This window comes from Hyperolius riggenbachi, chromosome 4 (assembly GCF_040937935.1).
Source record: "Hyperolius riggenbachi isolate aHypRig1 chromosome 4, aHypRig1.pri, whole genome shotgun sequence".
NCBI lineage: Eukaryota > Metazoa > Chordata > Amphibia > Anura > Hyperoliidae > Hyperolius > Hyperolius riggenbachi.
Window position 1 is genome coordinate 64,443,915 of NC_090649.1, and position 144,179 is coordinate 64,588,093.

Here is a 144,179-nt window from a genome sequence, read left to right on the forward strand (position 1 = left end):
CCCTCAAATCGCCGCAGACTCCGGGCACAATGGATCGCTTCCTCCGCCCCGCGCACACCCAAGATGGCGCCGATCAGCCAGACCACGCTGACAACACCCCACAGGCCAGTATAACGCCAGACACTGCACCGGTCACTGCAGCTTTCCTAGAATCTACACTAGATAGGCACTGTAAAGCCATGCATGACTCCCTACAGAATCTATTCTTATCTGCCATAAAAGACATGAAGGCAGACATAATAAGCCTGGGGGAACGCACTAGCGCCCTGGAGGACAAAGTCATCACTTTCTCTCAGAAGCAGTCAGCCATAGAGGATGAACAATCTATAATACAGTCAGACCTGAAAGCAATCCGCACTACACAGGAAGACTTTGAAAATAGGGAAAGGAGACAGAATCTGAGGGTGAAAGGGGTCTCCATGTCAGTCAAGCCTGACCAAATTAAGCCACACTTGCTGGAACTATTCAAATCGATTCTACCTGAATTTACAGATGAGCTATGGCGCATGGACAGAGCCCACAGGTCCTTAGGGGAACGTCAGCCCCACAGCCAAAGGCCTAAAGACATCATAGTCCGGATGCACTACTATGAAGCTAAAGATCAAATGGAAGTCCGCACCACCTCCTTAGGATAAATCTTGTTTATTAGTATCAAAAATACATTAAAAAGAACCAACAGGCAAGACAGTCCGCTGTTTCGGGCTCCTGCCCTTCTTCATGTTGCCAGGTTCTGAATACATGTTCAAACACACCACATATATATACACCAGAGTGACCAATCAGATTCAGTATTCCAAAAGGAGGACCTGATGGGGAACTGCTCATTTAAATACAAAACCACTCCTCTCCATATATCTCTATGAGGCACTAGTATCCTCCTAATAATACATTAGACATATAAGTTACAGATTACACTTTTACTCCATATAGGATAAATGTATCCACAGGCAATATCCCCATTCATCAAGGAGTTCTCCTGGCTATAGATCACATTTACAACATTCAAACAATATATCGTTGGTTTGTAAACAAACAAACCCCCATGGTCATAGCCCAATCAAAACGCTATATGTGTACGCATCACGATCTAAGATACGCCTATATCACGTGACCACTCATGCCGACCAATCAAAAAAGATACGCGTCATATGACGCATATGACGCATATGACGCGGCCAGACGTACGCATAGCCAAACATGCCGACCAATAGGATCAGCCTCATAATGTTAATGGCCATGCAGACGCGCAAAAGCGCCCGAAAAATGCCAAACAAAAGTACGCATTGTTATTACAACCATGTGGACGCGTCTAAATCATAATGAGATATTAAATAAAGGCACGAATGAGTGTCAAATGACGCGGCCAAACATACGCATAGTCAAATAATGTTAGTGGCCATGTAAACGCGCAAAAAACGCGACCAAACATACGCATAGCCAAATAACATTAATGGCCATGCGAACGTAACAAAACGCCTATCAAATGCCGAACAAAAATACGTAATGTTAGTATAGTCATGCAAACGCACCAAAAACGCCGATCAAATGTTTAATAAAGGCATAAAAACCACCCCAAGCGAAAAAAACGCTATATCAAAGGGAAAAATGTGTGACAAATTTAAAATCCAAAATAGCAAATGTGATAATATATAGCCAGAAGGACACACATGATTCTATAGATCTATATTGATTGTTATACTCTGACAATTTTTTAAAATAAATATAACCAAGATTCCTAAGTGAACTGCTATACATACATATATACAACAAGAGCAAACCATCTACCAATCAAGGCGTAAATCATAGTCCCTATTTAATCCTGAATTAATCGTATCCAATTCCCTAATCCACCTAGACTCCATCTTCAAAAGTTTGGACAGCCTATCGCCACCTTTTTTATCTGAGGGGACACTACCAATGATGCATACTTTGAGTTGACTTACATTATGTCTAAAAGAAGTGAAATGTTCAGACACAGCTTGATCCGTATTATGATTACGTATGGCAGACTTGTGCGATGCCAGTCTGTCTTTAAGTCTTTGGGTCGTTTGGCCCACATAACATTTGCCACAAGGGCATTTAAGTAAATAGACTACCCAACTGGAATCGCACGAGTATCTGCCATTTGTCATTTTGCCCAACTCATGGTCCAGATTTTTTCTCGTTGGACATTGAACTTAATCGTTTTTTTCGAACCTTGAAACTTAAGAATTTTTTTGGGACTCCCGACCTGATTCTGTCTTTCAGATAAAAAAGGTGGCGATAGGCTGTCCAAACTTTTGAAGATGGAGTCTAGGTGGATTAGGGAATTGGATACGATTAATTCAGGATTAAATAGAGACTATGATTTACGCCTTGATTGGTAGATGGTTTGCTCTTGTTGTATATATGTATGTATAGCAGTTCACTTAGGAATCTTGGTTATATTTATTTTAAAAAATTGTCAGAGTATAACAATCAATATAGATCTATAGAATCATGTGTGTCCTTCTGGCTATATATTATCACATTTGCTATTTTGGATTTTAAATTTGTCACACATTTTTCCCTTTGATATAGCGTTTTTTTCGCTTGGGGTGGTTTTTATGCCTTTATTAAACATTTGATCGGCGTTTTTGGTGCGTTTGCATGACTATACTAACATTACGTATTTTTGTTCGGCATTTGATAGGCGTTTTGTTACGTTCGCATGGCCATTAATGTTATTTGGCTATGCGTATGTTTGGTCGCGTTTTTTGCGCGTTTACATGGCCACTAACATTATTTGACTATGCGTATGTTTGGCCGCGTCATTTGACACTCATTCGTGCCTTTATTTAATATCTCATTATGATTTAGACGCGTCCGCATGGTTGTAATAACAATGCGTACTTTTGTTTGGCATTTTTCGGGCGCTTTTGCGCGTCCGCATGGCCATTAACATTATGAGGCTGATCCTATTGGTCGGCATGTTTGGCTATGCGTACGTCTGGCCGCGTCATATGCGTCATATGACGCGTATCTTTTTTGATTGGTCGGCATGAGTGGTCACGTGATATAGGCGTATCTTAGATCGTGATGCGTACACATATAGCGTTTTGATTGGGCTATGACCATGGGGGTTTGTTTGTTTACAAACCAACGATATATTGTTTGAATGTTGTAAATGTGATCTATAGCCAGGAGAACTCCTTGATGAATGGGGATATTGCCTGTGGATACATTTATCCTATATGGAGTAAAAGTGTAATCTGTAACTTATATGTCTAATGTATTATTAGGAGGATACTAGTGCCTCATAGAGATATATGGAGAGGAGTGGTTTTGTATTTAAATGAGCAGTTCCCCATCAGGTCCTCCTTTTGGAATACTGAATCTGATTGGTCACTCTGGTGTATATATATGTGGTGTGTTTGAACATGTATTCAGAACCTGGCAACATGAAGAAGGGCAGGAGCCCGAAACAGCGGACTGTCTTGCCTGTTGGTTCTTTTTAATGTATTTTTGATACTAATAAACAAGATTTATCCTAAGGAGGTGGTGCGGACTTCCATTTGATCTATTGCTACTATTCTCTGTGGTATCCGGAGACAAGCCCTGCACACCTCACCCCCTGTCTTGGGACTAAGGGTGGAGTGCCAGAAGAGTGCGATTGGCTCTTTTTTACGTCTACTATGAAGCTAAAGAAGCCCTGTTACAGGCATTACGCAAAGTTCCATCTCTTACTTTTAAAGGAGACGAGATCCATGTTTACAATGATCTATCCCTCATCACCCTGGCAAAGCGCAGGTCCCTGAAACCAGTTACACAACTTCTGCGTGATGCAGCTATCCCTTACAAGTGGGGTTTCCCTTTTCGTCTAACTGTTAACCGCCAAGGACTGACCTTTACCTTAATGGATATTGATGATGCTCCCCTCTTTCTGAAGCAAATGGGACTCAAACTCCCACCTCTACAACTCACCCAGAACCCCAGATCTCCCTCTACGTCTTCGCCCCCCAGGAAAGTACGCCATATCTCAGATTGGACTCGATCCCCTGTTCGGAGCCTCACATACACCCAGATCCAAGATGATATGGAAACCTTACCTAGCTGAACTCTAAACTGCACTCCTTTTTCTCCCTTACAGAGGGATCCCATACTTTTGATACTTACTTTGGAGGCCCTAACATGATGGTTTGGTCTCACCATTACCTACACTACAACATCATCTCTGTTTCCGGTTTTTAACAATCTAGACAATGGGACTCTGGTCCCTGGGCTGCTACCCCCCGGTACTTCCACATGCACCTCAGGAGGTCCCCTTATGGGCTTATCTGGCTCTTTTGGAGTCTGGTACCCCCAAAGGCTTCCTCGCCCAGGCAGCTCTTTTTGGTTGCCATTACCTACGGCCACTTACTTTATAGTGGCATAAGCTTCTTACCTCTATATCAACCAACATCTGTTTCTACTGATGTGTTTTTCTGTCCGATATGGAAGTATGTCTCATTAAGGTTTATAGCTTGTTTGTTTTATGTTTACTATGGGTCGCGATGGTCGGATCTTACCGCATACACCTCAAACGTGCTCCGCATTACCACGGATTATGGTTAAACTGATCACGTTAAATGCGAAGGGCCTAAATATACCTCAGAAAAGACTTTCCCTATTAAAAGACCTCAAAAGGCTGGACATAGACATTGCTATGCTTCAGGAAACCCATTTCAGACGACAAGACCCTATTAGACTGGGAAACAAGCATTACTCTAAGGTATATTTGGCCTCCGCCTCGACTAAACGAGCAGGTGTTGCTATTTTGTTCAAATCAAATCTCCCCCTACAGATCACTAAATCTATATGCGATTCTGATGGCCACTACCTCATACTTACTGGATCCCTGGCGGGCAAACCCATCACACTGGCCAATGTTTATATCCCAAACAAAGATCAAACCTCTTATTTATCCTCCTTTCTGGATAAACTCCAAAAATTAAAATACGGCACTTTAATCTTAGGGGGAGATTTCAATTTGGCATTCTCAGCTATCCACGATAGAAGCTATGTTAAAAATCCCTCCTCAAAAGGTACTCACGACCGTAACTCCCGTAAGTTCAGGGCGCTTATGAGAAAACATACCTTGCTTGATTTATGGAGAATCTCCAATCCCAAATCTATTGAATACACTTTTTCTCCCCCCCCTCATGCATCTCACTCTCGCTTAGACTATTTTTTCGCCAACCCCCCCTACTACCTCTATTGGACAAATCAGAAATTTTACCAATGGCTTGGTCCGACCACCAGAGTGTTGTCTTACACCTAAACTGGCTGCGTAGACCCCATAAGCCCTTAAACTGGAGACTCAATGAATCCCTCATACGGGATAAAACTTTCGCCAAAGAACTTAGTGAGGAGCTGCGGTCATTCTTCAACACAAATACTACTACTGTATCCTCTTATGGCACTCTATGGGAGGCCCATAAAGCATTTGTGCGGGGACTGTTCATTGCTGAAGGTTCCAGGAGAAAAAAACTCTCCTCTCAAAAATTTCTTTCCCTCCATGCCACCCTAGTTAAGGCTCAGTCAACTTATAAAAAATCACCTACGCAAGAACACTTTAGCATAGTGCAAAATTTAAAACAAGAAATCCGCTCCCTGCAGACCCTCCAACTTGAGAAAAGCCTGAGGTGGTCGAGGCAACTCTTCTTCGAAAGGGGCAACAAACCCCACACCATACTAGCCCGAAAACTGAATCCTAAATCCGCCCAGCAACTGATCTACTCCATGAAAGATACAGAGGGCACAATACACTACGACCCTCAGAAAATTGCCCATATCTTCTCTGACTACTACTCACAATTATATAGCCTACCAGACCTCTCTAAGAAGCCCACCTTCCTCCCTAAGTTAGACTCATTCCTCTCCAAACTCAATCTCCCAACCCTCACAGAGGCTCAATTAACCCTACTTAACTCCCCAATATCAGACTCTGAGATTCTTGAGGTTCTTAAACTTCTCCCTTTCTCCAAAAGCCCTGGTCCAGACGGTCTCCCCTACTCATACTACAAGACATTTAAATCAGAACTAGTTCCACACCTAGTCAAACTGGCAAACAAAATACTCCAAGGAGACTCTCCCCCCTCAACCAGGCTAGCTTCCTTACTCACAGTAATACCCAAGGAAGGGAAGGACCCTCAACTCCCTCAAAGTTACCGACCTATTTCTCTCCTAAACTCAGACCTGAAAATTATAACAAAAGTCATGGCCAATCGTCTTAACCCTATTCTAACCACGCTTATTAATAATGACCAAGTAGGATTTATCCTAGGACGCCAAGCTGGGGATAACACCAGGAAAGCAATAAATCTTATCTCACTTATGAGTCAGAGTGGCAGGCCTTCTCTGCTCCTGAGTTTGGATGCAGAGAAGGCCTTCGACAGACTATCCTGGCCCTATCTATTCCGAGTATTAGAACATCAAGGCTTCAAAGGGCCCTTCCTCTCTCTACTTAAGTATTTATACTCCACACCATCCACTTCCATTAAGCTTCCTTTTGCCCCTACACAACCCTTACGAATACAAAATGGCACTCGCCAGGGATGTCCCCTTTCCCCCTTATTGTTCGCCATAAGCATCGAACCTCTAGCCTCAGCTATTAGACTGAACCCGAATATACATGGGGTTCGACAAGGCAAACATGATCATAAGATATCTTTATTTGCGGATGACGTCCTGCTCACAATCACACAACCCCTTATCTCTCTCCCGACATTGCACTCCACCATAAAAGAATATGAATCCCTCTCAGGTTTCAAATTAAACCAAGATAAGACAGAAGCTCTTCCTATCAAAATACCCCCCACCCTACTGTCCTCCCTTAAAGCTCACTACCCTTATAGATGGAAAATACACGCCCTCAAATACTTAGGAATAAACCTCACACCTACATATTCCACACTATATAAACAAAACTACCCTACACTCATCCAGACCATTCTTAAGGACCTACACAAGTGGACAGCATATAAAATTTCTTGGATGGGGAGAATATACTCTCTAAAAATGAACATCCTCCCACGCCTCTTATACCTATTCGAAACACTGCCAGTCCAAGTCCCTTCAACCCAACTCTCCAAACTACAAACTGAGTTTTTCAAATTCATTTGGAACCACAAACACCCGAGAGTCCACAAAAATATACTCCTATCCCCACGAGAATCAGGAGGTTTGGCAGTCCCCCACTTGAAGCTTTACTATCAGGCCACCCATCTTAGACAACTTACCGAATGGACTAGCCCAAGAGTTTTTACTAAATGGGCCCTAATAGAGGCTACAAGCATCCTACCAATCACTTTAGCTTCACTTATCTGGTCACCAACTCCTCCAAAACTCCCCCCCACTATTACACTACCCACTATATCCTTTTCAACTCGCATATGGAGGAACACTATGTCCACTGCCAAGCTTAGGTCCACTCCCTCCCCGCTATTCCCAATACTTGGAAATCAGTCTTTTCCCCCTGGAATCTCAAAACAATTTATGGCCCGCTGGTTCAATCTGGGCTTTTTTAACCTTAGAGACTGGATTGATCCATTAACGGGTAAAATTTGGGATAGAACAGCATTAGAAGAAAAGACCCAGTTCTCCCTTCAGATGTACCTAGAGTACTACCAGATCAAACACTTTCTCCAAAAAACCACCAAGGGGGCAAACGTAATCCCTTCCTGGACACATTTTGAGCGTTTATGTAACTTTAGAGGACACCAAAAAGGACTGATATCACAAATTTACTCTCTTCTTCAGACTAAATCAAATTCCCTCACCCCCTCTCACCCTTACATGGCTAAATGGGAGTCCGCTCTCTCTACTTCTATCACGTTGGAGGACTGGACAGACATCTGGGAAAATGCTAAACATAGCTCCATCTGCACACAAATAAAAGAAAACATATACAAGATCCTCTTCCATTGGTATCTCACCCCAGATAGACTCTCCAGAATATACAATGGACCCTCTGATTTATGCTGGAGAGGATGTGGAAATAAAGGCACCCTAGCACATATATTCTGGTTCTGTCCTCTCATTGATACATTATGGAGAGACATCCAATCTCTGATTCAACATGTCACTGACACTTTTATCCCTCACGACCCCCTTTATATGCTACTGGGCAAAACCATACCTGGTGTCCCTACACATTCTATGCGTCTAATTACCCACATCCTGACAGCCACCAGACTCTCCATAGCAGCCGCATGGAAACAAATAGCCCCACCCACAACCTTAGAGATAAAAATTAAAATTACCTGGTATAAAACTATGGAGAAAATGACAGCCTCTCTGAGAGACTCCGAAGACAGATTCCATAAGATCTGGGACCCATGGACTTTTAACTCCTCAGATTACATACCCCCTTAAAATAAAAAAAAATAAAAAAAAAGGGACCCTGACCACCCACCCTTCCCTAAAGTGAGCCGGTACCCTATTTACCCTTGGATTTGCCAGGAAGCTGATAGGGGACCCAAACCTTGAGCCTCTAGCCATGCCTCCCCATACCCCACCCGAAGTGGATATGGATCCTGCCTTGGTAACACCACATGAACATGATATATAGGTTGCCCAGACCACAGCACTGCCAGATGAAGATAACGATCTGTAAGATGAATGAAGCTTGAGCCCAGAGTCAGAAGTCTAGTTTTATAGGCAACTGTCCTGTGATGTCAATGGTGCAGCGTGTTTGCCACTTTTATTATCTAGCTGAGCAGAACATATGCTTAAATCTTTTTGGGATGCTGAAGGAGACGAATGGGCTTTGGAGTGAATGTGGTAGTTGAGGGAAAAACAAATCCCCATATCATCCCCTCTATACCCAATACAAGGACTCTATACAATCCTCTCTATTAGGCCCTTCCTTCCCTCTATCTCTAAATAGAACTAACCTCATCTGAGGTAACTATCAAAACTGATATGCGGGATATCTGACTATCGTGACCCACTTGGACCTGTTGTCCATCAGTTCTTTATTTTCAATTGTTGCTATCTGCTGATTATTTAGCTGGTTGACCTTTAATAATAATTAAACTCTTCCCTCCCTTATCCCTTTTACACCACCCCCCTCCCCTCCCCCCCCCCTAATCCCTCCCCCCCCCTCATACCCCCCCCTCCCTCCCCCCCCCCCATATACAAGGCTGTCTACTTCTCTAAAGAAATAGGTATATTATTAAAATCCATCTCAGAGAAGTAAACAAATCTACGAGCCACATGAAGACTGGCTGAAGAACTTTTCACCCTAAGACTCTTACATCACTGACTCTTAAATTTTATATGATTTGTAAGTTAACTTCCAATCTTCTAACGGTCTTTGTGTATGATTTAATCTGCTTAATAAAAATCAGTGTTACCAAAAAAAAAAAAAAAAATTATTGCAAATGTCCTTCTGTTTTAAGAAGGCAAATTACACCATGTCTTGGTCTACTGTCTCTGTACATAGTTTTACCGCAGTACAGTAGAGAGTGTCTTGGTCTACTGTCTCTGTGTGTGGTTTTACCGCAGTATAGTAGAGAGTGTCTTGGTCTACAGTCTCTGTGCGTGGTTTTACCTCAGTACAATGGAGAATGTCTTGGTCTACAGTCTCTGTGCGTGGTTTTACCGCAGTACAGTAGAGAGTGTCTTGGTCTCTGTGTGTGGTTTTCAAGCTGCACAGTAGAGAGTGTCTTGGTCTACTGTCTCTGTGCGTGGTTTTCAAGCTGCACAGTAGAGAGTGTCTTGGTCTTCTGTCTCTGTGCGTGGTTTTCAAGCTGCACTGCACAGTAGAGAGTGTCTTGGTCTACTGTCTCTGTGTGTGGTTTTAAAGCTGCACTGCACAGTAGAGATTGTCTTGGTCTACTGCCTCTGTGCTTGGTTTTCAAGCTGCACAGTAGAGAGTGTCTTGTTCTACTGTCTCTGTGCGTGGTTTTCAAGCTGCACAGTAGAGAGTGTCTTGGTCTACTGCCTCTGTGCGTGGTTTTCAAGCTGCACAGTAGAGAGTGTCTTGGTCTTCTGTCTCTGTGCGTGGTTTTCAAGCTGCACAGTAGAGAGTGTCTTGGTCTACTGCCTCTGTGCGTGGTTTTCAAGCTGCACAGTAGAGAGTGTCTTGTGCTACTGTCTCTGTGTGTGGTTTTAAAGCTACACAGTAGAGAGTGTCTTGGTCTTCTGTCTCTGTGCTTGGTTTTCAAGCTGCACTGCACAGTAGAGATTGTCTTGGTCTACTGTCTCTGTGCATGGTTTTCAAGCTGCACAGTAGACACTGTCTTGGTCTACTGTCTCTGTGCATGGGTTTCAAGCTGCACAGCAGCAAAGAAAAAGCAGCTTCATATTAAGGTTGCCCAGAGGATAGTTGGCTGTCCTCTTCTTCCATTACAAGAATTATACAAAAGAAATGACACCGGGAGTCCGATATAGTGTAGTATGTACCGATAGATAGATTGTTAAAGATGATAGCTTATTAAAGAGTACAAAAGTATACTCACAAACCAGGGTTACCTCATAGGCAACCACTGTATAGGCAGGTGAGGGGATTAGACCTGTCCCCACTCAGGATTAAGAAGTCATTCTCTGTAGATAGGAAGAAAGGGGTTATACCCCTCACCAGGGGTGGATACAAGTACAGAGGCGCCTGGTGCATCCCTGACCTAATACTGTTATATGCTCCTTTTTTATTGCATGAAGAAGCAGGACTATACCTGTCAGATATAGATGTTGCAAATCAAGTAATGTATGGACACCTTTAGAACCAGTTGGTTGGTATGAGCGTCCTACTTTTGTAATTATAGCTCTATGCTCTTGCTGTTGCTTTGAAATACGTCACCACAGGCTTGTTTTCGGTCCTTTGTCCATATTTGTTGTCTGGTCTTTCAAAACTCATTAACAAATGACTTACCTCTTCCTCTTTGTCATTCTAGGAATTCTGCAATTATGTTTTTCTCCGATCCAGTCTCCATTCTTCTGTTGGTTCTGTTCTGTGGGCTTCTGGTGAAACTTTTCCAGGGCTCCAAACAAAGTCCTACACACAACTATCCACCGGGACCAAAACCTTTGCCTATCATTGGAAACATGCATCTGCTGAACATGAATAGACCATACAAGAGCTTGATGGAGGTACAGTGCTTGGCTATGTCACAACTGATCACTGGAACCAGAATAGTGATAGAAGAACTTGCTATATTTGGGAGTGATGCAATTATTTAATGGAGTAAACCTAATGCCAACACTTGTTACATGGGGAAACATTGATGGTGGCAGTTGTTATGTGAGCAGTGGCATAGCAATATGGGGTGCAGAGGTTGTAACTCTACCGGGGCCCTTGGGCCAGAGGGAGCCCTCCCTCAACCACATGCTTTGAAAAGGTACCTAAAGGTCTATTGAAGTCTGCGGTAGAGGCTTCCTCTTCTTCTGCTGTGACTACACAGCACATCATGTGACTAGTCATGATGAGGAAGAACATGAAACCCTCTACCGCTGGCTTTTCAATGGGTATTTAGGCCTGGTTCACCCTCGCTCACCCACCTGCCCAGCTGCTGCACCCTCCCTCACCCTCCCACCGCTCAGGTGCATGTCCCCACATCCCCCCACACCCGTGGATGCCCTCTGAATGGTCCTTTTCTTCACTAGTGTGAAGAAACGTTCTGTTTCCCATTGCCCTCAATGTACAGCATTTTTTCCGTTCTGTTCCACTGCACAGAACAGTCCATAAAATTAGGGCCTGCAGCATTTTTTCGGTATGCAACGGATCTGTACCAACAGACGCATGTGAATGGTCCAATAGGTTAACATTGGATCCTTTTGCATCCGTTCCGTTTGTACAGTATACGTTCCGCTTCAGGTCCACAGAAAAATGCTAATGTGAACCAGGCCTAACAGACACTCAACTCATCCCGCCCTGAGCCCTTACAGGTCCAGTGGCTTTCTAGTACGTGATCCTAGCACGTTGATTGGCCCAGTCGGCTGGCTTTCAAGTGACAGGCAAGGTGTGCACTAAAAGTGGTTAGGTAATGTTTTGTGTTCTTGAGGTTCATGCATTAACCATTTTGGTTACCAGCAGTCTCTGGTCCTATAAGGACCCAGAGACTGCTGGTACCAAAAATTGGACTTACCAATGTCTTGCCGCACAGAATCATCGCTGTCGCCATTCAAGCCGCTCACTAGAGATGTCGCAAACGGTTCACCGGCGAACGGTTCCAGGCGAACCTTCGGTGGTTCGCTTTCGCCAAGAGCAGGCGAACTTTTCCGGAAGTTCGATTCGCCCCATAATACTCTATTGAGCAGAACTTTGACCCTCTACATCACAGTCAGCAGGCACATTGTTGCCAATCAGACTGCACTCACTCCTGGAGCCCAACCCCCCTTATAAAAGGCAAGGTCCTTGTGCCGTTTTACTCACTAGTCTGCCTGCACTAATTAGTTAAGGGACAGCTGCTGACAGACTCTGCTAGGGAGAGTTTAGTTAGGCTTTTTATTACTTTCCGGAGGGAGGAGGGTCTCATCTTCCAGGGAATTGTAGGCTTTTAAAAGCCAGCTTACGTACCTTGGCTGGGAATTGAACCCAGGTCTGAGTGCTTGGTAGTCAGCTCTCTTAACCACTGGTCCACCACAAGCACTACATGCTGAAGGCAGCTTAGCATGTACCATTATGATCTATCCTAGAGAAAAATGAGCTTGCTTAAAGATTTGTAGGCTTTTAAAAGCCAGCTTACATACCTTGGCCAGGAATTGAACCCAGGTCTGAGTGCTTGGTAGTCAACACTCTTAACCGCTGGTCCACTACCAGCACTACATGCTGAAGGCAGCCTAGCATGTACCATTATGATCTATCCTGGAGAAAAATGAGCTTGCTTAAAGATTTTTAGGCTTTTAAAAGCCAGCTTACATACCTTGGCCTGGAATTGAACCCAGGTCTTGGCCAGGAATTGAACCCAGGTCTGAGTGGTTGGTAGTCAGCTCTCTTAACCGCTGGTCCACCACCAGCACTACATGCTGACGGCAGCCTAGCATGTACCATTATGATCTATCCTAGAAAAAATGAGCTTGCTTAAGGATTTGTAGGCTTAGGGAGTTGTGTTTGGGTCTAATATCATCAGAGTGGAACGGTGTCAGACTAGAAAAACAGGATCAGACAATACCCTATCCTGCATATCTATGCAGGTAGCAAAATCGTTGAGCAGACACATTAAGACAGATGATTACATGTTTACATACACAGGGGGGTGCGAAAGTTTGGGCAACCTTGTTCATTTTCATGATTTTTCTGTATAAATCGTTGGTTGTTACGATAAAAAATGTCAGTTAAATAATATTTATATATTTCATATAGGAGACACATACAGTGATATTTGAGAAGTGAAATCAAGTTTATTGGATTTACAGAAAGTGTACAATAATTGTTTAAACAAAATTAGATAGGTGCATAAATTTGGGCACCACAAAAAAAAAAATGAAATCAATATTTAGTAGATCCTCCTTTTGCAGAAATTACAGCCTCTAAACGCTTCCTGTAGGTTCCAATGAGAGTGTGAGAGAACGCGGAAAAGCCGCCGCGTGTGCTGACAGCAAGGCGGCTGGTTCCGCGTCCAGAGCGGCGGTTTGCACGCAACAGCGTGCATCTGGTGTGGCTGGGTCTGTTAGTTCACACAGATTCAGGAATACGCGCGCACACGCTGAGAGACAGAACTCTTATGATGGCCAAGGGGAGATCAGCTGACCAGGCTGGTCAGCTGACCTCAGAGCTGGTAACCATTGGTCCATCACTTAGGGGTGGCGCCAGAGAGCGCTGCTCTATATATGGCTACTGTTGGCTACTCACAAGTTGTCTGCCGTTGCAAACACTACGTGGAAGCAGTGGTGCTCAAATACCCCTTTTTAAAATTCGAGTTTGGTCGAATTCGAATAGTAAATTATTCGAGGTCAGTCGAATATTCGAGTCGAATAATTTTTACTATTCGATTCGACCTCGGACTTCGAGCTCACTATTCGAGTCGGTATTCGAGCTCATTATTCGAGCTGACTATTCGAATTGGCCTTAAATAGCTTCCAACACTTGTTTTGAGGGTGAATGATGCAAGAAACATCTTTTTTCCAAGTAACAACAGCAAGTGATTATGTGGGGATGTTCCTTTAAAAAAAAAAAAGGTGAAAAGAGAAGTTGTGTCCAGAATTTTGTTCAGTACTGTATATACTTCTTCTTCTTCTTCTTCTTCTTCTTCTTTATCTTCTATCTTCTTCTTCTTCTATATCTTCTTCTTCTATATCTTCTTCTTCTATATCTTCTTCTTCTATATCTTCTTCTTCTTCTATATTGTCTTCTTCTTCTTTTTCTTCTTCTTCTTCATCTTCTTCTTCTTCATCTTCTTCATCTTCTTCATCATCATCTTCTTCATCTTCTTCATCATCATCTTCTTCTTCTTCTTCTTCATCTTCTTCTTCTTCATCTTCTTCATCTTCTTCATCTTCTTCTTCTTCATCTTCTTCTTCTTCATCTTCTTCTTCATCTTCTTCATCTTCTTCATCTTCTTCTTCTTCATCTTCTTCATCTACTTCTTCATCTTCTTCATCTTCTTCATCTTCTTCTTCTTCTCCTTCTTCTTCTTCTTCTTCATCTTCTTCTTCTTCATCTTCTTCTTCATTTTCTTCTTCTTCATCTTCTTCTTCTTCTCCTTCTTCTTCTTCTTCTTCTTCTTCATCTTCTTCTTCTTCATCTTCTTCTTCTTCATCTTCTTCATCTTCTTCTATATCGTCTTCTTCTTCACTTATTTCTCTTTTCAATTTTTTTTTTAAAGAAATGCAGCTATTTTTGAGCGTAACAAATAGCTGGTGGCGCACGCATGTTGGAAGCGCCATTGTATGTGCTCCCTGGCAGTGGAAACACACAGACAGCAGGAGGTAAATTCAGCAGCAGGAGGAGGAGGATGAGTGTGTGGCAGCAGGCAGTCAATGAGGCAGGCAGCGTGACATAATAGCCCTGGTACCTAGCGGTGATACCAGGGCTGTAAATAAACACAGCAGGCAGGAGGTCCCAGACAGCGGTCGTGCAGCCCACATCGTGTCCAATACACAACTGGGACAACACAGTTTTCAACCCGGGCACCTCAGAAAAATTAAACCTTTTTTTTTTTTTTAAATGTTTTTTTGGTTTTGTTTGTACAACCAATTACACAGATATATAGCTATTGTTTGACGTAATAGCTGGTGGCAGAGTGGCAGCAGAATGTAATTCTGTGTACCCTGGCAGTGGGAAACACAGACAGACAGCAGCAGTAGCAGGAGGAATGGAGGAGTAATGTGAGCAGCTATTGTTTGACGTAATAGCTGGTGGCAGTGTGGCAGCAGAGGGTAATTCTGTGTACCCTGGCAGTGGGAAACACAGACAGACAGCAGCAGCAGGAGGAATGGAGGAGTAGTGTGAGTGTGGCAGCAGGCAGGCAGCGTGACATAATAGCCCTGGTACCTAGCGGTGATAACAAGGCTGTAAATAAACACAACAGGAGGTCACAGACAGCGGTCGTGCAGCCCACATCGTGTCCAATACACAACTGGGACAACACAGTTTTCAACCCGGGCACCTCAGAAAAATTAAACCTTTTTTTTTTTTTAATGGTTTTTTGGTTTTGTTTGTACAACCAATTACACAGATATATAGCTATTGTTTGACGTAATAGCTGGTGGCAGAGTGGCAGCAGAATGTAATTCTGTGTACCCTGGCAGTGGGAAACACAGACAGACAGCAGAAGGGCAGTACACAGCAGCCCACTGTAGGTGTAAAATGTGTGGCTGCAGGCGACGTAATAGTCAAACTGAACCAGGCTGGCTTAGTGAGCAGGAGCCAGGAGGTGGTAAAGGGTGGTAAGGCACATTAACGATGGTTCTTAGCCAGTTCATGTCCCCCTCTCGCCGACAACAGGGGCCAGGAACTCGCCTTCCACCCACGCCTGGTTCATCTTGAGAAACGTCAGTCTGTCCACAGACTTGTGAGACAGACGTGAGCGTTTCTCGGTGACCACGCCACCAGCTGCACTGAAGCAGCGCTCGGACAGCACGCTGGAAGGGGGGCAGGACAGCACCTCCAGGGCATACTGCGCCAGCTCACTCCAGATCTCCAGGCGCTTGACCCAATACTCCATGGGATCAACAGGGGCATCGCTGTCAAGCCCGCTGCAGGACCCCATGTAGTCAGCCACCATGCGGGTCAGGCGCTGGCTGTGACCGGAGGAGGATGCTGCTGCATCATGCACCTCCTCTCTAGTCACTGCTGCCGGAGCCTCTACAGTCCTGTAGAGCTCGTGGCTGAGAGACAGCAGGTCTGTGGGGCGCTTGCTGCTGGATGCCTGCTGCTGCCTCTGTGCTGGCTGCTGGACAGTGGGGGTGGAAGGCTGGGGGAAGGCTTCCTCCAAGCGCTCAACAAGGGCCTGCTGCAAGCTCCTTATTTGTTGCGCTGGGTCTCCTCCTGCAGGCGGCAGGAACTGGCTCAACTTCCCTTTGAGGCGTGGGTCCAACATCATGCTGATCCAGATGTCCTCCCTCTACTTCATCTGGATCACCCTGGGGTCCTTGCGCAGGCACGCCAGCATGTGCGCTGCCATTGGGAAGAGGCGGGCCACGTGTGCTGGCACATCGACGGCAGTGCTGTCCTCCTCATCCTCCTCCTCTGCCGCCTCATCCTCTCTCCACCCCCGCACCAACTCAGCTGCGCTGTGCTGATCCCCCTCATCAGCAGCAAGGTCAGGGACCTCCACCAAGTCCTCCTCCTCCTCCCCCTCAGAGGTGGACTGTGCAGCTGCTTGCCGCTCCTGCTGGTCCAAGGCTGCCGCTCCCTGTTCCAGCAAAGCATCGAGGGCCCTGTTCAGCAGACAAACCAGGGGCACCCACTCGCAGACCATAGCATGGTCCCTGCTCACCATGTTAGTGGCCTGCAGAAAGGGAGCCAGCACTAAGCACACCTGCTGCATGTGCCTCCAGTCATCATCGGGGACGATGGACGGGATGTTGCTGGTCTTGTCCCTTCTCCGAGCGGCGGAAACAGTGGCCAGGGCAAGGTACTGGTTGACAGCGTGCTTCTGTTCAACCAGACGCTCCAACATCGCCAGGGTGGAGTTCCAGCGAGTCGGAACGTCAAGGATCAGCCGATGGCGTGGCAGCTCCAGCTCCTTTTGCACGTCTTCCAGGCTCGCACAGGCTGCAGCCGAGCGCCGGAAGTGACGCACAACGTTCCTTGCCGTTTCCAGCAGTTCGCCCATCCCCTGGTAGGTGCGCAAGAACTTTTGCACCACCAGGTTCAGCACGTGGGCAAGACAGGGGATGTGGGTCAGGTTTCCCCTGTCTATTGCGGCAACCAGATTGGCCCCATTGTCGGCCACCACCTCTCCGACTCTGAGGCCTCTGGGGGTCAGCCAAATCCTCTCCTGCTCCTGGAGTTTGGCCAACACATGGGTTGCCGTCAGCTTGGTCTTCCCAAGGCTGACCAAGTGCAGCAGCGCTTGGCAGTGGCGGGCCTTCATGCTGCTGCTGAGGCGGGGGGTTTGGCCAGGTGTGCCGGAGGATGGCAGAGGATCGGAGGAACCTGCTGCAGTTCCCCTGACCCTGCGGGGGGGGGGGGGGGGCACCACCCACTGTGTTGCTGCTGCTGTGCCCGCTGCTGCTCTCCCATCCTCACCCCCTTCCACCAAGCTGACCCAGTGGACAGTGAAAGACAGGTAGCGGCCTGTCCCGAAGCGACTGCTCCAGGAGTCCATGGTGACGTGGACCCTTTCACCAACCGCGTGCTCCAGCCCTCGCTCCACATTGGCCATCACAAAGCGGTGCAGTGCAGGAATGGCCTTGCGGGCGAAGAAGTGTCTGCTGGGGAGCTGCCAGTCTGGGGCTGCACAAGCAAGCAGCGCACGCATGTCGCTCCCCTCCTGCACAAGCGTGTACGGCAGGAGTTGGGAGCACATGGCCCGTGCCAGCAAGCCGTTCAGCTGCCGCACGCGACGGCTGCTGGGAGGCAGAGCCCTAACCACCCCCTGGAAGGACTCGCTCAAAAGGCTCTGGCGTGGCCTTTTGCTGGCACGGGAATCAGCAGACACAGCAGAGGAGGCCACTGAGGACTGGCTGCCAGAACAGGCCTCAGTGTCGGCGGCAGGAGTTGCAGAGGGGGGAGGAGCAGTGCGTTTCCGCACTCCTGCTGGTGCTGCTGGAGGAGCAGGAGGGCGGGTGGCTGCTGTTGCTGCTGCTGCTGCTGCTGAAGGCTGTGCAGTGATGGGTGTGGTGCCACTGCCAGCACCAGATGCCTTCAGCCTCTGGAACTCCTCATGCTGGTGGAAATGTTTCGCAGCAAGGTGGTTGATGAGCGAGCTGGTGCTGAACTTTAAGGGGTCTGCACCTCTGCTCAACTTCCGCTGACAGTGGTTGCAAGTGGCGTACTTGCTGTACACTGTGGGCATTGTGAAAAAACGCCAGATTGGTGACAAAAACGACCCCCTACGCATGGAACCGCTGCTGCCTGTCTCCCTGTGGTGGTTGGGGGGGGGCTTGGGTGCGGCTGGTGGTGGTACTGGCAGATGCTGCTGCTGCTGCTGCTGAGCCTGAGACACCAGCAGGCTGTGGGACCTGCCTACTGCTGCCAATGCTTGCAATGATGCGCCTCCTTGCAAGGCCCACAAGCGCATCCTCCTCCTCCTCAGAGCTGCTGAGGACGACATCCCCTGGAGGTGGTGGCACCCAGTCTCTGTCTGTCACCGTGTCATCATCATCCTCCCCCTCCTGAAACATGTCCTGCTGGGATGATGACCCCCCAAACTCCTCTCCTGATGCATGGATGGGCTGCTTGACTGTCGCCACAGTCTTGCTGTCCAATCCCTCATCCCCCAAAGTGCCCATCAGCATCTTCTCCTCCAAATCGCCAACAACAGCAGACAATTGACGCATCATGCCTGGGGTCAAAAGAGTGCTGAGTGACAGGTCGGCGACTGACGGTGAACTGGCCTCCTCCCTAGGCCCTGCTGGGCGGCTGCTGCGAACAGGGGTGGTGGTGGTGGTGGTGAGGGTGGAGGCCTCGGATGCAGAGCTGATGGCGGGCTGCTCATCCTCCGTCATCAGTTGCACCACAGTGTCTGCATCCTTTTCCTCAATGGGACGTTTCCGACCCGGCTGGAGGAAAATCGGAGCAGGTGCTACACGCTGCTGCTGCTGCTGTGTCTCTGCAGCGTGAGTTGCAGATGCTCCTGCTGGGCGGCGCCCAAGGCGTCCACGGCCAGTGGCTATGGGAGGAATGTTAGCCACTGACGCTGCTGCTGCTGCTGCGGAACTGTGCATGGTGGCGCGGCCGCGCCCGCGGCTTGCCACAATGCTGCTCCCTCTCCTCCTGATTCCCTTGCTGCCCTTCCCCTTGCCCAAACCACGCTGGCTGCCACTTCCAGACATCTTCGATGTTTTGGGCGTAAACACAAAAGTTTTTGAAAAGGGCGGGTGAAAAGTGGGGTACTTTAATGGAGTGGGTTGGTGGGTGAGGTGACTGAGTGAGTGTCCCGACTCCCTAGTACAGTAAGTAAGTAGTAATAGTCAGGAAGTACAACTAGCAGTTACAATAATCAGTAGTAATCACAAGGAAATAGAGTGTGTGTACACTACAGACAGTGAGTGCACGCACGCGCAAACACGCGCAGGAGCTGGCCTATGAACAGAGAGTGAGTGAGTGTCCCTAGTACAGTAAGTAAGTAGTAACAGTCAGGAAGTAAAACTAGAAGTTACAATAATCAGTAGTAATTACAAGGAAATAGAGTGTGTGTACACTACAGACAGTGAGTGCACGCACGCGCACACACGTGCAGGAGCTAGCCTATGAACAGTGACTGAGTGAGTGTCCCTACTACAGTAAGTAAGTAGTAACTGTCAGGAAGTAACATTTACAATAATCAATCAGTAATCAGAAGGAAATAGAGTGTGTGTACAGTACACAGACAGTGAGTGCACACACACACGCAGGAGCTAGTAGCCTATGAACAGTGACAGTGAGTGTCCTAGTACAGTTACAGTATATAACTATTCAGAAGGAAATAGAGTGTGTGTACAGTACACAGACAGTGAGTGCACGCACACGCAGGAGCTAGCCTATGAACAGTGACAGTCAGTGAGTGTCCTAGTACAGTTGCAGTATATAACTATTCAGAAGGAAATAGAGTGTGTGTACAGTACACAGACAGTGAGTGCACACACACACGCAGGAGCTAGTAGCCTATGAACAGTGACAGTGAGTGTCCTAGTACAGTTACAGTATATAACTATTCAGAAGGAAATAGAGTGTGTGTACACAGACAGTGAGTGCAAGCACATGCAGGAGCTAGCCTATGAACAGTGACAGTCAGTGAGTGTCCTAGTACAGTTACAGTATATAACTATTCAGAAGGAAATAGAGTGTGTGTACAGTACACAGACAGTGAGTGAGTGCACGCACACGCAGGAGCTAGCCTATGAACAGTGACAGTCAGTGAGTGTCCTAGTACAGTTACAGTATATAACTTTTCAGAAGGAAATAGAGTGTGTGTACAGTACACAGACAGTGAGTGAGTGCACGCACACGCAGGAGCTAGTAGCCTATGAACAGTGACAGTCAGTGAGTGTCCTAGTACAGTTACAGTATATAACTATTCAGAAGGAAATAGAGTGTGTGTACAGTACACAGACAGTGAGTGCACGCACACGCAGGAGCTAGCCTATGAACAGTGACAGTCAGTGAGTGTCCTAGTACAGTTACAGTATATAACTATTCAGAAGGAAATAGAGTGTGTGTACAGTACACAGACAGTGAGTGCACACACACACGCAGGAGCTAGTAGCCTATGAACAGTGACAGTGAGTGTCCTAGTACAGTTACAGTATATAACTATTCAGAAGGAAATAGAGTGTGTGTACACAGACAGTGAGTGCAAGCACATGCAGGAGCTAGCCTATGAACAGTGACAGTCAGTGAGTGTCCTAGTACAGTTACAGTATATAACTATTCAGAAGGAAATAGAGTGTGTGTACAGTACACAGACAGCGAGTGCACACACACACGCAGGAGCTAGTAGCCTATGAACAGTGACAGTGAGTGTCCTAGTACAGTTACAGTATATAACTATTCAGAAGGAAATAGAGTGTGTGTACACAGACAGTGAGTGCAAGCACACGCAGGAGCTAGCCTATGAACAGTGACAGTCAGTGAGTGTCCTAGTACAGTTACAGTATATAACTACAATACAAAATACAATCACTAAGTAGTAAAGGACAGCAGAAATACTGTCTAATACTATCTAATACTGTCTAATACTGTCTATTACTAATGAGAAATAAACTAACAGAGGACAGGAGGACAGCTGCCCACACAGGCAGGCCCTGAGGCCTAAAGCTGTAAGCCTGCAGCAGCAGCTGGCCTGTCTCTATGTAACACAAAAGCTACTAACTAAAATACAATGTCTATCTAACTAACAACAATATAGGTGTGTATAGGAGGTGTATGTGAGCAAAAACGCTAGGTAAATGACCACAATAGAGCTCTTGCTAAGCCAAAGCACAAAGGAGCAACTCTCTCTCTATGCAAGTCTCAGGCAAGGACGGAGAAACGGAACATGGCGGCCGCTATTTATAGGGTAGGGGCTGGCCAGGGTCCCCCTCTGTGATTGGCTGCCGTCAGAGGGCCTGGGAGCCCTCTGATTGGCTCTAAGGACATCAATCTGGGCTATGACGCTATTCGAGCTCGGTATTCGAGCTCGAATAGCGCCGTTTGCTCGAATAGCTCGAATAGTGAATGGGCTATTCGTGTTTACTCGAATAGCCCATTCGAATAGCTGCAGCTATTCGGAGCTCGAATACCGAGCTCGAATAGCTGAAAAAGAGCTCGAATATTCGAGCTACTCGAATATTCGAGCTCTGCTGAGCACCACTGCGTGGAAGCACTCAGACCTTAGTCAGATCCAACAGTGTGTTTAAACCAGGAGGACCTGGGAATTCACACTGAGCCAGATTACTTGTGTATTCATTCTGTTATACTTCAGACTAGTTCCAGGGTGTAGAGACCACGGACCTCACACCCAAGACTAGGGAACTTGTGTTATCATTCTGTTATACATCAGACTAGTTCCAGGGTGTAGAGACCACGGACCTCACACCCAAGACTAGGGAACTTGTGTTATCATTCTGTTATACATCAGACTAGTTCCAGGGTGTAGAGACCACGGACCTCACACCCAAGACTAGGCATTGTTTGATATCTGTTATGACCTATTGCTTTCCTGACTATCCCTCTGCTCTGTGATTCGGTACCACGCACATCTGATATTCCGTTGCCAACCCTGCCTGTCTTGGATACCGAATCAGCCTTCTGTCTTTGTACTTTGTCTGTCCGTGTGTTGCTGACCTGGCTTGCCCGACCTCGAGAGCTATCTCTCTCCTTTAAGAGATAGTCTCCAGATCAGTTATGACATCCACCTTCAGGTGTCACTCACTCACTGGTCCTTCCTACCTCCAGCCTGACTCCACCCCTTGGAGAGTCTCAGGCTGCTGGAAGGTTTCTGTACTCTCGAAGAGCAGTATTGCCCATACTGCCCAGGACCACCTGCACATCAGGTGGTTTACTCAAAGTCATACTGTTACACCAAACACTCACAATATATATATAGGTCTCCAGAAGTTAGTACTATATCTATATTCTTGGTGATACTGCAGATCACCAATAATCAGATTCTCTCTGTGTGCTGACACCGATTGTTCCAGAGAGTTTGGATTCTGGTTGAAGATATTTTGGACCATTCCTCTTTACAAAACATCTGTAGTTCATTCAGGTTTGATGGCTTCCGAGCATAAACAGCTCTCTTTACTCACACCACAGATTTTCAATTATATTTAGGTCTGGAGACTGAGAGAACGTTGTACTTGTTCCTCTTCTTAAATGCCTTAGTGGATTTTAAGCAGTGTTTAGGGTTGTTGTCTTGTTGAAAGATCCAGCCCTGGGGCAGCTTCAGCTTTGTCACTGATTCCTGGACATTGGTCTCCAGAATCTGCTGATACTGAGTCGAATCCATGTGTCCCTCAACTTTGACAAGATTCCCAGTCCCTTCACTGGCCACACAGCACCATAGCATGATGGAACCATCACCATATTTTACTGTAGGTAGCAGGTGTTTTTCTTGGAATGCTGAGTTGTTTTTCCTCCATGAATAACTCCCCTAGTTATGCCCAAATAACTCAATTTTAGTTTCATCAGTCCACACCACCTTATTCCAAAATGAAGCTGACATGTCCAAATGTGCTTTAGCATACCTTAAGTGGCTCTGTTTGTGCTGTGGGCGGAGAAAAGGCTTCCTCTGCATCACTCTCGCATACAGCATCTCCTTGTGTAAAGTGCGCGGAATGGTTGAACGATGCACAGTGACTCCATCTGCAGCAAGATGTTGTTGTAGGTCTTTTGTGCTGGTCTATGGGTTGACTTTGACTGTTCTCACCATTCGTCGCTTCTGTCTATCCAAGTTTTTTCTTGGTCTGCCACTTCAAGCTTTAACTTGAACTGAGGCTGTGGACTTCCATTTCCTCAGTATGTTCCTAACTGTGGAAACAGAAAGCTGAAATCTCTGAGACAGCCTTCTTTATCCTTCCCCTAAACCATTATGATGAACAATCTTTATCTTCAGGTCATTTGAGAGTTGTTTTGAGACCCCCATGTTGCTACTCTTTGGAGAAACTTAAAAGAGGAGGGAAACTTGCAACTGACCCTCTTTCTCATAATTGGATTCACCTGTGTGTGTAGGTCGTTCAGGGGTCACGAAGCTTACCAAGCCAATATGAGTTCCAGTAATTAGTTCTAAAGGTTTTGGAATCAATAAAATGACAAATGACAAATTTATGCACCTGCCTAATTTTGTTTAAACAATTATTGCGCACTTTATGTAAATCCAATACACTTCATTTCACTTCTCAAATATCACTGTGTGTGTCTCCTATATGATATATTTAACTGACATTTTTGTTTTTGTAACAACCAACGTTTTATACAGGAAAAGCATGAAAATTAACAAGGTTGCTCCAACTTCGTAACCCACTGTAGCTCTGGAAAAAGGTGTTTCAGTACTATAAAGGTTCGACCCTGTTTAAACTCTAGCCTTAACCGCCAGACGTAAAGGGACTCTGAGCTGTCGCTTAAAAAAGAAAACTGGACTTACCTGGGGCTTCATATAATATGCTACAGCCCTAGATGATAGTACTTTCAGGCACAAGATAGATGCATTCCACCTCCAGAGATCCCTCTTGCTGGTTGCCAAACCTGTTAGTGCAAACTCAGTGAACCAAGAAATAAAGAGGGGTGCACTCAGTCACTCATTTCATAAAAGCAACCGCCAGTATATAGCAAGTCCCAGTTAGTGGTGCTCAGCAGAGCTCGAATATTCGAGTAGCTCGAATATTCGAGCTCTTTCTCAGCTATTCGAGCTCGGTATTCGAGCTCCGAATAGCTAGAGCTATTCGAATGGGGTATTCGAGTACACTCGAATAGCCCATTCACTATTCGAGCTATTCGAGCAAAACGGCGCTATTCGAGCTCGGTACCGAGCTCGAATAGCGTCATAGCCCAGATTGATGTCCTTAGAGCCAATCAGAGGGCTCCCAGGCCCTCTGACGGCAGCCAATCACAGAGGGGGACCCTGGCCAGCCCCTACCCTATAAATAGCGGCCGCCATGTTAGGTTTCTCCGTGCTTGCCTGAGACTTGTACAGAGAGAGAGTTGCTCCTTTGTGCTTTGGCTTAGCAAGAGCTCTATTGTGGTCATTTACCTAGCGTTTTTGCTCACATACACCTCCTATATACACCTATATTGTTGTTAGTTAGATAGACATTGTATTTTAGTTAGTAGCTTTTGTGTTACATAGACAGAGACACAGCTGCTGCAGGCTTACACAGCTTTAGGCCTCAGGGCCTGCCTGTGTGGGCAGCTGTTCTCTCCTGTCCTCTGTTAGTATATTTCTCTCATCTATACCAGTATTTCTGCTGCTGTCCTTTACTACTGATTGATTCTGTATTTAGTATTGTAGTTAGGCTAGCCTAGGACACTCACTGTCACTGTTCATAGGCTAAGGCTAAGGCTACTAGCTCCTGCGTGTGTGCACTCACAGTCTTGTACACACACACTCTATTTCCTTCTGATTAGTGATTGATTATTGTAATTAGTTAGTTACTTACTGTTACTACTTGTTACTCTTACTGTACTAGGAGTCTAGGACACTCAGTCACTGTTCATCGGCTACTAGCTCCTGCGTGTGTGCACTCAGTGTCTGATTACACACTACACACACTCTATTTCCTTCTGATTACTGATTGATTATTGTAATTAGTTAGTTACTTACTGTTACTACTTGTTACTCTTAGTGTACTAGGAGTCTAGGACACTCAGTCACTGTTCATAGGCTACTAGCTCCTGCGTGTGTGCACTCACTGTCTGAGTACACACTACACACACTCTATTTCCTTCTGATTAGTGATTGATTATTGTAATTAGTTAGTTACTTACTGTTACTACTTGTTACTCTTACTGTACTAGGAGTCTAGGACACTCAGTCACTGTTCATCGGCTACTAGCTCCTGCGTGTGTGCACTCAGTGTCTGAGTACACACTACACACACTCTATTTCCTTCTGATTACTGATTGATTATTGTAATTAGTTAGTTACTTACTGTTACTACTTGTTACTCTTACTGTACTAGGAGTCTAGGACACTCAGTCACTGTTCATAGGCTACTAGCTCCTGCGTGTGTGCACTCACTGTCTGAGTACACACTACACACACTCTATTTCCTTCTGATTACTGATTGATTATTGTAATTAGTTAGTTACTTACTGTTACTACTTGTTACTCTTACTGTACTAGGAGTCTAGGACACTCAGTCACTGTTCATAGGCTACTAGCTCCTGCGTGTGTGCACTCACTGTCTGAGTACACACTACACACACTCTATTTCCTTCTGATTACTGATTGATTATTGTAATTAGTTAGGAGTCTAGGACACTCAGTCACTGTTCATAGGCTACTAGCTCCTGCGTGTGTGCACTCACTGTCTGAGTACACACTACACACACTCTATTTCCTTCTGATTACTGATTGCTTATTGTAATTAGTTAGTTACTTACTGTTACTACTTGTTACTCTTACTGTACTAGGAGTCTAGGACACTCAGTCACTGTTCATAGGCTACTAGCTCCTGCGTGTGTGCACTCACTGTCTGAGTACACACTACACACACTCTATTTCCTTCTGATTACTGATTGATTATTGTAATTAGTTAGTTACTTACTGTTACTACTTGTTACTCTTACTGTACTAGGAGTCTAGGACACTCAGTCACTGTTCATCGGCTACTAGCTCCTGCGTGTGTGCACTCACTGTCTGAGTACACACTACACACACTCTATTTCCTTCTGATTACTGATTGATTATTGTAATTAGTTAGTTACTTACTGTTACTACTTGTTACTCTTACTGTACTAGGAGTCTAGGACACTCAGTCACTGTTCATAGGCTACTAGCTCCTGCGTCTGTGCACTCACTGTCTGAGTACACACTACACACACTCTATTTCCTTCTGATTACTGATTGATTATTGTAATTAGTTAGTTACTTACTGTTACTACTTGTTACTCTTACTGTACTAGGAGTCTAGGACACTCAGTCACTGTTCATAGGCTACTAGCTCCTGCGTGTGTGCACTCACTGTCTGAGTACACACTACACACACTCTATTTCCTTCTGATTACTGATTGATTATTGTAATTAGTTAGTTACTTACTGTTACTACTTGTTACTCTTACTGTACTAGGAGTCTAGGACACTCAGTCACTGTTCATAGGCTACTAGCTCCTGCGTGTGTGCACTCACTGTCTGTGTACACACACTACACACACTCTATTTCCTTCTGATAACTGATTGCTTATTGTAATTAGTTAGTTGTACTTTCTGACTGTTACTACTTACTTACTGTACTAGGGACACTCACTCAGTCACCTCACCCACCAACCCACTCCATTAAAGTACCCCACTTTTCACCCGCCCTTTTAAAAAACTTTTGTCTATACGCCCAAAACATCGAAGATGTCTGGAAGTGGCAGCCAGCGCGGTTTGGGCAAGGGGAAGGGCAGCAAGGGAATCAGGAGGAGAGGGAGCAGCATTGTGGCAAGCCGCGGGCGCGGGCGCGCCACCATGCACAGTTCCGCAGCAGCAGCAGCAGCGTCAGTGGCTAACATTCCTCCCATAGCCACTGGCCGTGGACGCCTTGGGCGCCGCCCAGCAGGAGCATCTGCAACTCACGCTGCAGAGACACAGCAGCAGCAGCGTGTAGCACCTGCTCCGATTTTCCTCCAGCCGGGTCGGAAACGTCCCATTGAGGAAAAGCATGCAGACACTGTGGTGCAACTCATGACGGAGGATGAGCAGCCCGCCATCAGCTCTGCATCTGAGGCCTCCACCCTCACCACCACCACCACCACCCCTGTTCGCAGCAGCCGCCCAGCAGGGTCTGGGGAGGAGGCCAGTTCACCGTCACTCGCCGACCTGTCATTCAGCAGTCTTTTGACCCCAGGCATCATGAGTAAATTGTCTGCTGTTGTTGGCGATCTTGAGGAGGAGATGCTGATGGGCACTTTGGGGGATGAGGGATTGGACAGCAAGACTGTGGCGACAGTCAAGCAGCCCATCCATGCATCAGGAGAGGAGTTTGGGGGGTCCTCATCCCAGCAGGACATGTTTCAGGAGGGGGAGGATGTTGATGACCCGGTGACAGACAGAGACTGGGTGCCACCACCTCCAGGGGATGTCGTCCTCAGCAGCTCTGAGGAGGAGGAGGAGGATGCTCTTGTGGGCCTTGCAAGGAGGCGCATCATTGCAAGCATTGGCAGCAGCAGTAGGCAGGTCCCACAGCCTGCTGGTGTCTCAGGCTCAGCAGCAGCAGCAGCAGCATCTGCCAGTACCACCACCAGCCGCACCCAAGCCCCCCAAGCCCCACCCCCAACCACCACAGGGAGACAGGCAGCAGCGCTTCCATGCCGTAGGGGGATGTTTCTGTCACCAATCTGGCGCTTTTTCACCATGCCCACAGTGTACAGCAAGTACGCCACTTGCAACCACTGTCAGCGGAAGTTGAGCAGAGGTGCAGACCCCTTAAAGTTCTGCACCAGCTCGCTCATCAACCACCTTGCTGCGAAACATTTCCACCAGCATCAGGAGTTCCAGAGGCTGAAGGCATCTGGTGCTGGCAGTGGCACCACACCCATCACTGCACAGCCTTCAGCAGCAGCAGCAACAGCAGCCACCCGCCCTCCTGCTCCTCCAGCAGCACCAGCAGGAGTGCGGAAACGCACTGCTCCTCCCCCCTCTGCAACTCCTGCCGCCGACACTGAGGCCTGTTCTGGCAGCCAGTCCTCAGTGGCCTCCTCCGCTGTGTCTGCTGATTCCCGTGCCAGCAAAAGGCCACGCCAGAGCCTTTTGAGCGAGTCCTTCCAGGGGGTGGTTAGGGCTCTGCCTCCCAGCAGCCGTCGCGTGCGGCAGCTGAACGGCTTGCTGGCACGGGCCATGTGCTCCCAACTCCTGCCGTACACGCTCGTGCAGGAGGGGAGCGATATTCGTGCGCTGCTTGCTTGCGCAGCCCCAGACTGGCAGCTCCCCAGCAGACACTTTTTCTCCCGCAAGGCCATTCCTGCACTGCACCGCTTTGTGATGGCCAATGTGGAGAGAGGGCTGGAGCACGCGGTTGGTGAAAGGGTCCACGTCACCATGGACTCCTGGAGCAGCCGCTTCGGGACAGGCCGCTACCTGTCCTTCACTGTCCACTGGGTCAGCTTGGTGGAAGGGGGTGAGGATGGGAGAGCAGCAGCGGGCACAGCAGCAGCAGCAACACAGTGGGTGGTGCCACCCCGCAGGGTCAGGGGAACTGCAGCAGGTTCCTCCGATCCTCTGCCATCCTCCGGCACACCTGGCCAAACCCCCCGCCTCAGCAGCAGCGTGAAGGCCCGCCACTGCCAAGCGCTGCTGCACTTGGTCAGCCTTGGGAAGACCAAGCTGACGGCAACCCATGTGTTGGCCAAACTCCAGGAGCAGGAGAGGATTTGGCTGACCCCCAGAGGCCTCAGAGTCGGAAAGGTGGTGGCCGACAATGGGGCCAATTTGGTTGCCGCAATAGACAGGGGAAACCTGACCCACATCCCCTGTCTTGCCCACGTGCTGAACCTGGTGGTGCAAAAGTTCTTGCGCACCTACCAGGGGATGGGCGAACTGCTGGAAACGGCAAGGAACGTTGTGCATCACTTCCGGCGCTCGGCTGCAGCCTGTGCGAGCCTGGAAGACGTGCAAAAGGAGCTGGATCTGCCACGCCATCGGCTGATCCTTGACGTTCCGACTCGCTGGAACTCCACCCTGGCGATGTTGGAGCGTCTGGTTGAACAGAAGCACGCTGTCAACCAGTACCTTGCCCTGGCCACTGTTTCCGCCGCTCAGAGAAGGGACAAGACCAGCAACATCCCGTCCATCATCCCCGATGATGACTGGAGGCACATGCAGCAGGTGTGCTTAGTGCTGGCTCCCTTTCTGCAGGCCACTAACATGGTGAGCAGGGACCATGCTATGGTCTGCGAGTGGGTGCCCCTGGTTTGTCTGCTGAACAGGGCCCTCGATGCTTTGCTGGAACAGGGAGCGGCAGCCTTGGACCAGCAGGAGCGGCAAGCAGCTGCACAGTCCACCTCTGAGGGGGAGGAGGAGGAGGACTTGGTGGAGGTCCCTGACCTTGCTGCTGATGAGAGGGAGCAGCACAGTGCAGCTGAGTTGGTGCGGGGGTGGAGAGAGGATGAGGCTGACGAGGCAGAGGAGGAGGATGAGGACAGCAGCACTGCCGTCGATGTGCCAGCAGACGTGGCCCGCCTCTTCCCAATGGCAGCGCACATGCTGACGTGCCTGCGCAGGGACCCCAGGGTGATCCAGATGAAGCAGAGGGAGGACATCTGGATCAGCATGATGTTGGACCCACGCCTCAAGGGGAAGTTGAGCCAGTTCCTGCCGCCTGCAGGAGGAGACCCAGCGCAACAAATAAGGAGCTTGCAGCAGGCCCTTGTTGAGCGCTTGGAGGAAGCCTTCCCCCAGCCTTCCACCCCCACTGTCCAGCAGCCAGCACAGAGGCAGCAGCAGGTGCCTGCATCCAGCAGCAGCAAGCGCCCCACAGACCTGCTGTCTCTCAGCCACGAGCTCTACAGGACTGTAGAGGCTCCGGCAGCAGTGACTAGAGAGGAGGTGCATGCAGCAGCATCCTCCTCCGGTCACAGCCAGCGCCTGACCCGCATGGTGGCTGACTACATGGGGTCCTACAGCGGGCTTGACAGCGATGCCCCTGTTGATCCCATGGAGTATTGGGTCAAGCGCCTGGAGATCTGGAGCGAGCTGGCGCAGTACGCCCTGGAAGTGCTGTCCTGCCCCCCTTCCAGCGTGCTGTCCGAGCGCTGCTTCAGTGCAGCTGGTGGCGTGGTCACCGAGAAACGCTCACGTCTGTCTCACAAGTCTGTGGACAGACTGACGTTTCTCAAGATGAACCAGCCGTGGGTGGAAGGCGAGTTCCTGGCCCCTGTTGTCGGCGAGAGGGGGACATGAACTGGCTAAGAACCATCGTTAATGTGCCTTACCACCCTTTACCACCTCCTGGCTCCTGCTCACTAAGCCAGCCTGGTTCACTTTGACTATTACGTCGCCTGCAGCCACACATTTTACACCTACAGTGGGCTGCTGTGTGCTGCTGCTGCTGTCTGTCTGTGTTTCCCACCGCCAGGGTACACAGATTTACCTTCTGCTGCCACTCTGCCACCAGCTATTACGTCAAACAATAGCTATATATCTGTGTAATTTCTTTTACAAACAAAACCAAAAAACCATTAAAAAAAAAAAGGTTTAATTTTTCTGAGGTGCCCGGGTTGAAAACTGTGTTGTCCCAGTTGTGTATTGGACACAATGTGGGCTGCACGACCGCTGTCTGGGACCTCCTGTTGTGTTTATTTACGGCCTGGTATCACCGCTAGGTACCAGGGCTATTATGTCACGCTGTCTACCTGCTGCCACACTCACACTACTCCTCCATTACTCCAGCTGCTGCTGTCTGTCTGTGTTTCCCACTGCCAGGGTACACAGAATTACCTTCTGCTGCCACACTGCCACCAGCTATTACGTCAAACAATAGCTGCTCACATAATTACTCCTCCATTCCTCCTCCTGCTGCTGCTGCTGTCTGTCTGTGTTTCCCACCGCCAGGGTACACAGATTTACCTTCTGCTGCCACTCTGCCACCAGCTATTACGTCAAAAAATAGCTATATATCTGTGTAATTGGTTGTAAAACCAAAACTACAAAACCATTACAAAAAAAGGTTTAATTTTTCTGAGGTGCCCGGGTTGAAAACTGTGTTGTCCCAGTTGTGTATTGGACACAATGTGGGCTGCACGACCGCTGTCTGGGACCTCCTGTTGTGTTTATTTACGGCCTGGTATCACCGCTAGGTACCAGGGCTATTATGTCACGCTGTCTACCTGCTGCCACACTCACACTACTCCTCCATTACTCCTGCTGCTGCTGTCTGTCTGTGTTTCCCACTGCCAGGGTACACAGATTTACCTTCTGCTGCCACTCTGCCACCAGCTATTACGTCAAAAAATAGCTATATATCTGTGTAATTGGTTGTAAAACCAAAACTACAAAACCATTACAAAAAAAGGTTTAATTTTTCTGAGGTGCCCGGGTTGAAAACTGTGTTGTCCCAGTTGTGTATTGGACACAATGTGGGCTGCACGACCGCTGTCTGGGACCTCCTGTTGTGTTTATTTACGGCCTGGTATCACCGCTAGGTACCAGGGCTATTATGTCACGCTGTCTACCTGCTGCCACGCTCACACTACTCCTCCATTACTCCTGCTGCTGCTGTCTGTCTGTGTTTCCCACTGCCAGGGTACACAGAATTACCTTCTGCTGCCACACTGCCACCAGCTATTACGTCAAACAATAGCTGCTCACATAATTACTCCTCCATTCCTCCTCCTGCTGCTGCTGCTGTCTGTCTGTGTTTCCCACCGCCAGGGTACACAGATTTACCTTCTGCTGCCACTCTGCCACCAGCTATTACGTCAAAAAATAGCTATATATCTGTGTAATTGGTTGTAAAACCAAAACTACAAAACCATTACAAAAAAAGGTTTAATTTTTCTGAGGTGCCCGGGTTGAAAACTGTGTTGTCCCAGTTGTGTATTGGACACAATGTGGGCTGCACGACCGCTGTCTGGGACCTCCTGTTGTGTTTATTTACAGCCCTGGTATCACCGCTAGGTACCAGGGCTATTATGTCAGGCTGTCTACCTGCTGCCACACTCACACTACTCCTCCATTACTCCTGCTGCTGCTGTCTGTCTGTGTTTCCCACTGCCAGGGTACACAGAATTACCTTCTGCTGCCACACTGCCACCAGCTATTACGTCAAACAATAGCTGCTCACATAATTACTCCTCCATTCCTCCTCCTGCTGCTGCTGCTGTCTGTCTGTGTTTCCCACTGCCAGGGTACACAGATTTACCTTCTGCTGCCACTCTGCCACCAGCTATTACGTCAAAAAATAGCTATATATCTGTGTAATTGGTTGTAAAACCAAAACTACAAAACCATTACAAAAAAAGGTTTAATTTTTCTGAGGTGCCCGGGTTGAAAACTGTGTTGTCCCAGTTGTGTATTGGACACAATGTGGGCTGCACGACCGCTGTCTGGGACCTCCTGTTGTGTTTATTTACAGCCCTGGTATCACCGCTAGGTACCAGGGCTATTATGTCACGCTGCCTGCCTCATTGACTGCATGCTGCCACACACTCATCCTCCTCCTCCTGCTGCTGAATTTACCTCCTGCTGTCTGTGTGTTTCCACTGCCAGGGAGCACATACAATGGCGCTTCCAACATGCGTGCGCCACCAGCTATTTGTTGTTACGCTCAAAAATAGCTGCATTTCTTTAAAAAAAAAAAATGAAAAGAGAAATAAGTGAAGAAGAAGAAGACGATATAGGAGAAGATGAAGAAGAAGAAGATGAAGAAGAAGAAGATGAAGAAGAAGAAGAAGAAGAAGATGAAGAAGAAGAAGAAGAAGAAGAAGAAGAAGAAGAAGAAGAAGAAGAAGAAGAAGAAGAAGATGAAGAAGATGAAGATGAAGAAGATGAAGAAGATGAAGAAGAAGAAGATGAAGAAGATGAAGAAGATGAAGAAGAAGAAGATGAAGAAGATGAAGATGAAGAAGATGAAGAAGAAGAAGATGAAGAAGAAGAAGAAGAAGAAGAAGATGAAGAAGAAGAAGAAGAAGAAGAAGAAGAAGAAGAAGAAGAAGAAGAAGAAGAAGAAGAAGAAGAAGAAGAAGAAGAAGAAGAAGAAGAAGAAGAAGAAGAAGAAGAAGAAGAAGAAGATGAAGAAGATGAAGATGAAGAAGAAGATGAAGAAGATGAAGAAGATGAAGAAGAAGAAGATGAAGAAGATGAAGATGAAGAAGATGAAGAAGAAGATGAAGAAGATGAAGATGAAGAAGATGAAGAAGAAGATGAAGATGAAGAAGATGAAGAAGAAGAAGATGAAGAAGAAGAAGAAGAAGACAATATAGAAGAAGAAGAAGAAGATATAGAAGAAGAAGAAGAAGATATAGAAGATAAAGAAGAAGAAGAAGAAGAAGAAGTATATACAGTACTGAACAAAATTCTGGACACAACTTCTCTTTTCACCTTTTTTTTTTAAAGGAACATCCCCACATAATCACTTGCTGTTGTTACTTGGAAAAAAAGATGTTTCTTGCATCATTCACCCTCAAAACAAGTGTTGGGAAGCTATTTAAGGCCAATTCGAATAGTCAGCTCGAATAATGAGCTCGAATACCGACTCGAATAGTGAGCTCGAAGTCCGAGGTCGAATCGAATAGTAAAATTTATTCGACTCGAATATTCGACTGACCTCGAATAATTTACTATTCGAATTCGACCAAACTCGAATTTTAAAAAGGGGTATTTGAGCACCACTGGTCCCAGTTACATCTGGAGGGTCCTATGCCAACTAGGACCCTTTCTGGTACAAGTGCTTCCCACCCTTGTGGTACTTATTAGGATACTTGTGCTCTCTGCATGGCTATGTCCGCTCTCATCCCGACTAGTTTTGGCTTTCCGCCATCATCAGGGGATACGAGAGCGAGTGGGCAAGATAGTCATAATTACGTTCCCCAGATAGTTTGCTTGTTCCTCCATGCCTCCCGGCCGTTATCCTAGTCACTTCGGGTTCACCTCCTCTAACTTCCGGTGACGTCACTGGTTGGATGCGTTCCACCAGTACATGTGACAAATACGGGGCATCATGCACTGCACCAGAGTACGCAACAAATGCTGCGCATCATAACGATTGAGTCAAGGTGGGCTTCCTCCAGCCCACCGTAGCCCGCAAGGTCCCTAGGCATGCTCCTGGTCCCCTCTGCTGTCTCGCTGGTGGCTCTGGTAACACGCCGACTTAGGGTGAAGTCGCATATGCTCACCCCCACTGCGTAGCCATAGCGTCATCGCGCCAGCCGCTGTAAGAGTTCTATGCATGCGCAGTTCTCTAAAGATTGAACCACGCATGCGCAGGGCTCTTACAGCGGCCGGCACGATGATGCGATGGTTAAGCAGCGGGGTGAGATTGCGTGACTTCACCCAAAGTCGCGTGTTACCGGAGCCACCAGCGGGACAGCGGAAGTGGCCAAGAGGATGGCAGGGACCTCACGGGCTATGGTGGGCTGGAGGAAGCCCCAGGTATGACTGGTTTTCTTTTTTAAGCAACAGCTCAGGGTCCCTTTAAGGCTCATGCACACACTAGATTAGAGTCGGCTGAGTGACCTATCATGACCACCTCTGCTGATAACCTGGCAGCTGTACAGCAGCCTCAGACTGCTGCTTGACTCATCATATAACTCAAGGATGACCCCCCATCAACATGCTTATTCCTGTTTTGAAGCCATTGTTGCTGACAAATATAATAGCCTATGTTTGTTGTGTTTGCAGCTTGCTAAGAAATACGGGTCAATATTCAGCATTCAGATAGGAAGTCAGAAGTTTGTTATCCTGTGCGGATACGAGATGGTGAAGGAAGCGCTGGTCAAACACTCTGAAGATTTTTGGGAAAGACCTCACATCCCTATATTCGAGGAAACCACCAAAGGATACGGTAATTTCTGCTTATGCTTACCAGTCCATATACAGTATATGTGATATAGACATTTTTGCACTAAAACAACGGTCCCCCAATTTGGCACAGTATGAACCTTAGAAATCGTAGGTTATCTTGCAAGCCTGTCTTTGACCTTGCTATAAGCCCCTGAGACCCTTGCTACTGTGAGGAGACCTGTGTGCCCCATCCCCTCCCATCCCAGGACCTTTCTCCTGCGCTGCCCTGTAGTCACCATCTAAATTGTAGGACAGTGCAGTGGAATATGGCATTTTACCTGCTCCAGTGGCAGACCAGGTCCACTCTTCTTTCCTTGTTTTTTTTTTAATGCAGCCCAGCAGGCAGGGCCGGATTTACCATAATGCATTGTAGGCACGTGCCTACAGGCGCCTGATGATGGAAAGGCGGCTCACTCCCCTCCCCGAGTGCCTCCCTCTCTCCTTCCCTATGCAGAGTCCTGATGAGAGTGTATATGAGAGGTTACTCACCCAGCTCTCTGCATTCCACTGACGAGATCTCCCTTCAGTCAGCAGCACCTCTAGCTACTTAATACTGAAGTTTCTTTAGCTAACTAATGCTTGGGGGGCACCTCTAGCTACTTAGTATTAGGTAGCCAGAAGTACCCTCAATTTTAAGAGACACCTGTAGTTACCTATGACAGGCAAGGGAAGTGAGGGAGAAGTGACAGCTGGGACAGACAGCACACTTGTTGTGCAGTTCATGGAGGGTAAAATCTAAGGTGCCAGGACATCTGTGCCTACAGGCTCCTGTGAGGTAAATACGGGCCTGCCAGCAGGGGCGTAATAATAGGCCCTGCAAGGGATGCAGCTGCAGGGGGGGGGGGCAGAAGCTGCAGGGGGCCCCATGGGGGAGGAGTTTATTATCCATGTCCTTAGAGACTGACAACTAAGAATATGGATAAAACAAAATTCTGCTCTCTACACAATGTATCTAATGACTGCATCTGCTCAGCCACTGATAAGGAATCATACAAAGTTTTGCAGACACAGATTTGTAGACAGTCCCTATTCAGTTAAGAAAAGGTGGGGGGAAAGGCTGCGCATCCCTAAACACATGTTGCAATTGAATGGTTAATCGCACAGGCATACACCGCCTCTGCCAGACTGAAAAATGCATGCCCTGCATCCAAGACAAGTGCTAACATTTATTAAGCTAGGAGGAACTTTAGCTTCCAATATGGTTTAGATGCAAAGTATATTATACTAGACACTTGCACCACGGTGAGGCAGACCTCCGGGCAAGTGACCTAACCTAAATTAAAAACCTTGGGAGCAGCTAAGCAAAAAGAAAAAATGTGTAACTTGCATTTTGTTCATATTCACAGTACATAGAAAGAAGAGACTGCTACACTCACGTATAGTCCCAAATGGGAGCAGGGAAGTTCAAGGCCAAATGATCCAAAAGTAAATGATAAAAATCCCGCTGCACCAGATGGTAGGGTGAAGTGAAAAAATCTTTATTCTGTTATTCCATGTCAGCGTTACAGATAAAAGCTCACGCGTATCGGAGCAAAAGATGGCTCCTTAATCATAGCTAACATACACATGCATTGTATCAGTTATATAGCAAAGAGAGGGCCCCACCCACAGGGGTGTCCATTTTGGCCTTAAAGTTGCAGACATCACAAATTTAAAATGGTATAAACCAATACATTATGCTGAAAGTACATATAAAAACACACATGTAAAAGCACATCATGTTGTCGCAAATCTATTCTTATTAAATATTTATTGATTGATTAATCACAATTTTTATTTATATTTATGAAAACCAATTGCTACATCCCTATTAGAGAGGGAAGAAAGACCTGGGGGGGAGGAAAAGAGAGGGGGGGGGGGGGGAGGGGGAAGGGGAAAGGGAAGGAGGGAGACAAAAAGTGAATAGCAAAGGCCAGCCGGAAAGTCAGAAAGACCAGAAAATAGAAGCAAAAGGGCTCAGGGTGTGGGCGCCGGGTGTAAGGGGAGGAAAACATGGAAACAGGGAAGAATCCCTATTCGAGATTATCTATCGTAGAATATATTGAGGTCCATTCTGGAGTTGAGTCCCATAGGGGAACGTGTTCCCAATTTCCAAATCCAGAACGCCTCTCGTTTCAAAAGTTTATTATATAAGTTTCCCCCCCTGGCAGAATGCGCCACCCTTTCTATGCCCTGGAATTGAAAACCAGACATATCACCCATATGAACCAAATAAAAATGTTTAGAAACACTGGAAGCACTGGTGACATAGGCAACATTCTTCAAGCATCTGCCCGCACCGTTATAGTGCTCTGAAATTCTTTGGTGAAGGGGGCGGGTGGTACACCCCACATATTGTTTTTCACACCTCGTACACGTAACCAAATAAACAACGTTGCAGGTCTGACAATTAATATACTGTCTCATGTCATAATTAATATGTCTGGAAAGTGAAATTACCTGACGTGTTTCTAAACATTTTTATTTGGTTCATATGGGTGATATGTCTGGTTTTCAATTCCAGGGCATAGAAAGGGTGGCGCATTCTGCCAGGGGGGGAAACTTATATAATAAACTTTTGAAACGAGAGGCGTTCTGGATTTGGAAATTGGGAACACGTTCCCCTATGGGACTCAACTCCAGAATGGACCTCAATATATTCTACGATAGATAATCTCGAATAGGGATTCTTCCCTGTTTCCATGTTTTCCTCCCCTTACACCCGGCGCCCACACCCTGAGCCCTTTTGCTTCTATTTTCTGGTCTTTCTGACTTTCCGGCTGGCCTTTGCTATTCACTTTTTGTCTCCCTCCTTCCCTTTCCCCTTCCCCCTCCCCCCCCCTCTCTTTTCCTCCCCCCCAGGTCTTTCTTCCCTCTCTAATAGGGATGTAGCAATTGGTTTTCATAAATATAAATAAAAATTGTGATTAATCAATCAATAAATATTTAATAAGAATAGATTTGCGACAACATAATGTGCTTTTACATGTGTGTTTTTATATGTACTTTCAGCATAATGTATTGGTTTATACCATTTTAAATTTGTGATGTCTGCAACTTTAAGGCCAAAATGGACACCCCTGTGGGTGGGGCCCTCTCTTTGCTATATAACTGATGCAATGCATGTGTATGTTAGCTATGATTAAGGAGCCATCTTTTGCTCCGATACGCGTGAGCTTTTATCTGTAACGCTGACATGGAATAACAGAATAAAGATTTTTTCACTTCACCCTACCATCTGGTGCAGCGGGATTTTTATCATTTACTTTTGTTCATATTCAGTGTTCAGTGTTCAGCAGATTCAAGGGGGGCCCCATCCAAAGTTTCGAAGGGGGGGCCAATGCGTTCTAGTTCCGCCACTGAGCAGGGGCATAACTAGAAGGGAGCAACCCCTGCGACTGCAGGGGGGGGGGGGGGCAGAGCTGTGGGGGTGCCCAACTACTACTTCTGATAAAAGAGTTGGATCAGGTGTTATAAGATTATAATGCCCTCACTTGTTTTATGACCCCTGCAAGATGGCCCCCCAGGCTGTGAGGGTCACCAGTGGATGGCAAGTGAGAGGGTGTGAGCATTGAGGGGCCCCATCAAAGTTTTGCTGGAGGGGCCCATGATTTATAGTTACACCCCTGCAGCCCAGCACTGAGCTGCAGAATAATTGTTAAAGGCAACTTTATTTTCTGGTACGTTATTTTTTGGTTGTACATTATTTTCTGGTTGAACTCGATTGACATGTCTTTTTTTCAACCCAAATAACAATGTAACTATGGGTTTGATGCATGAAAACGTAACTCGCTCATCATCGGGAGGTAATGAGAGGAGAGTGAGGTAATGAGAGGAGAGTGGGGTAATGAGAGGAGAGTGAGGTAATGAGAGGAGAGTGGGGTAATGAGAGGAGAGTGAGGTAATGAGAGGAGAGTGGGGTAATGAGAGGAGAGTGAGGTAATGAGAGGAGAGTGAGGTAATGAGAGGAGAGTGGGGTAATGAGAGGAGAGTGAGGTAATGAGAGGAGAGTGAGGTAATGAGAGGAGAGTGAGGTAATGAGAGGAGAGTGAGGTAATGAGAGGAGAGTGGGGTAATAAGAGGAGAGTGCGGCAATGAGAGGAGAGTGAGGCAATGAGAGGAGAGTGAGGCAATGAGAGGAGAGTGAGGTAATGAGAGGAGAGTGAGGTAATGAGAGGAGAGTGAGGTAATGAGAGGAGAGTGAGGTAATGAGAGGAGAGTGGGGTAATGAGAGGAGAGTGAGGTAATGAGAGGAGAGTGGGGTAATGAGAGGAGAGTGAGGTAATGAGAGGAGAGTGGGGTAATGAGAGGAGAGTGGGGTAATGAGAGGAGAGTGAGGTAATGAGAGGAGAGTGGGGTAATGAGAGGAGAGTGAGGTAATGAGAGGAGAGTGGGGTAATGAGAGGAGAGTGAGGTAATGAGAGGAGAGTGAGGTAATGAGAGGAGAGTGGGGTAATGAGAGGAGAGTAAGGTAATGAGAGGAGAGTGCGGCAATGAGAGGAGAGTGAGGCAATGAGAGGAGAGTGAGGCAATGAGAGGAGAGTGAGGCAATGAGAGGAGAGTGGGGCAATGAGAGGAGAGTGAGGTAATGAGAGGAGAGTGAGGCAATGAGAGGAGAGTGAGGCAATGAGAGGAGAGTGGGGTAATGAGAGGAGAGTGAGGTAATGAGAGGAGAGTGGGGTAATGAGAGGAGAGTGGGGTAATGAGAGGAGAGTGAGGTAATAAGAGGAGAGTGATTTAATGAGAGGAGAGTGAGGTAATGAGAGGAGAGTGGGGTAATGAGAGGAGAGTGGGGTAATGAGAGGAGAGTGAGGTAGAGGAGAGTGAGGTAATGAGAGGAGAGTGGGGTAATGAGAGGAGAGTGAGGTAATGAGAGGAGAGTGGGGTAATGAGAGGAAAGTGAGGTAATGAGCGGAGAGTGAGGTAATGAGAGGAGAGTGAGGTAATGAGAGGAGAGTGGGGTAATGAGAGGAGAGTGAGGTAATGAGAGGAGAGTGGGGTAATGAGAGGAGAGTGAGGTAATGAGAGGAGAGTGAGGTAATGAAAGGAGAGTGAGGTAATGAGAGGAGAGTGGGGTAATGAGAGGAGAGTGGGGTAATGAGAGGAGAGTGAGGTAATGAGAGGAGAGTGGGGTAATGAAAGGAGAGTGAGGTAATGAGAGGAGAGTGGGGTAATGAGAGGAGAGTGAGGTAATGAGAGGAGAGTGAGGTAATGAGAGGAGAGTGGGGTAATGAGAGGAGAGTGAGGTAATGAGAGGAGAGTGGGGTAATGAAAGGAGAGTGAGGTAATGAGAGGAGAGTGGGGTAATGAGAAGAGAGTGAGGTAATGAGAGGAGAGTGAGGTAATGAGAGGAGAGTGAGGTAATGAGAGGAGAGTGAGGTAATGAGAGGAGAGTGGGGTAATGAGAGGAGTATGAGGTAATGAGCGAGTAATTGACAACAAATGCGTGTACCTTAACAGCGCACACTACATAGAGGCCACCATGCGTAGCGTGCGCACGTAAGTTTAAAAGCGCGCTCCTATCATTACCTCAGGCTCCTCTCATTACCTTGCAATGGTGAGCATGTTAAGTTTTGAGCATGTGCACATACGTTTTAACCTGCTCATTGCCCTGTGCTACACTCATTACCTCGCGCTACACTCATTATTTCATGCTACACTCAGTGGCGACCGGGCCTGGCTCCTGAAGAGGCGGGGGAGGGGCCCGGGGGGCCCATGTCCGTTTCTAGTGCCCTGCGCACTATTGGAGGGGGGAGCTGCAGCCGCGGGGAGGGCAGCCTGACCTCTCCCTCCCTTCCTCTCCCCGGGCCCCCCCCCTCAGATGCAGAGTGAGCGGCACACGGAAGCGCTGTAGGCAGAACTCACCTCCCTGCGTTCCAAGCGCCGCTGGTCTCCTCCCTCTCTGCATAGATGCTGATACACACTGCTTCCGGCTAAACAGGAAGCAGTGTGTAACAACATCTATACAGAGCGGGAGGAGATCAGCGGCGCAGGGACGGAGGTGAGTTCTGCCTACAGCGCTTCCGTGCGCCGTTCTCTCTGCATCTGAGGGGGGGGGGGGGGGGGGGGGCGGGGAGAGGAAGGGAGGGAGAGGTCAGGCGACCCTCCCCGCGGCTGCAGCTCCCCCCTCCATATACAGCACCTACCTATCTTATCCTGGGGGGCAGCTACCTACCTATCCTATCCTGGGGGCAGCTACCTACCTATCCTATCCTGGGGGGCAACTACCTACCTATCCTATCCTGGGGGCAGCTACCTACCTAACCTATACTGGGGGGGGGGGCACCTACCTACCTAACTAACCTGGGGGGGGGGAGGGGCAGCTACCTAATCTAACCTATCCTGGGGGGGCAGCTACCTACCTAACCTATCCTGGGGGGTGGGGGGCAGCTACCTAATATAACCTATCCTGGGGGGGGGCAGCTACCTATCCCATCCTGGGGGGCAGCTACCTACCTAACCTATACTGGGGGGGGGCACCTACCTACCTAACCTATCCTGGGGGGGGGCAGCTACCTAATCTAACCTATCCTGGGGGGGCAGCTACCTACCTAACCTATCCTGGGGGGCAGCTACCTACCTAACCTATCGGGGGGGGGCAGCTACCTAATATAACCTATCCTGGTGGGGGGGGGGCAGCTACCTAACCTATCCTGGGGGGCAGCTACCTACCTAACCTATCCTGGGGGGAGGGGCAGATACCTACCTAACCTATCCGGGGGGGGGGGGGGGGGCAGGTACCTACCTAACCTATCCGGGGGGGGGGGCAGCTACCTAATCTAACCTATCCTGGGGGGCAGCTACCTAATTTAACCTATCCTGGGGGGGCAGCTACCTAATCTATCCTGGGGGGCAGCTACCTAATCTAACCTATACTGGATGGCACCTACCTAATCTAACCTATACTGGGGGGCACCTACCTAATCTAACCTATACCGGGGGGGGGCACCTACCTAATCTAACCTATACTGGGGGGCACCTACCTAATCTAACCTATACTGGGGGGCACCTACCTAATCTAACCTATACTGGGGGGCAGCTACCTCATCTAACCTTATACTGGGGGGCACCTACCTACCTATCCTATCCTGGGGGGCAGCTACCTACCTAACCTATACTGGGGGGGGGGGCACCTACCTACCTAACCTAACCTGGGGGGGGGAGGGGCAGCTACCTAATCTAACCTATCCTGGGGGGGCAGCTACCTACCTAACCTATCCTGGGGGGTGGGGGGGCAGCTACCTAATATAACCTATCCTGGGGGGGGCAGCTACCTATCCCATCCTGGGGGGCAGCTACCTACCTAACCTATACTGGGGGGGGCACCTACCTACCTAACCTATCCTGGGGGGGGGGGCAGCTACCTAATCTAACCTATCCTGGGGGGGCAGCTACCTACCTAACCTATCCTGGGGGGCAGCTACCTACCTAACCTATCCGGGGGGGGGGGGGGGCAGCTACCTAATATAACCTATCCTGGTGGGGGGGGGGGCAGCTACCTAACCTATCCTGGGGGGCAGCTACCTACCTAACCTATCCTGGGGGGAGGGGCAGCTACCTACCTAACCTATCCGGGGGGGGGGGGGGCAGGTACCTACCTAGCCTATCCTGGGGGGGGGGGGCAGCTACCTAATCTAACCTATCCTGGGGGGCAGCTACCTAATTTAACCTATCCTGGGGGGGCAGCTACCTAATCTATCCTGGGGGGCAGCTACCTAATCTAACCTATACTGGATGGCACCTACCTAATCTAACCTATACTGGGGGGCACCTACCTAATCTAACCTATACCGGGGGGGGGGGCACCTACCTAATCTAACCTATACTGGGGGGCACCTACCTAATCTAACCTATACTGGGGGGCACCTACCTAATCTAACCTATACTGGGGGGCAGCTACCTCATCTAACCTTATACTGGGGGGCACCTACCTCATCTAACCTATACTGGGGGGCAGCTACCTCATCTAACCTATACTGGGGCCAGCTACCTAATCTAACCTATACTGGGGGGCACCTACCTATCTAACCTATACTGGGGGCACTTACTTATCTAACCTGTATTCGGGGCGCCTAGCTAGCCTATACAGGTGGCAACTATACTGGCTACCTATATTGGAGGCACCTACCTAACTAACATATACTGGGGGCACCTACCAATCTAACCTATGCTGGGGGCAACTATTCTGGCTACCTATATTAGAGGCACCCACATAGCTAACCTGTACTGGGGGCACCTATCTATCTAACTTATACCGGGGGCGCCTGCCTATCTAACCTATACTGGGGGCAACTATACTGGCTACCTATGCTGGAGGCACCTACCTGGCCAACCTATACCGGGGGCAACTATACTGGCTTACCTATGCCTGGCTACCTATACTGGGGGGACCTATAGCTGGCTATAGGGATTCGGATATGTGTGTGCGTCGGGTGTTGCCGGGGGAGGGGGGCCTGTTGTTGCCGGGGGGGGGGGGGGGGGGGGCACATCCAGATTCCGCATCGGGGCCCAGAGGTTTGTAGCTACGCCACTGGCTACACTCATTACCTCGCGCTACACTCATTACCTCGCACTGATGAGCACATTAAGTTTTCATGAATCAAGCCCTATGTAACTGAGCACAGAATTTTTTTTTTTACATTGAACCTCCCAGTAAGGAAGCTTCATAACACTGAATTCTGTGGGGGCAGGGGTTAGGGGGAGTATGATTAGTAAAATACGGGGGCTGGTCTTGTAGCCCCCTGTCCCTTTGATGATCACCATCCTGTCCACATCCATCGCACTTCAAAGAACCTGCATATGAAGCTCTGGCCGCACTGTATGCTGGGTGCTGTATGCTGCAAAGCATGCCAGTAGCTGTAGTTTTTAGATGTGCATGCACCTCCCATCGGGGATGTAGGTACTACAGCTCCCGGCATGCATTGCGGCCAGGTGCGTGCTTCAGACAAGGGATCTTTGAAGTGTGGCTGGCTGCAGACAAGATGGTGACCATCACAGGGACAGGGGGCTACACTAAACGGCCCTCGTACGTAACCAATCGTGCTTCCCCTAACTACGCTCCCACAGCATTCAGCATTCAGTGTTACAAGCCTCCCTTGCGGGGAGATCCAATGTAAAAAAAATTATTTCTGAGTTTAGTTCCCTTTAAGGCTCCTGAAGTTTGTCACATGACATGCAGAAACACCCAGGAGCTCTATGGAGGGGAATAGGCGATGAGGCTGCACAGCATGCCCCACACAATGGGAGTGCCGCAGTGAAGAAAAACAGCAGGAACACACAACTGGGATGTTAGGGGTAGACATTATGCAGATCGGAAGTGAAGGAAATGGGAATTTGCTGATAAGGAGTAGCTAGTCTTAAGACATGATTTGGGGGGCAAGGGACTTGAAGGTGAAGAAAAACAGCATGAGATGTTCTCATAGCTAACTGTTCCAATACCTTGTGGGAGGTGCCCACAACTTAGATGTGTTATGGGCTTCTCAACTCTGCTTCAGCAGGTGATGTGGTGGACCAATCCTGGAAACCTGGGGATAGGGTACGCCTATACTGTATGAGGCTTTGGAGATAATATAAGGAGAGTTCTCCAAGCTGGGAAATAGTGAAGAGCTCCTCCTTCCTTGGCTGCTGTCATCTGCACAGTGACTCACTAAAATGAACCCAAAGTGAAAATACATGTATGAGATGTATGTGTAGTATTAATGATAAATAGAACATCCATGGGAAAGAGAGGACACATAAATATGATATAACCCCTCTCAACCTCTTAAAGCGGTTTCGTCACCATAAAAATCAAATTTCCACAGCAACTGGTCTGAGTGTATTAAAGGAGTTCTTTCGCGAAAAAAGTAGGCAGTTAAAAAATGTGACAGGTTTTGGGCCAGTCCATCTTTTTAAGGGGGATTCTCAGGGCTTTCTTTGTTTTCAACAGCATTTCCTGAACAACAGTTGCAAAATTTAACTGACATAATAGTGTGCAAGTGATTAGGGAGGCCGGCTGGTATCTTGCTATTTTGGCAGTTAAACTATTGTTCAGGAAATGCTGTTGAAAACAAAGAAAGCCCTGAGAATCCCCCTTAAAAAGATGGACTGGCCCAAAATCTGTCATCTGTCACATTTTTTAACTGCCTACTTTTTTTTGCGAAATAACCCCTTTAAGTGATAAAGATGCTAAGCCTGCATTTAAAACTTTCAAAACATTTTCTGCTGTTATGATTTGGAGTTATCACATACTTAAAGGGACTCCGAGCTCAAGTAAAAAAAAGGAAGTTGTACTCCCCCGGGGCTTTTTCCAGCCCAGTGCTGGTCGGGAGGTCCCACGACGGCGTCCTGGCTCCTCTCCTAGTCCCCGCTCTGGAATGGCTGACCGGCCGCAGCCCGGGCGACACTCTGCCGAGTGTCGGGCTGTTCCTTCCGCGTATGACGCGGCTGACGTCACACGCCGGCCGCCTCGCGTCATCACGGTGGCCGGCGTGGCAGTACGGCGCATGCGCGCTTTAATCGCGCATGCGCAGTACTTTCACGACGGCTGCCGTGATGACGCGAGGCGGCCGGCGTGAAAGTACTGCGCATGCGCGATTAAAGCGCGCATGCGCCGTACTGCCACGCCGGCCGCCGTGATGACGCGAGGCGGCCGGCGTGTGACATCAGCCGCGTCATACGCGGAAGGAACAGCCCGACACTCGGCAGAGTGTCGCCCGGGCTGCGGCCGGTCAGTCATTCCGGAGCGGGGACTAGGAGAGGAGCCAGGACGCCGTCGTGGGACCTCCCGACCAGCACTGGGCTGGAAAAAGCCCCGGGTGAGTACAACTTTCTTTTTTTACTTGAGCTCGGAGTCCCTTCAAGGAGCACTGGCTCTTTAGTAGTCGGGCCAAAGAATTGCATGCTGGGGGTTCTTTTTATCTATAATATATTCCTCCTCTTCCCTTTATTTCCCTGCCAGCTGCTTATCTGAAACCTAATCCCCTACTCACTTGTGTTTACAAGCAAGGCTGAGGCAACTCAGTGACTGGAGGAGTCAAGAAAAAAAGTAAAGGGCAGAAATGACATCACGAGTTAGCCTTAACTGTGGGCAATAGACATGGCCCCCACCAGGAACAGAATTCTCGTCATTTACTATATAACATTCACTGAAATCAAAACGTGGACAGTATAATACATGTGTTATGTAAATAGATCAAGTATTTATCTACTTATATATGTGTTTTTTTCCTGACATAGTATGGCTGATCCTACTGCTTTAAGGGCAATCTCTGTATGCCTACTGGAAAACCTTTCTCAGGGTGCTGTCTATAAAAATTTCTGACCAGTCTAGGCTTGTGAACATTCTGTGCAGGTTCCCAGGAATTTTCCTCTGGACCAAACCCTCTCCACTTGATTAAGTATTGAACCAATCTTCCCCATCTCCTGCAATCCAAAATTCTCTCCACCTCAAATTACTCCTCACCATCGACCAGAAATGGCTGAGGGGGATCAACCACTCTTAAACAGGAAACCTTGAATACTGGTTGTATCTTTACTGACTCAGCTAAGGAGAGCTTGTACCTACGTTCATGTTTATTACAAGGTCAACAAATTTTTAGGACTGGTAGTGGAAGCCCTACTTGATCACCAGGTTTGAAATCGGGAATCTCTCCTCTGATTACATTTTGATTCTTGCCTGAACCTGCTGAATATTTTCTAGAAGTTGTTCAAAGTTTTCTGTAAGCCACACAATTCTCTCTTGAACTTCTGGAATCCGAGACGTCACTTTGATACCAGGATATACTGTAGGGTGGAATCTGAAGTTTGCTAAGAATGGGGATAAACCTGTAGAACAATGTCTATTGTTGTTATAAACAAACTCTGACTGCAATCGCTAATAAAGTGGGTCAGCCATCCTGAGCTGCTGAGGTGAAACAGTGAAGGTTATGCTCCAATGTCTGATTAGTCCTTTTTGTCTGTCTGTTGGACTCAGGGCCGGCCCGCTCATGAGGCGGGGTGAAACATTTGCCTCAGGCGACAGATCTGGAGGGGCGGCACCCGCCTGTCCTTGGATGCTGGGGGCCGCCCGCCCAGCTGGAGGGGTAGCTGGCAGAAAGGGGGTATTGGGCCTAGCGGTGGGGAGGGGGGTCGGACCCCCCCTTCCTCGCCTGGGTCCCCCGATCTGCACTGCTCCTCCAGCGTGAAACCAGCGTGCATATCATTAAGAGGCAACGGGCGGGGGAATCACTCACCTCTCCCGCGTTCCATCGTGTGCTCCACTGACGTCACTTCCGGCAACGCCGCCCACTGTATTGTAAGTGGACGGCCTTGCAGGAAGTGACGTCAGTGGAACGCACGATGGAACGCAGAAGAGGTGAGTGATTGCCCCGCCCGTTGCCTCTTAATGATATGCACGCTGGTTTAACGCTGGAGGAGCAGCGCAGATCGGGGGACCCAGGCGAGGGAGGGGGGGTCCGACCCCCCTCCCCACCGCTAGGCCAATACCTCCTTTCTGCCCGCTACCCCTCCAGCTCGGTGCCCCCCCCCCCCATGGCTGGGGGGGGGGGCAGCAATTTTTTCTAATTTTGCCTCAGGCGGCAAAAAGTCTAGGGCTGGCCCTGACTGTGTGTGTTCATTATCTGTCATAATTCTTGCCAAAACTTTAAGGTGAACTGTACCCCCGTCAGATACAATGTCAGATGGGATCCCATGAAGCCTTAGAATCTCTTTAAAGAGACTCTGTAACATAACCCCCCCCACCACCCCCCAGAGCTACCGCTACAATTAAGGAAAGGGGGGCAATTGTCCCCAGGCCCCAGAGTGCATAGGGGCCCCCAGGCATCTTCTAATAAAAATGTAATGTGGCCGGCCACTGGGTACCGCAGCATGTGTAGTGAAGGTGGTGGAGGTGAGTTAGCAGTGGCAGGCAGGAGAAGGTTTCTGGGGGCCCCCAAGTCCCCCCCCCCCCTCACATATGCAAGCCAGTGTGCAGTGCTACAACCGTGGGTTCATTCACCAGTCAGTGTTGCAGAGAAGTTCAGAAAGTCTTCTCCACTATACATAGACCAGCATCTCTTTTTTGCCGACTCCCTCTAGTGGCGCCTCTCAGTACTGCACCGCTGGAGGAAAAATAGGAGGAGACGCTGTGATTGTGTGAAGTGGAGAAGATCCTCTGAACTTCACGGCGACGCTGACAGGTGAGTTGTACCCTCGCCTCGGCCCTTCCGCTGCACTGCACATTGCACTGCATATGTGGGGGGAGGGGGCAATCTAATCCTAGGGAAAGGGGCACATCTAGCTATCTGTATTGGGAGGGAGGGGAGGGGAGGCAATCATGGTAGGGCTATATACTGGGGGGTATCTAATCATGGGGATTGGGGAGCACATTTGGCTACCTATACTGGAGGGGGAGGGTACCTAATCTCGAAGGGCATATCTAGAGACCACCTAAGACTGGGGAGCACAGCTGGCATTAAGTAAGGGGGCGGTCTCGTCAGTGATGGGGGGTTCCATAAGTGAAGGGAGGGTCAGGGGGGCCCCTAGGTTACTTCTGCCTAGGGGCCCCATTGAAGCTAGAACAACCCCCCCCCCCCAGGGCGGATACTTTCCTCGGGAGGGGGAAGCCTCAGGGTCCCAATGAGGCTTCCCTCTCCCCTTAGGTTCAGGGAATCCAGCGCTGGCTCCCACAAATTCTCCCCCAATCCTCCCCCAACAAGCTTGATAAGGATTGATATATTTACCTTTGCTAAGACCCAGCGCAGGCGCAGCAGCGGCGCAAAAGGACTCGCACCTGCTCAGTAGAGCGGATCGATCGGATTCGGCTATTTCCGCCCGGTAAATATTTACCTTGCCACGATTCGAAGGGTCCTGGCAAAGCAATGGAGGAACAGAGGCTTCCCCCTCCTGAAGTAAGTACCTCCCCGGGGGCCCTTTTTTCCATACAAATTTCTTTAGTAAATACCTCAGCCGTAACCACTGCAGAAGGTACAGTCCTTATTGGTATAAAGTGAGCCATATTTGTGAGATGATCAACAGTCACCAGAATTGCTGTATTCCCTGAAGAAGCTGGTAATTCCACAATAAAATCCATTGCAATTATGTCTCATGGGCGGGCCAGGATGGGAAGCAGAGACAGTAGACTCCAAGGCTTAAATCTACGACTCTTTGACCTAGCACAGACAGGACAAGACAGGACTGTAACGATCGGTGTAACACAGAGAGGATCTGATTACCGGTGATCTGCAGTATCACCGAGAATACAGATATATACCCGGTTATTGATGATCTGCAGTATCACCGATAATCAGATATATCTCTAACCTCTGGACACCTGGGTAATAAGAGTGTTTGGTGCAACATAAATACTTTGAGGACTGCACCTGAGGAGCAGGTGCACAGCAGTAAGGAGTTTTGCACAGTAACACGTTCCTTCCGCAAGCCTGAGACTCTCCCGAGGGAGGGGTCAGGCTAGGAGTAGGAAGGACAGAGTGTGATTGACACCAAGGAAGGGTGTCACCCACAGGTCTGTAAGCTATCTCTAGACTGAGGAGATAGCTCTCGAGGTCGGGCAAGCCGGATCGGCAACAGACAGACAGATCAGCGACAGAGACAGGAGACAGATGCGTAATCCTAAGACAAGCAGAGTTCGGCAACAGAGTATCAGATATAGCGAAGTACCTAATCAGAGATCAGAAGAGTAGTCAGGAAAGCAGAAGGTCATAACAAATAATCAACAATGCCTAGTCTTGGGTGTGAGCTCCTTGATCATCAACACCCTGGAACTGGTCTGAGTATAACTAGATGGTAAAGCTAATTCCTAGTCTAAGGCGTGAGGTCCCTGGTCATCAACACCTAGGAACTGGTCTAAATAATAACACAGATAATATACAGTTTTCCCTAGACTGAGGTGTGAGGTCCTTGATTATCAACACCCAGGAACTGGTCTAGATAATAACACAGATAATATCACAGATACTGACAAGGTCTGAGTGCTACCACGTAGTGATCGCAATGCCAAACACCAGAGAAATGACCAGCACCCAGTATATATACACCAGCGCTCTCCAGCGCCTCCCCTAAGTGCTGGACCAATGAAACCTGATAGAATTGTCAGCTGATCGGCTAGATCAGCGGACACCCTTCTGACTGCCATAAAGGCTATGCCTCTCAGCGCGCGCGCGTCCTTCTGAACCTGTGTGGACTATCAGTCCCAGCCACACTAGACATGTGTTGTAATGTATCTGTTGGTTTGAACGTGGGGCAAGCCGCACCGCTGTCAGAGCATGCGGCGGTTTTCCCGCGTTCAGCCATACTGCTAGTGGTAAGCCCATGCGTGCAAACCGTCGTGTCGGACGCGGAATCCGCCGCCTTGTTCACAGGGCATGCGGTGGTTTCTCCGCGCTCCGTCAGGCTAGTGGATGCAGGCCCATGCGCGCAAGCTGCCATGTTGAACGCGGAATCAGCCGCCTTACTCTGAGTACTTGCAGCGGCTTTTTCCCGTTTCCTCACAAGGACATAATTGGATCTAGAGTTTTAGCTATACCTCCATGACCAGATAATCTGTGATCATGACACAAGAGTAGCACCAAAGCCCTTAAAGTTTCTGGAACAAAGACTCTCTCTCCCTGTTAGAAGAACTCATCATGAGACTGAAGACCAAAGGACAGATCAGGTTGCAGAGACACTCCTTCTTGTCTGATTAGAGATATGATGTCAGATTGAATAAACAGGAAAGTTTGTGGTGAAAGTATGGTATCATTTGACTGAAGTGTATCCTTTTCAGGGTATATTTGTGACAGAGCATCTGCTTTAGTGTTCCAAGTTCCGATGATCTGTATAAATGAGGATAGGGTGTCAGGCACCTTTCAGAAAATAATGCCACTCCTCCAGGGCCAATTTAATTGCCAAGAGCTGCCGGTCTCTGATATCATAATTCTTCTATGTAGGATTTCATTTTCTAGAGACAAAGGTTACTGGATGGAGAAGACCTTTAGAGCCAAAGCTTTGAGAAAGAACCGACCCCACACCACAGCAATTTTAGATGCATCAACAAATGGTTGAGAAGGATCTGCATGATGGAGAATCAGAGCTGATGTAAACTGAGTCTTAAGTTTATCAAAGGCCATTTGAGCTTTTGGAGTCCAATGAAAAGTACAATGAGTTTTGTAAGTTGAGAAATGGGAGCCACAACCGTAGAAAAGCCATTGATAAATTTACAATAAAAATTAGCAAAGGCAATAAATCTCCACTTCTTTTTTATTGGTGCGATAAGGCAGTTGAGAAATATTTTGTGGATTCATGGTGATGCCCTTGGGTGAGATGTAAAAACTCAGGAACTGAATATTAGTCTTTTTGAATTCACATTTGGCCGGTTTTGCATAGAAACCATGCATCCTAAGTTGACCCAGCACCTTTTTGATGTGACTCCAGTGTTTCTCAAGTGAAGAAGAAAATATCAGTATATTGTCCAGAAATACAATCATAAATGTATAGAGGAAATCCCTGAAATTATTGTTTACCAGATGCTGAAAAGTTGCCGGAGCATTGCATACACCAAAGGGCATCACTAAGTATTCATAATGACCGAAGCTGGAGCAAAACTCCATCTTCTATTTGTACCCTTCATCATAAAATTCTGCAAATACAGCGAACAAGGATTCAAGAAAATCTATCTGTTACATCTATGGTAATTGTGCAAGCTGTTGACCCTCCCACTAGTGGTTGAAGTGTTACCCAGTTGTGGATTCTAAGTGACAACAGGATTTTACAAGAGCACCCCGCAAGGGACGATGAACTTTGCAGCCTAGTGCCCACCAGGTCACAACTGGAATTACTTCAGTTAGTGGTCAGGAGAACAACAACACTTCAGAATAGAGAATCATTGTAGTTAGATTTAAAGGGAACCTTAACTGAATGGGGGTAAAGAGTTTCACTTACCTGGGGCTATTACCAGCCCCCTGCAGCAGTCTGGTGCCCTTGGAGCCGCTCTGTAATCCTCCGGTCCCCCGCTGTCACTTTTTGACGACTCACCAGTCAGCCGGCTGCCATGCGTATTATTGGACGCATTCCCTACTGCAATTAGCGCTGTTGCGGACCACTACGTGTTCAAAAATACACGTTGCCGCATTCCGCACGCGTAGATATGCAGCAATGTGTTTTTTATACGTGTTACGGTCTGCAAAAGCGCTAATTGCAGTAGGGAATGCGTCCAATAATACGCATGGCGGCCGGCCGACTGGTGAGTCGTCAAAAACGAAACTAAGTGACAGCTGGGGACCGGAGGATTCCAGAGCGGCTCCGAGGGCACAGGACTGCTGCAGGGGGCTGGTAATAGCCCAGGTAAGTGAAACTCTTTACCCCCGTTCAGTTAAGGTTCCCTTTAACTGGGTCAATAACATGTAGAGATCAGTAAAGTCCAATATTCAGGTAGAGTTTAGGGCTGGTGGCTATCAGGCATGAATGAGGAACAAGGCAGAGTCAGGACAGGTGGCTATCAGATGTAATTGGTATCCGGGCAGAAATCAAGGCAGATATCAATCAACGTAGTCGGGGTTACAAGCAAGAGGTCAAACCAGGGAAAGCAGATCAAGGAGAGTCAAGTAGGCAGGCCGGAAAGCACTAAACAAGGGAGAGAGCTGGCCAGAAGCACAAGGCAACCAGGTGAACCACACACTAGCTGTCAGAACAAAAAGCACTGGATGTGAGGAAGGGCTGTGTTTTTATAGCGTCCAACCCGCATTCTGGCACCAAGGGATCGTATGCCGCACCTGTGCATTAATGTATGCCAAACCCCATGCATGAGAGTGCAAGGCTGGACGCCATTCCGCACAGACATGTATTGTACACGCATCAAGCCACAGTGGGTAAACTGCGGCCAGTGACACCCATGCATACGGACAGAGGAGGACACCAGAGGAGGAATGAGGACACGTGAGTATGATGTGACCTTGTACAGAGTACGGCAGCTTAAACATATTTACCAGCTTCAGAGCTAACTTAAGTCTCCTCTGTCCTTCCCTGCAACCTCATGCATTATTTTGTATATGTGCCTCCAGTTCCCAATGCATATCATGTGTATAAAGGGGTGCAATTATACTATTAGGGGTGGTGGTGTGGAGGAGAGGAATGTGCTTCACTGGTGGCACTTGGTTTGAAAAGGGAGGATTTGGTTACTGAGGGGTGGTGGACTGGCCCACCTACACACCCTGCAAACTGAGGATCCAATCTTGCTTAAAGAAAACCTATGATGATAGGGCTGCAGGTGCTCCAAGCACGAGGTGTAGCCATGGCTAGGGGTGTCTCTGTGGTACTCAGCCACTGTGTTCTTCTACCTGGGACCTTTTTCCAGCAACATTCGGGAAAAGAGCAGTAGGCAGTGCATGGGACTGTACTACTTCCTGCACAAGATGTAGCACCCCTCCCCATGCCTGTCCCATGGGAAATGTGTCTCCTCACTCGCTACACACAGCCTGCAGTGAGTGAATGAGCAGAGCAGCAGAGTGAGTAGAGAGAATGATTGCTGTGCTGCAGCTGGGACATTAGCAGGGAGAGGTGGCAGGATGTGTTTAGTGCTTCAGGAGTTGCCTGTCATTAGTAGCCATGTGCACTGGCGGCTGTAATACCAGAGTGCCCTGGACTATTGATTATTTATCCTGATCGGAGTAGTTAATAAAAATGCAGGGTAGTCTGCTGTTGCAGAAGTCAATAATACAGGTGCTGACAGCTGACTTCTGTTATGAGCAGAGAAGCAAGCTCCAGGAAATTTAGATTAGCTTGATTGCAGGTCATCTTAATTCTTTCCCCAGCTCGCCCTCCCACCCTGTTGTCTTTCCCATGACCCTTTTCTCTGCAGAGGAGCCCACAATCTAGTCATAGTCTAATGTCACACTATATTATTATTGTGTATTTATAAAGCACTGGCATCTTCTGAAGCACTGTATAGAGTGCAGAGCTTCATAACAGTTATCTCAGTGCACATCCTGGCTCCTCATCGACCTCTAGGCTCCTCATCAACCCAGCCAATCTGACACAGACCTTCTCCAACTTCTGACCATGCTACTGACCATGGATGTGTTCCTCCAGACTAGGCATGCATGATTAAAGCGTACCTAAAGTAAAACTAATCTGGCTTTGCAACTTACCTGGGGCTTCTTCCAGTCCCCTGTAGTCCTTCAGGTCCCCCCTGTAGTCCTTCAGGTCCCTCGCTGTTGTTCCGCTCTCATCCATTCAGCAGTTGGGCCTCTACAAAAACTGGCCAAGTAAGCATGTCACTGGCTACTACACATGCACGGCCTTGCCTGCGCACCTCCTTGATCCTGCTCCCATAGCCGGGAGTGATCGTTGCATGCCCAGTTGTGGTTGTTTACTAATTGTGCAAGCGAAGATTGCTCCTGGCCACGGAAGGAGATCAAGGATGCCTGTGAATCATTTGGACTATTCAGAGGCTTACCACTACTGAAGTAAGTATGCAAATGTAATATTTTATTTCCCTTCAGGTAGGCTTTAACATGTGTCTGGACTCTTAGCCTCAGAGATCATCCTTTTACTATTTTGTATTTTTTCTGAGCAGGCCTGGGGTTGCATCTCTACTGGTTATTAGCGTTGCAGAAAAGTCCATGGGCTGCACAATAAGTATAACTTTTCTTATGTGGTTATTATTGTATATACAAAAAGGATCTGATGCAATAGAAACCATCAGGCAGAGGGGAAAAGAGAGAGGGAAATCAAGGGAAAAAAGGAGGGGAGAGTGCTAGTATTAGTATAAGGGGGGAGTATAGGGGAAAAAAGATGCCGAGCTACCATTAACCCCACTTGGTTATTAAACTTAACTGTCATGGGAGTTATTAGGTGAGATTATGTGTATTATACTGATGTCAAAGAGTTAGGAAGCCAATGTGAGTAATGTTCAAAGTAGGGTTTCCATACCTTCTCAAACTGAGGAAGCTTATCATCTACTATGGCTTTCATCCTATCAAAACATAATGCATGACTGAGATTACTTCTAAAGATAGGTGGAGGAGCAGGGGAGTGCAGGGGATTTCCAGGAGCGAGCAATCACTTGTTTAGCTGCAAGGCAAATATGCGCCAGAAGCTTGTACTGCGAATTAGATATGTCCGGGGGTTTTAAGCCCAATAAGGCTACCTCGGGCAGTTTGGGAATTTGTGTAATCTGACCGTAGAGTAAATAACTTGGTAGATTCTGCTTCAAAATCTGCGTGCTTTTGGGCATGACCACCACACATGAAGAAGGGTGCCTTTCTGACCGCAGGCCCTGAAACATAGACCCTTACTACTAGGATTGAGTTTATCTATACGATCCGGTGTCAGATACCTTCTCAGTAAGACCTTATATTGTGTCTCTCTACTAGAGCAGAGCTGATCGAGATGCTAGAGGCACCCTTCCACATATATTGAAGGTCTTCTTTTTCAAGAATGGTGTTGATCTCTTGTTCCCATCTGATAATATATTGTGGTTTGGCCTTTTACTATTTTGAATCTCTTGTGGTGCACCTTCTTGAGGCAACTCCTCTTCTTGTCAGTTTAGTGTAATGATCTGCTCTGCTTCCTGTGCAGGCAGGCAGCTTTTTGACCATTGTTTAGGTTTGCATGCTGCAGGACTCTGGAAAGAAGAGCTTCTGTCAGTTTTGCAGCTTGTGCTTGCTGAGGAATTTGCATACGTTGTCATGCAAATTGCCTGGCCACATTCATTGGAGGCGTGTACTATAAGTACTATGTGTTTCCCACAATGCTTCGCTGGTCTTAAGGATTTAGTCCTGTGTAACACTCCTGGAGGGGTGTCAGCCATGCTCTTTGTTTGAAGTTATCTTAGAGTAATTCCTGGAAAACTGCACTAGGCAAGTTTCCTTAGTGCAGTTAGGATTGCTTATCTGTTTGTTTGTTCTGTTGCTATTGTCCTGTCCCAGCGGTGGTCGACAGCAAATGGTTCTGATCTCTGTTCTTGGAGTATAGCTGGTGCAGCAGTTGCTACCAGCTATCTCTTCTGATCTGTCTCACTTGGATCGCGCTGGCATCTAGCGCTAGTGCTGTGGATCCTTCTGTTCTGTCTCCTTGGATTGCGCTAGCCACTTTCCGCTAGTGCTGTGGATCCTTCTGTTCTGCTACTCTGTACCTAGATCGCGCTAGTCACTTTTGCTAGTGCTGTGGATCCTTCTGTTCTGCTACTCTGTCTGCCTGGATCGCACTCGCCTAGCGCTAGTGCTGTGGATCCTTCTGTTCTGTCTTCCTGGATCGCGCTGGCTACTTTTGCTAGTGCTGTGGATCCTATCTCTCGCTTGTCCCTGTTTTCGTGTGTCTGTCTTGTCTGCTACGAACACTTGCTGGAGGCTCGGTGAGGTAACCGTTAAGCAAGCGCTCGCGTTCTCTGTTTCGTGTTTGTCTGTCTTTGGTTAGTTAGGCGTGCTTGTCTCTGTTGTGCGTAACACGCGGAGACTGTGCACGAACGCGTGCACTGGTGCGAATGAGTGCGGTGTTCGCGTTCAGCTAGCGTTTGTTATTTTCCTTATCGTTCTCTTTGTATTATTTGCTGTGCCTTTGCTAACCTCGTATTCTGTTCTGATCTGCCTTGTGTCACGTCTGGCGATCGCACCTCTCGCGATCGTGTTCCTATTTCATATCTGCTGTTGTGTGTGCACTGTCGCAGGGTGGCAACTAGGTTGGCGCACACACATACAACCTGTCCCTTTGCTCGTTCTCATTCGCAATCGCCTCTCTTGCGATTGCGTTCTGCGCTTCGTACAATTCCTGTCTGGCATTTGTGGAGGTACAGAGGATTGGTTCCTCTGCACTCTCCAGCGCCATCTGCCGACAGGAATTTCCCTCTACGGGTGCGTAGCACCTTTTGCTGTGTGCTTGCAATTATACGCTTGTGGAGGATTTCCGCTGTATCAGCGCACGCGTTGTGCGCTGATCACGGAGAAAGTTCCACAATCGTTACAGTATGACCAGCCCAACCCAAAACCCCAGTGTAGACGGAATTTCCGATTTGTACGATTTTGTCGAGTTTGGGTCCTGTGTCTTTAAGAGCTTTAAAAGGCTAAACTCAGAGACCAAAGCGGAATTTCTTTCTGAATGTGTGAGGTTTTGTCTGAATCCCACCTTTCAGATTACTGATCCGTCTACGTCGGCTCTTCAGTTTGCCTATGTGCTCTTAAAAGACGATTTGTTGACCTGGGCATATGATGTGCTAAAAAATAATTCTTGGAATGGTAATCTGTATTAGTTGCTTGCAGTGATATTCTCTCACTGGTTTGGAGTGCCTGGCTTACCACCTGCTCTGATTGAATGTGTAGCTGCTGATAAGTCAGCTGATCTTTCCCTTCCATGCAACACTTTTCAGTATGACAATCAGTTCAATGTGTCTGTTGCCACTTCAGGTTTTAAACAGCAGACATGCAAAGTGGCTAAAAAGAGAAAAACGAAAAAACGCAAGCATCGGAATAAAACACTCCCTATTGATGTTTATAATGATGTTGTTCCGTCTCCGGCTTTTTTGCCCCAATCCAAAGCTTATGTGGATCCTGCTATAGGTAGGATCGCACACTATATTAAAGCAGTTAAAAAATCGGTTCTTGTTCCTGAACTCCACCCATATGGAGATTATCTGCATACTGGGCTGTTTGAACCCCCATTTGCTTCCTGGAATGTTGGGGCCCTGCTGGAAGAATTCGATTTTGATTGGAAAGCCTTTTGCGATTTTTACATCAGCAAAAAGCAAGGATGTTTTGAATGATTGTCTCTATTCTATGTACCTTTTGATTAATTCCGATAAATGTGACGAGGGTGATGTGGATCTGATGATTTATGTGTGGCAGACGATTTTGGATGAGTTGCACACACACCAACCAATTGATTCCAATAAAGAGACATCGTTGTCGGATGATTGTTCCTGCCTTTCTGGGGTAAAGCATGTGAGTCTTGACTTTGTGCAATCTGAAATGAATGAGTGTGCCGATGTGGTTGATTCCTGTGTGAATCCTGAAGGGTTCGCTCCTGACAGTGTGCAGTTTGAATCTGTGCGATCTGATGCCTGTTTCTCGGATGTTCCTGCATATTGTGATCGGCATGTGTCTGCCGGTTTCCTCAAGGATGTGTGGGATCCTTTGTCATTTAGAAACAGATCTTTGAGATCTTCCGTCTGTGACCCTGCTATGGGGAAAATTTCTCGACTATGCAGCGTCAAAAGTAAAATTAATATGCCTAATAAAGTTTATCCTGTTGATGTCGCTATTTCTTCTGCAAATGAGTCTCTGTCTCACCCTGTTCACACCTGTAAGGGCCCGTTGCCTGGTGACAGTTGCTCCAGTGTTTCTGTCCTGAACACCTTACAGTCTGCTCCGCAGATCGCGGAGGTTTGCGCTATGGAAGCGTCAGTTTCACACAGGGCCGGGCCGAGTCATAGGCTGGAGAGGCTCCAGCCTCAGGGCGCAGTGTAGGAGGGGGCGCATAATTCATTCAGCTGTCATTCCTAATTGTGTTTGAAGCAGAAAGAAATAATAAAAGGGGATACATGGCAGTGACTGCAAGCCAGATAACTTGATATTAAGGTGTTGGGGAGGTGGTGGGCCCTGTGGCACCTCTTAGTCTAATAGCAATTAGTGTGTGACGGCTGGGGTGGCAGGGATGGAGGGGCGCACTTTGCTGTCTCAGCCTTGGGTGCTGGAGGACCTTGTCCCGGCTCTAGTTTCACAACCTAAAGTGATTTTTGATTCGCAGGTTTTGCGTTCTGATTGCTCGGATTCGACATTGTTAGCCGAATCTAAGAGTGAGACAGCGCTTCGGTTTTGCGAATCTGATGCTGAACCTTCTTTGCCTTGTTCAGAGACGCTCTCTCTGAACCTGCCTTGTACCATGAATGAAAACATGTTTTCCTTTCACACTGACGTTTGTGAGCCCCTTTCTTGCTCTGAGGGAAGTGCTGATTCTGCACCCTGTACTCTGGATGAGTCAATGTGGCCTTGCTTAGAATGCCCTACAGTGTCCCTAGAGGCTCGTCTAGGTATTGCCACTATACTCACCTGTTTTTCTGCAGTTTTGGAGTTACAAGCTAGTTTGACTGCCACACAGAATTCTGGGTACAGTGAGACTGAAGTTAGGGAGTCAGTGTGTGTTCCAGTAAATATTCCTGTACATCCCGCTAATTATGATGAAGTTCAGTCTCAGGTTATGGTGGAACCATTCCTGGGACATCTGCCCTGTTCACAAAATAAAGTTCCAGTTTTGCCCTGTAACATGGATAGTTCAGAATCCTTCTTAGAAAACCTGGAAAATGATGTTCCTGAGGTCTTGTTTGATGTTCTGGAGGTCTCAGAGTTCCTCCCAAAGGGTGCAGAACTTGTGGGAGATGTCTTCTGCCCCCCAAGTCCTTCTGAGGTGTTGCCCTCTTCTGTAGGCATTGCTGCCTTGCTGACTACCTTTGCAGCTCTGGTGGAGCTTCACTCATATGTAGTCAATGATGATATTACAGTCACAGAAAATTCTGAATTTATGTCCGAGTCTTCTTTTGAAATACCAGTACCTGTGACCTCTACTCGTGATGATTTTCTGCCCGGTCCTGGTTTTGGTCTGGTCGTGCCGGACTCTGAGGTTGGCGGTTCCCCGACGTGTCCTGAGGTTTCTCCTGTGCTGGTGTACCCCAGTGTGCTCTGTGACCCAGAAAGCCCAAGTGTGCCTCGGTTACCAGCGTACTCAGATGCTTCCTCGGTGGAGACATGTTCTGATTTAGCCTGCCTGCTTGCATGCCCAGAAGTGGTCCCTGAAAGTCCTGATCTTGATGGGTGTCCTGCTAATTCCGAATCTGGAGCTGTCATAGGTTCCATGGGGGTGCTTGGTAGCTCTCCATGTGAGCCTGGTGAGCGTTCTGGCTTCTTGGAATCTCTGCGGAGCTTCAAGGCGTTCTGGGAGATTCCGAGAGAAGTTTTGCTTGGTACCCTGAATACGATCAACAGCGGCTTTTGTTTTGAAAGAGACACTTCGAACAGGTTTTGTGGCAGATTTGGTATTTTCGGACGCTCCTTGGAAGGTGGTGGGTATTGTCTGGAGGGTGTCGATGGCTTCTTCTCTGGTATCCACAGTCCTGATGGGTGTTACGCTGAGACTTGTAGTGCTGATGGGCATGTTTCGGTGGCTTCTGTTTCCGATGAGGTCGGTTTCGGGTGGACTGACTCTGGAATTGGACCTTGTCGGGCGGTCCCGACCTTCATGAGTCTTCTGTTAAAGTGGTTTGGAGATATCAGTTTTGAGGGTCGTCTGGAATTCGACCCTGGAGGGGGGGGGTACTGTAATGATCTGCTCAGCTGCCTGTGCAGGCAGGCAGCTTTTTGACCATTGTTTAGGTTTTCATGCTGCAGGACTCTGGAAAGAAGAGCTTCTGTCAGTTTTGCAGCGTGTGCTTGCTGAGGAATTTGCATACGTTGTCATGCAAATTGCCTGGCCACATTCATTGGAGGCGTGTACTATAAGTACTATGTGTTTCCCACAATGCATTGCTGGTCTTAAGGATTTAGTCCTGTGTAACACTCCTGGAGGGGTGTCAGCCATGCTCTTTGTTTGAAGTTATCTTAGAGTAATTCCTGGAAAACTGCACTAGGCAGGTTTCCTTAGTGCAGTTAGGATTGCTTATCTGTTTGTTTGTTCTGTTGCTATTGTCCTGTCCCAGCGGTGGTCGACAGGAAATGGTTCTGATCTCTGTTCTTGGAGTATAGCTGGTGCAGCGGTTGCTACCAGCTATCTCTTCTGATCTGTCTCACTTGGATCGCTCTGGCATCTAGTGCTAGTGCTGTGGATCCTTCTGTTCTGTCTCCTTGGATCGCGCTAGCCACTTTCCGCTAGTGCTGTGGATCCTTCTGTTCTGCTACTCTGTACCTGGATCGCGCTAGTCACTTTTGCTAGTGCTGTGGATCCTTCTGTTCTGCTACTCTGTCTGCCTGGATCGCACTCGCCTAGCGCTAGTGCTGTGGATCCTTCTGTTCTGTCTTCCTGGATCGCGCTGGCCACTTTCGCTAGTGCTGTGGATCCTATCTCTCGCTTGTCCCTGTTTTCGTGTGTCTGTCTTGTCTGCTACGAACACTTGCTGGAGGCTCGGTAAGGTAACCGTTAAGCAAGCGCTCACGTTCTCTGTTTCGTGTTTGTCTGTCTTTGGTTAGTTAGGCGTGCTTGTCTCTGTTGTGCGTAACACGCAGAGACCACACACGAACGCGTGCACTGTTGCGAATGAGTGCGGTGTTCGCGTTCAGCTAGCGATTGTTATTTTCCTTATCATTCTCTTTGTATTATTTGCTGTGCCTTTGCTAACCTCGTATTCTGTTCTGATCTGCCTTGTGTCACGTCTGGCGATCGCACCTCTCGCGTTTCTATTTCATATCTGCTGTTGTGTGTGCACTGTCGCAGGGTGGCGACTAGTTTGGCGCACACACATACAACCTGTCCCTTTGCTCGTTCTCATTCGCAATCGCCTCTCTTGCGATTGCGTTCTGCGCTTCGTACAATTCCTGTCTGGCATTTGTGGAGGTACAGAGGATTGGTTCCTCTGCACTCCCCAGCGCCATCTGCCGACAGGAATTTCCCTCTACGGGTGCGTAGCACCTTTTGCTGGGTGCCTGCAATTATACGCTTGTGGAGGATTTCCGCCGTATCAGCGCACGCATTGTGCGCTGATCACGGAGAAAGTTCCACAATCGTTACATTTAGTACAAGCATTGTGTCCTTCTGGTTACTTTACTAATTGCACCGTGCTTCCATAGTTTCTGTGCTCCACTCCTTGAAGTCACAGCAACTCTAGGAAGATAATAGAAATTAATTTCATTAAAGTAATGGGTGTGATAGGCCAGCAAGCCAAGCCATTAGCAGAGAATCCAGTAAAACATGGGGTTCTGTTTCTGCTCGGCGGAGAGGTATCATCAGAGGTCAGGTAAGTATTCTCTGTACAGATTAATATTTTACCCCGGAGTTGCAATTTAAAATTAATTGGTCGCAATTTTTAAACCTATTAGAACCAAAAGTTTTATGCTGCTCCTTAAAGTTTTTTCTTTTTTGTTTTTGAGTCTGTCCAAATGACTAGGAAGAAGAATCTCTTGCATACGTACATCCCATCATTCTGTGAAGGTATGCTACTTTTATTGTCCTGGTTTTATTAATTTTTTTTTACTTAACCACTTCTTCCACAATGACATATATCTACGTCTTCTAGGACTTCACCCAAGCCACGAGGAAGTAGATATACGATCTTTAACAGAAGCAGTGTTGTGGACAGCCTGCTTCTGAACTAATTGGTGAAAGGGATCCCCCCGCTTCTTCCCACAGAGGAATGATCACTGGTGAAGCAAATCACAGTGATCATTCCTCCCTCCCAATGAAAATATATACTGAACAAATCCTGTAAAGAAAAGCATGACTCACCTTCCTGGATCTAGTTTCGAAAGTGCTGCAAGATCCTCCATTCACAGATCTGCAATCATCCTCATACTGCCATATACACAGGTCCTGGCTTGATGATGTCATCAAGCCAGGACCCAGTGTATATGGCAGCACGGGGCTGATTGCAGAGCTGTGAACAGCGGCTTCTGCTGCACGATCGCCAATGGGTCCAGGGAGGTGAGATCTGCACAGTGTATATTTGCATATCAGTGATGCTGTATGGGGGATGTCTAATATGAGGGAGGAGGCTAATTGACTAATATGGGGGGGGGGGGGGCGTCTAATAGTGGGGGTGCACATCTACCTACTGAGGGAGCTACAATATCGGGGTAACATCTGATAATTTGGGATGATATCTGGTCATTTATGATGGGAGGACCTAATATTGGGTGCACACCTGGCTGCCTATGGGGAAGGAGGGGGGGGGGGGTGATAATAATACTGGAAGTGCACCTGGTTACCTATACTGGGGAGTGGAACCTAATTTTTACCATTAAAACCATTTTTTAATATTCTCTCAATTTTAAGTGTGCTACACACTGTAGCAAAAACCCTATATTGCTGCAGAATCAAATATCATCACCATAAATGATGACAGCCTCCCTGGCGATCTTAATAGAACGCCAGGGAGGTTAATCCCAGTCACCCAGTAACCAGCTATGCTAAGTTTGAGAACCCTGCCATTAACAGTGAAGAAGGGCTGCAGTTTACAATCTCCCAGAAAAATCTGTTTTTAACTCCACCCACTTTTTGTAACCTGGACACACAGTCACTGCTCAATGACCAAGTTTGTGAGCTTTTGGGTTTGTGGCATCACAATTGTGCTAGTGGCATCACAATTGTGCTAATGGAAGCAGTTTATCCAGCAAAGTAATCTGGCTGTTTTTGGCTCCGCACCTTTACTGAATTTGAACTCCAGACACTTAACGACCGACTATAGCAGGTTTGAGGCCTCTGCTAGTGTGAGAATGGCTGCAGTTTCAATATTCCCCTTGAAAATTTTATGTGGATGCATGTGTGTCTTGTGAAGGGAGGAAAAAAGTCTGCTCCAAGAAGTTTAACGCCACTTTAAACAAAACCTGTATATATCAAATTTCTACATATATTTCTATGATCCTTTCATGATGACAAAGGCCAGAAAGAAGTAGGCAAAGGAGTGCCCATTTTTCCGTACGGCTTTTTCCTACTACGAAACGTCTGCTGTACAGCAGCAGAGTGGTGCAGCGGAAGCATGCTGAGCCCATAACCCAGAGATCGATGGATCGAAACCATCCTCTGCTGGATGTACTTTGGTTTTTACCGCTTGCTTTACCACATGGACCAATCGGTGGCCATAGCCGCGTAAGAGAAAGTGTCATTAGGGCCTTGCTGTAACATAGGTTTTAGTGTAACTATTTCAACTAATGTACCCTTCTTAAACTTGAAGATTGCATACAAATGTAAGCAGAGTGGTGCAATGGAAGTGTCTTGGGCCCATAACCCAGAGGTTGATGGGTTGAAACCATCCTCTGCTAGGCATGATTTCCTTTTTGCACCTCGCTTTGTCACATGGGCAAAACAGTTTCCATAGCCCTGTAAGAGAAAGTGTAATAAGGGCCTTGCCATAACATAGATATTACGGTAGCTAAGACTACTCCTGGGCCTTTCTTGTAGTTGAAGAGATGAGTGAACTGGACACCACACAAACAAAAAAAAAACAAACAAACAGAGAAGCTTCCCCATATAGGAGTATTGGATTTGGTAAAGTCTTAAGCCAATGTGTTGTAAGACACAAGTAAGCTTTAGGTTAGCAGGAATGGTTGCATGGTTGAATGGTTGCCTGGCAGGCCCATTGATATTTCTGGTCAGTAGAGTCTAAAGGTGCGTACACACTCACTACAGCAGCCAACGACGGATTCGTCGGCACCCCCCGCTGTGCGGGTTTTCAGCGGACTGTAGTGCGTGTGTATGCACTGTTGGCAGACTGATAAGGCTGCTCTTGAACGATCCGCCGGGCGGATCATTCAGGAACAACCTTATCAGTCCGCCGGCCCAGCGGGAGGTGTCTACGGACCCGTCGATGGCTGCTGTAGTGCACGTGCACGCACCTTTAGACCCTACTGACCAGAAATATCAATGGGACTGCCAGGCAACCGGTATTGTTTAAAAGGAAATAAATATGGTAGCTTCCATAGCCCTCACATCTGTTTTTTTTTTATATTGTGCCACTAATGTCTACAAGCCGTTCATCCAGACTTAGTGGTTGGGTCATTATGGCAACAATACTGCTACTGCTGTGTAGAACCAATACTGTGGAAGAAGACTGGGAAAGACTGGGAAAGCCTTCTCTTGTCAGGTCCATAAAGCTGGAACCTGGGGGACAGTGGAGTGGAGAGGGGTCAGAGAGAGAGAACAGCTGATAACATGGCCATAGACTAGAGGACCCCAAGTGCAGAAGTTGACCAACTGATTTTGGAGATAGTCATTTGGAGAAATTCTAGTGATCACTGGGAAAGTAAAGAAGCTCACGTTGGCTATGCATCTACTGATTCTGAGTCCTGATTGATTATCCAATTCGAAACATTTGTCAAATCTAGGGAAAATCAGTTCCACAGCAAGCATCCCTGATTGATGAGTTAACTGATTTCAGGCTAAAATTGGTTGAATGCGTCAATCAGAGAGGTGGGAAAGATCTCAGTCCAACATGAATCCCCCTCCCCAAGTGTAAATGTGTAAATTCCCCCCATTCCCGTGTCTGTGCAGTGTAAAATTCCACCTGTCCCGCTGCTGTGACTTTCAGCCTCCTCCACCATCACTACCCCGGTGAGGCACCAATCGCATGTGTCTGACATCATCATGGGGGCGCTCGGCGCATCAGCAGACACGGAGGGGGCCAGGAGTTACGGCAGTGGGATAGGTGAATATTTACACTGCATGGGCACTAGGGGACCAATATTTACACTTTGGGGTGTCGTGGCAGGTGGCAGAGGCTGATCAGGCAAAAGATCTGTCTCCAATCACATTCGACCAGAGAGAGATCCGTCTCTTGGTTGATCTACCCCTACATCAGTAGATGTATGGACACTTTCAGTCGGTCATTCTACTGATCATTACTGATTTATTTTTTCCCATTTAGTTTGTTTTTAGGTATTCTCTTTGCACATGGTGAGAGCTGGAAAGCGATGCGACATTTTATTCGCTCCACAATAAGAGATTTGGCTATGGAAAGAAAAACCATTGAAAACAAGATTAGTGAAGAATGTGAATTTTTGGTGAAGAAGATTAAATCCTACAGTGGTAAGTCACTAGGTAGTTACTCTGAAATTAAGACTATTACATAACCATCAAAAGTGGATTTATGTAGTTAGTGTATGTGTGCAGTGTGTTTTGTGGTCAAGTGCAGCACTGTCAGAGCCGGATTTTCCATAAGGCACTGTAGACAAGTGCCTACAGGCGCCTGATGATAGAAAGGCAGCTCACGTGCCTCCATCCTTCCCTATGCAGACTCCCGAGCAGAGTATAAATGAGAGGTTACTCGCTCAGCTCTTGGCATTTCTCTGACGAGATCTCCCTTTAGTTGGGGGCACCAGTAGCCACTTAATACTGAGGGTAACTCTGGCTACCTAATACTAAGGGGCACCTGTGGCTATCTATGCTGGGCAATGGAAGTAGGGGAGAGGTAACAACTGGGCCGACCAGCACACCTGTGGTGCATTTTAGCCGGGGTTTGTGGGTCTGTGGAGGGAGAACTCTTTGCCCAGTGTGCTCCACTGATGTAAATCTGGGCCTGAGCACAGTAAACTCATAATGATTTGGGCCACTGGGTGGTTAGCTAGAGTTAAGTTGGCCATGCATAGTGATGATTGTAATCAGCTAATTACGATTACGCAAAATTTCACATACATTTTCATAATAATGCCTAAGTAATAACGATTTATAAATTCAATTGATTTTGTATAGTCATTCGGAATTTTGTGTAAATTTAGCAAAATGTTTGCGTAATTTCATGACGACTTAACAGTGAATAGCAAAGCCCCCAAAAGACCTTGCAGTTTTTGAGAAAATTGATTTTAAAAATGCCAAGAAAAAATGGTTTTTAAACTTAGAAGAATGACAGTTTGAATACCATCGCATTCTTTCCACTTTTCGTTGTATTTTATCTCAAAAACTACAAATAATTATGTTCAGTTATGTACTCAATACTTGGTCGGGAATCCTTTTGCAGAAATGACTGCTTCAATTATTAAAGGGACTCCGAGCTCATCTAAAAAATAAAAGTTGTACTCACCCGGGGCTTTTTCCAGATCAGTGCTGGTCGGGAGGTCCCACGACGGCGTCCTGGCTCCTCTCCTACTCCCCGCTCCGGAATGGCTGACCGGCCGCAGCCTGGGCGACACTCGGCCGAGTATCGGGCTGCTCCTTCCGCAGTACTGCCACGCCGGCCGCCGTGATGATGCAAGGCGGCCGGCGTGTGACGTCAGCCGCGTCATACGCGGAAGGAGCAGCCGAGTGTCGCCCGGGCTGCGGCCGGTCAGCCATTCCGGAGCGGGGAGTAGGAGAGGAGCCAGGACACCGTCGTGGGACCTCCCGACCAGCACTGGGCTGGAAAAAGCCCCAGGGGAGTACAACTTTTATTTTTTAGATGAGCTCGGAGTCCCTTTAATTATTTGAAGGTTGACTTTTTTTGTTTTAAAAACACTTTGCTTTTATTGGTCGGATGAAATATGTTAATTTTTTGAGATAGGAAATTTGGGTTTTCATGAGCTGTATGCCAAAATCATCAATAAGAAAAACAATAAAAGGCTTGAACTACTTCAGTTGTGTGTATTTGAATCTAAAATATATGAAAGTCTAATGTTTATCAGTATATTACAGAAAATAATGAATTTTATCACAATGTGCACATTTTTTTTAGAAGATCCTGTATATTGCTCTGCAGTAAAGTCCATTCACCTCATCGAGGGCCACTATAAAGACCAGCAGCTCTTTGACTCTTACACACTTTTGATCGCCGTTGTTCATAGGGATGGTCATGCCATTTCCGATTCACAAAATGCCCATTTTTTATTCGTAAAAAAAAAGTGATTTCTGCAAATGTCAATTTCCATTTTTCCAGTTTTCAGTTTTTTCAAATACAAGGAGTATTTTATTAGTCATTTTGTTGCATTGGAGAATGCAAAAATGAAAAAAATAAAAAAAAAATAACGGAAATCGTAAAAAATGGAAATGGGAAAAACAGAGACTGGAAAAACGGAAAATAAAGTCTTGCGATTGGTCTAAAATTACTGCGGTGATCTGATTTTTGCTGAAAAATTCTGCATTCTCTGATTGGTTAAATGCTTCCGAGTTCTATGATTTAGCTAAAATGACCGAGTTACAAATCGGATTTCCATGGAATTCGAATTTCCTTTTTCTGATTTCAGTTCTCCGAATTTCGATCCGAAATGCTGATTTCCGATCAGAAATGCTGAAATGTTAATTCCCCTGAATCGGAATTAGCATTCCTAGTTTTTCAAAACGAATGATAGGTTGCCTGAGAATCCATAAAAAAAAAAAAGTGTCCTAACTACCGTAAAAGAATTATTGTCCATGTAGACCAATACATCCTGGTTCGAATGATAATCACTGTCAGTCATTAGTATAAAACTATAGCTAACAATTAGAGATGGCCCAAACCTCCGATTGTAGTTTCGCGAACCCGGTTCGCAAACCTACCGTGAAAAATCGGTTTGCGCGAAATTTCGCGAACCACAATAGACTTCAATGAAGAGGCGAACTTAGAATATTAGAAAAAATTATGCTGGCCACAAAAGTGATGGAAAAGATGTTTCAAGAGGTCTAATACCTGGAGGGAGACATGGTTGAGTGACATTAAAAGTCCCAGAAAGAAATCTGGATTAGACACAAAGCAGTGTTTTAAAGTGGACCCAAATTAAAAATACAAGATTTCAGAAATAAAATCTATTTTCTAAATTATAATAATAAATAGTAGCCTTTTTTCAGCTGCCTGATGACAAATATAAAATATTTTACATTTATTGGAGGAACCCTTCCGTTCAAATTGCCGGGACAAAATCCGGCAAACTGGTGGAGTAGGTGGTGTCCGGCAGTGGAGGAATTGCTAATGGCTGCCCCCAGTATAACCCTAGTTATGAAAAGAGAGAGGTGAAAAACATGCACTGAAATGCTCATAGGTTTGAAGGAGTGTTTATTTATCTTTGTATGTGTCAGAGTGGTGCAACTAAATATTTTTAATTAAAAAAAATGTTTGGTTTGGGTCCGCTTTAAGGTCAGAAATCTCATTCAATGTTCAATTGCAGGCTTACACTGCTTTACAAGATCAGAAAGTGTAATCCTCCCTTCCTCCCCTCTCCCAGAGGGAGGAAGGGGATCTTGTCCTCCAGGGAATTGTAGGATTTCAAAAGCCAGCTTACATACCTTGGCCAGGAATCAAACTCAGGTCTAGTGCTTGGTAGGCAGCTCTCCTCACCACTATACCCCCACCAACACTACATGCTGAAGCCAGCCTAGCATGTACCATTATGATATATCCAAGAGAAAAATGAGCTTGCTTAGGGATTTGTAGGATGTCAAAAGCCAACTCACATACATTGGCCAGGAATCCAACCTAGGCCTACCACATGGTAGGCTGCTATCCTAACCATTATACCACCAACACAACACACTACAATGCTACATGCTGAAGCCAGCCTAGCATGTAAATTGAGTTCAATGGCATCAAGTCCTAGAGAGAGAGCTCATTTTTCTCTTGGGTATATCACAATGGTACATGCTAGGCTGGCTTCAGCATATAGCATTGTAGAGTGTTGTGTTGGTGGTATAATGGTTAGGATAGCAGCCTATCACGTGGTAGGCCTGGGTTCAATTCTTGGCCAATGTATGTGAGTTGGAATTTGACATCCTACAAATCCCTAAGCAAGCTCATTTTTCTCTTGAATATATCATAATGGTAAATGCTAGGCTGGCTTCAGCATGTAGCATTGTAGTGTGTTGTGTTGGTGGTATAATGGTTATGATAGCAACCTACCATGTAGTAGGCCTGGGTTCGATTCCTGGCCAATGTATGTGAGTTGGCTTTTGACAGCCTACAAATCCCTAAGCAAGCTAATTTTTCTCTTGGAAATATCATAATGGTACATGCTAGGCTGGCTTCAGCATGTAGTGTTGGTGGTGGTATAGTGGTGAGGAGAGCTGCCTACCAAGCACTAGACCTGGCTTTGATTCCCGGCCAATGTATGTAAGCTGGCTTTTGAAATCCTACAATTCCCTGGAAGACAAGACCCTCGAGTGAGGGAGCTGTGGTGGGGTGCAATATAAGGAATAACAATCAACCAGCAGCAAGCTAACAAGCCTACAAGAGCCTAAGTAAGCTTTCCCTAGCAGAGTCTGTCAGCAGCTGTCACTGAACTAATTACTGTAGGCAGACAAGTGAGTAAAACGGCAGGAGAACCTTGCCTTTTATAAGGGGGGGTGGGGCTCCAGGAGTGAGTGTAGTCTGATTGGCGACAATGTGCCTGCTGACTGTGATGTAGAGAGTCAAAGTTGACCTTAATGGAGCATTATGGGGGTGAATCTAACTTCCACAAAAGTTTGCCTTCGCCGGCGAACGCAAACCACCCAAAGTTCGCCTGGAACCATTCTCGGGTGAACCATTCGGGCCATCTCTACTAACAATTGCTCCCTTCATAGTGCTCACTTGTGGCTAGTTACACACTTTTGGGGCATGCATGAAAAAAGGGCACCGGGAAAAAAAGGGCCCGGCAGGATAACGAAATGGCGCCAGTGGATAACGAAATCTCAATAACGATAAACATTGTGAATAAAATTGGTTAACGATAAATACTATTTTAAAACAGATGGGAGTTGAAAATGTTAAAAATTACATAATTCAACAATATAGCTTAGAGGACACTAGAGGGGAAAATAAACTAATGAAATAAACAATTTTATATATCCTCCTTCTCTTAAAAATGACTTTTTAAGATATTCCGCAGTTTTATTTTATATCTGAATCTAGTTTTTAAGTTTTTACAGTTTTATTGTTTTTGCTAAATAACATATTAATTGAAGTATGCCAGAGCTTAAATCTACGAACTATTGACCCTTTTTATCTTTTTCCTGCTCACAGAAGCCATTTTCTAATAGGAACGTGTTCTATAGTTGTAATGTCTTATCAGTGAGGGTCACACTGTAGTCTGTCCCAGTCCTGACTCAAACAGGCACTGCCACTTACATACCTGATGTATAATTCTTTCAGGCAGAGAAAGAAAAAAAAGGAAGAAAGCATAGTTATGAGTGTGCTTGGCACTGTACATACCCATGTCTATCTCATCATGTCACATGTCACCTCGGGTATCCTTTCACCCAGCCCTACTCTAACACAGAACCCTCCGCTGGTGCTGCCTAAAACTAACCACTCCCCTGGTGGTGCCTAACCCTAACCCCCCCTCCCGGTGGTGCCTAACCCTAAGCCCCCCCCCCCCCGGTGGTGCCTAAGCCTAACCCCCCCCAGTGGTGCCAAACCCTAATCCCCCTGGTGGTGCCTAACCCTATCAACTTCCACCCCCCACGGTGCCTAACTCTAACCACTCCCCCTCCAGAACCACCCTTTTACACATAGAAATGATAATATCTTTGATAACGTAAAATCTGTACATACCAACTAAATAATATAACAAAAAATATAACGCTGCAAGCTTCTAAAAAGATAACATAGTTCAAAATCTTTAATGTTCTAATGTTGTTGACGATATTTATTTGGCACCCTTTTTTCTGCTTTTTCACTGTATTAACCACTTTACCCCCCGCGGTATGGATTTCTCCGTCCCTTTTTTCCCCCCTAAAAAACCAGGGACGGAGAAATCCGCCGCCGCTCATGCACGCCGCCGCCCGCTCGCCCGGAGATCAATGAACAGGAAAATCCATTCGCGTTCGTTGATCTAAGCCCCCGCAATGATCTGCTGCTTCTTTGAGAAACAGCGCGATTATTGTGATTGTCCCAGCCTCGTAGTGCTTCCTGTAAGCGTCCTTCCGGATGATTGTAGAGTACCCCTTTATGAACCTTCTGTAGTAGTTGGCAAAGCCCAGAAATCTCTGGAGCGCCTTCAGTCCAACAGGCTGAGGCCACTCCAGGACAGCGGAAACCTTCCCTGGATCCATTGAGAGGCCAGAGGTGGAGATAATGTACCCCAAGAAGGCAACAGAGGTTACTTCGAAGAGGCATTTCTCCAGTTTGGCATAAAGCTGATTCTGTCTTAACTTTTCTAGCACAAACTTAACATGCCTGCGGTGTTCAGAAAGACTGGATGAAAAGATCAGTATATCGTCCAGATAAACTAAGACGAACTTCCCCAACACCTCCCTGAATACCTCGTTAATTAACTCCTGGAAGACAGCCGGGCGTTACACAACCCAAAGGGCATCACCAGGTACTCGTAATGCCCGTCGGGCGTGTTGAAGGCTGTCTTCCATTCGTCACCATCTCTAATACGCACCAGATTGTATGCACCTCTCAGATCTAGCTTTGAGAAAATCTTGGCGTTGGTCACCTGAGTGAACAAATCGTCAATTAAAGGTAAAGGGTAGCGATTTTTCACCGTGATCTTATTTAGGCCTCTATAATCAATGCAAGGACAAAGGCCTCCATCTTTTTTCTTTACAAAAAAGAAACCTGCCCCTGCTGATGAATGGGAGGGACGGATGAACCCTTTAGCCAAGTTTTCTCTGATGTATTCCTGCATAGCTAGTTTCTCAGGCCCAGACAGATTGTAGAGGTGACCCCTGGGAGGCATACAACCAGATCTCAAATCAATGGGACAATCAAAGGTACGGTGGGGGGGAAGTTTATCTGCCGACTTGGGACAGAAGACGTCAGCAAATTCTGCGTATTGTTTTGGCACACCTTCCACCTGAATGCTGGTATTACCCACGGTTACTTTCGCTAAACAATGATGATAACAATGGGTTGACCAGCTCGTTAGCTGACCTGAAACCCAGTCTATCTGAGGGGGGTGAAGTTGTAACCAAGGCATGCCAAGAATGACAGTGGAGGTTGCCATACGCAAGACCAGAAATTGCAGATTCTCCTCATGCAGTACCCCAACACTGAAACTTAAATTTGGAGTATGGGACAGAGGATGTCTACTCTGCAGAGGAGAGTCATCTACAGCAGTGACCAAAATCGGTTGGTCCAATGGGAGTATAGGAATTCCCATTTTTTTTGCAAACTCGTAATCTATAAAGTTAGCCGCTGAACCAGAGTCAACGAAAGCTTCAGTGGTAACGGTCTGACCCTTCCATGTGACAGAACAGGGAAGTAGTGATGCTCGGATACCCCTTTTTATTATTCGAGTTTGGTCGAATTCGAATAGTAAATTATTCGAATTCAGTCGAATATTCGAGTCGAATATTTTTTACTATTCGATTCGACCTCGGACTTCGAGCTCACTATTCGAGTCGGTATTCGAGCTCATTATTCGAACTGACTATTCGAATTGGCCTTAAATAGCTTCCAACACTTGTTTTGAGGGTGAATGATGCAAGAAACATCTTTTTTTCCAAGTAACAACAGCAAGTGATTATGTGGGGATGTTCCTTTAAAAAAAAAAGGTGGAAAGAGAAGTTGTGTCCAGAATTTTGTTCAGTACTGTATATACTTCTTCTTCTTCTTCTTCTTCTTCTTCTTTTTTATCTTCTATATCTTCTTCTTCTTCTTCTTCTATATCTTCTTCTTCTATATCTTCTTCTTCTATATCTTCTTCTATATCTTCTTCTTCTTCTTCTATATTGTCTTCTTCTTCTTCTTCTTCTTCTTCTTCATCTTCTTCTTCTTCATCTTCTTCATCTTCTTCATCTTCTTCTTCTTCTTCTTCATCTTCATCTTCTTTTTCATCTTCTTCATCTTCTTCATCTTCTTCTTCTTCATCTTCTTCATCTTCTTCTTCTACATCTTCTTCATCTTCTTCATCTTCTTCTTCTTCATCTTCTTCATCTTCTTCTTCTTCATCTTCTTCATCTTCTTCTTCATCTTCTTCATCTTCTTCTTCTTCATCTTCTTCATCTTCTTCTCCTTCTTCTTCTTCTTCTTCTTCTCCTTCTTTTTCTATATCGTCTTCTTCTTCTTCACTTATTTCTCTTTTATATTTTTTTTTTAAAGAAATGCAGCTATTTTTGAGCGTAATAAATAGCTGGTGGCGCACGCATGTCGGAAGCGCCATTGTATGTGCTACCTGGCAGTGGAAACACACAGACAGCAGGAGGTAAATTCAGCAGCAGCAGCAGCAGGAGGAGGCGGATGATTGTGTGGCAGCAGGCAGTCAATGAGGCAGGCAGCGAGACATAATAGGCTGTGTGGTACCTAGCGGTGGTACCAGGCCGTAAATACACAGCATGAGGTTCCAGACAGCGGTCGTGAAGCCCACATCATGTCCAATACACAACTGGGACAACACAGTTTTCAACCCGGACACCTCTAAAAATAATATCACACAGTATTAATAAAAAGTATATATAATTTTTTTGTTTTTTTAAAGAAATGCAGCTATTTTTGAGCGTAACAAATAGCTGGTGGCGCACGCATGTTGGAAGCGCCATTGTATGTGCTCCCTGGCAGTGGAAACACACAGACAGCAGGAGGTAAATTCAGCAGCAGGAGGAGGAGGATGAGTGTGTGGCAGCAGGCAGTCAATGAGGCAGGCAGCGTGACATAATAGCCCTGGTACCTAGCGGTGATACCAGGGCGTAAATAAACACAACAGGAGGTCCCAGACAGCGGTCGTGCAGCCCACATTGTGTCCAATACACAACTGGGACAACACAGTTTTCAACCCGGGCACCTCAGAAAAATTAAACATTTTTTTTTTTATGGTTTTTTGGTTTTGTTTGTAAAACAAATTACACAGATATATAGCTATTGTTTGACGTAATAGCTGGTGGCATAGTGGCAGCAGAAGGTAAATCTGTGTACCCTGGCGTTGGGAAACACAGACAGACAGCAGCAGCAGCAGGAGGAATGGAGGAGTAATTATGTGAGCAGCTATTGTTTGACGTAATAGCTGGTGGCAGAGTCCTGATCAGCTGATCCCTCTTCTATTGGCATAAAGAGCTTGTCAGAGCTTGTCTGTTAGTGCGCGTGCGCATAGCTCTCCATCTGTGTGCACTACTAGGCTCCGACAAACCAGACGCATGTTGCTGCGGAGAAACCGCCGGTCTGAACACGGCTTCAGCTGCCTCGCTGTCAGACCACGCGTCGGTGTCTCTGCAATCCATTACAAATACATTTCAATTTTAATTACAGTAGCATGCATTATTTAAAAACTATAATGGCCGGAAACTAAAAAATAATATTTTTTTCCCACATTTTTTCCTATTTTCCCATTAAAACACATTTAGAATAAAATAATTCTTGGCATAATGTCCCACCTAAAGAAAGCCTAATTGGTAGCGAAAAAAACCAAGATATAGCTCATTTCATTGCGATAAGTAATAATAAAGTTATCGACGAATGAATGGAAGGAGCGCTAAAAGGTGAAAATTGCTCTGGTGTTCAAGGGGTAAAACCCCTCAGTGGTGAAGTGGTTAAAGATAATTGCATTAGAGTCTGTGGCGGCACCCTTTTCATCCACTAGCTGCCAGCGCCCTTTTTTCCTGATATTTATTTATATAGCACTAACATCTTCTGCAGCACTTTACAGAGTACATAGTCATGGCAGCACGGTGGTGTAGTGGTTAGCACTCTCGCCTTGCAAGCACTGGGCCCCCGGTTTGAATCCCAGCCAGGTCAACATCTGCAAGAAGTTTGTATGTTCTCCCCGTGTCTGCGTGGGTTTCCTCCGGGCACTCCGGTTTTCTCCCACATTCCAAAAACATACAGATAGGTTAATTGGCTTCCCACTAAATTGGCCCTAGACTATGAAACATACACTACACGGTACATATATAGACCTATGACTATGGTAGGGATTAGATTGTGAGCCCCTCTGAGGGACAGTTAGTGACAAGACAATATACTCTCTACAGCGCTGTGTAATATGTCAGCGCTATATAAATACTTAAATAAATAAATGTCACTGACTGTCCCCAGAGTAGCTCACCGTATAATTTCTATCATAGCTATAGTTTAATATTTTCACTATAGGATTGTTTGGGGGAAAACCAGTTGACTTATTAGTATGTTTTGAAGATGTAGGAGAATATGAAGTGTCGTAATGAAATCTGGAAGCACTTACATGGGGCTTCCTATACTGGGGGCCCCTATACCTGGTTTCCCATACTGGTGGCCCCTATACCTGGCTACATATACAGGGGCCACCTGTACCTGGCTATCTATACAGGGGCACCTATACCTAAGTACCCATACTGGGGGCACCTACCACCTGCCAATGTTGGGTACAAGTGGGGTGGTCCTCTGGCTTTTCAGTAATGTAATTTGAGTGTTCCTCTCATTTCAGGAGAACCATTTGAGAACACCATGTTAATGAATGCTGCTACGTCCAATCTAATCGTGTCCATTGTGCTGGGCCATCGCTTCAACTATGAAGATCCAGTGTTCCTGACATTGATGCCTCTAATGAATGAAAGCATAAGATTATCTGGCTCTCCTATGGTTATGGTTTGTTCATTCAAAATGTTGACATTTAATATTTAGTTATGCCAAGTAACCTTTCATTGTTACACTGTTCTTCATCATCATCAAAGTTTTTTCTTAGCTAACCTATGCTAAAATATGACTATTTAATCTTCAGTCAAACAATTTACAAAGACAAATGAGAGATAATTGATCAAAAACACTATGAAATAATGACCTGTGTTAATCATTTATTGAAAAAAAAAGAAAATAAATAACATAGGCCATTTCATTCGGTAAAAAATAAGTACAGATAGTCCCCAGTACAGGTAGTCAACGAATGAGATAGGGACTGTAGGTTCATTCTTAACCTGAATCTGTTTGTAAGTCGGAACACTGTGCCATCTCTATCCCCAGGGCATGGCCTGAGGCAGAGGCAAGAGAGGCTCCAGCCTCAGGGCACAGTGTTGGAGGGGGCACACAACTCACTCAGCTAACATTCCTCTATTGTGCTTGAAGCAGAGAGAAATAAGAAAAGGTGATACATGGCAGTGACCGCAAGCCATATAACTAGAAATTAAGGTGTTGGGTGCCTCTTAGTCTAATTGCAATCAGTGTGTGACGGCTGGAGTGGGAGGGATGGAGGGGCCCTTGTCCTGGCTCTGCTGCCTCTATACCTCCTTGGTGACCTCCTGTGCCTCCATGTACCTTCAGTGTCACCCTCTGTGTCACCTCTGCCCCCTGTACCTGCCTATGCAAGTTTCAAAAGTCTAATAAATAAAAAAATTATATATATATATATATATATATATATATATATATATATTTATTATTTATTTTTTTTACTTGTTCTTACAGAATCACAGAATCCATGCCATTTGTAAGTATGGCGTTCGTAAGTCGGTGAATACCTGTACACTGTAACGGTTGGGTGTTATGACTCAGACGTCTGATTATTAGGTGATCTGCAGTATCACCAATAATACAGACACTATAGCTGATTAGTAGGTGATCTGCAGAATCACCAATAATACCAGTATAGCTGACACAGACTGAGTGAGTAGTGCTTGGTGCAACCGTAACTTAATAGTTTTGCGAGACCTTACCAGAGGAGCTGGTAAGGTACTATTAACAGGTAACTGTATAGTTTTGGCTAGACCTTTCCAGAGGAGCTGTAAAGGTACTATCAGTCACTAACAGAATACTTAGATTTCTCCTCACCAGAGGAGCTGGTGGGAAAACTATGCCTCACCAGTGCCAAGGGCCCACTGGTGAGCAGAGTGGTCAGACAGGCAAAGTTCGGCAACAGAGAGGTAAGTATCGGTACAGAACCGTGAAGCAGAAGAGTAATCAGTAATCAGGCAGAGTTCAGCAACTAGTCAGATAGGCAGAAGTACAGAAATGTGAAGCAATAGCGAAGTCAGAGTAAAGCCAGAATCATACACAGGTAATCAATACAATATAAACAATAGTCCTAGTCTTGTGTGAAATCCCTGGTTTCCTCCCAGATCAAAGCACACCGGATACTAGTCTAAGGTCTGAGCGCTAACACGAAGTATTCACGACAGCAGACACCGAGCAAATGTCAACCGAAGGTTTAAGAAGCAGAGGGAGACTCTCAGCCACTCCCACCTCGGAAATCCGCCAATCCGAGCAGTGAGAGTCAACCGTGACGTCAGCCGACCGTCAGGTCAGCTGACACGCCTTCTGCCTGCATAATGGTCCTGTCTCCGCGCGAGACAGAAACTCTGTGAGCTGGAGATAGGACTGCTCTCGGCGTACTAGACGCCGAGAGAAGAAACAACACCTGTGGGCAAAAACCAGAGGCGGCAGCGGACTTAGCCTGCTCGTCCGCAGCCGCCGAGTCACTGACTGTTACAGTACCCCGCCTATAGATGTGGACTCCGGACACGAACCCCGGGCCTTTTCTCCCCATTTGTTCACCCCAACCATCTCAGGGAGGGAGGGAGAGGAATGTGCCTGCTCAATTGACCCAGAACGAGAGGCAGAAAAACATCTTGACCTTCTAGACCTGACTGGTAAGGTCCAAAATATCTCCGCTGGAGTGACTCTCCAATCTACCGCCTGTCCTCCACTGTCCATCAAAGAGGAAACTCTACCCGCAGTTTGATCCAGTTGAAACCCCATGGCTGCAATAACTATTTTTTCAGGAATAATGCCGACTGGATTAAGTGACTGCACAGACTCAGGTTCAAAACATCTTGAGAGCGCGTCTGCTTTCACATTTTTGCTACCTGGCCTGTACGTGATGACAAATCTAAATTGTGTAAAAAATAGTGACCACCGAGCTTGTCTAGGGGTAAGGCGTTTGGCACTTTTGATATACTCTAAATTTTTATGATCCATATATACTGTTATTGTGTGCTCCGCCCCCTCAAGCCAGTGACGCCACACCTCGAAGGCAAGTTTGATGGCCAATAACTCCCGATTCCCAATATCACAGTTTTTCTCAGCAGGGGAAAAGTTCTTAGAAAAATATGCACAAGGATGCAACCTGCCTTGTGGACCGGAATGCTGAGATAATACGGCCCCCACCCCAATTTCTGAAGCATCCACTTCTACTATGAAAGGAAGGGACACATCCACATGCCTCAAGATGGGGGCGGAACAAAGCAACTGCTTGAGTGATGTAAAGGCGGCCTGTGCCTCTGACGACCATTTGTAGGTATCCGCCCCCTTCTTGGTAAGATCCGTAAGGGGTGCAATTATAGAAGAAAAACCCTTAATAAATCTCTTATAATAATTGGCAAAGCCTAAGAATCGTTGGAGTGCCTTCAAGCCCACAAGCTGAGGCCACTCCATCACTGCCGAAACTTTGTTGGGGTCCATGGACAACCCCGTCGTGGGGATGACATACCCCAGGAAAGGGACCTCTGATACCTCAAAGAGGCATTTTTCAATCTTGGCAAAAAGGGAGTTCTCTCGTAACTTGCCCAAAACAAATTTTACATGCTCCCTATGTTTAGACAAGGTAGGGGAAAAAATGAGGATATCATCTAAGTAAACTAAGACGAACTGCCCTAAGACCTCCCTTAACACCTCATTAATGAGCTCCTGGAAGACGGCAGGTGCATTGCACAGCCTGAAGGGCATCACAAAATACTCGTAATGCCCGCTGGGCGTGTTGAAGGCCGTCTTCCACTTGTCACCTTTTCTTATCCGAATTAGGTTGTAAGCCCCCCTAAGATCAAGTTTGGTGAACACACCTGCATCAGTAACTTGAGAGAATAAATCGTCGATCAGGGGCAAAGGATAACGATTCTTCACCGTAATCTTGTTCAAACCCCTGTAATCGATACATGGTCTGAGACCACCATCTTTCTTTTTAACAAAAAAGAAACTGGCCCCAGCCGGGGATTTAGATGGGCGAATAAAGCCCTTAGCCAAATTGTCAGCTATGGACTCTTGCATAGCAAGTTTTTCAGGTCCCGATAAATTATATAGATGGCCCCTAGGGGGCATACAACCTGATCTTAAGTCTATGGGGCAATCGAAACTTCGATGTGGTGGAAGTTTGTCAGCAGCCTGAGGACAGAATACATCAGAGAATTCGGAGTACTGACTAGGCAGCCCCTCCACCTGCACCTTGGTGGAACATGCTATGACCTTCCCTAAACAGTGGTCTTGACAGTAAGAGGACCAACTTAATAATTGTTTGGAACTCCAGTCAATGTGAGGGGAGTGTTTCTGGAGCCAAGACATACCTAAAATCACAGAGGTAGTTGCCATTCTGATCACAAGAAACTGAATGTTCTCCTTATGGAGAGCCTCAATTTGACATAACAATACAGGAGTCTGTGAAGGAGGTCGTTTGCCCTGTAGTGGTGAATCGTCCATTGCGGTAACAACGAGGTGTTGATTCAATGACTGGAGAGGAAGGCCAAGCTGCAGTGCAAAATCATAATCCATAAAATTGGCCGCTGAACCTGAGTCTAGAAATGCCTGTGTTTCTAGGACTCACTCCCCCCACGTAATAGTACAGGGAAGGAGAATTCTATCATCTTCCAAAGGAATGGCTGGATCGCAAACTGAGGAATTACCAGCCATAAGAGAACGATATAACTGGTCCGTGACCTGAAAGCAATCTGAATTCCTACAGTCTGATTCTGACGGAGAATCAATCCCCCTCCTTCTCTCAGGCCCAGGAGTCATGACGAGTTCCGAGAAACTCAAGTTTTTCTGAGAAGGTGATGCAACTCCCCTAGGTTCCCCGAGCTTATCCCAAGTCCGTCTCTGGAATCGAAATCGCCGGTCAATTTTTATGGCTAATACTATAGCTTCATCAAGGGACTTAGGTTCAGGATGGCCTAACATTAAATCAGCCACCGAGTCTGATAATCCCGATACAAAGCAATCAAGTAAAGCATGCTGCCCCCACCTGGCTGACACTGCCCACCTTCTAAATTCTGCAGCATACATTTCAACAGAGTTATGATTCTATCTGAGGGATTTAAGCTTCCGCTCAGAAGTTACAGCTAAATCAGGATCATCGTATATCACTGCCATTGCTTTGAAGAAATCCTGTACAGATGCCAAAGCCTCATGGTTATCCAGGAGACTATAGGCCCATGACTGCGAGTCTCCCGATAATAAAGTCTTTATTAAAAGGACTCTTTGACTCTCTGACCCTGAAGCCCTCGGACATATGTCAAAGTACGAGAGACACCGATTTTTGAAATTCAAAAAATCGGTACTCTGCCCAGAAAATCTCTCCAGGAGAGGAAGTTTGGGCTCCAAAAGAAGAGGGGATGACACTGGTGCAGACTGTGTAGGGACTTTCTGTAAAGCCTCAGATAGCTGGAAAATCTGGGTCTGTTGAGTGCTGACCGTGAGGGACAATCGATCAACAAACGTTAATAAACCCTCTACATGACTGGCCAGTGTATCCATGGTAAGTGATACTAGTCTAAGGTCTGAGCGCTAACACAAAGTATTCAGGACAGCAGACACCGAGCAAATGCCAACTGAAGGCTTAAGAAGCAGAGGGAGACTCTCAGCCACTCCCACCTTGGAAATCCGCCAATCCGAGCAGCGAGAGTCACCCGTGACGTCAGCCGACCGGCAGGTCAGCTGACACGTCTTCTGCCTGCATAAAGGTCCTGTCTCCGCACACGCCCGCATGAGACAGAAACTCTGTGAGCTGGAGATAGGACTGCTCTCGGCGTACTAGACGCAGAGAGAAGAAACAACACCTGCGGGCAAAACCAGAGGCGGCTGCGGACTTAGCCTGCTCGTCCGCAGCCGCCGAGACACTGACTGTTACATACACCTATTACTGGTCGCATAAATGTTTACAGGAAAAATAAAAGAAAAAGACCAGTCAAATACACAGATAGCACAGAGTATGAAATATAAATATAAGCTGCGGCACAGGTAGATTTAACCACTTAAGCCCGAAGGGTTGAAATTTTTTTACATCCGAGCAACTTTCACCCCCCATTCATTTGCCAATAACTTTATCACTACTCATCACAATTAATTGATCTATATCTTGTTTTTTCCACCACCAATTAGGCTTTCTGTGGGTGGTATATTTTGCTAAGAGCCACTTTACTGTAAATGCATTTTAACAGGAAGAATAAGAAAAAAATGGAAAAAATTCATTATTTCTCAGTTTTCAGCCATTATAGTTTTAAAATAATACATGCCTCCATAATTAAAACTCACGTATTGTATTTGCCCATATGCCCCGGGTATTTTACCGTTAAAATTATGTCCCTATCACAATGTATGGCGACAATATTTTATTTGGAAATAAAGGTGCATTTTTTCCGTTTTGCGTCCATCACTGTTTAGAAGCCCATAATTTATTAAATCATATTGATATACTCCTTTGACATGAATATTTAAAAAGTTCAGACCCTTAGGTAACTATTTATGTTTTTTTTTTTTTTTTTTTATTATTGTAATTTTTTTTTTTAATTTAAACTTGTATGTGGGTATTTTTTGGTGTGGGAGGTAAACAGGGTTTTTTTTAATATATTTATAGGTTTATTCTTAAAACTTTTTTTTTTTAGGTGTAATTTGCTATTTGGCCACAAGATGGCCAGAATCAAAAAGTCCTGGGAGCGATCGATCTCGCTCCCAGGCAGAAGAAAGGAGACCAGAGCTCAGAAAAGCCGCAGCGTCTGAAGAGACGCTGTCGGCTTTTCTCCGGGGGGGTCCGATCAGCGAAAGGGATTTATAATCCCTTTCACTGATCGGTGGGCTAGCGGCCAGCAGCGGGGGAGTGCACGGGGGGGCCCGTGGGCGCGCGCACGACCCGCGGGAGTGCGCGCAGCCCAACTGGACGAGAAATCTCGTCCAGTTGGGCTTAAGTGGTTAAATGATAACTTATAATAAACTGCGGCGAGGCAGCTGCGGTTAACAGCGCTACCACTGCAGCTGCCTCCGTCTCCCTGCCTGACAATGTACCCATGCCTCGGGCATCTAGCACGCCGAGGACGGTGTTTCTGCCGCACATAGGGTCGCATTGTCGCGTGCGCGCACAGACAGGACCTTTATGCGGGGAGGAGGCGCGTCAGCTGACCGGCCGGTCGGCTGACGTCAGAGGAGACACTCGCTGCTTCCCATTGGCTGATGGGTGTGGGCATGTTCCTAGGGTCTCCTCTGCTTCTTAAGCCGGGCGGAATCACTCGTAACTTGTCTGTTGCGAATACTTCGTGTTAGCGCTCAGACCTTTTGATAGCTTAATTATTAGCATTTGAAAGACTGTATATTATCTGTGTATGACTCTGGCTTGTTCTGACTTCTCTCTCGCTTCACGATTCTGTACTTTTGCCCATCTGATTTTGCTGCCGACTCTGCCTGTTAAACCTTCTTGTCTCTGCCTTCTGATTTTGTACTTTATCTACCTGTCTGTTGCCAATTCGATTAGTCTGACCACTCTACCCTCACCAGTGAGCCCTTGTCTCTGGTGAGGGGCTCTGTACTGTTAGTACCCACCAGCTCCTCTGGTGAGGTATTGATAAACTTATCAGTACTTACTGTTGCACCAAGCACTACCCTGCAATTAGCTATCATCTGTTGCTTGCTATACTTGCATTATTGGTGATTCTGCAGATCACCTAATAACCAGACATCCGATATTTGCCGACACCTATCGTTACATAACTGAAGTGAAAGGGATATATAGGCTGCCATATTTATTTCCTTTTTAGCAATGCCAGTTGCCTGGCTATCCTGCTGATCCTCTTCCTCTAATACTTTTAGCCATAAACCACCAGGGCACTAATGAAAGGGGGGGACAAAAAAAGAGGAGCCTATCTGCCAGCAAAAAGAGTATTTTCTGGTAAAACGCTGCTGCATTATGATTATTTTCTGGTGAAACGCTAACGCATTATGATTATTCTCTGGTGAAATGCTGACGCATTACGATTATTTTCTGGTGAAACGCTAACGCATTACGATTATTTTCTGATGAAACGCTGACGCATTACGATAATTTTCTGGTGAAAAGCTGACGCATTATGATTATTTTCATGGGTGCCACAGGTTTTCTCACCTGGAGTGACAAAATGGCTAGAGGCGCCGCTGCATAGACCCTGAACAAACGTGTAGCAGATCAGGTGTTTCTGACATTATTGTCAAATCTGACAAGATTAGCAGCATGCTTGTTTCTGGTGTGATTCAGACACTACTGCAGCCAAATAGATCAGCAGGGCTGCCAGGCAACTAGTATTGTTCCAAAGTAAATAAATATGGGAGCCTCCATATCACTCTCATTACAGTTGTCCTTTAACCACCCTAGCGTTCTGGACGAGCTGAGCTCGTCCAAGAAAAAGTTGCTGTTAGTGTTTAGGACGAGCTCAGCTCGTCCAGCGCTGTCCCCACTCACCAGCGTGCACAGCGTGATCTCCGCCGCCTCCTCTGTGCTGCTGCGGCTGCTGCGGGGCTCCCTCTCCCTCCTGCTGGCTCTGATCGCCGGCGCCAGGCTCCCCAGGCTCCTCCGATCCTCCGGTCCCCGCTCCCCAGGCTCCCCCGATCCTCCGGTCCCTGCTCCCCTCCTCTCCGCAAGCCTACGGAGATCTGGCAGTCAGGGAAGATGGCGTAGCCCAGCCACTTCCTCTGACGCCGGCTCCTGCGCCCCCTAGTGTCCGTCGCGGCGACTGCATCATTGGATTACATAGGTACACAAACTCTATGTAATCCAATCATGCTACAGTAATTCAAAAAGTTGTTTGCACAAACACAAACACCTGTCAGCTCTCAATAAAAGCCCTGAACAGTTACTGGCTCTCCCTCTTTCAGAGTCCTCAGCGTCCAGTGTTAGTCTGTTTACAGCTATCATCTGTGATTTCTGTGCGATTTCTGTGCGATTACTGCTTTTTTTCCAGCCTTAGCTTCGTTCATATTACTGTCAGATTGCGTATTGCTTTCCGTCTTTTTCAAGACGCTGTGATCCCTGTGCGTTTGCTTTTGCTGGTTTTTTTTGTTTTTTTTTTTTGTCGCTGCTCGTGACCCCGTACCCTGCTTGGGGTCATGGCCTCGTCCTCCCGGAGGCGTGTGCGTGACGAGGAGTTGTTGGATGTCCTCGAGGCAAGCGACAGCGAAGACGAGCTCCTAGAGGAATCGACAGACAGCGATGTTCCCGGTAACCTGTCTTCGGAGACGGAGACCAGTGATGAGGAAGCCGAGGAGCCAGTGACGGTCGCACGCACCTGGTGTGAGCTGGGGAGCCCCACTCAAGCTCCGCCACCCAGGTTCCCCTTCACAGGGGCACCCGGGCAGAAGATCGCGTGCGACGAGAGTCCGCTGTCCTTTCTGGAGCTCTTCCTGACTGATGACGTCATCCGCAAGATTGTTGAGGAGACGAATCGCTATGCAGCGCAACATCAGCAGGGATCTTCTCTACCCAGGTTCTCGCGGAGCAGGAAGTGGGAACCTGTGACCAGCAACGACATCTGGGTGTTCCTGGGGCTCGTCATCCTCCAGGGAGTTGTTGGTAAGCCGCTGCAGAAGTGGTACTGGACCACTAATAAGATCCTCAGTACGCCCTTCTTTGGATCTGTTATGTCCGAGCCACGGTATACCCTCATCATGAAGTATTTGCACTTCGGAAACAACGAGGAGTTTGATGAGGCCACCCATCCCGCACCCAAGCTGAAAAAAATTTGGGACATATACCAGATGATTGTTGCGAACTTCAAGGCTGTGTATGTTCCAGATCGCGACATCACGGTTGACGAAAGCCTCATGGCATATAAGGGGAGACTGAGCTGGGTGCAATTTATTGCCTCAAAAAGGGCACGCTTTGGGGTGAAGTCGTATATGCTCTGTGAGGCCAACTCCGGGTACATCTGGAACTCTGTAATTTACACGGGCAAAGGCACCAAATTTGCCCCTCAGTTCAGCCAGTTTGGGTGTGCCACCTCCTCTGTCCTAACCCTAATTGAGCCATTGCTGGATCAGGGGTACTGCCTGACGACAGACAATTTCTACAGCTCCCCTGAACTTTTTGATTACCTGGTCCAGCATAAAACCGATGCCTATGGTACCTTGAGGGCTAACCGTCGGAATCTGCCGCCGGCCTTTTCTGCCAGGAAGCTGAAAAAGGGGGAGGTCGTTGCCTGGCAGAAAGGCAAAATGATGGCTCTAAGGTGGAAGGACAAACGTGATGTCTGTGTCCTCAGCACTATTCATAATGCCGAGACTGTCCGCACCACCAACAGGAGTAAACAGGAGGTGGATAAACCCAAAGCCATACTGGATTATAACAACACTATGGGGGGTGTGGACAGGGCTGATGGAGCCATGACTTTCTATCCGGCTGTCCGCAAGCAGCAGCGGAAATATTATAAAAAAAATTTCCGCCACTTACTTGAGCAGTGCTTGTGGAATGGCTATGTGCTCTACAAGAAAAGGTGTGTAAGGCCTGTACCCCACCATGACTTTGTCTGGCAGCTGACGGAAGCAATCTGCACGAAGTACCCCGCACCAGAGTCAACATCTAGACCGGGGCGCAGGGCATCATATGTCGTGAATCCGGCACGGCTTTCAGGGAGACACTTTGTGGAGTACTTGCCACCGACCCCACAGAAAGCAAACCCTACAAGAAGGTGCGTTGTTTGCTGCAATAAGAAGGACAAGGATGGCAAAAAGATGCGGAAGGAGACCCGCACTTACTGCCCAGATTGTGACGTGCCACTTTGCGCATTACCATGCTTCAAGATCTACCACACTAAAGAAGTGTTCTAAGGTACACTTGTAGCCTGTATAATTTTGTTTCTGCCTTCATTTATTTATTTCTGCATTGATTTATTTATTTCTGCATTTTCTTTATATTTCTGCATTGAGGAAAAATGCAAGGTATTTCAGTTAGTTATTCATAAATTTTATTTTATTTTTGACAAGAATTAGTGTTTGACACTTTTATTATACTCAGAATGTATACTAAACTCTTGCTTGGCTCATTTTGGTAAGTTACAGGAAAAAGGTGCTGAAAATTAAATGTACCGCTTTTTGCACAGAAATCCTTGGGAATCAGAACGCCGAGGTGGTTAAGATAAAGGCCCCCATATAAACAGAGGGAAAGGGGGCAACCCCCTGAGGGTACGTAAATTCTTGCTGCCCATCCAAAAGCCCAAACCATTTATCAAGCTCCCATAGAGGGAGCTTTCTTTGATATGTTTGTTACATTTTGATGCTCGGATCCCTTCAGGCCCCTTTTACACTTGCATTGGAACCCGGCATTGCGTTACCCTGTATTACTGCAGGGTAAGGGCTGGTTCACACAAGCGTTTTTGCTGCGTTAAATGCGGCGTTTCGGATGCAGTGTTTTTGGGGATCTACCGCCATCCTATTCAAGTGAATAGGAGCATTTAGACCTGGCTTTTTCCGGCTTTCATGAAAGCCAGGCGGTAGATCCCAGTGTTGCGTCTCTTCTCGAAAGCAAAATGTAGCTTTCAGAAGCGGTAAACGCTGGGAAACAAGTGCAGAGACCCAAACTGCTAGCCTTGACGTTTTCCCAAAAGCATTCAAAAGCCAGCATCTGAACGCTGGCATTGAAATGCTGGCGTTTGAACGTGGCACCGAGTGAAAGCTCGGCAAAAGCCCGTGTGAACCAGCCCTAACGCAATGCAAAGCAATGAGGCCTAGCCCACTTATTGCGTTGGGCCATGCCAGAAGTGCCCAATCCAACACCGAGCTGCAAGGTCAACAGCACGTAACCGTTAGAAGTCCATGGCGATGCATCAATGGCGGAAGTAAAGTAAGTCAATGGGTGACGCTAACAGTTTGAAAATGCTGGCGGCAGCAGTATGGCGTGCATGTGTGGAACGATGGGCATATGACCCTGTCGGCACACTCTGTTGCGGGGTCATATGATTAACAATTTGGGCATTGCGGTGCGGGAAGGGGGGCGGGGGACGTGGCACTATGCATGTGACCCTGTCTGCGCACTCTGTCGCAGGATCCTATGATTGACATTTTGACAGGGGCGGGGCATTGCTCCACAAACGCACATGTGTAGAACCGGCCTTATACCGGCCTTTAGATAAAATCACTTTTATTGCAAAAAGTGTTTTAACGCTCTTGATATAGGCTCTGCTTTGCTACTATAACTATAATCATGATTTGCATACCTAATCTCTGCCTCTCCTCCCCTCTCGTCCAGCTGTACAATACCTTCCATTCCGTGATGCGATGGTTTCCCGGAAGTCATGAAACTGTGAAGAAAAATACAAAAGAGTTCTGTCAATTTTTGGAAGAATTCTTGACAAAGTACAAGAACCGAGTGGACTTAAATGACCAAAGAAATCTCATTGATGCCTTCCTCGCCAAGCAGCAAGAAAACAAGGTTCGTTTGCTTTCTATATTGCTATTTTGGTGTAAATCAAATGAAGTGTATCGGTGTTTGTAGGCAGTGGTGTAACTACAATTCATGCCCCCCCCCCAGCAAATCTGTGATGGGAGCCACTCCAATGGTCACACCCCTTCCATTGCCACCCACTAGTGCTCCTCAAGGCCTTGGGGCTCATCTCACAAGGTTCATAAAACAGGTGTGGCCACCATGATCTTCACACCCGTAACAAGCTTAGCCACAAAAACACCTGATCTGAAGTACAGTCCCCTGTACTGGAGAAACGAAAAGTTAGTTAGTAGTTAGCCCCCCCCCCCCCCCCCCCCCACAGCTCTGGGCCTCCCTGCAATCTCAGTGGCTGTTCCCCTCTATGAAAAAAACTATGGGATAGAAATAGGGAGGGGTAAAGGTCAATAAGTCTAATAGATAAAAAGGTGAATTTTGATTGGCTGTTGTAGGCTCCACCCATTTTCCTGATTATTAATTCCAGTCACCCAGTAACTAACTGTGCAAAGTTTGAAAACCCTGCCATTAACAGTGTAAGAATGGCTGCAGTTTATATTTTAGAAGTGAAATTTGTTTTAGCTCCGCCCACTTTTTGTAACCTTGACACACAGTCACTCAATGACCAAGTTTGTGAGCTTACAGGTTCCCGGCATGAAAGATGTATGAATGGTAGCAGTTTATCCACCAAGGAAATCTGATTGCCTGTTTGTAGCCCTGCCCCTTTCATGAATTTGGACCCCGGTCACCCAATGACCGACTGTAGCAAGTTTGAAGCCTCTGCCATTAACAGTGTGAGAATGGCAGCAGTTTAAATATTCCCCTTGAAAATCAATAGATGAATATTGATTGGCTTTTGTAGGCTCCACCCACTTTACTGAATCTTAATCTCATTCACCCAGTGACCCAACAAATGACAGAAATTTGATTGGCTGTTTAATGCTCCGCCCATTTTTCCTGGATTTGTAACCTTGGTCACCAAGTGACCAACTGTGCCAAGTGTGGGGACTCTGGCTTGATTACAGTGAGAATGGCAGCCTTTTCCATTTTTCCATTGACATGAATGGGTGAAATCTGATTTGCTGTTTGTAGCTCCACCCAGGTGTGCAGGGGGGCCATGAGACCCCCAGAACATATCATCCCAGGTAGTAAAGGATCTGTATACCAAGTTTGGTTCAAATCGGTCAAGCCATTTTCGAGTGATCGCGGCGCACGCACGCACGCACGCACGCACGCACACACACACACACACACGATTATATATACTGTATATAGATTTCACAAGAAAAACAATGGTGTGCTTGATTTTAACATAACTTTATTCTTTCATAAGTTATTTACAAGTTTCTGACTAGAGATGGGCCGAACGGTTCGCCGGCGAACGGTTCCTGGCGAACTTCGGTGGTTCGCGTTCGCCTCCCGCAGGCGAACGTTTCCGGAAGTTCGGTTCGCCCCACAATGCACTATGAGGGTCAACTTTGACCCTCTACATCACAGTCAGCAGGCCCAGTGTAGCCAATCAGGTTACACTAGCCCCTGGAGCCCCACCCCCCTTATATAAGGCAGGCAGCGGCGGCCATTACGGCCACTCGTGTGCCTGCATTAGAGAGAGTAGGGCGAGCTGCTGTCTGTCTCTCATAGGGAAAGATTAGTTAGGCTTAGCTTTTTCTGGCTGCATACCTGTTCAGTGATCCTGACACTGCATACCTGTTCTGTGAACCCACCCACCACTGCATACCTGTTCAGTGATCCTGCCACTGCATACCTGTTCTGTGAACCCACCACTGCATACCTGTTCTGTGAACCCACCCACCACTGCATACCTGTTCAGTGATCCTGCCACTGCATACCTGTTCTGTGAACCCACCACTGCATACCTGTTCTGTGAACCCACCACTGCATACCTGTTCTGTTCAGTGGACCCGCCACTGCATACCTGTTCTGTTCAGTGGACCCGCCACTGTATACCTGTTTAGTGAACCCGCCACTGCATACCTGTTCTGTTCAGTGAACCCGCCACTGTATACCTGTTCTGTTCAGTGAACCCGCCACTGCATACCTGTTCTGTTCAGTGAACCCGCCACTGTATACCTGTTCTGTTCAGTGAACCCGCCACTGCATACCTGTTCTGTTCAGTGAACAGTTTGGTGTGTCAGTGTGAAGCAGTACCTTAATTACACTACCTGATTGATGTATACACATGCAAGATGTTTTAAAGCACTTTAGGCCTGTCATTTAGCATTCAATATGATTTCTGCCCTTAAAACGCTGCTTTGCGTCAAATCCAGATTTTTCCTGGGGACTTTTGGCGTGTATCCCACTCCGCCATGCCCCCCTCCAGGTGTTAGACCCCTTGAAACATCTTTTCCATCACTTTTGTGGCCAGCATAATTATTTTTTTTTTCAAAGTTCGCATCCCCATTGAAGTCTATTGCGGTTCGCGAACTTTAACGCGAACCGAACCTTCGGCGGAAGTTCGCGAACCTAAAATCGGAGGTTCGGCCCATCTCTATTTCTGACCACTTATAAAAATATGTCCAATGTGCTGCCCATTGTATTGGATTGTCAATGCAACCCTCTTCTCGATAAGAGATGTACAGCACCTGAAACTACGGATACTGGAAGCCTGTGCTAGCATTTCTCCTGTGGTGTTGCTATGCTATCAGTGTGTGAAGATTGGGAGAAGAGGGTTGCATTGACAGATTGACACGAACGAACTTCAATACACTACTGTCTGCTTGACATATAAACTTTATTAAATGACTGTACACACAACATACCCTAAACCCATTAAAAAGAGCAGTACTGCGGTGATCTGCCTAAGCTATCCACAGCCGGCTGTGTCACATACACCGATCTCCACTGCATACAAGCACCCATACACATATACTGGTCATAGTACTCCCGGGAGTTTTGTATGAAAAGTCTGCATGCAGCAAGCTTAAGTCATCTGACGAAGGCCGGTGGGCGGCCGATACTAGTGATGCGGAGAGCAGAGCGGTGACATCACATCCGGGTCTCGAGCGGCGTGACTCTACGCTAGCAGGAAGGGATCCCTACAGTGCGAACATGCCGACATATGGATGCCCATGAACGCGGAGTGGACAGAGCAGGACGCAGAGCGCACAACAGAGGACTGTACAGCAGACACAAGCGAAGTGGGACATTGCACAGGAGGTGGTGAGAGCCCTCAGTGGCAACCCATACTATGCTATATGCGCTTGAGGCGTCTTTTGTCTAGCACCATTAACGCTGCATGAACACATCCATGGGGCATTCATCCGCTGTCTATGGAAACTGCTGCACTAACAATTCGCTTACAGCCCCCGCATGAATAACAACGGACATACCTGGAGTCACTTGACTTAAGCTTGCTGCATGCAGACTTTTCATACAAAACTCCCGGGAGTACTATGACCAGTATATGTGTATGGGTGCTTGTATGCAGTGGAGATCGGTGTATGTGACACAGCCGGCTGTGGATAGCTTAGGCAGATCACCGCAGTACTGCTCTTTTTAATGGGTTTAGGGTATGTTGTGTATACAGTAATTTAATAAAGTTTATATGTCAAGCAGACAGTAGTGTATTGAAGTTCGTTTGTGTGGATATAGTATCACTACTGGCTCCCCTAAACAGGGTAGACATCATTTTCATAAATTCAGGCGCAGGATATCATTGGATGGCATTGACAGATTGTGAACCACTCAAGGGGACAGATAGGTGACAAAGCTGTCCCCTTTTCAGCGCTGCGCTACTCCGCATCGCTGTACAAACTAAAATAACAGTTTTTTTCCCCTTAACAGCCTGCCAGCTCCGATCGCAGCTGGCAGGCTGTTTACGGAGTGGAGCAACGTAACTCAGCGGGGAATGTGTGCGCATCCGCTAATCTCTGCCTACAGGACTAATCAGCGTTAGGCGGTCCTTTAGCTGCCACCCTCCAACCGCCGACCGGCAGGGGCACTACAGCGAAAAACTGTATGCCGACCGGCAGGGGCACTGCAGCGAAAAACTGTATGCCGACCGGCAGGGGCACTGCAGCGAAAAACTGTATGCCGACCGGCAGGGGCACTGCAGCGAAAAACTGTAAAATTTAAACAATGTGCAAACATATACAAATAAGAAGTAAAAAATTTTTCGACAGTAAAATGAGCCATACATTACTTTTCTCCTATGCTGCAGTCACTTACAATAAGTAGTAGAAATCTGACAGACGTGACAGGTTTTGGACTAGTCCATCTCTTCATAGGGGATTTTCAGCAAGGCTTTTATTCTTTATAAAGATATTCCTGAAAAAGGATTTAAATAATGATGCTGGCCAGCTTCCCTGCTTCCTACACAGTTTTTGGCAGTTGGACATAGTGTTGGGCGAACACCTGGATGTTCGGGTTCGGGCCGAACAGGCCGAACATGGGCCAGATGTTCGGCATGTTCGGCCCGAACGCTGAACTCAATGGAAGTCAATGGGACCCCCGAACATGCCCATTTTGGGGGCCCTATAGGGTCGCAGGCATAAGGGGGGAGCATGCCCCGATCGCGGGGGGGGTCGGAAATTCCCCCCACCCCCTCCGCTAGCGCTCCCCCCTCTGCCCGCTTCCCCATAAAAAAAGTTTAAGGCAAGTTAAATAGTACTTGGTGGCTGGCCTGGCACTGGCAGTGGGGTGAGGAGGAGGAGGAGTCCGAGTAGCAGAGTGACACGTTGAGGCCGGGCAGCGGGCGGTTCAGCGGTAGTACCCTTGTGGTACTTCCGCCCTTTCTCTGACCTCATGTCCTCTACGTGATGACGCATACGAGGGTACGTGTGACGCGTACCCTCGTATGCAGAGGACGTGAGGTCAGAGAAAGGGCGGAAGTACCACAAGGGTACTACCGCTGAACCGCCCGCTGCCCGGCCTCAACGTGTCACTCTGCTACTCGGACTCCTCCTCCTCCTCACTCCACTGCCAGCCACCAAGTACTATTTAACTTGCCTTAAACTTTTGTATGGGGAAGCGGGCAGAGGGGGGAGCGGTAGCGGAGGGGGTGGGGGGAATTTCTGCCCCCCCCCCCCCCGCGATCGGGGCATGCTCCCCCCTTATGCCTGCGACCCCATAGGGGGGTCGTATTGCGGCATGTTCGGGGCGAACAGGGCCCTGTTCGGCCGAACAGGGGCCCTGTTCGGCCCTGTTCGGCGGCCATTCAGTAGTTCGGGACGAACCCGAACTTAAAAGGCCGAACACCATCAGGTGTTCGGCCGAACTCGAACATCACCCAAACAGGGTGATGTTCTGCAGAACCCGAACAGTGGCGAACACTGTTCGCCCAACACTAGTTGGACAGAGCAACTACCATTCACTAAGTGCTTTTGAAAATAAATACATCCCTGAGAATCCCCTATAAAGAGATGGACTAGTCCAAAACCTGACACTTCTGATTTCTACTACCTACTGTAAGTGACAGCAACATAGGAGAAAAGTAATTTATGGCTCATTTTACTCTGGAAAAAAAAATGTACTTCTTATTTGTATATGTTTGCACATATTTTAAATTTTACAGTTTTTCGCTGTAGTGCCCCTTTAAGGTTTACGTTAAAAAGGGCCGTCGTGAAAAAAGGGTGTGGGGTGTAAACGATAAAATATTGTACTGTATTTCGTTTACAAATAATGTTTTACAAATTTATAAATCACTAAATGTGTATGAAATCGGCAATTGTGAAAACGTTAATCTTCCCTGTTTCAAAAGTGAAACCTATAATTATGTTTCTTAAAAAAAGATAATTTATGTTTAATCGTTATAATTGTATATTATTGTGAATAACTTTCATTTATCGTTTCTTCTTATAATAAAATCTGAAAATATTATTTATAACGATGATATAAATATAACTACGTTCGTAATAAGTGTTGTAAAACTTTAGTAAGTATTACTAAAATTTTACTAAAACTATACCTAAACCTACTCTCACACAGAACCCTCCCTGTACCTATCCCTAACCCCTAGACCCCCCCTGGTGGTGCCTAACCCTAAGACACCCCTGGTGGTGCCTAGCCCTAAGACCCCCCTGCTGGTGCCTAAACCTAACACCCCCCTGGTGGTGCCTAAACCTAAGACCCCCTGGTGATGCCTAAACCTAAGACCCCCCTGGTGGTGCCTCACCCTAAGACTCCCCTGGTGGTGCCTAATCCTAAGACTCCCCTGGTGGTGCCTAACCCTAAGACCCGCCTGGTGGTGCCTAACCCTAAGACCCCCTGGTGGTGCCTAACCCTAAGACCCCCCTGGTGGTGCCTCACTCTAACCACCCCCCTTAGTGATCGTTTTATTATGTGGATAATAATGTTTTAAAAATAGTGACTGTAAAAAAATATATTGCAATTTACGTTACATACTGATCGTTTTACTTTGTGAATAATAATGTTTTAGAAACAGTAAGGGATAAAATTTTAAATAATGTTTTAGTTAAATAGGATAAATATGTTTAGTATTTTTATAAACATTCGTCATGGGCGCATTTTCTAAACTTAAATCATCACAAGCACAGTTATAAAACATTAAAAATCTCCGAGCGCCGTTTATGAAAACGTTATTAATCTCCGGCGCCCTTTTTTCCTGTTCGGCGCCCATTAAACTGTATTTACTATGGGACTGAATGGCGGCACCCTTTTTGTCCACTGGCTGCCTGCGCCCTTTTTTCCTGTTACCCCTTTAAGTGGATCTTAACTGTTGCACATCACGCAATAAAAAAGTATATATTCCACAACAGTTGCTGAAGAAATTCATTTCTCCCTGTTCAGAGTTTGTTTAGCCAGATCAACCTGTCTAATTAGTTATTAACTGTGAAAAGACTGCAGGGAAGCTCTAGTAAACACTAAGGCTTAACACCTTCAGTGCCTTCTGCAATAATGATACCAAGTAAAACTTAACATACATAACATAAATTGTAATGAATAATTTTGTTTCCATAAAGGTTATCATGCTGTGGCTAATCTTTTAGAACAGAGAGGAAGTTCTGAGTTAAGTTCCACTCTAACATACCTAGAAAATGTGGTAAGTCTACCATGTATGAGGGCTTGCTATTAACTGCAAAAGTCGGCATAATACAGGTCCTTCTAAAAAAAAAAAAAATAGCATATTGTGATAAAATTCATTATTTTCTGTAATGTACTGATAAACATTAGACTTTCATATATTTTAGATTCATTATACACACCTGAAGTTGTTCAAGCCTTTTATTGTTTTAATATTGATGATTTTGGCATACAGCTCATGAAAACCCAAAATTCCTCTCTCAAAAAATTAGCATATTTCATCCGACCAATAAAAGAAAAGTGTTTTTAAAACAAAAAAAGTCAACCTTCAAATAATTATGTTCAGTTATGCACTCAATACTTGGTCGGGAATCCTTTTGCAGAAATGGCTGCTTCAATGCGGCGTGGCATGGAGGCAATCAGCCTGTGGCACTGCTCAGGTGTTATGGAGGCCCAGGATGCTTCGATAGCGGCCTTAAGCTCATCCAGAGTGTTGGATCTTGCGTCTCTCAACTTTCTCTTCACAATATCCCACAGATTCTCTATGGGGTTCAGGTCAGGAGAATTGGCAGGCCAATTGAGCACAGTAATACCATGGTCAGTAAACCATTTACCAGTGGTTTTGGCACTGTGAGCAGGTGCCAGGTCGTGCTGAAAAATGAAATCTTCATCTCCATAAAGCTTTTCAGCAGATGGAAGCATGAAGTGCTCCAAAATCTCCTGATAGCTAGCTGCATTAACCCTGCCCTTGATAAAACACAGTGGACCAACACCAGCAGCTGAGATGGCACCCCAGACCATCACTGACTGTGGGTACGTGGCACTGGACTTCAGGCATTTTGGCATTTCCCTCTCCCCAGTCTTCCTCCAGACTCTGGCACCTTGATTTCCAAATGACATGCAAAAGTTGCTTTCATCCGAAAAAAGTACTTTGGACCACTGAGCAACAGTCCAGTGCTGCTTCTCTGTAGCCCAGGTCAGGCACTTCTGCCACTGTTTCTGGCTCAAAAGTGGCTTGACCTGGGGAATGCGGCACCTGTAGCCCATTTCCTGCACACGCCTGTACACGGTGGCTCTGGATGTTTCTTCTCCAGACTCAATCCACTGCTTACGCAGGTCCCCCAAGGTCTGGAATCGGTCCTTCTCCACAATCTTCCTCAGGGTCCGGTCACCTCTTCTCGTTGTGCAGCGTTTTCTGCCACACTTTTTCCTTCCCACAGACTTCCCACTGAGGTGCCTTGATACAGCACTCTGGGAACAGCCTATTCGTTCAGAATTTTTTTTCTGTGTCTTACCATCTTGCTTGAGGGTGTCAATGATGGCCTTCTGGACAGGAGTCAGGTCGGCAGTCTTACCCATGATTGCGGTTTTGAGTAATGAACCAGGCTGGGAGTTTTTAAAAGCCTCAGATCTTTTGCAGATGTTTAGAGTTAATTAGTTGATTCAGTTGATTAGTTTAATAGCTCGTTTAGAAAACCTTTTCATGATATGCTAATTTTTTGAGATAGGAATTTTGGGTTTTCATGAGCTGTATGCCAAAATCATCAATATTAAAACAATAAAAGACTGGAACTACTTTAGTTGAGTGTAATGAATCTAAAATATATGAAAGTCTAATGTTTATCAGAACATTACAGAAAGTAATGAACTTTATCACAATATACTAATTTTTTGAGAAGGACCTGTAGACTTCAATGCAATTTTGCCAGTTAAATCAGGTGTTTTTGAGTCCAAACTCGAAAAGCCATTTTCGGGTCGAAAACACCAACACAAATTAAAGTTAAAAGGGGTCCTAGGCAAGATAGCAAGTTTGGCTCCTTCTGCTACCTACCTGTTTTTTTTTCGGGGGAAAGCTTAGGTAGTAGATGGGGTCAGAAAAGGTTTTAGCCAGGCCCACTGGACATCTATTACGCCCTAGGCACATGCACTGCACATAATGTGTACAATCCCTAAGGGCCCTTTTCCACTAGCGGCAATTGCAATTCTGAATCGCAAAATCGCAAACCGCTAGTGATTTTTAAATCGCTACGGTTCCACTCTCAGCTCGCTCTGCACTAGCATTCCTTAAAGTGAACCTCCGGACTAAAAATCTACTCAGCAGAACTGAAAAGGCTTGGTGTCTCTTTAACAGTTTCACAGCATCAGAACTTTGTTTTTCTTACCAAAGCATCATTTTTAGCTGCATTTTTAGCTAAGCTCCACCCATCAAAGAAAACTGCACTGGCTTTTTTTCCCTGATGCTGTGCACAGCATGATGAGATTTCCTATGTTGTTATTCACATTGCCTAGCAACTGGGAAGGGTTATCAGCACGCAGGACAGTTGGAACTGTGTCTCATGCTCCCTGTCACCTCCTTTCAACCAAAAAGATGGCTGCCCTCATGAAATCAAACATTTGCCTGTTCTTTTAAAACAGGGTGGGTAAGAGATTATATTACCTATCTATTTTAATTAACATAACTAATGTAACTTAATGACAGTATGTTTGTTTAGGCTGAAGTTCCTCTTTAACCCTCCTGGCGGTTTGTCAAAATCCGCCAGGGGGCAGCAAATACGTTTTTTTTTTTAAAAAATTTTTTTTTCATGTAGCGAGAAGAGGTCTCGCTACATGATAGCCGCTGCTCAGCGGCATCCCCCCCGCCCCTCCGATCGCCGCCGGCGATCGGAGATCAGGGGATCCCGTTCAAAGAACAGGATCTCCTGGAGGGCTTTCCCCGTCGCCATGGTGACGGGGCGGGATGACGTCATCGACGTCGTGACGTCGAAGGGGACTCCTATCCACCCCACAGAGCTGCCTGGCACTGATTGGCCAGGCAGCGCACTGGGTCTGGGGGGGGGTGGCTGCGGCGACGCGTATAGTGGCGGATCGGCGGGTAGCGGCGGCGATCGGGCACTGCACGCAGCAAAAAAAAAATTATGCAAATCGGCCCAGTGGGGCCTGAGCGGTGCCTCCCGGCGGCATAGCCCGTGCTCAGCACGGGCTTACCGCCAGGGAGGTTAAGGTTCCAATGCAAGTCACATGACATCTCACACCGGCTGAACACTGGTGCCCTGCTGCCACACGTCAGGAGGAAAGAGCAGAGCTGTGGCTATTAAGTAAGTATGCACACCGCACTGCAGCCAGGGCCGGTTTTAGACTTGCCGCCGCCTGAGCCAAACTTGCCAGGATGTCCCCGAACCCCCCCCCCCCACCACCATCGCAGTATAGGTAGTATAGCTGTCCCATCTGCCGCAGCAGGAGAGCGGCTCCCTGTAGTGGCGTTACCATGGTAACCTGTAGCGTCGTTACCATGGGAACCGCTGCCTTGCTTCCTGACTCTACACAGCAGCCACGAGATGCGCTGCTGTGAGAGACTTGTATGACATCACATCACCTGCTCGTAGGAGAGGGGGCTGGCGGGGACTAATGAGCAAAGTGGCAGCCAGCTCTCAAGGTAACAGGAGCGGGCAGCCGTGGGGGGAGGGGGAGCAAGCAGCGGCTGCGGGGGAAGGGGGGGCGGGTGGAAATGCCACTCCGGGGCCCATGTGCTCAAAACAATTGTATCACTTGGCATCATGGGCCAGCCCCCCCTGGCAGCAGCTCTCCATAAAGGAGGAAGAGTGATGGGCCTCCTTAGCACTTGACCCTCCCCCCTCTGCAGTCACAGGGGGCTTTTTTTACACCCATGGCATTAATGAAATTGCAAGCCCTGTGCTGAAAGAAAAGTTAAAGCATAGCTGCCATATGTATTTCCTTGTAAGCAATTCCAGTTGCATGGCAGCCCTGCTGAGCCTCTGCCTCTAATACAGTATTGTTAGCCATAGACCCTGAACAAGCATGCAGCAGATCAGGTGTTTCTGACAATATTGTCAGATCTGACAAGAGTAGCTGCTTGCTTCTTCCTGGTGTTATTTAGACTCTACTGCAGCCAAATAGATCAGCAGAGCTACCAGGCAACTGGTATTGTTTAACAGGAAAGAAATATAGCAGCTTCCATATTATTTAAGGGCTATTGATGATTCCTTGCTCCTCATGCCCCACGCCTCTTTCATGGAGATTTTTAAACATGCCCAATCAGATTTTGATCGATAAACTGCCCCAAATAATCTGGCACACCACAGACCACAGCTGCCAAAAAAACTGATCAGAGCAATCAATATGAATAGAACCATGTTTGGTTGAGCTTTGCAAAAAAAATAAGGAGAGGTAAACCGTCTCATTTTTCTTCCCAGGAGAAAACTGCCAACTATTTCCACAATGGAAATTTAACATTCCTCATTCTGCATTTGTTAGCTGCTGGAATGGAGACAACATCAACTACTCTGCGATGGGGGCTCCTCCTGATGATGAAATATCCTGAAATCCAAAGTAAGTGCCTAATAACTAGAGATGTCGCGAACCTCTGATTTTTGGTTCGCGAACCCTGTTCGCGAACCTCCGCGAAAGGTTCGGTTCGCGAACCGCAATACACTTCAATGGGGAGGCGAACTTTGTAAAAAAGAAAAAATTCTGACACCTAGAAAAATGATGGAAAACATGTTTCAAAGGCTCTAATACCTGGAGGCAGACATGATTGAGTGAAATACACATCAAACGTCCCAGGCTAACATCTAGGTTTCACACAGACCCCCATTTTAGTCCTCCACCCTCCTCCCTTCTACCTATTCCCTCCTCCATCCTACCGGAGGGAGGAGGGTCTCATCTGCCAGGGAATTCCAGTATTTCAAAAACCAGCTTATATACCATGATAGGGATTTGAACCCAGGCCTCAGTATATGGTAGGCAACTAACATATCCATTGTACCACCAACACTACTAGCTGAAAGTAGCTGAAAGTAGCTGAAAGTAGCTGAAAGTAGCTGAAAGTAGCCTAGCATGTACCATTTATAGAGATGAGCGTAATGACGTAATTACGATTTCGCGAAATTTCGCGTAATTAGTGTAATTACGATTATGGCCGTAAGTACCTAACCGTAATGAAGAAGGATTTCGCGAAATTTCGTGTAAGCGAAATTTTCGCGTAATTTTCGCATTACAATGGGTATTTGTTCATGCCGTAATTTTGCATTAAACGCTACCGTAATTTCGCGTTAAACCGTAACGCTCCGTATAATATAAAAAGCCGCCGACTTTAAGGGTTAATAGCAAAGCCCCCTTAATTGCTAAGAGCCTCAAATTTGGAGAATATATTAAGGAGATCAGAAGGAATAAGAGGAAATTTTTTTTTTCAAAAAGACCTTATAGTTTTTGAGAAAATCGATGTTAAAGTTTCAAAGTAAAAATGTATACATTTAAAAACCCGCCGACTTTAACGGTTAATAGCAAAGCCTGCTTAAAGTTTAGGAACACCAAATTCCTAGGGTATATTAAGGGGATCAGTGGGAATAAGAGGAAAATTTTTTTTTCAAAAAGACCTTATAGTTTTTGAGAAAATCGATTTTTAAGTTTCAAGGGCAAAAATGTCTTTTAAATGCGGAAAATGTCAGTTTTTTTTGCACAGGTAACAATAGTGTATTATTTTCATAGATTCCCCCAAGTGGGAAGAGTTTTACTTACTTCGTTCTGAGTGTGGGAAATATTAAAAAAAATGACGTGGGGTCCCCCCTCCCAGACCTCTTTAACCCCTTGTCCCCCATGCAGGTTGGGATAGCCAGAATGCGGAGCACCGGCCGCGTGGGGCTCCGCACCCTGACTATACCAGCCCGCATGGTCCATGGATTGGGGGGTCTCGGAAGGGGAGGGGCAGCCAAGCTTTCCTCTCCCCCTCCGAGCCCTTGTCCAATCCAAGGACAAGGGGCTCTTCTCCACCTCCGATGGGCAGTGGAGGTGGAGGCCGCGATTTCCTGGGGGGGGGGGGTTCATGGTGGAATCTGGGAGTCCCATTTAAAAAGGGGTCCCCCAGATGCCCACCCCCCTCCCAGGAGAAATGAGTATAGAGGTACTTGTACCCCTTACCCATTTCCTTTAAGAGTTAAAAGTAAATAAACACACAAACACTTAGAAAAAGTATTTTAATTGAACAAAAAACATAACCACGAAAAAAGTCCTTTAATATTCTTAATTAACCATTAATACTTACCTGTCCCTTTAAATAAATGATCCCTCGAAATAGCCTCGGAAATGTTCTATCAGTTACAATGTAACAAAGTTATTACAATGTAACAACTTTGTTACATTGTAACTACGCCGCACCCGACGTCACTCGCCGCCGCCGCATACGCGTCTGCGCTGCACGGACCCGACAGAGCTCTGAGCTATATAGCTCAGAGCTCTCTAAAGCATCTTTGTATTTGGGCTCCAAGGAGCCCCATTGGTCCTTAGCAGACCAATGGGGTTCCTTCAAATCAGAAGGAACCCCATTGGTCTGCTAAGGACCAATGGGGCTCCTTGGAGCCCAAATACAAAGATGCTTAGAGAGCTCTGAGCTATATAGCTCAGAGCTCTGTCGGGTCCGTGCAGGACGCTAAGTCCCCGCCGGCTCCAGCTGCCCTCCCCGCCTCTCCCACATGTCACCCACATGTCACCCACATGTGGGTGACATGTGGGTGACAGATGTGGGCGGGGTGGACAGCGGGGGCCAGCGGGGACTAAGCGTCCTGCACGGACGCGTATGCGGCGGCTGAGCGGCGAGTGACGTCGGGTGCGGCGTAGTTACAGTGTAACAAAGTTGTTACATTGTAATAACTTTGTTACATTGTAACTGATAGAACATTTCCGAGGCTATTTCGAGGGATCATTTATTTAAAGGGACAGGTAAGTATTAATGGTTAATTAAGAATATTAAAGGACTTTTTTCGTGGTTATGTTTTTTGTTCAATTAAAATACTTTTTCTAAGTGTTTGTGTGTTTATTTACTTTTAACTCTTAAAGGAAATGGGTAAGGGGTACAAGTACCTCTATACTCATTTCTCCTGGGAGGGGGGGTGGGCATCTGGGGGACCCCTTTTTAAAGGGGACTCCCAGATTCCACCATGAACCCCCCCAGGAAATCGCGGCCTCCACCTCCACCGCCCATCGGAGGTGGAGAAAAGCCCCTTGTCCTTGGATTGGACAAGGGCTCGGAGGGGGAGGGGAAAGCTTGGCTGCCCCTCCCCTTCCGAGACCCCCCAATCCATGGACCATGCGGGCTGGTATAGTCAGGGTGCGGAGCATTCTGGCTATCCCAGCCTGCATGGGGGACAAGGGGTTAAAGAGGTCTGGGAGGGGGGACCCCACGTCGTTTTTTTTTTATATTTCCCACACTCAGAACGAAGTAAGTAAAACTCTTCCCACTTGGGGGAATCTATGAAAATAATACACTATTGTTACCTGTGCAAAAAAAACTGACATTTTCGCCCTTGAAACTTAAAAATCGATTTTCTCAAAAACTATAAGGTCTTTTTGAAAAAAAAATTTTCCTCTTATTCCCACTGATCCCCTTAATATACCCTAGGAATTTGGTGTTCCTAAACTTTAAGCAGGCTTTGCTATTAACCGTTAAAATCGGCGGGTTTTTAAATGTTTACATTTTTCCTTTGAAACTTTAACATCGATTTTCTCAAAAACTATAAGGTCTTTTTGAAAAAAAAATTTTTCCTCTTATTCCTCCTGATCTCCTTAATATATTCTCCAAATTTGAGGCTCTTAGCATTTAAGGGGGCTTTGCTATTAACCCTTAAATTCGGCGGCTTTTTTATATTATACGGAGCGTTACGGTTTAACGCGAAATTACGGTAGCGTTTAATGCGAAATTACGGCATGAACGAAACGCGAAATTACGCGTTGAAAATTACGCTTACGGTATTTTCAATTACGATTTTAATGGCAATTACGCTACTGTAATTTCGCATCGTAATCGCAAATTTCGCATGCGTAATTTTAGTAATGCGAAATTACGAAAATTTCAGCTCAACTCTAACCATTTATGCTTAATGCAAGAGAAAAATTAGACAAGACAAATAACATTTATATCACACTTTTCTCCTGGCAGACTCAAAGCACCAGAGCTGCAGCCACTAGGGCACATTCTATATAGGCAGTAGCACAGATATGTAGCCAGACATGGCCTTGTATTTTGTGTTCAACAGTTGTCAAGAGAAAAAATAGACACGATAGCAGTGTTAGGAAGACTTGCCAAAGGTCTCCTACTGAATAGGTGCTGGCTTACTGAACAGACAGAGACAAGATTCAAACTCTGGTCTCCTGTGTCAGAGGCAGAGCCCTTCACCATTACACCATGCATCCACCCCCTAAAAAGGGGGTTTTTAGGGTTAGGCATCAGGAAGAGGGGTTTTAGGGTTAGGCGCCAAGAAGGGGTATTTTAGGATTAGGTGTCAAGAAGTGTGGTTTTAGGGTTGGGCATCAGGAAGGGAGGTTTTAGGTTTAAGCGTCAAGAAGGGGTGTTTTAGGGTAAGGTGTCAAGAAGGAAGGTTTTAGGGTTGGGCATCAGGAAGGGTGGTTTTAGGGTTAGGAATCAAGAAGGGAATTTTAGGGTTAGGTGTCAAGAAGGAGTGTTTTAGGGTTAGGTGTTAAGAAGATCGGTTTTAGGGTAAGGTGTCAGGAAGGTGGTTTTAGGATTGAGCATCAAGAAGGGGGGTTCCGAGTTAGGCATCAGTAAGGTGGGCTTTATGGTTGGGTGTCAAGAAGGGGGGTTTTAAGGTTGGACGTCAGGAAGGGGGTTTTTAGGGTTAGGCATCAGGAAGAGGGGTTTTAGGGTTAGGCGCCAAGAAGGGGTGTTTTAGGATTAGGTGTCAAGAAGTGCGGTTTTAGGGTTGGGCATCAGGAAGGGGTTTTTTTAGGCATCAGGAATGGTGGTTTTAGTGTTCGTCATCAAGAAGGGGGGTTTTAGGGTTAGGTTAGGAGTCAAGAAGGGGGTTTTCAGGGTTGGGCGTCAGGAAAGGAGGTTTTAGGGTTAGGCATCAGTAAAGGGGTTTTAGGTTTAAGCATCAAGAGGGGGTGTTTTAGGGTAAGGTGTCAAGAAAGGGGGTTTCAGGGTTGGGCATCAGGAAAGGAGGTTTTAGGGTTAGGCATCAGTAAGTGGGTTTTAAGTTTAAGCGTCAAGAAGGGGTGTTTTAGGGTAAGGTGTCAAGAAAGGGGTCTTAGGGTTAGGCATCAGGAATAGTGGTTTTAATGTTTGTCGTCAGGATGGGGGGGTGTTAGGGTAGGTGTCAAGAAGGAGGGTTTTAGGGGTAGGTGTCAGAAAGGTGGTTTTAGGGTTGGACATTAGGAAGGGGGTTTCTGGGTTAGACATCAGGAAAAGGGGTTTTGGGGTTAGGTGTCAAGAAGGGGGGGTTTAGGGTTAGACATCAGGAAAGGGGGTTTTAGGGTTGGGTGTCAGGAGGTCATAGCATAAATATATTGTCAATATATCTGAACCAGGTGAGAATATGGTCCAGAAGTTGTTGTTCCCAACACCCCAGGTAAAGGTTAGCGTATGACGGGACACAGATTGTCCTCATCGCCATAGAGAATTTGTATGATAGCATCTGAAATCGGAGTATCACTGCTCTTCAGGATGCAGTCACACTATATCCGTGGCATTTTGGAATAATTCTACACTTCATCTCACTGCCCGTACAATTCTATGGGCCTATTCACATGTCTACCTTGTAACGGATCGCGTTATTCTAACTTGCTGTTTGGAACTAACATGTATGGTAGGGATGCTCGGAAAATTCCGCGGAATTATAAATTCCGTGATTCCGGCCGGAATTAGGTGAATTCCGATTCCGGTAGTCAAATCGGAATTCCTATACCTCTCAAACGGAATTCCGCGGAAATTTTATAATTCCGACGGAGGAGGAGGAGGAGGAGGAGGAGGAGGAGGAGGAGGAGGAGGAGGGAGAGAGAGAGAGAGAGAGAGAGAGAGAGAGAGAGAGGGAGAGAGAGAGAGAGAGAGAGAGAGAGAGAGAGAGAGAGAGAGAGATTTTAAAATTTTTCCGACGGAATTCCGTATAAGTCGGAATTCCGTGGAACTGTCCCGGTATACCGTCGGAATGGAACGGTAACGGAATATCTATATGGCGGAATTGTGCCGGAAACGGAAATCAGCTATTCCGACCATGCCTGATGTATGGTATAACACGCCCAGTGTGTATTACAGTTCACATACATTAATACGTATGCATTATGCAGCGCACACAGTGTGAACCAAGCCTAAATTTCGAAATTACTGAACGGAAACTTTTTTTAATAGTTACTTTTCCTTTTGTGTTGACATGTACAGCTGAATCATTAACTCTGGGTGGCTATTAAGGTTTGTTTACAGCACAGATAACTCCGCAGTGACTACACCAAACATTGCTGAAGTGTCTTTTGACCAAAAGTATGATTGTTGATTACAGAAAACATCCAGAATGAAATAGAGACTGTTATCGGGTCTGCAGTTCCCCAGATGGACCATCGGAAGGAAATGCCCTATACAGATGCTGTCCTACACGAGATCCAAAGATTTGCCAACATTATACCCTTAAACCTTCCATATGCCATGACACAAGATGTCACTCTTAAGGGCTATGTCATACCAAAGGTAACCAGCACAGCTAGTTCAGTGCTATCTTCCTGACTTACTAGAAGAGGTAAACAGATTGAGATGGACAGAATTAGAGACCTTTGAATACCTTCTTCCGGAAGTAAAACACCCTGTTTCACACACAGTACCCACTACTCTGGCACTAACAACCAACCAATTAGACCAGCTAACTAACCAATTGCACAGGACCCCTGGATGCAGGCGTGAATTCTTACATGCAATTTTGCGTACATTTTTCACTAACCGACTTACAACTCAAACCTGAAAGGTTAGGTTAACTTTTCTGAGTCAAGAATACCTCCAATACTTACCATAGGAAATATCAAGCATTCTTTTTTATCGATTCAATCCACACAGGATATAAATTTACAACTACCAATTTAAAGATAAAACAGCAAAGCTCCTGCAACATTAACCACCAAACAGCAGTTAGCTAACTTCCTTCACACAAATCCACTCACTTCAATCTTTAAACCTCACAAACAACAATCCAACATACAGTACACATCAAATCCCTTATACAGGGTAAATTAAATCCCTGGAGCTTGAACATCCCCTGTATTGTAGAAAAGCAGTGACAATGTTCGGACTGAGACTACAGCATAGCAACTAGTTAACCAGGCTGAGGCTAGCATATTTTCTTACCTTCTTACAATGGGAGATGCACATTCCCTGTATCAGCCCGGAAAGTTGAAGTTATGTTGTTCCTCCAAAAGTGTCCGACCAGAGGTGCTGCTAACCCCTCCAGGGCCCACCCAGGGACGCCAAATTGATACAGCGGGGAACACTGCCTTGATGGATTTATCCAATTGCTCCAAATTAAGGTTAATACCTGTTTCTATGCATGCATTTAGAAACCTTGAATCAAAGAGACACGGAGACCAGTGACTTTATTGGGACTCAGACTTTGATTTTATAGGTTACATGACGTAACAATTAATGTTTATTCATTTGAGGGACAGTTTATGGTTAGTAGAGGGTGCACATAATAATTAAGAAGTGTGTTAGGGGTGTACATAATTAAATATAATGCAATCTGATGAGCTCACTGTCCTGTGAGGTCTAAGCATCACAGAACATCTTGTATTTGATCTTCAATGCTGATTATTATGTTCTGTCCTTTGTCCCAGTGCTGGAACAGACCTGGATATTTCCACTGACATAAGCTAAATTAATTGCAGCACATTTAGAGTTGAGCCGAAATTTTCGTAATTTCGCATTACTATAATTACGCATGCGAAATTTGCGATTACGATGCGAAATTACGGTAGCGTAATGGCCATTAAAATCGTAATTGAAAATACCGTAAGCGTAATTTTCAACGCGTAATTTCGCGTTTCATTCATACCATAATTTCGCATTAAACCGTAATGCTCCCGTATAAAAAAGCCGCCGACTTTAAGGGTTAATAGCAAAGCCCCCTTAAATGCTAAGAGCCTTAAATTTGGAGAATATATTAAGGAGATCAAAAGGAATAAGAGGAAATGTTTTTTTTTCAAAAAGACCTTATAGTTTTTCAGAAAATCGATGTTAAAGTTTCAAAGGAAAAATGTATACATTTAAAAACCCGCCGACTTTAACGGTTAACAGCAAAGCCTGCTTAAAGTTTAGGAACACCAAATTCCCAGGGTATATTAGGGGATCAGTGGGAATAAGAGGAAAATTTTTTTTTCAAAAAGACCTTATAGTTTTTGAGAAAATCGATTTTTAAGTTTCAAGGGGAAAAATGTCTTTCAAATGCGGAAAATGTCAGTTTTTTTTGCACAGGTAACAATAGTGTATTATTTTCATAGATTCCCCCGAATGGGAAGAGTTTTACTTACTTCGTTCTGAGTGTGGGAAATATAAAAAAAAAACGACGTGGGGTCCCCCCTCCCAGACCTCTTTAACCCCTTGTCCCCATGCAGGCTGGGATAGCCAGAATGCTCCGCACCGGCCGCTGGGGCTCCGCACCCTGACTATACCAGCCCGCATGGTCCATGAATTGGGGGGTCTCGGAAGGGGAGGGACAGCCAAGCTTTCCCCTCCCCCTCCGAGCCTTTGTCCAATCCAAGGACAAGGGGCTCTTCTCCACCTCCGATGGGCGGTGGAGGTGGAGGCCGCGATTTCCTGGGGGGGGTTCATGGTGGCATCTGGGAGTCCCCTTTAAAAAGGGGTCCCCCAGATGCCCACCCCCCCCCTCCCAGGAGAAATGAGTATAGAGGTACTTGTACCCCTTACCCATTTCCTTTAAGAGTTAAAAGTAAATAAACACACAAACACATAGAAAAAGTATTTTAATTGAACAAAAAACAAAACCACGAAAAAAGTCCTTTAATATTCTTAATTAACCATTAATACTTACCTGTCCCTTTAAATAAATGATCCCTCGCAATAGCCTCAGAAATGTTCTATCAGTTACAATGTAACAAAGTTATTGCAATGTAACAACTTTGTTACATTGTAACTACGCCGCACCCGACGTCACTCGCCGCTCAGCTGCCGCATACGCGTCCTGCACGGACCCGAGATGCCACCATGAACCCCCCCAGGAAATTGCGGCCTCCACCTCCACCGCCCAAAACTATAAGGTCTTTTTAAAAAAAAAATTCCTCTTATTCCTTCTGATCTCCTTAATATATTCTCCAAATTTGAGTCTCTTAGCATTTAAGGCGCGCTGCTGTGATACACGTACGGTGTACGCATAATGAAGAGGGGAACCCGGATTAGGAAGCGGCCGCTGCCTAAAGCAGGTAATAGCAGCGGCGGCCGCGGAGGGAGGGAGTGGGCGAGCAAGCGGGGGGCGCGGACCACGGACCACCACCCACGACTAGCATACAAGCCGACCCCCCAACTTTTGGCCCCCTTTTTGGGGGTAAAAAATTCAGCTTGTATGCGAGTATATACGGTATGTTTTATTGGTATACTCCAGGGAATAATCGCAACGCAATATGACAGTAACATGGCCGGATTTCAGGCAAGGCCATAGGCACTAGGAAAGCAAGGGGCGGGCTGTGTCTGGCACTGGCAGTTAGCCCGCCGAACATTCGCAGCAGTCAGGTGAATGCCCAACCATGCTATTCCTAATGCTGGCTGTGCTGCAATCTGCACACATTAGCAGCCAGAGCTGGTCCACAGCTGACCTGCTTCTCAGTGCTAGCACATAGCGGTGGGTGGGTACCCATGACTGAGTCTGGCATTTGGGGATGAAGTAGCAGCAATGGGGCACTTATAGTGACTTCTGAGCTGCCTGTCATTCAATGAACGTGCCGCTTACTGAGGACCTTACAATGTAATCCCTGCCATTGTGTCACTATATATGCTTAGAAGATCTTACAATCTAATCTAATCCCTGCCATCATGTCTTTAACTGTGCTCAGAATGCTTGGTGCTTGGATGCTGTCTGTCCAGGGGCAGTTGGTAATAGTGGCCTTGGGTGGTAAAAAGTACAAATCCGGCCCTGACTAGTAATAGTATTAGAATTGATGGAAATTGTATGGGGCCATTCAAAGGTTTGATAACAATTTGTATTCAATTTTAATGAAAGCTGGGATTATTTGCATCTCATCAGTGCTGCTCGGATACCCCTTTTCAAAATCCGGATTGGATTCAGACCTGGATACCCAGATATCCGATCCGGGTCGGATATCCGAGTTTAAACTTTTCTGATCTGAATCCAAATCAGATATCCGACCTCAGCATCCGGGGTATCCGGGCGGATATCTGGATAGAAAAACCGGAAGTGGCCTTTAAACGTTTTTTTTAGGGTAAATGAGGCATGTAGCATCATTATTTTTTAAGAGGGAAACACTAATTGATTATGTGGGGACTTAAAATCCCCCCCCCCCAAAAAAAAATGGCTGTCAATCAACATCAGGCCTAGGTTCCAGACAGCAGTCGTGCAGCCCACATTGTGTCCAAAGTCCAACCGCACAACTGGGACATGACAGTTTTCAGCCCAGACACCTCCCAAAAATTACGCAGCAATTGTGTTTTGCATTAAATATAGGTGGTATCAGCACAGCAGCAGTGGCCTGTGGTACCCTGGCGGTGGGAGCAGCAAAGGCAGCAGGAGCAGGGCAATGCAGCAGCAGCAGGTGTAACGTGTGCCAGGAGCATGCCGGACGTGGCACTTGGCAGTGGAACTTGCCACGTGGCACTTGGCATGTGGCACTTGGCACATGCCATGTGCCATGTGACACATTATTATTATTATTATTATTTATTGTATTTATAAAGCGCCAACATACGCAGCGCTGGACATTAATTTAGGTACACATGTGACATGTTCCAAGTGCCACCTGCCACGTGCCAAGTGCCACGTGCCAAGTGGCAGTCAGACAGCAGAGAAGACACTAGTGCACACTAATTGTCACACTGGCACTGCTCAGCACCACATCAGTTCTGTAGTACGCTAACACAGTAGTACTACTACTCTAACAACTAACTTGCATTGACCGACAGTACTAACTACACAATAACACAGTAATACTATTATTCCCTAACCTAACCTATACTGTAGCTAAGGCTAGCTGGCCAGCAGGCAGCAGCTGGCCTGGTCTGTGCACAGCACACACACAGACACATAGCAGCTGCAGCAGCTCTGCAGCACACACTGACTGTCACTCACTGAATGAAATCAAGCTAGCTGCTACCTAATTAACAATATAACAATAGTGTAGTGATAGTGAAGGGGTTAGTCACTAAACAGCTTTAGGTTTATCACTGTATACAGCACTTGTTAGGCCAGCAGGACTGGAGCATGTCTCTCAGTGAGCATTCAAAAGCAAGGACGATATGTCTCATCATGGCAGCCCTTCCTTAGAAAATATGTGTCTCAAAGCATGGCAACAGACACTGGCCTAATGCTGCTTCGGGCAGCAGCCCATCTTCAAGCCGATAAATGTGCACATCTGATGGACTTTGGGTGTCTTTGGCGCCTATCTACTGCAAGTTGCTGGTCCTTGTTGTACACTAAGTGCATTTATGGAAACTTTTTTGTATTAAAAGAGCTTAAAGTTTTGCAACATAATACTTCAGGGTGAGCCATCATTGCTCACCCTGCACCCAGCTTACCTGCGGCGTACGCATAAGCTTGAGAATCCCCTCCTAATCCTGAAAATTCTATAGAAAGTGTGGTAGCACTGATATGGGGCTAAATTTACTGAATTTAGGGTCATGCATGATGCAACTTTTTTCCCTCCGACTATGTTTTTCAGGATATGCAATGCAATGCCGCAGTGTGAAACTAGCCTTAGTAGTTGATCTGTTGTTTTTAGAGTTGTTGTTTTTAGAGTAATATGCAACCCATCTATTGTTTTTTTCTCTACAGGGAACCTACGTGATTCCTTTACTTTCATCTGTGCTGAGAGACGAGATTCACTTTGAAAAGCCCAATGAGTTCAACCCGAACCATTTCCTGGATTCAAATGGACGTTTCATGAAAAAAGAGGCATTTTTGCCATTTTCTGCAGGTATTTATTTATTCTCCATACTACTGGTGCACTGGCACAGTACAAAGGTACAAAAGGTAAAAGAACTTATTCATTTCACATTAGTCGACTTTGGTTCCATGCCACTAGATTTAGAATCCCTGGCATCTCAGCCATTGACTGGAGCGTCTTTTCCGCCTCCTAAGCTAGGCGTGTCCAAAGTCTAGGCCATGAGCCAAGTGTGGCCTCTGAAGCTCTTAACAGTTGTTAATTCATGCGGCCCACAGGCCTTAGCTTTTGTTTACAATAATGTTTTACAAATTAACCACTTTACCCCCGTGCGTACGGATTTCTCCGCCCTTTTTTCCATCCTTTCACCCCCAGGGACGGAGAAATCCGTACTTTGCGCACTCCCGCCACTGTCCGCGCTCCCGCTCGTAAACACGCCGCCGCCCGCTCGCCCAGAGATCAACGAACGGGAAAATCCATTCCCGTTCGTTGATCTAAGCCCCGCAATGATCTGCTGCCGCTCGGCTGAGCAGCGCGATCATTGTGAAAAAATAACAAAGTCCCAGCCTCTTTCTACTTCCTGCAAGCGTCCATCTTGTGGCCAAATAGTAAAACTACACCCTAACCATTTTTTACACACAAATAAACTTGTTTTACACAAAAAATTAACTCCTTACCTCCCACACTCCCCAATTTTTTTTTTTTGTAATTTAAAAAAAAAAAAAAAAAAATTTACAATAAAAAAAAAACATAAATAGTTACCTTAGGTACTGAACTTTTTAAATATTTATGTCAAGAGGGTATAACACTGTTACTTTATAAACTATGGGCTTGTAATTAGGGATGGACGCAAAACTGAAAAAAATGCACCTTTATTTCCAACTAAAATATTGGCAGCAAACATTGTGATAGGGACATAATTTAAACGGTTTTATAACCGGGATAAATAGGCATATACATTTAATGGGTTTTAATTACAGTAGCATGCATTATTTAAAAACTATAAAGGCCGAAAACTGAAAAATAAAAAAATTTTTCCCCCTTTTTTTTCTATTTTCCCATTAAAACACATTTAGAATAAAATTATTCTTGGCATAATGTCCCACCTAAAGAAAGCCTAATTGGTGGCGAAAAAAACAAGATATAGTTCATTTCATTGCGACAAGTAATGATAAAATTATAGACAAATGAATGGAAGGAGCGCTGAAAGGTGAAAATTGCTCTGGTGGTCAGGGGGTAAAACCCCTCAGTTGGGAAGTGGTTACAAAAGATTTAATAATATCTATGAAATTGCAAATTGTGAATATGATAATCTTCCCTGTTTTGAAAGTGAAACTTATAATTACGTTAGTTAAAAAACGATAATATATGAATAATCATTATAATTGTATGATATTGTGTATAACCTTCATTTATCGTTTCTTCATGTTATACAATCTAAAAATATTGTTTATAACACAAAAATACATTCGTAATAACTGTAGTAAAACATAAGTAAATATTACTAACATTTTACTACAACTAAACCTAACCCTACTCTCGCACAGAACCCTCCCTCTACCTATCCCTAACCCTTAGACCCCCCTGGTGGTGCCCAACCCTAAATCTTCCCTGGTGGTGCCTAACCCTAAGACCCCCCTTAGTGATCACTTTATTGTGTGGATAATGTTTTACAAATAGTGACTGTAAAAAATATATTACTATTTAGTTACTGATCACTTTATTATGTGGATAATAATGTTTTCACAGTAAGTGATAACATTTTAACCACTTAAGCCTAACTGGACGAAAATTTTCGTCCAGTTAGGCTGCGCACACTCCCGCGGGTCGCGCGTGCTCCCGCGCCCCCCCCCCCCCCCCGTGCGTGCCCCCGCTGCTGGCCGCTATCCCGCCAATCAGTGAAAGGGATTATTAATCCCTTTCGCTGATCGGACCCCCCCCCCCCCCCGGAGAAAAGCCGACAGCGTCTCTTCAGACGCTGCGGCTTTTCTGAGCTCTGGTCTCCTTTCTTCTGCCTGGGAGCGAGATCGATCGCTCCCAGGACTTTTTGATTGTGGCCATCTTGTGGCCAAATAGCAAATTACAGCAAAAACACACAGTATTAAAGAAACACATTTAAATACATTAAAAAAAAAACCTGTTTACCTCCCACACCAAAAAATACCCACATACAAGTTTAAATAAAAAAAAAAAAATTACAATAATAAAAAAAAAAAAAACATAAATAGTTACCTAAGGGTCTGAACTTTTTAAATATGCATGTCAAAGGAGTATATCAATATGATTTAATAAATTATGGGCTTCTAAATAGTGATGGACGCAAATTGAAAAAATGCACTTTTATTTCGAAATAAAATATTGTCGCCATACATTGTGATAGGGACATAATTTTAACGGTGAAATACCCGGGGCATATGGGCAAATACAATACGTGAGTTTTAATTATGGAGGCATGTATTATTTTAAAACTATAATGGCTGAAAACTGAGAAATAATGATTTTTTTCCATTTTTTTCTTATTCTTCCTGTTAAAATGCATTTACAGTAAAGTGGCTCTTAGCAAAATGTACCACCCACAGAAAGCCTAATTGGTGGCGGAAAAAACAAGATATAGATGAATTAATTGTGATGAGTAGTGATAAAGTTATTGGCAAATGAATGGGAGGTGAAAGTTGCTCGGATGTAAAAAAATTTCAACCCTGTGGGCTTAAGTGGTTAAATAACGTTTTAGCTAAGTACAATACACATGTTTAGTATATTTGTAAATGTAATTCATCACCTGCGCATTTTGTAAACTTAAATCTTCACAAGTAGGGGTGCTCGGATACCCCTGGCGGATTTGTATATCCGGATAGAAAAACCGGCAGTGCCCTTTAAATTACTTTAAAAACGTTTTTTAGGGTAAATGAGGCATGTAGCATCATTATTTTTTAAAGGGGAACACTAATTGATGATGTGGAGACTTAAAATCCCCCCCCCCCCACAAAAAAAATTTGGCTGTGAATTAACATTAGGCCTAGGTTCCAGAAGGTTCCAGAAAGCGGTCGTGCAGCCCACATTGTGTCCAAAGTCCAACCGCACAACTGGGACATGACAGTTTTCAGCCAAGACACTTCCAAAAAATTACGCAGCAATTGTGTTTTGGGTTAAATATAGGTGGTATTAGCACAGCAGCAGTGGCCTGTGGCACCCTGGCCTGGCGGTGGGAGCTGTAAAGGCAGCAGGAGCAGGGCAATGCAGCAGCAGGTGTAACGTGTGCCAGGAGCATGTTGGACATGGCACGTGGCAATTGGCACTTGCCACGTGTCACTTGGCACTTGCCAAGTGGCACTTAGTAAGTGCCACGTGACACGTGCCAAGTGCCGAGTGACAGTCAGACAGCAGAGGAGAAGACACTAGTGCACACTAACTGTCACACTGGCACTGCTCACAGTAAAGCAGTTCTGTAGAAAACTAACGCAGTAGTACTACTACTCTAACAACTACTAGCACTGACTGCAGTACTACAGTACTAACTACACAATAACACAGTAATTCTATCCACTAATCCCTAACCTAACCTAACCTATACCTAAGGCTAATAGCTGGCCAGCAGGCAGCAGCTGACCTGATCTGTGCACAACACACACACAGACACATAGCAGCTGCCTGCAGCACACACTCTGACTGTCACACAAATGACATCAAGCTAATTAATGATTTAACAATAGTGTAGTGATAGTGAAGGGGTTAATCACTGAACAGCTTATCACTGTGTACAGCCCTTGCTAGGCCCAGCAGTGCTGGAGCACACACTCTGACTGTCACACTATAACATCAATCAAGCTAATTAACACTTTAACAATAGTGTAGTGATCGTAGTGAAGGGGTTAATCACTGAACAGCTTTAGGTTTATAACTGTGTACAGCCCTTGCTAGGCCACCAGCACTGGAGCATGTCTCTCAGTGAGCATTCAGCAAGCTAAGATAATATGTCTCATCATGGCAGCCCTCCTTATTATACAGGGGGGTTGGCCAGTGTTCCTTTCTGTGATTGGGTGCCAGGGTTTAGGCTGGGACGCCCTCCAGGACATCATCTCCTTAGTTACATTATTTCGGATCCGGATATCCGCAATATCCACGGATATCCGTGTTATGCGTCCAAATATCTGCAGATACTGTAGCTATCCAGATTTTAAAAAACGGATATCCGGAATCCAGATGTGCACCCCTGATCACAAGCACAGTTTGAAAATGTTAATAATCTCTGGGTGCCCTTTTTTCCTGTTTGGCACCTGTCAAACGATATTTATTATGGGAGTGAATGGCAGCGCCCTTTATGTCCACTTGCCTCATGCACCCAAATTTCCAGCTTCCCGCCCATGAGGCATCCCGCCTCATGGGCGGGAAGCTGGAAATTTGGGTGCATGAGGCAAGTGGACATGAGGCAGGTTCCTCAGATGGCGGAAGTGGGGGGATGGCGCCCGTCTGGCCGTGGGTGGGGGGGAGGGCACCAAGCTGGAGGGGTAGCAGCCAGGAGGGGGGAGAAGACTCCCCCTCCTTTGCCTGGGGCTCCCCTGTCCACACTCCCCCTGCAGCTTTTTGCCCAGCATTTAAGTCAGCAGCAATCGGGTCAGCGAGGAAGTAATGACTCCCCCTCCTGCTTTCGTTCCACCACTTGCATCACTTACTGTAATGCCGCCCACTGTACTTCCGCAGTACAGTAGGCAGCATTGCAGGAAGTGACGCGAGTGTTTGAACGCAACGCCTGGAGCGGAAGAAGGAAGTTGAGTCATTGCTTCCCTGCTGGCCCGATCGCTGCTGATTTAAATGCTGGGCAAATAGCTGGATGGGGGAGCCCCAGGTGGGGGGGGGGTTCTGACCCCCCTCCCCACTGCTCCCCCTTTCTAGCTGGCTGCTACCCCCTCCAGGCTACCTATACTGGGGGCAATGATACTACCTGGGGGGGGGGGGCATCCTAATAAGTTTGCCTCAGGTGGCAAAAAAGTTTAGAACCGGCCCTGTGCACGCATGCAGCACCTAGTTATTAACTTCGCTAGTTTTGCCCCCTTGCACTGTCAAGAACAGTGATATGGCACTTGGCCTACAAAGAATGGCCACCCCTGTCCCAAACTAAAAGTGCTCCCCCTGGGCCCAGTAGGCTCCCACTCCAAGGTGTCTCAGACTCTCCGCCACCTCCAACCTAAGCCACCTCCAAGCTAATGGCCTTAACATCTCCAGACGACACGCTCAGAGTCCTCTCTGTGTTGTGTCCTATCTTTGCCGCTGGCATCCCAGAGGGTTCCAGAGACAGAATGGGTGGGAGGAAGGGGGAGACCTGTCGCCAGCATGAATATGTACTATTAAATCCATAAGACATGCAGGCCCATATGCAATTACCTTTTTTTTTCCTGAGTCTCCTGAGTTTTCTCCTAGGAGATATTTTTTTTTCTCTTTAAAATAACTTTTTAGCACTTTGCAATTTAAAAAGTACCAAAAAAGTAGGTGAAAAGCACTTTGAACATTATTGTTTTCTTGCTTGCTGGTGGTCTAAAATGCATTTTATTGACAAAATGTAAAAATATCACCTCATACAAAACTCAGGAGAGAAAGTTGATTGTATATGGGCCAAAGACATTACCCTCTCTCACTTTGAAGAGGTACAGACTAACCAGCAAGCTCATGGTGACCCAGAACTCATTGGAGTGTGTAAGGGACTACAATGGTCCTAAAAGCCCCCTTACGAAAATGCTAAGAAAAACAAAAGATTGCTTTCTTAAAACAGAAATAATTTGCGATAATTCAGGTTTGAGTGAGCTTGAGATGTCTCCCAGTGCATCACTGCCGAATATATGCAAATTAACCATTGTTAATGGTTAACAGTCAACCATTAACAAGCTGACACATCATTGCATTCCAGCGGTTCTGGAGGTCACTTTGAAGAGTCCTGTTTATATTGCTCTACATTAAAGTGTATCTGAAGTGACATGTGACATGATGATAAACACATATGCATATAGTACTATCCCTAGCAATAAATTATAAGAAGTCCCTTTCTGTTTTCCAGTACAGTAAGGCTACTTTCCCACCAAGACATTGCGTTTTAGGGGACGTCATGGTCGCATAACGTGCCCCTAACGCAACGCATGGTGGTGTTGAAGTTGGACATCAGATTGAGCTGCGTTATGCAGCTCTCAAAGCTGCCGCTCCAGGTTAGTGATGGGAAGTCCGGATCTTTTTAAGGATTCGGAGCATTTTAATCGGATCATTGAAAAGATCCGGATCTTTGAACCGAATCATTTAAATCATTTTACTAGGGAAGCAGACTGGGTGAAATGACTAGCAGGACAGGACTTTCCCTGCACTGTACATTCTGTATGTTCCTGTTTCTTCCAGACAGACATCCACTGTGAACTGAATCTTTCATTGTGATGATCCGGATGATTCGACTTACAAAAAAGATCCGGATCAAATGAACGATTCGTTCATGATCCGGACAACACTACAGTCTCACCACCAGTCACCACAGTGCAGTGAATATTAATTAGCAATGTGGCTGGCCTCGGAGGAGGAGGAGGGGAGACCTCCTCCTCCAACACTACTGAGCATGTGCAAACAGTCTAACGTGGCTTAGCCCAGTATAACATACAGCATGCAGCACTTTGTTTAAACGTGCTGCGTTACTATGTAACGCAACGTGTGCACTGTGAACCAGCACATTGATTTTACAGTGCTGTGAGTTAGGCTGCGTTACTGGCTGCTATAGCGTGGGACTTTAACGTCCCACTGTGAAACCAGCCTTAGGCCCGGTTCACATTAGCGTTCCAGGTCCGGCTTCCTTGGACCCGGAACGCTCCGTACACAGCGGATGGTGAATGGATACATAGTTAATCAATGTATCCATTCAGACTCGTGCAACGTCCGGATCCGATCCGGAAACGCAGCTCCGGGACGTTCCAGGCTTTTTTTCCAACATGCTCTATTTTTCAGTCCGTCCCGGTGCGGCTGCGGACCCGGGCCGGATCCTGACCCGAACATGAAACGGATGTTTCTCATCACACTGGCAATACGATCGGATGCTTCCAGCACCGGTCCTATGCCACTTGGGGGGCCCGGACTACACGCCGGTATCCCCCATGCTTGCAGTGCCTTTCCGGCACTGCAATGTATCTAGTTCCGGCTACTTTATTGTAGCCGGAACTGATACATGCATCCGGCGCAACTTGTGTCCACCGCAGAGACCTGTACGGTCTCTTTGCGGCCCCCGGACCCAGCCCCCGGACACTTGCGGACTCGAACCGCAAGTGTGAATGGGGCCTTAGAGTACAAAAAAAAAAAAAAGCTTGTGGACAGCTTGTCAAATTTAGTCCAGTTTGCTGAATAGTACATAGAAGCCAAAACAGCTGAGGAAAAGTAAGATAAGGATTCTGTTTCACAACAAGAAAGTTCTGTATCCTTTTTTTAGCTAAACAATGCAAAGTGTGAATTCTAAACAGCAGCTGTGATAGTGTGATGCAATCTTAAAAAGTTATAAAACTGAAAATAAAAATATTTCTAAACTACTAATGTTCTATGTATTATGCATATAACACATCATCATCTCATAGGTTTATTTTCACTTTAGATTCACTTTAATGCATCCATTATTATTGTGGTCCCTCCATAAGTGTTCCTTTAGTTATAGTGCCTCCATCAATGCAATACCCTGCCATTAGTATTTACTCAAGCTGTTTCAGTGTCCACGGCTATGGGTGCCCCCCATTATAATGTCCTCCGCTATATTTTTATACTGCCTTCTGTTACAGTGCTCCCTATGATAGCGGCACTGAAATAACAGGAAAGGATCCCAAAGGCATAAGTTTTCCACCAAATGCATAATGACTGGCTGCTGCACATTTGCTATGGTAATTGCTTGCTACACTCTTGTATGGCTACTCTGTCTGTGCTATCCTATGGTATACTGTATTTGGATGTGTGCATGGTAGTGGGCTTCATATAATGGCACATTTTTTTTTTTTTTTTTTAGGTAAGAGAAATTGTGCCGGGGAGAACCTGGCTAAAATGGAGCTGTTCCTCTTCTTCACAACTTTACTGCAGAACTTCACCTTCCAGTCCCCTCCTGGGGCAGAACTTGACCTCACCCCGGCAGTTGGCTTCACAGCTCCTCCTATATGCCATGAGATTTGTGCTGAGCCTCGCACCTTCTAAGATCAAGAGGATCAGGGGGGAAGAAACTGCTACACTCTTTCACCTCGACATGAGGTGCTATAATCCAGTAACAGCAGAAAGTCGAATTAGAAGAAGTATCCGCAAACTCCAACAGGTGACATCCAAATGTTTTTATTGAGTGACGAGATAAAAATACTTTGTATCTTGTCTTGTTGTTGCTCAATAAAACCGTTTGGATGTCACCTGTTGGAGTGTGCAAATACTACTTCTTAGTCGACTTTCACACCTTATAGGATAACATCTACACTATGCAGCGGAGTAACTTAATCTACCCGAACCTGTGATAAAATAATAAAGACCTCCTCACAATCTTCACATCGTTTTACACCACAAAACGCGTGTGCAAAAAAGACAAGGTGGAATCTAAAACTGCTAAACAATATAGAAAAACAAATAACCTTTTTACAAATAGTACAAAATCCATGCGCTGCCTTACAGAATGTCCGCCATAAAAACCTTATGCAGGCTGTATGATTCAATCTTCGATTCCAAAGCACCTAAAAAAAAACATAAAAATAACAGTTCATCGCATAGGATGTAAAAAACTCAGGAGTCTTCCACCATCTAACTCACCATGAGGTGTATATATGATATCACTGACTTTCTGTGATCCACCACCACTAGGGACCGCTCCCACCTTATGATATGGCTGCCCAGACCCACAGACTGACACGTTTCGTCATACGACTCATCATGAGCCCCTGATGAGTCGTATGACGAAACGTGTAGGGCGTGGCTAAGCGGGCAGGAAATGTTGCAGTGCAGCAAGGAGGAGACGTCCTCGGACTATGTTTTATACGCTTGATACTTTCTTATGCTTGTGAGTAGCGCTACCATTTCTTATGATCTTAATAAAAGGTTTTATACTATAGAAGCTTACTTAGTTGGAGTGGACTTGTGTGTGGCTGGTGGTGAGGTGCCTTAAAACGCCAGGAGGGGGATCATCTTACAGAACAGGATTGTGCACATATGTGATTCATGCTGTCTGTGTGACCTGGGCAACGGTGAAGCAGGGTGAGTGCAGTCCCTAAAGGTGTTGGGTGCACAATTGCTGTGAAGGTGGCCCCCAGTAAATTACAAAAGCACAGTGTCTAACCTGGCAGAGGTATCCCCCACAAGGAGTATCAAGCAGTCCACGCTATGATCTTTTATCTCAATTTTTATTGTATGTGTATGAGCTTCCTATCCAGTCCAGAATCAGATTCAAGATACTGTGTCTGACCTACAAATCTGTCCACAAAACCTGTCCAACCTACATTTCCGATCTTACTCAGAGGTACACACCTAGCCGCTCACTTCGCTCTTCCAATGAACTTCGCCTAACCGCCCCCCGCATCACCCAGTCCCATGCACGCCTCCAGGACTTCTCAAGAGCTGCTCCAGCACTATGGAACTCCCTACCTCCACCAATTAGGGCAGCCCCCTCCTTCAACATCTTCAAGAAAGCCCTCAAAACTCACCTTTTCACTCTGGCCTACTACCCCTCACAAGTGCTCTAAACCCACAGCTGAACTCTGGTCCCCTACCTTTCGTGTCCTTATCTCTCCCTCTAGATTGTAAGCCTTTGGGCAGGGTCCTCCTCCTTTTGTGTCCTACCTGATCATGCACCTCCATTACTGTGAACCCATGGTAGGCATCTGAGTGAACCTAACTTGCCTAATCTCCATTCTCCCCTCCAGTGACTAAGCATTACCTGGTACTCATACTGTGCTGCATGATCTGGTTTGCATGTATTCCTGTATTGTCATTTTGCTGTATGTCACCCCTAAATATTGTCTGTAACCTAAACTAATGTCCAGCGCTGCTTAATATGTTGGCGCTTTATAAATACAATAAATAAATAAATATGAGGATCGTTGCAAGGCTTGAGGAGTCGGGAAGCCAAATGGTTTATGAAGTTTATGCTGGATGAGCTGTCTGTGGGTCAGGGCAGCCATATCATAAGGTGGGAGCGGTCTCTACTGGTGGTGGATCACGGAAAGTAGGTGATATTGTATATACACCTCACGGGGAATTAGATGGTGGAAGACTCCTGAGTTTTTTACATCCTATGCGATGAACTGTTATTTTTATGTTTTTTTTTTTAGGTGCATTGGAATCGAAGATTGAATCATACAGCCTGCATAAGGTCTTTATGGTGGACGTTCTGTAAGGCAGCGCATGGATTTTGTAATATTTGTAAATGTTGATGTTGATGTGACATTTATATCTATGCAGCAAACCTACAGTGTGTAAAGGTAATAGTTATAATAATATAAAAGTAATAAAAAAGGTAGTTGATAGAGTTGTGGAGCGCGCCAAAATATCCCGTTTTTCAGATAACCTTTTTAGACCTCATACTTTCTTACCAGAAGAATAAATTACTGTATTTTGTATGATAAAACATAAATACCTATACACATGAAGTAAAGTCTAATCATGAAATAAAGTATATGTGAAAATGTTTTATTTGTCAAATGACTTCTGATTCCCTCCAGCCAGTCCTGTTATTAGGATGGCGGTTGAAACAGTTAATTTGGGCTCTGGCACCACATGGTCCACAATGCCAAGTGGGGCTATAAGGGTAGCCTGGGTTACACGGGCGTAACAATAGACCCTGCAAGGGATGCAGTCGCAGGGGGGCACAGGAGCCACAGGGGGACCCGTCATGAGAGACTGAAAACTAAGGAGGGCAAGGAGAGAAAAAAACGTTTTGCTCTCTGCGCAATTGTTCTAGTGACTGCATCTGCTCAGCCACTGATAACGAATCATACAAAGTTTTGTAGACACAGATCTGTAGACAGTCCCTATTAAGTGTGCAGGGGGAGGGGGGCCCATTCAAAGTTTTTCAGGGGGGCCCAGTGATTTCTAGTTACACCCAATTTGAGAACTGGTGGTGCCTGATAGATGTTGAGTTTAAGCTGCCGATACCCGTTAATTAACGTATTTAGTGGTGGAGAAGGGGCTGTGTTGGCAGGAGGTTAATGTTAGGAATTGGTATTGAAAGATGTTACAGTGGGTGGCAGGGGCAATAAGGGTTAGGTATCAGCGCTGGCAGTTAGGCATTGATGAGTGTTCAATTAGGATTAAGCAAAGAGAACGGTTAGGGTTAGACATCAAGGGGGAGTGCTCACGTGAGAGTAAGGTTTGGTTAGGCTGTGACCAGTTTAAGGTAAAATGAGGTCCTTCAAGGAGGCCATGTATGGTTTAGTTATTTTCAATATCCATTTTATAGATCAATTGAATATCATTGTTTCACCATACACGATCAAGTATATTATATTAGACTCTGAGGAGTTAACTGGTCAAGGTGAATATAGTGATGTTGCCTAATACAGTTCTTACCAATAGGCAACAGCTGTGGCAGACAAGGCAGTACCTACAATATTTATTATACTGGAAGAGGTTCACCAGTCTAGACGTCTTGAGATGATTGTTGCTTTATACAGTTCACCAGAAAACATAAGTCCCAAAAGAAAGGCATCAGATCCTGATATACAAACATCAATATACACTCCTGGTAAGGTGTATCCTCCTACCCCACCCTTGTGTGGAAGTCCAATGTTCTATCTTTCTCTTTGCTACTTCCATTGTCCATCTCATCGGCAGGGGATGGCAAGAATTCAGCGGGGAGATCGCCGGGAGCACCAAAACGGCGAATGTACGCAGCGGCTGTGAGTTGAAATCTACGCCCTGGCAGCCAGATAGCCATCAAAACAGGGCGGAGATTTCAACTACAGCGGTCCTCAAAGGGGAACTGAAGAGAGAGGTATATGGAGGCTGCCATGTTTATTTCCTTTTAAGCAATACCAGTTGCCTGGCAGCCCTGCTGATCCTCTGCCTCTAATACTATTAGCCATAGCCCCTGAACAAGCATGCAGCAGATCAGGTGTTTCAGACTTTAAAGTCAGACCTGACAAGACTAGCTGCATGCTTGTTTCTGGTGTTATTCAGATACTACTGCAGAGAAATAGACCAGCAGGGCTGCCAGGCAACTGGTATTGATTAAAAGGAAATAAATATGGCAGCCTCCGTATACCTCTTACTTCAGTTCCCCTTTATATAACTCCAGTGTTTGGATAATCTAGAGGCTTCCTCCATCCTCCTCCTGTGTGCGTTCCAGCGCTATGTCCTCCTGAGAACTGTCAACAACCCTTTGTCGATACCTTGTGTCTGCGCAGTAGCATGGACCCAATTAGGCGTAACATTTTCCACCAAAGACCAAGCAAGTTTGTGCTACTGTGCAAGCTGCATTGCGCCTGCGCAGTAGCATGGATTCGATCAGGCTCAGCTTTTTCCACTAAGACCCAAGCAAGTTTATGCTACTAGGTGGATGCAGTGCAGCTTGCTCATTTATGTTTAGGACCACAGGTGCAAAGGTACAGGGGGACCTAGCATCCTGGAGGGGATTGATGAGGGTTGTGAGAAATAGGGATGGTCAGAAATGCACATTTCCGATTCTGCAGAAATTCAGATTTCCACCAATTCCAATTTCCGCTTTCCAACTTTCCATTTTTTCTGGTTTTCCATTCCTCCAATTTCCGTTTATCTGATTTCCCATTTTTCAGATTTCGATTTTCCAGTTTCCGTGGAGTATTTTATGTGTCATTTTTTGCGTCAGAGAATGCAAAAAAAAAATGACAAAATAATCTGGAGATTGAAAAAAATCGGAAAAATGAAATCTTGTGATTGGTCTAAAATTATCGCAGTAATCTGAGTTTTGCTGAAAAATTCTGCAATATCCTATTGGTCCAATGCTTCCAAGTTCTGTGATTGGGCTAAAATTACCGATTTGCGGTAAATCGGATTTTCATGGAATTCCGATCAGAAATTCAGGTTTCCGGTTGTAAATGCAGAAATTTTAATTCCGCAGAATCCAAATGAGCCTCTCTAGTGGGAGACATCTGCAGGAACCAGAGTCTTCCATCTCCTGAGGTAAGTATCTAACGTTTTTATTTTCCCGTAGTCACAGGTTTGCTTTTATGTCTGTGTTGCAGTCACATCTGCCCTTTGTCGTTTGCAGCCATCTTTGGAGTCAGCTGATAGTTTGGCCTGGGACATAGCATTACATTTCCTGCATCAGACCCAGATGGGGCAATACTCAGTGTAGGGGACACTGAGGGGAAGAAGGTTTTTTGAGAGAAAACCACTGTACCCAAGGAAAACCCAAACAAATATATGTAGAAGCAAGAAGTTTTGAATCAGGATGATACCATTTGTTGGCTAACTTAGAGATGGATAAACAGTGAGCTTTCGACTTATAAAAAGCCTTCGTCGGACTGGTTCCTGACCAAAACTAAATAACACAGCTTATATATACTGACATACAGAGGAGAAACATTCTTTAGCAAACATAAATGTAATTAGATGCCTCAACTGTTACTGAGGAGGCTTTCCCAGGCATCCTGGCTAAATTGATAAGATCAATAGAATCCTCCACATGACATGAAGCAGACTCTGGTGATGGGGAGACATCTTACATTCGAGTTCAAATGGTAACTGGCCTGACTACATGCACCATTAATTCTAAGCTTAAGAGAATTGTGGCATTTAAAGCCAGCACCTGAAAGCAGATAAAATGAATAGAACAGACATCTGGCCCAGTTTTGAACCTGTAACTTTAGCATGGTAAGTTGAGAGAGAGAGAGAGAGAGAGAGGGGCTATCCATTACACCACCATTACACCACCATTACACCACCATTACACCACCAGTACACCACCATTACACCACCATTACACCACCATTACACCACCAGTACACCACCATTACACCACCATTACACCACCATTACACACCATTACACCACCATTACACCACCATTACACCACCATTACACCACCATTACACCATCATTACACACAATTACACCACCATGCCGCTCATGCAAACATCTCGGGCTTGATTCACAAAAGCCCTGATAACTCCTGATGGTCGCGCTAGCGTTACAGCGTGCTTAACATTTTCATGCGCAAACGCGAATTTGCACATGAAATCGCGGCAGTTTTTGCGTGAAAATGCTAATTTTTGTGCGAAAACTGTCGTGCTTTTGCAAGCAATAAAGTTACGCGCGTTATAGCACAAGTGATAAGAGTTATCACGGCTTTGGGAATCAAGCCCCTTGTGTGGTTAGTATGAGACAACTTGGAAAAGTTTCCATTAGTGTTCTTTCGGACTACATCCTTTGCAGTGAAACGGACAATATAAACGCAACAGGATGTTATTTTTCAACAGCACTTTCACAATGGTGCATTACATTGCAGTATGATTATTTCTGGTAAAATAACGCACAGCATGTTGTGCATTACTGGCCGACGTGCACAGTTCAAGCATAAAGTCTATGGGCTTATGCTTCACTGTACGGGTCACATCACGGTGGTAGCCTGCTATCTGACTTTACATGAACATTGCATTTTTCAGGATGTGCAATGCAACATATATAGTGTGAAAGTACCCTTGCAGTGAAAAAAAATAAAAATAAATAAAACATACCTAAGGAGAGGGAAGGCTCTGGGTTCTATAGAGCCTTCCCGTTTCTCTCCTGCTCCTGTTGTTCCTGCGTTGGCTTCCCCCGGTAGCAGACTCTGACCGATGGGTCAGTGTGCGCTCTCTGCCGCTGTAGGGGGAGCTACGGAAGTCTTTGGGAGCCTGACTGCTCCTGAAGACAGACGGCTCCGTACTGTGCAAGTGCGCAAGAGAGCGTGCTGGCGGCGCATGCGCAGAATGGAGCAACTGTTTTCAGGACCACTCAGGCCCCCAAAGACTTACAAAGCTCCCCCCACAACGGCCAAGAGCGCACACTGACCCATTGGTCGGAGACCAGGGGCGTAGCAATAGGGGTTTCAGAGGTTGCAACCGCATCGGGGCCCTTGGGCCAGAGGGGCCCTAAAGGACCCTCCCTCAACTTTAGTATTAGCTCTTTATTGGTCCTGTACTGGTAATAATCACTTTTACAGATACTTTGAATAGTGCTAACCAGTAACAAGCTGTTCCCCATCCCTTTTTGCACCTCTGACACTGTAGTTGCCATTGGCAGGTTTTAGTTCGCTGTATCAATTGTTATGTATAGAGTGTTTGAGGGGCCCCATTGTAAATCTTGAATTGGGGCCCATAGCTTCTTAGCTACGCCACTGTCGGAGACTGCTAACGGGGGTCACACTTAGCAGAATTGCATGCGTTTTCCGCTATGTGCTATGCGGAAAACGCATGCAATTCTGCTAGGTTTGACCCTGGTCTGGCCTAATACTTTCAGCCATAGACCTTGAACAAGCATGCAACAGATCCTCAGGTGTTTCTGACATTATTGTCAGATCTGACAAGATTAGCTGCATGCTTGTTTCTGGTGTGATTCAGGCACTACTGCAGCCAAATGACTGCCAGGCAACTGGTACTGTTTAAGGCCCCGTTCACATCTAAAATCACAAAACGCTGGTGATTACCGGTAGCGTTTTGCGGGAGTGATATTTCCATGATTAACATGGAACAATCACTGGACATTAACGGTTCTATACATGCTAATTGCGATCGCTCAAGTATCGCTGCCAAAACGCTGCTTGTAACACGTTTGCGATTATCGCTAATTGCAAAACGCCCACAATCGCGGCAGTGAGAACACTGCCATAGCAAACCATGTGGCAAGCGGGTTTTAAAAGCCGCTAGCGGTTTGCGGTGAGCGGGAATCACGCAATTCCAGTTCAGATAATAACCATTTCAGCCCGCGGGGATTTTTCACCTTATGCATCAGAGCAATTTTCACCTCCCATTCATTCACTAATAACTTTATCACTAATTATCACAATTTATTGATCTATATCTTGTTTTTTCCACCACTAATTAGGCTTTCTTTGGGTGGTACATTTTTCTAAGAATTATTTTTTTTATAAATGCATTTTAACAGGATTAATAAGAAAAAAATTGAAAAAATGCATTATTTGTCAGTTTCTCGTCCATTATAGCTTTAAAATAATCTATGCTACCATAATTAAAACCTATGTATTTTATTTGCCCGTTTGTCTCGGTTATGACACACCATTTAAATGTTGTCCCTATCACAATGTATGGCGCCAATATTTTATTTGGAAATAAAGGTGCATTTTTCCATTTTGCGTCCATCACTATTTACAAGCTTATAATTTAAAAAATGTTCAAAGTATACCCCCTTCAAATCCATATTTAAAAAGTTCAGACCCTTAGGTAACTATTTATATCTTTTTTTTTTATTGTAATTTTTTTTTTCCATTAAAAATTTTATTTGGGTAATATTTTGGTGTGGGAAATAAACAGTTAATTTGTAATGTTATTATATGTGTAAATTGTAATGTAAAAAATATGTAGATGTAGTTTTACTATTTGGCCACAAGATGGCAACCTTGAATTTTTTTTCCCTCCTTGTGCTTCTCGCTAAGTGGAAGCACAAGTGGGATGCAGAAATGTTTACGTGCAGAAAGACTGAAGCCTCTTGTAAGAGCGCTTCAGTTTTTCTGCTGGGGACACGGATCGGTGATCAGGAACCATTCCCGTTCACTGATCCCAGGGCTATCGGGGGACACCACGGGGGCTCGCCTGCGATCATGAGCAGGAGCACGCAGGAGTGCGCCGAAGCGCGGCACCGCAGCAGAGCAGCCGCATGGATGTGAGCTTCACGTCCGGGCAGCAAAGATGGTTTATGGGGCCTAGAGGAGTACTGTAACCTTAAAAAAAAAAAAAAGTTTAACTTACCTGGGGCTTCTACCGGCCCCCTGCAGATGTCCTGTGCCTGCACTGGTATTCTACGATCGTCCCCCGCCGCAGCTTGCTTCTGGTTTGTGGGACTTTAATGTCGCAAACAACTTTGCCTGCGCGGCCCTGGCCGTACACTTCCTCGCTCCCGCTGATGTTGCCGGGAGCTCCCTGCACAGGCGCAGTATGCGTTATTTTTATAGTGGTTGTGTTTCTGCCCAACTCGTTACAATTGAATATGACTATGGAAGTGCAGCGAAAATCACCTAGCAAGCACACAGAAAAAAAGTTGCTTCTTTCCTGTGCGCTTTGCAGTGAAGAAAGTTCCTTAGTTCCATTGTTCACCAGGAGTTTTCTCCTAGATGATATTTTCACACCTTATCAATTGAATGCCTTTTAACCACTTGAGGACCACAATGTTAAACCCCCCTAAAGACCAGGCCATTTCTCACTTAAGAGGCCACTGCAGCTTTAAGGCCTCGCTGCAGGGCTGTCCAACTCAGCACACAAGTGATCCCCCCCCCCTCCTTTTCTCCCCACCAACAGAGCTTTTTGTTGGTGAGGTCTGATCACCCCCCCAGATGTTTATTTATTTTTTTATAAATATTTGTTTTATTATTTTTTAAATAAATATGCCGATTTTGTTTTTTTTTATTCTTATACTGAAGCCCCAGGTAAGTGGATTTAAAAAAAAAAAAAAAAAACCTTGGATGTGTCCTTTAAAGCCCTTAATTCTAGTTGGGTAATACACAGTGGAGGTGTCAGGTGCCTGACAGCTGTTTCACAGATTAAAACCTGCTTCTTCAGAGGCAAAAGTGTACATGGTACATATTTTGCCTCTGAAGAAGCAGGTATAAATAAAGGGCTTTTAAAGTAAACCAGAGATGGTTCACTAGGCTTAATTTATACTTATCCAGTGCTTCCTCCAGCCCCATGAGCATTGCTGAGTTCCTCACCATCCTCCTCACACCCTCCGTTAAGCCACTATGACTCCCAGTACTCCGGGCAGTCGCAGCCTTCTGCGCATGTGCAGCGCGACCATGCGCACATCCCTCATCGTGCTCCTGTCCCCTGGAGCGTTCTGTACCTGCCCAGTACTATTGCGTAGGAGCAGAACGCTCCAGAGGATGGGAGTGCGGCGAGGCGCATGCACGGCCGAGCCGCGCATTGCGCAGAAGACCTTGACTGTAGCGCCAGAATGGAGAGGCCAAGGAGGACAGCAAGGCACTGCTCACGAGGCTGGAGGAAGCCCTATGTAAGTATAAATTACGCCTAGTGTACCATCTCTGGAACACATTAAGGAGCAGTGCCTTGCTGTTTTTTTCTACTCAGGGCCGGTTCTAGATACAATGGAGCCCTTGTGCAAAAGTAACTTGGGGGGCCCCCGACACCCCCCTTACAACCTAATCACCCCCAGTGACCCTGAGCCAGCTGCCAGGCCGGATCCAATCCCCCTATCACACAATATCATTAGGTGTCCATCATATGTCCCCTAAAAAGTATTTTTGGGGTTCCCCTTATTCACCTGCTCCTTTTCCTATACAGGGTAAACACACAGGATCCTCACTCTCATGGTTCACCATAGCTGGAGGGGAGGAGGGACACCTTGGGGGGCCCCGAAAGGCTCTGGGGCCCTGGAGCACTTGCCCCCTTTGCCTCTATGGAAGTGCCGGCCCTGTCTCTACTCATATGAACTGTTGCTGGTTGAAGAGCACACTTTCCCCACCCCATTCCAGTTAGTCTTTCCTGCTGCATGTTTGTGCCAGGCATATCACTCTCTGTTTGATCTTGGTAGGGTGATATTCAAAACTAAGTTTGACTTTAGGTAAAATCATCTATGAATCAGAAGAGTCCAATGTTGCTATTTTAGTAAAAATACTGATTGGGATGAAGTAACCAATTCTTGGTTATCGTTTCTCTTTAACCACTTGAGGACCACAGTGTTAAACCCCACTAAAGACCAGGCCATTTTTACCTAAATAGGCAACTGCAGCTTTAAGGCTTCGCTGCAGGGCTGCACAACTCAGCACACAAGTGATTCCTCCCCCCCCCCCCCCACACACACACACACACCTTTCTCCCCACCAACAGAGCTCTCTGCTGGTCGGGTCTGATCGCCCCTCCAGTGCTTATTTATTTTATAAATATTTGTTTTATTATTTTTGCAATAAATGTGGTTTTTTTTTCCCTCTAGCTACCTCCCTCCCTCCCTCCCTCCCTTCCCCCGCCAGCGAATCACTGTGTTCGGCTGTCATAAGCTTCAACAATCTTAAAGTGGTTAAAGGAAAGATCCACTTTTGTTAAAAAATTAGCAGTGAACATATGAACCTTTAAGGTATAAGTCACAGCTAGCTGTGGATTTACCCGAATTCACTGTAAAGCTATGTACCTACCAAACGATGTTTACACTAACGATTTTTCGCAAACAAATGATTTTTCGGGGTATCGCGCAACATCGTTTAATTTAAGTTTGTTAAATGATGTTGAATGACGGACAATTGTGCGTGATAATCAGTCACTTTGAACAACTGCCATGACTGATCCAATTGTGCACAGTTGGAACAATCGCCATTGCCACCCCCCTAATTACCACGATCGTCAACAACATGTTGGCACCCATCGTTTGTACTTACGTTTGCAATTGCGGAAGATGGATCACGCAACGATCTTCCACGGTCTTCTGTAGCGTATGAAGCTTAATAGTAGCACTTAACAAAAATAAATCTGGATTCTGTACTCTGCTTGGAGTATGGGCAACCTAGATTTATCTATGTTCTTGCATTAGTAATTAGCTGTATGGAGTAGGAACTATTGTACCCATTGTCCGAGCTTGCACCAAAGCTACATACAAAATGTCAGATTGCTGTTGTCCGCTGGGATTTGTACAGGTGACAGTTCTGTACAAATGTGTCACTGGCCTAGAGGCTAGCGGGACTCACAACCGAGGGGATTGCTCGGAATCCGAAGGACAAGATGGACCGGAGGTGTTCTTCATCTCAGGTTTCCTTTAATGAGACTCTGAAGCGAGTCTAAATCCCTTTTTTGAACTTGTATTTATGTTAAGCAGTATAATCCCTGCTAAACCGCCTCTATCCCACGGCAAAACGAGGGGTTTATACCCCCCAAATCCCCCCTGCAAAATCAGCAACTTTCTTGGTCGTGGATTTTGCTGCTCATGGAGGCAGAGCTATGAGCTGCAACTCTGCCTCCATGTGCGTTAATCGTCGCGCGTATCTCCGCTTCTCCCTCGCCCCTCTGTGAAAGACTGAAACCTCTAGTAAGAGCGCTTCGGTTTGTCTGCTGGGGACACGGATCGGTGATCGGGAACCACGTTCACTGATCCCAGGGCTACCGGGGGACAGTGCGGGAGCGCGCTGAAGCGCGGCACCGCAGCAGAGCAGCCGCCTGGACGTGAGCATCACTTCCGGGCGGCAGAAATGGTTAAGTTGCGCAGCAGAAGAGAAATACCTTTGCAGTTACATCTTTTATTACTGGATGAGGTCATGTGTGTATGTTGAAAGGTATGCAAGGCCATTATCTGTAGAGAATATATAAAGGCAGAGCGTGCAAAGGAGACAGAAGAGGGAGGACAGGATCAGCTTACAGCACATTCTACACACTGAGCAACACAGGAGTAAGTTTCACTTCAACTGTAATCTCATGTTTTCTGCCACTGAAGTAAGTAGTTAGAAACCATGACGGATTTATACTTTTTGTGCCCCTAGGCCAAGTATGTTGGGGCTCCCCTTTAATGTGCCGCTGTGAACCCCCATTCCATGCGCAGCCCCCTCTTCCATGTCTATTATCCATGTACTGTAGTCAGGGGCATAACTAGAAATCACTGGGCCCTCCTGCAAAACTTTGGATGGGTCACCCCTTGCTTTCTGCACAGGTAAACTGAGGGCTAGTGCATACTTGAAGGTGTTTTCCCCATGCAGATAAAAACTGACAGCAGTGAAGCACTGAGAGCATTTTCTCTATCAATTACATTAGCTTCTGTGATAAAACGTGCATGTTTTCACACACACAGACATGCATGGTGTGCATAAAACGCACACAGAAAACTGACAGACAAGTGTGCTCCCACTCTCCCAGGCGGTGGGAGCTGCACAGGCAGCAGGAGCATGGAAATGCAGCAGCAACAGGTGTAACGTGTGCCAGGAGCATGACTGACGTGTCACGTGGCACTTGGCACGTGTCACGTGGCACTTGCCAGGTGTCACGTGGCACTTGCCAGGTGTCACTTGGCACGTTTCACGTGGCACTTGACAAGTGCCGCACTTGGCACGTGTCACGTGGCACTTGTCAAGCGGCACTTGGCACGTGTCACGTGGCAAGTGCCATGTGACACCTGGCAAGTGCCACGTGACACGTGCCACGTGCCAAGTGCCACGTGACACGTCAGCAGGCCAGTTTCTAGGGCCGTGCGGCCCGTGCGGGCGCCCTGGGTGCTGAAGGACTGTGGGCGCAGTAACGGAGGGGGGAGCCGCAGCCACGGGGAGGGCAGCCCGACCTCTCCCTCCCTCTCCTCTCCGGGCGGCCTCCATGCTCCCCCCTCCGAGTCTGACTGCACAGGAAGCGCTGTGTACAGAGCGCATTAGCGCAACTCACCTCCCTCCCTGGTTCCAATCGCCGCCGGTCTCCTCTTCTCTTCATAGCCGCTCATACACACGCTGCTTCCTGTTTACCCGGAAGCAGCGTGTCAGCGGCTATGAGGAGAAGACCGAAGAGGAGACCGGCGGCGATTGGAACCAGGGAGGGAGGTGAGTTGCGCTAATGTGCTCTGTACACAGCGCTTCCTGTGCAGTCAGACTCAGAGGGGGGAGCACGGAGGGTGCCCGGAGAGGAGAGGGAGGGAGAGGTTGGGCTGCCCTCCCCGCGGCTGCAGCTCCCCCCTCCATTATGGGGGAACAGCTTCCTATCTAACCTTACTGGGGGGCACCTAAGTAATCTAACCTATACTGGGGGGGCACCTACCTAATCTAACCTATACTGGGGGCAGCTACCTAATCTATCCTATACTGGGGGGCATCTAGAGTTGAGCTGAAATTTTCGTAATTTCGCATTACTATAATTACGCATGCGAAATTTGCGATTACGATGCGAAATTAGCGTAGCGAAATTGCCATTAAAATCGTAATTGAAAATACCGTAAGCGTAATTTTCAACGCGAAATTTCGCGTTTCGTTCATGCCGTAATTTCGCATTAAACGCTACCGTAATTTCGCGTTAAACCGTAACGCTCCGTATAATATAAAAAAGCCGCCGACTTTAAGGGTTAATAGCAAAGCCCCCTTAAATGCTAAGAGCCTCAAATTTGGAGAATATATTAAGGAGATCAGGAGGAATAAGAGGAAAATTTTTTTTTTCAAAAAGACCTTATAGTTTTTGAGAAAATCGATGTTAAAGTTTCAAAGGAAAAATGTAAACATTTAAAAACCCGCCGACTTTAACGGTTAATAGCAAAGCCTGCTTAAAGTTTAGGAACACCAAATTCCCAGGGTATATTAAGGGGATCAGTGGGAATAAGAGGAAAAAATTTTTTTTCAAAAAGACCTTATAGTTTTTGAGAAAATCGATTTTTAAGTTTCAAGGGCGAAAATGTCTTTTAAATGCGAAAAATGTCAGTTTTTTTTGCACAGGTAACAATAGTGTATTATTTTCATAGATTCCCCCAAGTGGGAAGAGTTTTACTTACTTCGTTCTGAGTGTGGGAAATATAAAAAAAAAACGACGTGGGGTCCCCCCTCCCAGACCTCTTTAACCCCTTGTCCCCCATGCAGGCTGGGATAGCCAGAATGCGGAGCACCGGCCGCGTGGGGCTCCGCACCCTGACTATACCAGCCCGCATGGTCCATGGATTGGGGGGTCTCGGAAGGGGAGGGGCAGCCAAGCTTTCCCCTCCCCCTCCGAGCCCTTGTCCAATCCAAGGACAAGGGGCTCTTCTCCACCTCCGATGGGCGGTGGAGGTGGAGGCCGCGATTTCCTGGGTGGGGGGTTCATGGTGGAATCTGGGAGTCCCCTTTAAAAAGGGGTCCCCCAGATGCCCACCCCCCTCCCAGGAGAAATGAGTATAGAGGTACTTGTAGTACCCCTTACCCATTTCCTTTAAGAGTTAAAAGTAAATAAACACACAAACACATAGAAAAAGTATTTTAATTGAACAAAAAACATAACCACGAAAAAAGTCCTTTAATATTCTTAATTAACCATTAATACTTACCTGTCCCTTTAAATAAATGATCCCACGCAATATCCTCGGAAATGTTCTATCAGTTACAATGTAACAAAGTTATTACAATATAACAACTTTGTTACATTGTAACTACGCCGCACCCGACGTCACTCACCGCCGCCGCCGCCACCGCGTCTGCGCTGCAGGACCCGAGCTCCAGAGCTCTCAAAAGCATCTTTGTATTTGGGCTCCAAGGAGCCCCATTGGTCCTTAGCAGACCAATGGGGTTCCTTCTGATTTGAAGGAACCCCATTGGTCTGCTAAGGACCAATGGGGCTCCTTGGAGCCCAAATACAAAGATGCTTCTCAGAGCTCTGAGCTATATAGCTCAGAGCTCTGTCGGGTCCGTGCAGGACGCTAAGTCCCTGCCGGCTCCGCTGCCCTCCCCGCCTCTCCCACATGTCACCCACATGTGGGTGACATGTGGGTGACAGATGTGGGCGGGGTGGACAGCGGGAGCTGCGGGGACTTAGCGTCCTGCACGGACGGTATGCGGCGGCTGAGCGGCGAGTGGCGTCGGGTGCGGCGTAGTTACAATGTAACAAAGTTGTTACATAATAACTTTGTTACATTGTAACTGATAGAACATTTCCGAGGATATTGCGTGGGATCATTTATTTAAAGGGACAGGTAAGTATTAATGGTTAATTAAGAATATTAAAGGACTTTTTTCGTGGTTATGTTTTTTGTTCAATTAAAATACTTTTTCTATGTGTTTGTGTGTTTATTTACTTTTAACTCTTAAAGGAAATGGGTAAGGGGTACTACAAGTACCTCTATACTCATTTCTCCTGGGAGGGGGGTGGGCATCTGGGGGACCCCTTTTTAAAGGGGACTCCCAGATTCCACCATGAACCCCCCACCCAGGAAATCGCGGCCTCCACCTCCACCGCCCATCGGAGGTGGAGAAGAGCCCCTTGTCCTTGGATTGGACAAGGGCTCGGAGGGGGAGGGGAAAGCTTGGCTGCCCCTCCCCTTCCGAGACCCCCCAATCCATGGACCATGCGGGCTGGTATAGTCAGGGTGCGGAGCCCCACGCGGCCGGTGCTCCGCATTCTGGCTATCCCAGCCTGCATGGGGGACAAGGGGTTAAAGAGGTCTGGGAGGGGGGACCCCACGTCGTTTTTTTTTTATATTTCCCACACTCAGAACGAAGTAAGTAAAACTCTTCCCACTTGGGGGAATCTATGAAAATAATACACTATTGTTACCTGTGCAAAAAAAACTGACATTTTCCGCATTTAAAAGACATTTTCGCCCTTGAAACTTAAAAATCGATTTTCTCAAAAACTATAAGGTCTTTTTGAAAAAAAATTTTTTCCTCTTATTCCTCCTGATCTCCTTAATATATTCTCCAAATTTGAGGCTCTTAGCATTTAAGGGGGCTTTGCTATTAACCCTTAAAGTCGGCGGCTTTTTTATATTATACGGAGCGTTACGGTTTAACGCGAAATTACGGTAGCGTTTAATGCGAAATTACGGCATGATACGACTGTAATGCGAAAATTACGCGAAAATTACGCTTACGCGAAATTTCGCGAAATCCTTCTTCATTACGATTATGTACTTACGGCCATAATCGTAATTACACTAATTACGCGAAATTTCGCAAAATCGTAATTAGGTCATTACGCTCATCTCTAGGGGCATCTACCTAATCTAACCTATACTGGGGGGCACCTACCTAATCTAACCTATACTGGGGGGCAGCTACCTATCTAACCTATACTGGGGGGCGCCTACCTAATCTAACCTATACTGGGGGGCACCTACCTAATCTAACCTACACTGGGGGGCACCTACCTAATCTAACCTATACTGGGGGGGCAGCTACCTAATCTAACCTATACTGGGGGGCAGCTACCTAATCTAACCTATACTGGGGGACACCTACCTAATCTAACCTATACTGGGGGGCAGCTACCGATCTAACCTATACTGGGGGGCGCCTACCTAATCTAACCTATACTGGGGGCAGCTACCTAATCTAACCTATACTGGGGGGGGGGGCACCTACCTAATCTAACCTATACTGGGGGGCGCCTACCTAATCTAACCTATACTGGGGGCAGCTACCTAATCTAACCTATACTGGGGGGGGGGGCACCTACCTAATCTAACCTATACTGGGGGGCAGCTACCTAATCTAACCTATACTGGGGGGCACCTACCTAATCTAACCTATACTGGGGGGCAGCTACCTATCTAACCTATACTGGGGGGGGGGCACCTACCTAATCTAACCTATACTGGGGGGGCACCTACCTAATCTAACCACACTGGGAGGGCACCTACCTAATCTAACCTATACTGGGGGGCACCTACCTAATCTAACCACACTGGGAGGGCACCTACCTAATCTAACCTATACTGGGGGGGCACCTACCTAATCTAACCACACTGGGGGGCACCTACCTAATCTAACCTATACTGGGGGGGGGGGGGGGTACCTACCTAATCTAACCTATAGTGGGGGGAAGCTACCTATCTAACCTATACCGGGGGGCACCTACCTAATCTAACCTATACTGGGGGCACCTACCTAATCTAACCTATACTGGGGGGCACCTACCTTATCTAACCACACTGGGGGGCACCTACCTAATCTAACCACACTGGGGGGGACCTACCTAATCTAACCTATACTGGAGGGCCCCTACCTATCTAACCTGTATTGGGGGCACCTACCTACCTAGCTTATACTGGTGGCAACTATACTGGCTACCTATATTGGAGGCACCTACCTAACTAACCTATACTGGGGGCACCTACCTATCTAACCTAGGATGGGGGCAACTATTCTGACTCCCTATATTAGGGGCACCTACCTATCTAACCTATACTGGAGGCACCTACCTGGCTAACCTATACTGGGGCACCTATGCCTGGCTACCTATATTATGCCTAGCTACCTATACTGGGGGGACCTATAGCTGGCTACCTATACTGAGTGCAACTAGACCTGGCTAACCTACACTGCGGACATGTATACCTGGCTTCGCGGGGGGGGGGGGCGCAATTTTAACCCTCGCCCTGGGTGTATTTTAGCCTAGAAATTGCCCTGCAAGTCAGTCATGCTCCTGGAACCTGTTACACCTGCTGCTGCTGCATTTCCATGCTCCTGCTGCCTGTGCAGCTCCCACCACCTGGGTGCCACAGACCACTGATAGCACCTATATTTAACCTAAAACACAATTGCTGCTTAATTATTTTGAGGTGTCTTGGCTGAAAACTGTCATGTCCCAGTTGTGCGGTTGGACACAATGTGGGCTGCACGACCGCTGTCTGGAACCTAGGCCTGATGTTAATTGAGAGACATTTTTTTTTTTGGGGGGGGGGATTTTAAGTCCCGACATCATCAATTAATGTTCCCCTTTAAACATTTACCCTAAAAAACATTTTTATAGCAATTTAAAGGCCACTTCCGGTTTTTCTTTCCAGATATCCAAATCTGCCCTAATACCTTGGATACTGAGGTCGGATATCCGATCTGGATCCGGATTGGAAAATTTTGAAATCGGATATCCGACCCGGATCGGATATCTGGGTATCCGGATCCGAATCGGATCCGAATTTTGAAAAGGGGTATCCGAGCAGCACTGGCCTATGGCGGTCTATGCCAACTGCAATGCAAAATATCGGCTATTGGGCGCCCGACAGGAAATTTGGGCGCCTGAGAAATAGAGGTTGCAGGGATCGTGTTAACAAAAGTTTTCGTTTACAGAATAAGGTTTATTACAAATATAGTTTACAAATTCGTTTTGACTTTGTGTTTTTCTTATTTTTTTATTTTTTAACTTCGCTTTCAGGACTGTAACAAGAAAATTTCGTTTACACTTATTTTATCATTTTAAAATTCATTTTTTTACGTATAATGCTTAAATATCGTTTTCAACCTTATTCTATTAGAAACACATTGCTTTTGGTATTAACTTTGTTTTTTAGACTTATAATGCATCGAGGCACCACCAGGTGGGTAGTTAGGGTTAGGCACCACCAGGGGAGATTAAGGGTTAGGCACCACCAGGGAGCTCTTAGGGTTAGGCACCACCAGGGGGGTGATTAGGGTTAGGCACCACCAGGGGGGTGGTTAGGGTTAGGCACTACCAGGGGAGATTTAGGGTTAGGCACCACTAGTGTTGGGCGAACACCTGGATGTTCAGGTTCGGGAAAGTTCGCCGAACATGGCCGCAATGTTCGGCATGTTCGGGCCGAACCCCGAACTCCCCGAACATCCCGCTTTTGGGGGCCCTATGGGGTCGCAGGCATAAGGGGGGAGCATGCCCCGATCGTGGGGGGGGTCGGAAATTCCCCCCACCCCCTCCGCTAGCGCTCCCCCCTCTGTCCGCTTCCCCATACAAAAGTTTCAGGAAGTACCGGTCCGGTGGTAGTGGGTGGCTGGCAGTGGGCGGCACTGTGAAGTGAGTGACTGAGGAGGAGGAGTCCGGAGAGTGACGCGTTGAGGGAGGCCGGGCAGCGGGCGGTTCAGCAGTAGTACGGTACTACTGCTGAACCGCCCGCTGCCCGGCCTCCCTCAACGCGTCACTCTCCGGACTCCTCCTCCTCAGTCACTCACTTCACAGTGCCGCCCACTGCCAGCCACCCACTACCACCGGACCGGTACTTCCTGAAACTTTTGTATGGGGAAGCGGGCAGAGGGGGGAGCGCTAGCGGAGGGGGTGGGGGGAATTTCCGCCCCCCCCCCGCGATCGGGGCATGCTCCCCCCTTATGCCTGCGACCCCATAGGGGGGCAGTATTCGGCCGAACAGGGCCCTGTTCGGCCCTGTTCGGCGGCCATTTAGTAGTTCGGGGCGAACCCGAACTTAAAAGGCCGAACACCATCAGGTGTTCGGCCGAACGCGAACATCACCCGAACAGGGTGATGTTCTGCAGAACCCGAACAGTGGCGAACACTGTTCGCCCAAAACTAGGCACCACCAGGGAGGTCTTAGGGTTAGGCACCACTAGGGGGGTCTAGGGGTTAGAGATAGGTACAGGGAGGGTTCTGTGTGAGAGTAGGGTTAGGTATTGTTACAGTACAATATTTGTAATATATACAATTAATTAAATTATGTATATTTACACAAAGGGGAGGGTCTAGGGGTTAGGGGTAGGGATAGGGAGAGATCTGTGTGAGCCTATAGTTAGGTATAATTGCAGTAAAATAACTGTAAAATCTACCAGTGTATTACTAATGCTTAATACAAGCGTAAATATCGTTTTCTGTTATAGACGCTATTTGACGTTTCATTCCCGATTTCGTTTCTTGTTATAGACAGTATTTTGCCATTTCATTTCCGTTTATTCAACCTATTTAGCGCTAGATTTTTATTTATAAGCTATAAACGAAAAATATTGTTTTACATTACAACTTATAATTTAGGCTATATCCAAGCGCCCTTTTTTCCATGCGCCCTTTTTTGATGCACGCCATAAAACATCCAGCTTATAAATGAATGTAATTTATTTTAGTAGCTGCAGAAATGTATATTGAGCTTGATTCAGAAAAGTGTACTAAGTGTTAGCACGCCAGTGAAAAGCCACTTTGCATGTACTAACATGCTTTGTACGTGCTAAGTAGTTAGCACATGCAAACTACTTAGCACCGTAGTTAGCACATGTAAACTACTTAGCGCCATAGTTAGCACATGTAAACTACTTAGCACCATAGTTAGCACATGCAAACTACTTAGCACCCTAGTTTTTTTTTTTTTTTTTAAAACAGTGTTTATTCAACAAAGAAAAGGAACATATGACAGAATATGCAGTGTAGCAGTGCGCCTCCTAACTTTTCCAACAGTAGCTTCAGGATCAATTATCACTGTGGAAGATGCGAGGTATTGTTAACAATAATATAATGATCGTCACATAATATATAGAGCTCAGATTGAATTTAAATTTCCAAATATTCTATCTTTTACAAGATCATAATTAGCAAGACCAGGGGTATCTAACCATGGAGCTTAGCACCCTAGTTAGCACGGTGCTAAGTAGAAGTTTGCATGTCCTAACTAGGGTGCTAAGTAGTTTGCATGTGCTAACTACGGTGCTAAGTTTGCATGTGCTAACTACGGTGCTAAGTAGTTTGTATGAGCTAACTACTTAACACCCTAGTTAGCACGCCCAAAGCCTTTAGACATGCTAACTGGGTTAGCACCGTTTACTGAATCGAGCCCATTGCATTCCAATGGAACAAGCCTGATCTGCATTGCTCCCTTGTTCTTGGTAAAATTAACGCAATTATGTCTATCAAAAAAAAAAAAGAGTACTACCATAGGGGATCCCTTACCTGTCAGGAATGGAAGGAGAGAGCCTACCTGGCTATTGCCTAGATAGCACAATATGTTCCGTATGATACGATGAGATGTGGTCTTAGAAGGTTGATTTGCATGACCCTGCTTTAATACAGTATATATTTAGCCACTGTACTGTCTGCCACGTGCCTATATCTGTAGCTGTATTATGGAGATCTGCTGACCACTTTAGGCTATACTGTTTATTGTCTGTTTGTGTAAAATTGATACATTTTATTAAATTACACCTTATTTTAACCATAGCCTTCATGAAGCTTAAAGTGGCATTGCCAGCCATAAAATCAAATTCCATTTACCCATTGTTTTGTGTTTATTATGCAGACTATAACCTGACACTGCATTGCAAACATTCCAATATAATTATAAATGTTCTTCTGTAATAAATCTTATCTCAGTCCGCCTGGCTCTATTTGGTACATTGCCAATGAGTAGGAAGCTTGTTATCTCCCCTCCCACATTCCTACTCCTCACTGATTGGCCAAGGCTTATTCTGTACACAATTTGCTCCCAATGCACAATCACAGTTAGTGCATTATGTGCATTTTAACAAGTACCCTTGTTTGTATGGATGAGTGGTTGTAATTATTGTAAATGTTACCATTAATCCTTTGTTTTGTTTTTGCTGAATGCATTTAATTAGGATGGAATACAATGCACTGGTTTTTTTTTTTCTAGAATTAATTAATGTTCATCATTATGAATGCTATGTACATACAATGGAATGTTGAATATGATTTTTATCAATATTATAATGATCACTGTTGAGCATGTGGTTAAGAATATGACTTTTTTGGTGGACAATTCAGTGTGTGTACACATTATGCAATTTTTATAGCAAATCAACGGATCGATCAATAATTTCCAGCATGTCCAATCTGCTTCTGACTGAAAAAGAGATTGCTTTTGAGCAATAGTGATCCTTATAAATCAATCCCTTTCTCTGTTAAAAGAAGATTAGGCATGCTAAAAATTATTCATCGATCGGTCAATCTGAAGTGAAAATTGCGTGTGTGGTGTCTGTGTCTGGGGGGTTTAATGTGGTGTGTGTGTGTGTGTGTGTGTGTGTGTCCAGGGGCGGACTGACAACTCATGGGGCCCCCGGGCAATAGGAGATTATGGGGCCCCACATACCAGTGTTTCCCACCTTTCACGTTATATTTTTACAGACTAAGATATAATAATAATATGTTATATTGAGATATTACATAGTGACAAAAACCGCGGCGCGCCAAAAATGGGTGTGGTCACGCAACAGAATGTGGGCGTGGTCATGGGTGGGGCAAAATATACATGACCTTAGCAGTGGTGTAAAAGGTCTGCTGGGGAAGTTTGCACTATGCCATAGTGCTTCCCCCCAAAATACATGTAATCTGACAGCATTTCACAAAAAATCCATGCAATTTGGCAGAGGTTCCTCCAAAATACAGATAATATGGCAGTCGTTCCGCCAAAATAGACGTTATCTGGCAGCAGCGGTTCCCCCAAATATACATAATTTGGCAGCGGATCACCAAAAATACATGTAGCAGCAGTGGTTCCCCCAAAATACACAGAATCTGGAAGCAGCAGTTCCCCCATTATACACAATCTGGCAGCGGTTCCCCAAAAATACACATAATCTGGCAGCTGTTTCTCAAAATACACTTAATCTGGCAGCAGCAGTTCCCCAAAAATAGTTAATCTTGCAGCAGTTCCCCCAAAATAGGTGCCCCCAGTATAGGTAACCAGGTCAAAGGGTATCCCCAGTGGAAGTATCCAGGTCTATAGGTTTTCCCAGTGCAGGTATCCAGGTCTATAGGTGTCCCCAGTATAAGTAGCCTAATGTACAGGTGTCCCCAGAATAGATAACCAGGTCTATAGATGTCCCCATTTAAGATAGCCAGGTCTCTAGATGTCCCCAGTTAAGATAGCCAGGTCTATAGCTGTCCCCAGTATAGGTAGCCAGGTCTACAGGTGTCTCCAGAATAGGTAGCCAGGCCTATAGGTGTCCCCAGTACAGATAGCCAGGTCTATATGTGTCTCCTGTATAGATAGCCAGGTCTTTAGGTGTCCCCAGTATATGTAGCCAGGTGTATAGGTGTCCCCAGTATAGCCAGGTCTATAGGTGCCCCCAGTATATGTAGTCAGGTGTATAGGTGCCCCCAGTATATGCAGTCAGATGTATAGGTCTCCCCAGTATAGCCAGGTGTATAGGTCTCCCCAGTATAGCCAGGTGTATAAGTGCCCCCAGTATATGCAGCCAGGTGTATAGGTGTCCCCAGTATAGCCAGGTTTATAGGTGCCCCCAGTATATGTAGCTAGGTCTATAAGTGCCCCCAGTATATGTAGTCAGGTGTATAAGTGCCCCCAGTATATGTAGTCAGGTGTATAGGTGCCCCCAGTATATGCAGCCAGATGTATAGGTGTCCCAAGTATAGCCAGGTTTATAGGTGCCCCCAGTATATGTAGCTAGGTCTATAAGTGCCCCCAGTATATGTAGTCAGGTGTATAAGTGCCCCCAGTATATGTAGTCAGGTGTATAGGTGCCCCCAGTATATGCAGCCAGATGTATAGGGGTCCCCAGTATAGCCAGGTCTATAGGTGCCCCCAGTATATGTAGTCAGGTGTATAGGTGTCCCCAGTATAGCCAGGTCTATAGGTGCCCCCAGTATATGTAGTCAGGTGTATAGGTGCCCCCAGTATATGTAGCCAGGTGTATAGGTCTCCCCAGTATAGCCAGGTCTGTAAGTGCCCCCAGTATATGCAGCCAGGTGTATAGGTGCCCCCAGTATATGCAGCCAGGTGTATAGGTCTCCCCAGTATAGCCAGGTCTGTAAGTGCCCCCAGTATATGTAGCTAGGTCTATAAGTGCCCCCCCAGTATATGTAGTCAGGTGTATAAGTGCCCCTAGTATATGTAGTCAGGTGTATAGGTGCCCCCAGTATATGCAGCCAGATGTATAGGTCTCCCCAGTATAGCCAGGTCTATAGGTGCCCCCAGTATATGCAGCCAGGTGTATAGGTCTCCCCAGTATATGCAGCCAGGCTTGTAGGTGTCTCCAGGAGGGGAGACAGCCAGTGAAGGAGGGCGATGGGCATAGCAGCGGAGAAGGGGGGAAGTTTCCCCCCCTCCTCTCACCTTGGGGCCCCCCTTCCTGGCTCTCCCCTCCGTAATCTGTAAGACAGCTGGAAGCGGCTGACAGCGGGCGGAGACTTACCGCTGTTCAGCCACCGGAGGCATCGCTGATCTGAGTGCAGCTAGTCTGGGCTTCTCAAGCCCACACTAGCTGCACACAGATCAGCGATCCCTCCGGTGGCTGAACAGCGTCTCCGCCCGCTGTCAGCCGCTTCCAGCTGTCTTACAGATTACGGAGGGGAGAGCCAGGAAGGGGGGCCCCAAGGTGAGAGGAGGGGGGGGAAACTTCCCCCCTTCTCCGCTGCTATGCCCATCGCCCTCCTTCACTGGCTGTCTCCCCTCCTGGCTGCTCAGGGTTCTATGGTGGGTGGCGGGCCCCCCCTGACCACGGGCCCTCGGTCCGTGCCCGAGTGCCCTAATGGTCAGTCCGCCCCTGTGTGTGTCTTCTGTGCAGTGCATGTGCAATCTGTGTTGAGGATGTGTGATGTCTGGGTGTATATGTGGGTTGTGCCTAATCATTTGATCTGTGTTTGTACTGTGTTTGTGTGTGGCTAGTGTGTGGTGCATGTGTGTCCTGTGTGTGTGTGTTCAATGTGTGTGCAAGCTGTCTGTTGTGGACACACATGCTGTGTGTATGTGTGTCTATCTATATGTGTATAGTGACTGTATATGTATAAATACTGTATGTGTGAGTTTACTTTATCTAAGTCTCTATGAGTGGTGATTGTTCAGTATGCCT

General features: G+C 46.4%; 1 protein-coding gene across 1 annotated transcript; it reads left to right on the top strand.

The window, feature by feature from the left end:
- Positions 1-10,908: 10,908 nt before the first annotated feature.
- On the top strand, positions 10,909-119,069 carry LOC137571253 (cytochrome P450 2K6-like). The gene is made up of 9 exons (XM_068280129.1): positions 10,909-11,091; positions 35,043-35,205; positions 65,700-65,849; positions 76,022-76,182; positions 87,773-87,955; positions 99,175-99,310; positions 105,265-105,449; positions 110,764-110,905; positions 118,878-119,069. The coding sequence occupies exons 1-9, from the start codon at positions 10,909-10,911 to the stop codon at positions 119,057-119,059; spliced, it is 1,485 nt and encodes a 494-aa protein (XP_068136230.1). The 3' UTR covers positions 119,060-119,069.
- The last annotated feature ends 25,110 nt before the right edge of the window (positions 119,070-144,179 follow it).

What these genes read in the sequence shown, in the direction of transcription:
- LOC137571253 (XM_068280129.1), top strand. Translation starts at nt 10,909, where the DNA reads ATGTTTTTCTCCGATCCAGTCTCCATTCTTCTGTTGGTTCTGTTCTGT. An exon ending in CATACAAGAGCTTGATGGAG is followed by an intron (nt 11,092 to 35,042) that starts GTACAGTGCTTG and finishes TTGTGTTTGCAG; the next exon opens with CTTGCTAAGAAATACGGGTC. An exon ending in ATTTTTGCCATTTTCTGCAG is followed by an intron (nt 110,906 to 118,877) that starts GTATTTATTTAT and finishes TTTTTTTTTTAG; the next exon opens with GTAAGAGAAATTGTGCCGGG.